Source organism: Harpegnathos saltator, unplaced genomic scaffold (assembly GCF_003227715.2).
Source record: "Harpegnathos saltator strain DR-91 unplaced genomic scaffold, Hsal_v8.6 scaffold10, whole genome shotgun sequence".
In the NCBI taxonomy this organism is placed as follows: domain Eukaryota; kingdom Metazoa; phylum Arthropoda; class Insecta; order Hymenoptera; family Formicidae; genus Harpegnathos; species Harpegnathos saltator.
In genome coordinates this window covers 1-143543 of record NW_020229873.1, presented here as the reverse complement: position 1 = coordinate 143543, position 143543 = coordinate 1, and the positions used below count along the sequence as shown (strand labels likewise).

At 49.0% G+C, this 143543-nt stretch overlaps 4 protein-coding genes across 44 annotated transcripts in view; 2 read left to right on the top strand and 2 right to left on the bottom strand.

Annotated features, from left to right (window-relative positions):
- The window catches only part of LOC105182926 (synaptic vesicle glycoprotein 2B), a 7131-nt gene extending 2679 nt beyond the window's left edge, over window positions 1-4452 (bottom strand). Inside the window, exons 1-7 of one of the 2 annotated variants that reach the window (XM_025308222.1) lie at window positions 4328-4452; window positions 4178-4258; window positions 3440-3664; window positions 3135-3297; window positions 2757-2878; window positions 1507-1751; window positions 1250-1428 (exon numbers count right to left, since the gene is read on the bottom strand). In XM_025308222.1, the coding sequence (XP_025164007.1) occupies window positions 1250-1428; window positions 1507-1751; window positions 2757-2878; window positions 3135-3297; window positions 3440-3664; window positions 4178-4217 (974 nt within the window). In that variant the 5' untranslated portion in view covers window positions 4218-4258; window positions 4328-4452. Of the gene's footprint in view, window positions 1-1249; window positions 1429-1506; window positions 1752-2756; window positions 2879-3134; window positions 3298-3439; window positions 3665-4177 lie in introns of both variants that reach the window. The other variant, XM_025308221.1, reaches the window with a different exon arrangement.
- Window positions 4453-12436: 7984 nt separating this feature from the next.
- On the top strand, window positions 12437-57814 carry PIP5K59B (Phosphatidylinositol 4-phosphate 5-kinase 59B). Of its 17 annotated transcripts, none has more exons than XM_019841318.2 (19): window positions 12437-13089; window positions 19277-19311; window positions 21821-21949; window positions 22128-22376; window positions 22549-22701; window positions 22805-22969; window positions 23070-23285; window positions 23389-23612; window positions 23746-23878; window positions 24093-24180; window positions 28003-28065; window positions 31007-31084; window positions 33956-34009; window positions 34841-35230; window positions 39863-40070; window positions 40494-40505; window positions 40601-40839; window positions 43822-43922; window positions 51859-55502. In XM_019841318.2, the coding sequence occupies exons 1-19, from the start codon at window positions 12981-12983 to the stop codon at window positions 52015-52017; spliced, it is 2805 nt and encodes a 934-aa protein (XP_019696877.2). In that variant the 5' UTR covers window positions 12437-12980; the 3' UTR covers window positions 52018-55502. The 17 variants fall into 17 exon arrangements, with proteins under 17 accessions (XP_019696877.2, XP_025163893.1, XP_025163917.1 ...); XM_025308108.1 differs by lacking the exon at window positions 51859-55502 and adding an exon at window positions 45774-49377; XM_025308128.1 differs by lacking the exon at window positions 51859-55502 and adding an exon at window positions 56293-56333 and having other exon boundaries at window positions 12438-13089.
- A 5861-nt stretch (window positions 57815-63675) lies between these two features.
- Tm1 (tropomyosin 1) lies at window positions 63676-106163 on the top strand. 24 transcript variants are annotated; one of them, XR_003114433.1, is made up of 11 exons: window positions 63677-63877; window positions 68376-68530; window positions 68762-68887; window positions 88160-88293; window positions 90718-90835; window positions 94265-94335; window positions 95959-96034; window positions 96411-96473; window positions 97776-97845; window positions 103147-103616; window positions 103692-104330. XR_003114433.1 is itself a non-coding variant. In XM_011140719.3 (10 exons), the coding sequence occupies exons 2-10, from the start codon at window positions 68417-68419 to the stop codon at window positions 98619-98621; spliced, it is 855 nt and encodes a 284-aa protein (XP_011139021.1). In that variant the 5' UTR covers window positions 63676-63877; window positions 68376-68416; the 3' UTR covers window positions 98622-99131. The 24 variants fall into 24 exon arrangements, 10 of the variants coding, with proteins under 10 accessions (XP_011139021.1, XP_019696876.1, XP_011139022.1 ...); XR_003114435.1 differs by lacking the exons at window positions 90718-90835; window positions 94265-94335 and adding exons at window positions 89902-90019; window positions 95408-95478; XR_003114434.1 differs by lacking the exon at window positions 90718-90835 and adding an exon at window positions 89902-90019.
- Window positions 106164-107326: 1163 nt separating this feature from the next.
- LOC105182922 (LIM and SH3 domain protein Lasp) lies at window positions 107327-142859 on the bottom strand. Its single transcript, XM_025308218.1, has 6 exons — window positions 142841-142859; window positions 132590-132684; window positions 114051-114322; window positions 112293-112496; window positions 110473-110615; window positions 107327-109988 (listed from the first exon to the last, which is right to left on the bottom strand). Exons 2-6 carry the CDS (start codon window positions 132643-132645, stop codon window positions 109809-109811), a joined length of 855 nt encoding a protein of 284 aa, XP_025164003.1. The 5' UTR covers window positions 132646-132684; window positions 142841-142859; the 3' UTR covers window positions 107327-109808.
- Between the last annotated feature and the right edge of the window lie 684 nt (window positions 142860-143543).

The following is a 143543-nucleotide window of genomic DNA, read 5'->3' as shown; positions in this document are numbered from 1 at the left end:
ATATTAATCAACGTCACGGCGCGCGCGTGCGCGCCAGTCAAAGATAAGCCGTATGAAAAGCAGCCGGGCCAGGCGTTGTAAATAAACGCCGGAGTGCATCGTCGAAATGACATGCTCGAACAATAATCGAACGGGCGAGGTATATATGATACATGGTCCCGTTTCCGTCGCGAAGAGAGAGGGAGAGAGAGAGAGAGAGAGAGAGAGAGAGGAGGGGGAGGGAGAGGGAGAGGGAGACGACCGATCCGCGCGAGCCGCAGCGCCGTTAATCCGCGCGATCTCTCTCGCGCCGTCCTCGAATCGCGGCGCTCGCGCGCTTATTTTCGCCGTTATCAAGCCGTCGAAATCCGGCTCCCCGGCCGCGCGCCGGGACAGTGGAAAATTTTCCCGCCTCGACTTCGATAAATGCTTCCGAGAATAAAAGGGGTATTTAATTGTCGCATCGCGCCGCGGGTTAAGCCGACAAACGGCGCCGTTTTATTTTCGCTTTATCGCGTCGCGTGAACCTGACATCCCTTAATTTAGTAGAAGATTTTAGTAGGCGTCTGACGGCGCGCAAGTTCTCTGAGCCGAGGACGAGGATGCGTGTGTGTATTCAGTTTTATTTTTGTTATCGTCTCTCCGCGCGGCTGACATTCCGCGTTAATTTAGTAGAAGAATTTAGTAGAACACGTGATAGCAGATGCCGCGATGCGACATCCGCGCGGCGATGTGTATCCAGATAATGGGAGTATATCTCAAGTTAACAGTCGGAACATCGCGCAGCAGATGTATAGTAGTGGTACGTGCAGCTCTGTCTGTCTCTCTCTCTCTCTCTCTCTCTCTCTCTCTCTCTTTTGCGCGCGCGAGCTGATAAAGTCGTAAATCCTCGGGTCTGTCATTCAAACATGAACGCGGCACTTATACGACCAAACGCGGTCTTAAAATTTTTTACGACGAGTCACTCGTCTTATTGCATCTCGTAAAAAGCTCCAGCGCGATTCCAGCGCGAGTAATCGCGGAGTAACTCACACGTTACCGCTCTACTATCGCGCGCTCTGCTACTCGCCACTCTGATAACTCTGATTTACGACACCTCGACGGCGCGATCATCACCTCGCGGCGATGCGCCGATTATTATTGTGCAACTAATAATAACGGCCGGCTCGATCCCGATTCCCAAGGCGGCGGTACCAATCCGCGCGATACGTTAAGCGGGCCTACATCGCGTTCCTACGTAAATCATTGCCCGATCGAGTGCAGCACTCACCAGAGCATCCCGCCGAATTGCACGGTGACGAGCAGCAAGATACGCGCCGGGTACGGCTTCGACAGGATGGGCGTCATCTGTCGGATGCCATCCTTGAAGGACGACTTGGCATCTCCCTGAGACTCCAGCGATCGCTCCGCAGTCACATTGTTCAAATTCACGTCGCCCAAGGCGCCAATCTACCGATGAAAAACTTATTCCTTTTTACGCACGCGACAATTGGGATCCATATACAGGATCCTTGTACAGGCGCTTACAGGATAGCTGTCCTTGGGCAGGCCGGTGTTTGTGCTGTAGATCCGCTTGAACACCTCGAGCGCCTCCTCGTTGCGATTCTGCGTCATGAGGAACTTGGGGCTCTCCGGGAAGAAGCAGAGGCACAGGACGCCTATCATGGTCGGCACTCCGCAGAGCGAGAGGAAGATCCTCCAGGAGTTGTAGACAAAGGCGCCGTCCCAAAGGACGATCGACCACGGCTGAGGCACCACCAGCCAGGCCATCACTGGTCGCGAGCGCAAGACAAGTTTAACACGAGTCCCTTGGTGTGTCCCTTTCTGGACCCAGTGAGGCCAGAAGATGACATTCTTTGGTTCAAAATTCTCTAGAGATCTGATTTTCCAATCGATCATCGACACTAATGGATGAGGTTGATCTTCAATAAATTCCAAAGAGATCTGTCTAGCCGAAATTTTGAGGAAATTATCGGTTCAGGGTTCATGGCTTTAGGGTTCGTCTTAAAAGTTTATCGTTTAAAGTATAGGGTCTTGGGTTCGACCTCAATGGGTTCGAGCCTATGGATACCGAATGGATACTTGATGAATACTAAATAAGACTCCGGAGCTTATAATGATCTTTTAGAAAACTCAGAATTTCAAAGCTCATCATTTCAGCTCACGTTAAGAAAGCATTAAGTCATATGGAGCCAATAAGTAAACACATGGAGAACATTGAGCAAAACATCCAACCCTAAGCTGACGGTCCATGAGCCCAAAGCCCAAAGGGATATAAACCTCAGCTCACAAGCCATCATACGGAGATAGAAGGTAATCATCGTCGGGACCCAATTAGCATGACCCAATGTGCACCGCTATTAGATAGAAATAAGTGTCGAATAATGAGTATTTCACAAGTTTCTCGCGTTTAACGCGATAATTTTTCCTCCTTTAGGGCTAGTAATTCGAGAAAAAAATCTTTTTTTTTTTTTAATTTTGGCAAGACAGATCTCTTCGGAATTTATTCAGGATCAACCTCTCATCTCCATTGGTGTCGATGATCGGTTGGAAAGTCAGGTCTCTGGAGAATTTTCAACCAAAGAATGTCATCTGTGCGGCGTCGCACTTTGCGAGCGAGCCAAATTTCCAGCGAGCGGATCTTTTTTGCTCTCTCGAAACTCCCGTCGGGGACAATTTTTGCGAGCGAGCAAGCGAGCATTCTCTTAAGCCGGGGCTTCGTCGTAAAGACCGTTCCCGCCTTTTGCTCGAGCTTGATCGCGCGCGATGCGATTTACCTGCGTTGACGACGCATCCGAACTGGACGGAGAAGCCGACGAGGATCGGAATCTTCGCCCTGCCCTTGTCGCCGTAGAATTCCGTGCAGTACGCCATGAGAGTCGCGTGCGGCCCGCTCACGCTGACATGAATTCAAGTTTATTCGCTCGTAAACGTGTAAGCCGATAAACCGGCGGAATGCAAAAAATTACAGATGGAAATGGAGCGTGGAGAACGATAAGAAGCTAGCTAAAATGACGATCTCGCGGGGATCGTTATCTCGCTGTCCGAAGGGGGGGACAAGCCCAGCGAGAGACAAGGATGGACTTGATGGGCTGTTAATCTAGTTGACGCGTCGAAACGCGCGATCGTTTCTTTTGTTTTCTTTCGACTCTTACAGCATGCCGCTGAGGAACTTGAAGAAGACGAGCGTGCCGAAATTCTGCGAGAAACCCGCGAGCACGTTGCAAACGCCGTCCGCCAGGTAGCCGTACAGTATGACCTTCTTCCTCCCCTTCACGTCCGCGAGGTATCCCCATATGAAACCGCTCAGCACCATACCTGACGGCACGTTTCGCACGTTGAATCGATCATGCGCCCATGCACCCTGCGCGCGCGCTCTGATAATCTCTACGTTATTATCGCAGGATGCTCAAGTGGTCGCACTCAACGACACCGGAGACGTCGCGTGCGTCTCACTCACCCATATAGACGATGGCGTTCAGCAGCCCTTTGTTGAACAGAGACAGGCCCAGGTCACCCTCCGCCGACGCGAGTATCATCGACATATTAGCGGTGTCCACGCTGGATGCCCAGGAGGCCGGGATAATCGCGAGAACCAGGAAGTACTGGAACTTGCCGGTCCCGGCGGCGGTGATCGCCGTCTCGAAGTCGGCGATTTTCGCGCTCGGCGCATCCTCGATCACGACTATCGAGTATGTATGACTTAACAGTATTATCGCTCTCCCTCTCTCTCTCTCTCTCCCTCTCTCTCTCTCTCTCTCTCTCTCTCTATCTCTCTCTATTTCTCTTTTTCTCTTTCTCTCTTTCTCTCTATTCTGATTCAACAAGCCGCGTATATCGTGATTTTCAATAAAAAATATACCTCGTCAGAAACCTGATGAGAAGAGCACAAGTGCCGATGTGCCAAGGTAAAAAATATCACTGAGTAATTAAGGGAATCTAATTCCATAATTAAGGGAATATTTAAAGTCCGATTGTCCGATGTCCGACAGAGAGAGAGAGAGAGAGAGAGAGAGAGAGAGAGAGAGAGAGAGAGAGAGAGAGAGAGAGAGAGAAAGGGGGGTGGGAAACACAATATAGAATATACCGGGCAATTCGCGGCTCACGATCCGAGTTTTCGCTTACTAGAAGTGATTCCTCGACTGAAAATCTATAGCGGTAAAAGCTGTTCTGGCAAACATTTAGACGGCGTACTCACTCGAGTTTGTTTGTTCAGGTTTCTTCTTCTCGGCTGTCATATCGGATATATTAGCGTGTTCTGTTTCGCGCACGGCCTCACCTGTAGCAGATCGCGTGTGTAATAAGTCGAATATCAGAATGCGAGTAGCAGATAACAGCACAGCTTTACCCGTCGTTTGCCAGCGGCGATCGATCGAGAAGTGAAGTCTACCGTGATTTTCGACACAGCACGTGGCGTCGACGAAGCCGAGACTTTATAGAGGCAGCTTCCGTCGTGAAGAGGACTGTTCGATATCACAGGTGATTATATGCGCGGCGCGTATAGTTTCTATAGGAGATCCTCTCTCTCTTTCTCTCTCTCTCTCTCTCTCTCTCTGTCTCCGTGACGCGCGCGAGTTGATGAAATCACCCCGCTTTCGGAGACATTTCCTCTCCCTGTCACCTTTCCGCGCTCATCGCACTTGATTTTCAGCAAACAATTTTATCGCTCAAGAGTCAACTTCATACGCTACTCCAATCCGCTCTGATTTACTACACGCGACGATGGTGAAGTCTATATGCTGTGTGTTTGTGTGTATGTGTGTGTTTGATGCATTCGACGACATGAATCGATCGACAACTCGTCCGAAGCACGAGTTCGCCGATATTCGTAAATTGCCGCGAAAGCAAGTTTTCCGTCTTGCCTTTAATCCCGCGGCGTGAAACCGTCAGTTTTGGAATTGTCACGTCGATGTTACTTTTAAATTTGCACGCGTCGATCTGTAAATCACATTATTTCTCTCTATTTTATAAATGTCGCCTTATGTCTCATTTAATCTCCTCCCCTGCCCCGTCGCTTTATCTAAAACTTTAACCGCGGATTATTTCAAACAATTGTATGCGAATTATCGCTCTTGTAAATTATCACAAGATCTTATCACAAAATAGATAATCCGCGGACGTAACATGTAAACATTTCAAACTGACGAAAACACATAAAGTGCCATCTGTTTGCATTTCACGAATTATCGCGACTTTGACGTCTATACCTTAGAATTCGCGAGTTAAGCCCCAGTATACACCGCGAAAGTACCGTTCAAATAATAAAATATCGTTTAAAATTTTCATATCTTTCAGTGTCGGAGTGAATTTTCCGCTACACTCACGCGGACAAAACAACGCCAGCGGACGACGAAACGGACCACGTTTGCAGTGGCGTTTGAGGGACTTCCAAACGTAATATATTTTATTACACTGCGCATTGTTGTATTATATTGTATTATTTTATACATATTTTATTATATCTATTATATCTATTATATTTATTAAATTTTATTATATTTGTTACATCATATTTATATTATTTTATATCGCTTTGTATTATAACGCATTATATTATATTGTATTATATTTTAATATAAGTATTATATTATATTGTAGTATATTATATTGTATTGTATTCTATTGCATTAAACCGTCAATAAAAATTGTTAAATTATAAATCTATCTTTTTTATTTGTATTATGTAAGTCCCCACCACCGTCGAAAACACAAGCTACCTCCTTGTTCATTATATTCTCCTGATACAAAACTCTTGGATTCACAAGTTTCACATTTTTTAACAGGAAAATATAATGATCGAAAAGGTAACACGAAGTTCTGGCGAGAAATTCAAATACCTCCTCATTTATTATATTATCCTGTTATAAAATCGAGAAATTGGAAATTCTGTTTTTCCCATATTCGAGATTTTGTATTAGGATAACATGATGACTGTAGAGGTAACACCAAATTCTGGCGGGGAACTCGAATACCTCCTCGATGATTATATTCTCCTGTTATAAAATCGAGAAATTGGAAAGACTTGAAAATTCTGCTTTTCCCGTATTTGAGATTTTGTATTAGGATAACATGATGACCAAAGAGGTAACGCCAAATTCTGGCGGGGAACTCGAATACCTCCTCGATGATTATATTCTCCTGTTATAAAATCGAGAAATTGGAAAGACTTAAAATTCTGCTTTTCCCGTATTTGAGATTTTGTATTAGGATAACATGATGACCAAAGAGGTAACGCCAAATTCTGACGGGAAACTCGAATACCTCCTCGCTGATTATATTCTCCTGTTACAAAATCGAGAAATTGGAAAGACTTGAAAATTCTGCTTTTCCCGTATTTGAGATTTTGTATTAGGATAACATGATGACCAAAGAGGTAACGCCAAATTCTGGCGGGGAACTCGAATACCTCCTCGATGATTATATTCTCCTGTTACAAAATCGAGAAATTGGAAAGACTTGAAAATTCTGCTTTTCCCGTATTTGAGATTTTGTATTAGGATAACATGATGACCAAAGAGGTAACGCCAAATTCTGGCGGGGAACTCGAATACCTCCTCGATGATTATATTCTCCTGTTATAAAATCGGGGAATTGGAAATTTGCTTTTCTCCGTATTTGAGATTTTATATCAGGGTGATATAATGTGCAAAGAGGTATCACGAATTTCCGGCCGAAATTTTCCAATTTTTTACATTTTGTCAGATGGGATATGAGAGAACACAAAGAAATGAGACTGAGCTTATATTTAATTGTATTTATTTTTGCATTTTAATACAATATGTGATATAAAAAGTACAATATAATATAATACGATACATTAGGTTTCTTACAAAATCTATCCCATTGCGGGATCTTTTTTGTCGGGCAGATGTTAGCTTTGTTCAGATCGATGCATAAGACTTCCGGCTCAGGTTTTCCTTCGCCGCTCGCAATTCGCCCTGAAAACCGTAAATTTATTCTCGCGACGGAGGTCCGGTACCTTCGCACGAATCGGATCGTCGTCTCTTCTCCTCTGTACAAAGCCCCGTGAGAGGAGTCTTACAGCCAAGACTACGAAATTTGATATCTTTATGCGCTAACGTACGCACGCGCTTTACTTTATCAAGTCTAATGTCTCGCACGGTGCGTAATATAGAGTAACAATGTGCTCCTCGATTGAATTACAACAGACACTCGGCGAATTCGTAATTCATTCGATAAGAAACTGTAAAGGAGCTGAAATCCTGCTGGAAATTCCCTCAATCCCTAACCAAGCAGTGTATATTACCCCATTTACGATCTCTAGATCTTCCACGTTCCTTTCGGCTCTTCCGTTTACATTATTCGCGAGCGCGAAAGAACGCAACTGATCCGTAACTATCATCATCAAATACCTCCAGGCCTCGAATCGCAGCAACCACTCGTTCGCAAATATGTGCACACTCTCTTATTCACTATATCCCAGTCCGCACGAAACATGTTTAGCATATATTATAAATTTACTCGAATCAAGACGCGATGGAAGGTACACAGAAAGTCAATATCTACACCGAACTTCGCAAGCGACTTCGCAAGCGGAGTCCACGACAATGGAGCAGCCGGTCAGACTTCGGAAACTTCCCTCGACGATGACGTCTTTGGCCGGCTGTCGTGTCCAGAATCGCCGGCAGCGAAGAGGAACTCCTTGCCGAACAGCTCCGGCTGCACAGCGGCAGACGCGCGACAGGCACACAGTTCGCGTGGTCGCGAATCGCATCGACCGCCGCACGCTGATAAAAACACGCGCGACTGCTCGCGTCAGAGTGCAGAGTGCTGCGCGTTACAGGTGGCGTACAGACAGAGATCGGCCGTACACCGTAGAGGGAAACTGCCGAGCGTGCGGATGGAGATCACCGCCGACGCCGACGCCGACGCCGACGACCCGACGATGAACCCGCCGTTATCAGCGACAGCTCGCTGCGAATCGCATTTCACGCGGCTCAGAATCGAGCCGCGTGTCCGTTTCGGAGCGCGTCCCTCCTCCCAGGTGGCGGAAAGTTGGACGCATCTCGGCGCGACGACGATCAAGCTCTCTCGAGGTGATCGATAATAACGTAAAACTTGCCGCGATCGTCGGCAGTTTCTCCTCTCAACGATCGCGCCGTGTTTCCGCAACTCTCGTTCGCTCGACGTGCGACCACGTGCGTCAATTAGTGCACGCCTACGCATCGCGGATGACGTAATCCGCGCTTCGGGTAGCTCGTTTTTTTTTTTGCGGCCGCACTCGCCTCTCGACGAGGAAACTCTCGTCGTCTCCTCGAGGTCGTGTTCGTCTTCGACGAGCCATTTCGCGCGACGCTCGCCGACGGAAGCAGGTGAGGGGCGCGGAAGCAGACGACGCGCGCGCGGTGTACAATGTAATCATTTAACACTTTGCCGGCCGCTGTCACGTACGCGTGACTTCGGTTCAGCGCGGCAACAATGTTTCCACTATGCTTCTGTTTTAACTATCCCGATTGTCTTTTCTTGACATTCTTTAATATCGCCGTCGGCGAGCGGTAGAATCCGCGCGAAATTCGCCGGCGGCAGCGATAAAGGCGATGCGAGAAGTAAGCGGCCGGCAAAGTGTTAAGCATACGCGCGTGCTCGATCGGGTGTGATAAACACCGCGGGTGTCGGTTGACGCACGCGGTGCGCGTTCGTCGGGATGAGCGCGACGCGTGTTGTGTACGGAGCGAGGCACGCCAGCGTAGCGCCGAAATATCCTGCCTCGCGGACTTTACTTTGACATAATTAACCGGGCCACGCACGACGACGAGGAGATCGCGTAACAAACGCGCCGTTGTTATGCCGAAAATGTCGCAGCGAGAGATACCATTCAACGTACGTAAATTCCATCTCGGCGGCAGCCGTCGCGCAGAGCCCTCGAGGCGCGCGAGGGCTCGAAAGTGCCGATCTGCAAATGTACCTCAACCGCGTCGAGCATAGAAATTTAATCCCGGAAGCGAGAGGCTCCTCCCGTTGCAGGCAGCCCGATGCAACCGACGCGGCGATCTGAAATTTATCTCAATATCGTCAGCTGTAATAAATCGAATCTCGCAGCAGCGCGAGCGTTCCTTCGCGGAACTGTGAAATCCGCACTTTCCTCTCTGTTCTTCGCTCGCTGGTTCTTCGTCTTCTCGCGTCTCTCTCACAGATGACGCACAGCTCCAAGCGGAGCAACGAGCCGCGCGTTACTCCTCTCCGGTGCTCTCGTCGGATTCCCCGGCCCGGCAGTTCGACCGTGTGTGTACTCGAGCACCTTAGAGCGCGCAGAGAAAGAGGGAGAGGGGGAGCGAAGAAGGGGGAGAAAAAGAGACACAAGGTTAGCGTATCGCAAAGTTCGTTTCGCCGGCGGAGTAATTAAAGTTTCCCCGCGCGTCCGAGCCGCGGAATCGACGTTGCGTGGCAAGTGGCCTGCTTACCGAGCGGACGAAACCCGGGCGGGGTCGGGGGTGGGGGGGGGAGGGAGGGGGAAACAAAAGTCTACCGCGTCCTTTTGCCAAATGAATTAAGGTCAGCGCGGAGTAGGTCGCGAATGATCTCCTCCGCGCTCCGAAGGTCGCGCGGCCGATCGGGCGATCGATAACGATCAGCGTTGCAACAATGCTGAGCCGAGCGGCTGAATAAAGCCGCGAGCAATTCAATCAGAGAGCGCCGCTCGCTCGCCGACGACTGCGCTTCGTCCTCGGGATTTTTGCGCGCAAAGATCGAGAGGGCTCGAGAGTGGCCGATAGTTTCGTCATCGTGCCGATCGTGCATTTTCCAGCGGCGCGGCGGTCTCTCGAGTGAGCTTCCACTCTCGAGACCTGCACGGGTCATTTGCGCGGCTCAACCTCCAACCGTGGGCCAGCTTGAAAAATCGCCCGGCACTCCGGACCGGGACGGCCGGTCTCATCGAAAGTGAGCCGCCGCCATCAATTTCGCACGCGGAAGCACGGGAGACAGACGAGGAGCGGCAACAGGCATCGCGCGCGAGTCGCGGAAGTTTTGCCGGGCGGTTTGATAATTAATTACACGTCCCGCGGCATAAATCTCCCGTCTGTCGGGGTGTACATTAAGCGAAACGTTTTATACCGAGCATTTCGCGCGCGATCGATGTGTGCCGTGATGAGCGCGGCCGACATAATGGATTAATGATACACGCGGCGCTCGTGACTGACCTCGCGCGCGCGCGCCCGCGCGCGATTTGTTTCCCGGCCGGACCAAACGAACAATCGATTTAGGGCCGGTTGTTCCAATCTCTTGGTAAGTTAACTGACAGTTAACTCGTATGTCTGTCTTTGTCTAAATTAAAGGAAAAAAAGAACGAAGATAAATATGTGACTCAAGGGGACCGGAGGGTCAGATTACTACTGAAAAAATCGTGCTTGTCTTTTGATAATATTTTGTGACGAACTGAATAAATGTGCGGGGATGAGAATCTTTGATATATTTATATAACATACGAAGAGTGGAAAAATTTTGTTTATTAACAAATATTCATATAAATATACGTCCACTTAAATTTTAAACGCGTTTTATCTCGAAATTTTATTGTTCCACTTTTTGCAGTGCTTCACCGGATAATGATAAGCCTCCTTAAGATTTCTAGCTAAAATTCGCTCTGATCGAACCACCGAGAGCCGAGATATTACTGCAAAATTTGACAATTTGAAAGAAAAAGGAGAGTATATTTCAGCTATATATATATATATCGTATATTTATATGAGTATTTGTTAATAAACAAAATTTTTCTACTCTTCACATGTCGTATAAATATATTTAAAATTTTCATTCTTGCACATTTCATCAGTTCATCGCAAAATATTGTCAAAAACAAGCACGATTTTTCAGCAATCTGATCCTCCAGTTCCCTTAACTATCAGTTAATTTACCGAGAAGTTGGAACAACCGGCCTTTTGTTTCTCCCTCAATTTAAACGAAGACAGACGTATGACTGAACCATCAGTTAATTTACCAAGGAGACAATTAGCCTCGTCGTTATCCCCCGGAATTCGCGGCCATTTCGTCCGGCGCGAAGTCACGTCGCTTCCGCGCGGCGAAGCTTCGAGCGCGTTTCTCCACGCGTTTGTGGCGAGAAATGCGCGCGGTCTTTTCTCAAGAGAGATTACGACGCGCTCGTGCTGTTTCGACGACACTCTTGGTGTCTTTAAGAGCGGACCGCTTTTGAATCAGTCTCGAAGGACTCGGAGATACGAACCTGATTGTTGTAGTCGACGTAGCCGGTCAGGATCTCGTGCGCGATCACACCGCCGATGCTCAGTAGCAAAAGTCTTTGCAACCATATCCTGTCCAGGAGTCGTGTCAATTTCCACGCCATGATGCGGCTGCGGAGTAATTCCGCGATCGCACGATCGCATGCGGAATTGTGTCAGACGGTGTCAGTAAATACTTACCGAGTACGCTGTTGTTGTGCATTCAAAGGACTAGCCCTCGAACAAATGTGTATGAGTAATATTTCCGTCCGTCGAAAGGAGCATTTGAGGAGACGCCGAAATTTTCACATCTTCTTGCCATAAATTTTCACATCTTTCCGCCATAAGCTGTCACATTAGCGGACGGACTTTGTACCGAGCGAAATTTCCTACTTTCCAAACGGTACGACTCCGCTTAATTAATCGCTCGCGCGTGGTTTAGAAAATGTTTTGAAATGATACAGAGAATATTGTCGAGAATATTTGTTCATAAATGTGTTTTTTTTTTCTTTTTTTTTTTTTCTACGGCGATAAGGGAGTGACATCTGTGCCTCTCGCACATCGCAGTATCGCTAATTACGCGAGACGTCGGTAAGAAACTCTCCTCTCTTCAAGCGATGTGAGAAACTCGCCTCGCCCGCCCATCGGCGAAATACTCTTTGCCTTCGAGATTTTAAAATTTGCACTTTCGTCCTAGGGATACAAATAGATCTTTGTGTTTCACGTAACAATATATTTCGGTAAATATGCAGTATAACGCCCTCACCTTAGAACTTTTCAAAATTTTGAAAATTTATGTATTTTAATGCGTAGAATTGACTTCTAAAAACGAAAATTGAAGAAATCTTCAAAATTTCAAAAAGTTCCAAGGTGAGGGCGTTATACTGCATATTTACCTATATCATTCGAACAATTGTATATCCTAGTGCGTCCGCACGCGTCTTCGCACCGCGATCACCGCTGTTTCAAACCAAGCCGCACTCCCGCGTCCGGAGGCGCTCTTCGAGTCAAGCCAGAGACCGACGACTCGCGCGGCCACCGAGCGAGCAATGGCGGCAGGCAACGGCGAAATTCACGAAAGCGATTTCCCAAAATCCCCGAAAAACTCCGCTCGCGACCGCGCGCTTCGACTTCCCCGACTCTTCGACCGTCGCTTGACTTCCGGCGCGCGAAAATTCAAAGCCCGTCAACGCGCGACCCCGAGCGCCGAGCATCAAGCTCGGCGGCCGGCCGTCAGGCGGCGCCAGCGTCGCGGCGAGTCGCCGTCCGGTCGATAAACGACGAACGGAACGCGTGCGGAGGTGCAGGAAGAGCTGCCGCGAGATCCGTCGCAGCCACGGAAGCGGTGCGGTCGTCGTGCACGTAGAGCCGCGTGAAACGCGGTATGCCGCGCGGCCGTGAGTCGCGGCGACGACGACGACGACGACGGCAGCAAGGAGCACGAGAAGGAGGCCGACGGGTCGTGCAATAATCGGCTGAGGATCGCGGACGGCGGGGAGCCGCCCGGGCGCCGCGCGAGGTGCGCGCGCGCGCGCGCGCGCGAGAGCGAGCGAGCGAGCGAGCGAGACACAGCAGGTCAGCGTCGAAACATGCGTCCGCTGCGGGTCGGCGAGAACGCGACAACCGAGGAGTCAGCCAGCACGACCAGCTGTCAGGGAGACGAGCATCAGCGTCATCGTCATCGTCATCGGGGCCACCGCCACCATCGCGACCACCACCACCGTCAGCATCGCCGCCGACGACGCCGCCACCACCGCCGCCGCGCTTGAGTCAGTGCGTGATCGGACGGAGGCGACGCACGCAAAATGGCTTCGGGCGACAATGTGGACGTGATCGAGGTGGTCGAGACGAGTTTTTCCGGCCTGGCGCCGCCCGCGCTGGATCACCGAGCGGACCAGTCCGCCGACGAGGACTGTGAGTAGCCGCGCAGCGGTCGTACTCGTCCGCGAGACGCTCCTCTTCGCTTCGACACTGACCTAACCTATACGCCGTGCGCGTGAGAGAGAGAGAGAGAGAAAGAGAGCGAGCGAGCGTGAGTGTATGCGAGCGAGGAGTGAGAAAGAGAGAGAGAGAGAAAGAAAGAAAGAGGGAGAAAGGAAGAGAGAGCGACTCCGGATACAGCGTCGTCGGGCGTCGTTCCTCGCTCTCGGCGACGAGCCGCGTCAACGAACCGCCGCGTACGGACGAGACGGAACTCTCGCGCGAGCGAGTATTCGTCTTATCGATCGCGCTCGGGCGCGACGGGATCGCTGAGAGACGAGCGCGACCGATCGAAGCCCGCTAATCCGCCGTCTTACGCTTTGACAGCTAATGGGTGTCACCCGACCTACAAAGCGACTCGGACGTGAGAGAACTCGCGTCGTTGGGAAGCGCTCGCGAGCGTCGACGCGACGGCTCGGATTTTCGGAGCGATCGATCGCGATGGACGATGCTACGCACGCACGCATTCTCGGCGTCGCTCCTTCGGAGAATCCCGATACGACGTAACTCGCGCGAGTCGAGCCGCCTTCAGCTGGAGACGCGCGAGACGTTGGCGATTTCATTGATCATCACGGCCTGCGTCGAAGGCCTGCGTGGGTACGCGCGTCGTCGCCTCGGCGATTGATCGCTCGCGATTTGACAGCTGACGGCTGTCGATCGCCGCCCGCCCGCCGCGCACCCGGAGCGGAAACGCGAGCTTTCACCTCGTGGCTTCCTCCCGGCAGCAGACTGGTCTTCTCGGAGAGAGAAGTCTCCGGGCGCTTCCGCTTGTCCTTCGCATCCTTCGCTCGGTCGGGAGACGTGAGAACGTCATCGTTGAGAGAGAGAGAGAGAGCGACTCATCGGAGCGGATGACACAATCGAGAGAGATAAAGTCGCCTAATGATGATTTCTCGTCGAAGTGGTAATTGGTGTTTAAGCGGTTAGACAGACACGAACACGATGTGTGGGATGTGTGCGTGCCGTGTGTATGTGTGATTTTTGTTTTATATTCAAACCGCTTGGAGAGCGTGGTGGTAGATTTACCGCGTCCTCTCTTACGAGACAATGTACTTCCACGCGTGACACACTTTCCTTCCACTCGGTGCGCCGCGCGTTACGTAATTACGAAGGTATTTAAACGTCGGAAATAAAAACGAGCCTCGAAACTTGAGGAACGCTCGACAACGCTCGCGGCGAATCGTTACATCCGTCCGATTGTCTCTCTCACACGTGAGTTTCGCTCACTCGAGCGAGCGAGTTTCCCTCAGCGTGGAAAACGCCAAGTCTGTTTACATCGCGCTGGTGAGTCAGGGACTCAGGCCGTTTTTAAATCTTTAATCTCCTTGCCTTGTTTGTCTCGCGTCTATTTTATTACCTCTCTCAGCTTTTAACCGTGCTCGGGCTTGAGAAGCTGAAATCCTCACGCGGGACTGGCGATGTATTCTACGAGATATCGATCATCTCGGCTCGGCTCGGCTCGGCTCGGAGAGCGCGACTTTAAAATATTCCCTACCTTGAAATCTTGATTGCTCTCAGTCGTCTCGCGTAATTCTCATTTGAGCGAATTCTTTGTCTCGCGAGTTACCTCGAGCCGAGGAGAAAGAGGATCCGCGCTTTTCGAAGACTTTTCCCCGCCTCTAACAATACGCTATTGTTACTGTATAAATTATATATGCGTAAGAATAATTTTTTGTCTCTTTAGTAGTCTTGTATAATTTTTATTTTTTCACCTAATTTCCCGCTCACGGGGATGCTTTGTATTAAAAATTAAAAACCCACGCGCTGCCAATAAAATATTCACGCTCTTGAGTTATCCTTAATAACTTTTAATCTTGCGAGTCACGCGTCTCACGTAACTTTTATCTCGGCGAATTCCTCGTCGACCGCTCATCACAAAATACTCAGTGTTACAAACCTAATCTACTCCACGTTGTCCGACGATCAGCCGAGTGTTTTCCGAGATACCAATCGTCTAGTTGGAAAATAGGCTTTCGAGTTACTTCGCAAGCCCAAACTCTCGTCTCCTCGATCGTGTCTCACGTCAGCTTCCATTCGGACGAATTTTTCATCGAATGCTTGCTGGACCCGATATTGAAGGCTCGAAATTCGTGCATCCCGTATCAGTCGGATATTTCTCAGAGACGTCAGTCATCCCCCGGTCGAAGGGGGGCGCGCCTTTCAAAATTTCTCGCGGCCGTCGTCGTCGGCCGAAGAGCGAGCGAGAGCCTCGAAGTCGTCGACCGCGCGGCGCACGTTTTCCGCGCGTGACTCTTGCGTGCCGCCCCGCCACATAAATTCCGGGGGATGTTGATTTTCAACACGGGCACGGCGGTGCGCGTGACAATCCGATGAGCGTGACGATCGGAGGACGATGAAATCGCGCGCGGTGACTCGACGCGATTCGTTTGCCGCGTCCGAGCCGACAGGCCGCTATTTGACAGTCGATAGGCATCAACCTGCCTGCCTGAAGAGAAAATAACACGTGGTTCCTCTCCCCCCTCCCCCTCCCCCTCTGTCTATCGCGCGCGCGTACGCAGCCCGGGGCAAAAATGCCACCGCCATACTCTTTACCATTCCGATATCGAGATAACGCCGCCCGTTATCGCCCGGCGCGACGATGAATGATTTTTCCTCTCCGACATGGGAAACGGCGGGCGGAAAAGTGGGACGCGTTGGAAAGCCGCTTCTCCGTCTCTTTTGTGCCTGATAACAGGTCGCCTCTCCTTCTCTCTCTCTCTCTCTCTCTCTCTCTCTTCTCTCTCTGATCGTCCGTGGAATTTGCTCCTCGCCAAAATCTCACCGAGTTACGCGTTTCTCGTTGGCGAATCCACGAGTTTTAGCAGTTCCACCGGAGGAGTCTACAGTCTCCCTCCCCGCTCCTTCTGTTTCTTCCGTTTTTCCTGCTTTTTTCGCCACGTGGCCTCGATCCGACTTCGCCGGCGGAACAAACTGCGTCTCGCGCTTTATCCTTGAGCGTGCTTCGTAATTGTAACGTGTGGGAACCGCTCGTACCTCGCGTAAATTCAACGGCTTCAATTCCTCTCCACGTCTTCGGGCGTCTTGATGACCGCAGCCGGACGCGGTGCAAGGTGAAAGTACCGATACCGGAAGAGTACATGCGCGCGCGTAACTCGGCGGGCTTCCCGTCGCGCTTTGGCCTCTGGATTCGAGTATTTCAACCTTCGACCACCACCAGGTATACGCGTACTCGACGCTGCAAACCGAAATACTCACTCACGTTCCAAGGCCAAGGTAACGAGAACGTCCGCGGTTGGGCACGTGCGCCTTGTACCTTTTAGGTCCGAGCGCTCCTTTGTTCCCGCTGCTCCTCAGGACGACGAAAATAGCGCGCGCGGGGCGCACAGTATCGTCCGATTCCGCTCCAGACGCTCTCTAAATCGAGCATCGAGAGCAACGAGAAATTGCGAGGCGCGACTCGCGCGAGGAAGGACGACGCGGCGTATCTCGCTCGTCGCGGTCGAGGCGCGGCCTGACAAATTTCGCTAACGAGCGCGCGCGCGCCGATAATGAGCGCACTTACGCACTTACGCGCGCTCTCTCATTGTTGCAAGAGCGTCTTTCAAGCGGACAAAGATCGCGACGCGTCGCGTTTGAGCCGGAGGCCGGCGGTTAAAAATAGAAGGCTAAGTAAGGACATCTTCGCTCGTTACACCCTTTCGTCGTATTCCGCAGGCTCCTCCGTCCTGCCGGCTATTTTTTTTCTCGCGCGCGACCGTCACATATATCGGCGACCCGACGGTGCATATACACGTGCAAATATATATAAGAGAGAGAGAGGGGGGAGGGGGAGGGAGGGAGGATCCGTCGGTGTCTCTAAATACCGTGCACGTGTCGTTACCTTTACCTGTCCCGTTCGTCGACTGCGCGATGTCGAAATCAATAACTCCGTGCCCCGTAATTCAGAGTCCGCGCTTCGTCGATCGACCGGGTCGCCGTAATTGTTTAGCGGTTCGCAGCGTATAGCTTCCCGCGATCCGAATCCGCGTCCAGCACGCGACAAAAAGAGACCCGATCTCTTCCTCTTTCAAGATTCATCTGAAGCTGCTGTGTCATGCAGTCATCGGCGGAAGGATTGCAACAGTTTCTCTTTTTTTTCCCTTCTCTCTTTGTTTCCGAGAGTTTCGCAACTCTGTGTGTATCCGCTGAACGAAAAAGACTTGACCTGTGCGGAGAGCGACTTGAAGAATACGCGACTTTTCAAGCAACGTCTATATTAATCTGTGTCCAGCAAGGAAGGTAAGGGAGCCGGAAATTCAAAAAATTATGAAACTTTGTGTGGAGGTAAAGCGATTGTTCATTCGTAATGCAAAACTATTTTCTGTTCGTGCGGAATTCCAATCTTGGGGGGTGAAAGCACCCTTCGAAAAAAAAAAACCCCCCTTTTCATTCTCAGCGTATATCTTTTAAAATACGAGGCATATGCAAAAATGGTTTATATGAAAGTTGTAGCGTGTTTCATACCCTTTGCAACCGTGTATCCAGATTTCGCAAAATTGGAGGAGGGCGAAGGGAACATCAAAAATTTTTCAATATTGCCTCCCCGTATTTCAAAAGATATACGCTAAAAATGAAAATGAAAGAATAAAAATTTTCTTTCTCGAAGGATGATTTCACCCCCTCAGACTGCAATTCCGCACGAACAAAAAATAGTTTTGCATCACGGCTGGACACTACTTTACTTTCACACAAAGTTTCATAATTTTTTCAATTTTCGAATTCCCTATATGTTTCCTTGTGAGTAAAATTCTCGGGAGATGAACTCTCTCTTGTCTCGGATACCGAGACTCTCTTGTCTCGCGCCCGGAAATTCGTCGCACACGCAAACGTGCATTTGTCCAATAACACGGAAACACCTGGTGTTTGTCAAGATATCGCAAAATTTTATTTCGCGAATTGTGCGGCCGAACCGTGCGACGACGTACGGACGATCCGCGTACAACATGGCGCGCGCGTAACGCTACTTCCGCTGTTAACAAGTAGGGACGCTGTTGTGACACATGACACGCTCCAAAGGTCAAGTAGCTGCGATTAATAGCGACGCGGAAGCGCGCGGAACATCGTACACACTTCGTCCGCCGACATGTCCCGCCGTCGCCGAATGCGCGGATGCGCGTTCGCAGTCGACGAGGAAGCCGATGAATCGATCGTGCAAAAATTCCGCCGAGTCTTCCTCTCTGTCGCGCGCGCGCGCGCGCGTCTATCTATGTTTCCTAGTACCTGATATTCAGGTTCTCCGGGCACGTTTTCGGAGGGAATTAACCCCGCTACGATCGATCACACGACACGCGACCCGTCGGAACTTTATCTCGCATCCATATATTCCGAGACGTCCTTATACGCGTAATATACAGAGTGTCCCGTAACTCTCTCGCTCACCGCTTGTTGCTTTCTTTCACGTGAATCTGTCCCTCTTTGATTTTTCTCTTGGCGAAAATCTTGGCGAGACCTCGACGGTTCCCGAGTCACACGAGGCCGATCGGGAAAAGCGGCCTCCGGTGTGAGCAACCGCTCGGCGAAATTACTCTTTTCAGTTCGGTCAATTTGCCGCGGACTTTGCTTTAAACTTCACTTATCGCCGAAATATTAAGCGCTCACGACTGGAGACTAATTGCGAAATTAATGATGCCTCCGCCGAGGGAAAATCATCACAAATTTTCACGAGGCGGCGCGGCGCGACGCGGTGCTGCATAAATAATGGACGCGAATTACGGGACACTCGGTATGCATGTTGTGTGTACATGTGGGTGTATATTTATCGCACGCGTATCGCACACGAGCGCTGTATCTCTCTCTCTCTCTCTCTCTCTCTCTCTCTCTCTCTCTCTCTCTCTCTCTCTCTCTCTCTCTCTCTCTCTCTCTCTCTCTCTCTCTGTCCCGCTCTCTCGCTCTCTCGGGGAGCGGTTTCTGTTCCGCGGATAGGAAAATTGCCACGGCGAAAGAGGTGACGAATTTCTCGCTTGTGCGAGCTTGTATTTCGCGCTTCGCGTGCCGTTTCGCATTCATGCACGCCGTACGCACACGTGTTATCTAATACGTATGCCGTTTGTGCACGCGCTATATGCACCTTACGTTGTACACACCGTTCCGTCTAATTAAGCATTTGCTCTCTCTTTTGCAGATAAGTCGAGCGGAGAAAAAACAACGGCATTTGACGTAAGTAGAAAAGAGGATCCTTCGCTGAGCAAATAACATAACTTTCCTTCTCTCTCGCGAAGCGACGCGAGCATTCGCCGAACATTCGCGCCGATTTCTGGAAGAACGAGGCCGTTCCCCTGATATCTTCAACGTGACTCGACTGAATTCAGCTCTAACGCGATTCAATTAATTCTCACTCCGGATAATGCATCTCAATCTTTGAAGTATCCTATATCCTTCTCTCTATTTGCGCGCGTCTCGTGTCCTCGATCCTTAGCGTGACGTCGTAGTGCTCGTCGGGGGCGAAGCAAATCTATCTTTAAAACACTCCATATCTTTCTGCGTATTCTATTTACCCCGTCTTCAGATTAACGAAACTTTCATTCCGCGAACGACAAGTCTATCGTTGGATTATCTCTCTGGACTTTCTACTTGTATCCCATTTTCAGCGTAACGTAACTTTGGCTGCGATCAGTGTGTTCACCTTAAGGGGGGGAATTACATGCGGAAGGCCGTTTTCAAGGCTATTTTTACGAATGTTTTTAACAGAAACGGTAAGATCAATGGAATGGAAATTTTCACAGTGTATTCATTAATATATTCAAAGTATAAAATAAATTTTATTGAATCACAAGAATTCAATAAAATTTATTCAATTCAATTCGATTCAATTTGTAATTATAAATTTGTAACTTGCGAGCTCTATGTTTGCTGTCGACATAATTCCGGGCCTTCCACTACTCCAAAAAATAAAATGTGAACAAAATTTTTCAAATATACAGTTGCCATTATAACCCGTACCAAAATGAAGTCAAGTTTGGAAAATTAATGACTGTACAGAAAAAAGTATCGAAAATGAAATTCTTATCAACTTGTAATCATGTTAAAAAAAAATGAGTAAAATAAACTATAACTGTGTTCGAGGTAGAAGCGCGAAAACTACATGTCTACTGTATATATATTGTGTAAAAATTTCAAGTTATTCGGTTCAGTAGTTTTTGCGTAATCGTGTCGACAGTTTAAGAAAATGCTGTTTCTAGATGAACGCGTTTAAAGTTTTACACGAACTTTCCATGTAGATAGTAACAAATTTCTTTTATACTTTGAACATTAATGAGTGCACTGCGAAAATTTCAAGTCCATTGATCCTACCGTTTCTGTGAAAAAAAAAAAATTCGTACAAATAGCCTTGAAAATGGGAATAATTTATGTAATTTATGTATTTTCCCCTTAAACTACTTAACCCCCTTAAAATACTTAAACGTATCCCAGCTCCGTCCGCGTGTTTGACGTAACGTAACTTTCGTTGCGAATGATGCGCTTTTCGAAAGAAAGTATCGGCGTCGCTCCGATTCGCACGGCGCCGCTGAATCTCTCATGGTCCTTCGATTCCCTCCCATTAGCGCCGGCCCGCTTTCGCGGCGTGTTATTTCACGCGGGCGCCGTGCTATTAATCGCGCGACCGCTGCATCCTTACCTCGCGCGATCGCGCCGACCACGCGGCTCGTTAAATGTGCAGCGCGCGGAACCCGAGAATTAAACGTTAACGCGCGGCCGAGGCTGAATTAGCATTCCCCCCGAATAGGAAAGAGGTCCGCGAACGACGAGCCGGAAATAAGTCGTACTCGCAGGCGGCGGCGTTATTGCCGCGAGCGAGCGAGCGAGTGAACGAGTCAATCAATATGTATTATATATCGACTTCCTCTAATTTTCTATTTGCGGCCGGTCTCGCGCGCGGTGGCTCTCGTGTGCTTACCTCGCGGAATCATCTCTATTTTTGTAGAGCGGGCCGAGTCGAGTCGATTTGCCCGTCATCGGCCGAAGCTGCCGCGCGCGAGATCGGCGAAAACAGGAAGGAAAAAAAAAGAAACGACGAATCGTGCGCGACTCGCTCGGCGAGAAAGGAGCCGAACGGAGGAGCGAAAAGTCATTATGAATCATGAGAACGATTATCGCCAGTATCACGGCTCACGGTTCGTACGACGACGGATGCAGCTGCGCGCGCCCGTTAGCGACTCGCCGGGCCGAGAGAGCAGCAGCTAGTTTCGCGAACGCGAAGCGCCGCTCGCAAATATCTTTATCAGTCGCGCTAATGATTCAGCCGAACGAACGACGGGAATGAGTAACTCTCTCGGAGGAGGAGGAGGGAGAAAGGAAGAATAACAAGTCTTTTCTTTTTAGGCGCTTCTACGTGTCGACGTCGAATCGCTAGCAATGAAGCGTCGTCTACAATGGCAGTAAGCAGTAAGAAGTAAGCGTAAGCGGTAAGAAATCAAGCAGTCACACAGTCGATTGTGACAAAAATAATCAACTGTGGTGGTCGGTCCATTTCTTACTGTTCACGCTCACTTCTTATCGCTTACTGCCATTGTAGACGACGCTTGAGTCGCGAGGAAGGTTGTGTTGGGTCACGACGTAGGATCTTCGGGGATCGGCATTTTCTTGTTTTCTTTTTTCCCAAAAAGCATTTCGAGGTCCGTGCGATTGTCCGTAAATGTATGATATACATCGTCGATTATTTTTGCAGAGCTCAGTAGTGCAACATGGCACAGCAGGTGGCAAGGCCCCCGTGGGGGTGTCGAGAAACAAATCGGAGCGAGAAAGGAAGATCGGCCACCGGAGAGTGGGTGTGGGAGGTGAAATCACGTATAAGAAGGTACGTCAAAGAAGCCGGGCGCGGACGGTTTCGTCCTTTGCGGCTCGAGGATCTGTCGCTCGCTGCGCGAGGATAAAGCTGCGCGCTGTTAGCGGGCTTCATCGTGCGCTACGAGACGAGTTCCTCGCGCGAGTCGAATATGCGCGGTTGTAAATGATGAATTTTGTGTCGCACGCAGATCCAAACCACACAAATCATGGGCTCGATTCAGTTGGGCATACAACACGCGGTCGGCGGCCTCGCGAGCAAGCCTGAGCGCGACTTGCTGATGCAGGACTTCATGACGGTGGAGACAACGAATTTCCCCAGCGAGGGATCGAATCACACTCCGGCCCATCACTTCTCGGAGTTTAAGTTTAAGAACTACGCGCCCATTGCATTTCGTTACTTTAGAGATCTCTTTGGCATTCAACCGGACGACTTTTTGGTGAGAGAGAGAGAGAGAGAGAGAGAACGCGGGCGAGAGAGAGAGAGAGAGAGTGTGTGTGTGTGTGTCTTTCTCTTGCAGTCGTAGATAAATAAGGCATTACCTACTGTAGCCATATGCCCCGAGAACTTTTTGTGCGCTAATATCCGCCATTTTTCCACGCTTGCGACAGATGTCGATGTGCAGCGCGCCACTGCGCGAGTTATCGAATCCTGGCGCTAGTGGGAGTATCTTTTATCTAACGGAAGACGATGAATTCATCATAAAGACTGTACAACACAAAGAAGGCGAGTTTTTACAAACTCTACTTCCAGGATATTACATGGTACGTTCTTCGAGAGTTCTTCGTGTATCACCGGAATGTTCGGTGTCGTTATTTCGCGATATCACTTCAATAACACTGATACGATATTCCTTCTCTCTCGCAGAATCTGAATCAGAATCCAAGAACATTGTTGCCAAAGTTTTTTGGATTGTATTGCTATCGGTGTAATAGTAAGAATGTTAGGTTAGTGGCTATGAATAATCTTTTACCCTCGTCCGTGAAACTGCATCAGAAGTATGATCTGAAAGGATCGACGTACAAGAGAAAGGTTCGTAATGTCAGACGCGTCTCCGAACGTTTCACACCGCCCACGTGTTCCTCCCTGACACGCGCAGCCTCACGACATCGCGTCGCGTTGCAAATTTCAGGCATCGAAAACGGAGCGCTCCAAGTCTTCTCCGACGTACAAGGACCTGGATTTCATTGAGCATCACCCGGAGGGGATCTTTCTGGAAGCCGATACGTACGGCGCGCTCGTGAAAACTATACAGCGCGATTGTCGCGTGTTGGAAAGTTTCAAAATCATGGATTACTCGCTGCTCGTCGGGATTCACAATCTCGACCAGGCCGCGAAGGAAAAAGCTGTAAGTCGCACAATTTGTCGCACCTACCTTCGCGTACCCTACCTTCGCGACACGGATATCGATAATAATACTTATACATGCATCTCTCACGCACTCTGTACAGCAAGAACAAAGATTATCGGCCAGCGCCGATGAGGAAGGGGAAATGGGTGGCGAAAGCGGCGGATTCATTCACGTTGAGAGGGAAAAAGAGCGGGACGACAGAATAGGCGCCGTCGCTTTGAATCGATCACGCAGTATAAACCGTCAAAGGTTGGTTGCTCATAGTACCGCGATGGAGAGTATTCAGGCTGAAAGCGAGCCGATAGACGAAGAGGATGATGTACCGTAAGTATCACATTTATACATCCTGCGTCGACAGATGTGTCGTTTGATTAGAATAAATTCCACATTTGTACGTTTCTCATCCTTTCTCTCTCTCTCTCTCTCTCTCTCTCTCTCTCTCTCTTTGCCCTAACAGTTCAGGCGGCATTCCTGCCAGGAACGCGCGTGGTGAACGTCTCTTATTATTCGTTGGCATTATCGACATTCTGCAGAGCTACAGGTTGAAGAAAAAGCTCGAACATACGTGGAAATCAATGATACATGACGGAGTAAGTGACATTTGCGTATATATCAGATTTCTTCTTCGCGAATTCTGTTCCTCTCTCTTTTGTTCCCTTTATCCATCTGCCTCTCTCTCTCTCTCTCTCTCTCTCTCTCTCTCTCTCTCCCCCCCCCCTCTCCCCCTCCCCCTCTCTTCTTTTCTCCCTCGATGATGGCAACGTAGCGTTAGTGATATAGAAAGAGTGTTTCTTACTTTCTCAGGACACTGTATCGGTTCATCGACCAGGATTTTACGCGCAACGCTTTCAAGACTTTATGGCCAAGACAGTATTCAAGAAAATACCGTCACGTAAGTACCATCCGAATCAACCTGTCCTAGCAGCTTTGACCACAAGGTTAACACTCAGCAAAGCTCACTAATTTGTGGGTGAAATCACGCTCACTCACTTAGCGGTAGCCATTGTCTTCTGGTTGATCACGTCTCTCAGTATTCGTCACATTACATAGAAAACAAACAGAGCAAAAGAACGAAAGAAGAAAATCGACTTCTTTGCAAAAATATAAGGAAGAGAAGAGAGAAATGTATGTTCTAATTAGGTTAGCTAGTCATTAAAAATATTTTAATCGTGGAGTAGTGAAAAAATTACGGATCGTCCCCTGTCTGTTAATGATCGGTATTGTGATTCAACCATACACAATGCTATCGAATATATATATATATATATGTATAAAAGTTATATATATATATATAAATATATGTAACTTTTATTGACGCTTTTGAGACATATTTCAAAGATTCGATGCAAAAGAGAAACGGGAGTAGAATGAAATTAGTTCGTCTTAAGTGAAGAAGCTCAAAAACCGGTACTTAGAATATCTAATTGTCATATTGTTATCATTATTGTGTAACTAGTAAGATACTTATACATTGTTATTTAAGGGTCATATTCCAATCATCATAGAGCAGTAAGCCCGTAAGCTAGAGATATATATTTTTCAGCCTTCTCGTTACAATTCACTACGGAACGTGTAACTCTCGTCCATTCGATTTCACTTGTACATACATTTATATATACATATATATGTTCCTTTGGCTGACAAGTGACGAATTATATTCGTTAACGAATCGGTACCGATAAGAGTCGAACGAGACGAGTTAGAGCTTCCAAAAGCATCTAATATAATAATAGTCGTAGGCATCATCGGGAGATGTGAAAATACCGATGCGATTCCAAATCTCTAAATGAATTCCTCGTCATCTAGTTACACATCACGTCTTGAAAATGTTGAAAGCGTAGACGAGCGACTCGAATTTTGTCCTTTGCAAATTTTATCGCAGACAGATTTTTAGCCGTCCAGAGAGATATTCTAACGACTACGAATAGCGCTTTAAGATACTTGAGTGACTGCAGAGAATGCGACGAGAGAGTATTTCATGCGGATATCCGAAAAACAGAAAAGTATCCAGTCGCGACGTTCGCATCGAGATCTTATGGTTGTACTTGAGGAAAGAAAAGAAACATTGCTCTGTCAGTGCCTTGTGTATAGTTTAACGATATACAGTTTAAAATATCACCGCAAATCAGAACGTGACCGCGCTCTATCGACTTTAGTCAGACAGCCAAAAGGAAAGCAGGAAGAAAGAAAACGCGAAGCTTCCAATCAGCAGAATTCAATTCGACCCGACACAAAATTTTTTGGATATCTGCATTCGTTTTAGGATCAGTGTTGTGAATAAGAGACATCTTGGGTTTATGAGTGTCAGTTGATCATTTTTGGGTTTTGTTTTGGTGTAACTAATTGCTAACACAATATATGTATTTTATTATATGTAATTTCTTCACTACTTTTCGTTTTGTTTTATTTTACTTTTTGTTTTTCTCTCCGTATTACGAGATTTGATTTTGCAAATCCAGCCTCATTGTGCATTTCATACTTTCCTCCGCACAGTTTTAATTTCGATATAATTTCAGTATACGGGAGAAAGATTAGAGAAATGATCGATCACTGGTGTCCACAGGTATAGCTGAGTATTTTTTCTATAATCGATATTATACACCGTCTTTTAACTTTTCATCGACATTTTCGCGGGCTTACATGTTAGTTACTTCATCCGGCAAGCCATATTTCGGGTTTAGACGCGTGTCGCGTCTCGATAGCGATATCTCGGTTGGATATTGCACGAACGATGATACAGTTGAGTAAAGACCCGTTTTGCCACCTGCCACCGACTTGTTTTTTTTTTTTTTCTCTCGATCTAGTTTGTAGCGTAGATTAATGCGTGTGCACTTGTTAGTACACGAAACGTCACGATCTAATTTTTATGGATTGAAATTTTTCACGAATAATATCACGCATAGCAAAGTTCCGTGAGAGTCCCCCGCTTTTCACCGTAGGGAGTAAATGACTTTCGAGGGCAAAAAAAATTTCTCTATTTTACCAATGCGCCAAAGCAATCATTGATCTTTTCGTCCATTAGAGCATACTGGTAGAGAAGGTATAGTAGAACGCACGAAATATTACATATCCTCATACGCGCACGCATACACGCACACAGACACATGTACACAACAAACGGACACACACACACACACACACACACACACACACACACGTACACGTACATCGAGATAGCTCAGTTGATAAGACTGCCTGTAGAATGCAGAACGAGAGTGCCAAAACAGTTCTCTCTATAGAGAGGCTCTCTATAGAGGTGTTAAAATCGATTTCGTGCGAGCTATATACCTGCCTAGAGAGAGGAATCTTTGCGATGTAAATATTGTTGGATATCTACATATATATACACACATATATATATATATATATTTTTGGCAACAGTAGCGAGTAGGACCGCGCGTGGGTGTACGATTAATTTGAGGAGGAGTGCGAGAGTGTGCGAGAGAGCGACAATTTATCGGTAGACAAGTAGACCTTTTTTTATATTGTGAAAATATTCAGCTATCGACTGAACGTGGGCACCATTGTACATATTTATATATTTTGCAATAAACATTTTCGCTGTTTACAACTTCATTTCATTTATAAGCCCACCCGAGAACACTTGTAACCCACTGTTACTATACTACTATTACTATCACCGATATTACTATACTGATACTACTACTGTACTTACGCCAACTAATACCACTACTGTTACCATTGCTATATCACTGCTATCTTGTCTATTACTACTACTACTACTACTACTACTACTACTACTACTAATACTGTTACCACCACCACTACTATATATACCACTACTATTACTACTACAATTATCATCAGTCATCACTACTGCTACCGTCACGTGTACCGTCATACATTATAATCGACATCCTCTAACTCTACAAACTCACATTGCCCCATCTTTATTCATAACGATTGAGTTTCTCGCACCATCTTCGCGTTACACTTTGTATTGTATTGTCTTAACATTGTATCATGCGATGTGTTTGTTGTTTGTGTTATGTACGTTTGCGTTTCGTTGAAATTACCTGTCACCCATACATGGCGATGTAATCTTAATGATTAGATTATGCAGATCGACAGCTGATCGAGAAAGCAGCCGGAGAAAGGTCTCGTGATCGGTGTAGTTACCTTCGGTCTTTTCTTTAGGACGCAACGACGACGCTACGACTCGTACGGCACGAGCCTCGCGAATGTTTGCGTGATAACGAGACTCGAGATTTTTCGAGACGAGGTAGAGAGGTCGAAACTTTCGCGATGGTACAGACACGAACGAATCATGCTCCCCTCCCCCCCCCCGGCCGAACACAGCCTGGGGAATCGAGGTCGCTTTAAAGTCGCTTTGTGTTTTTCACAACTTTGACACGTTTTTTGGAGAAACTAGATGTATCCTTGGCTTTCTCTCTTTAATGTATCTATCTATTCTCGGCAGTCCCTACGATTTGTCGTTCGATATATAAACTTTCGGTATATATAATCATATTATATACGGAGTTGGCTAAATGTTGATGTTTCTGTGTCCCGTGCACTTCTTTCCGTGTCGACCCCCAATGACCTCATCTGACCTGCTACTGCTACTACTACCGCTACTACTACTACTACTACTACTACTACCACTACTACTACTACTACTACTACTACTACTACTACTACTACTACTACTACTACTACCACTGATCGAAACTCGAAAATCGATTACCAAAAGTGGACCTGCCTGAGATTAAGGGGAATCACCGCAAATTCCGTAACCTCGTCACCAGCTACATAGGTAACTCTGTCTATGTGTGCGTCCATCTGTCCATTTTTGTGCGAATGTATGTACTTTGTTCTTTCTCGCTCTCTTTCTTTCCTTCTTCCTTTTTCTTCTTACGATCCTGTTTGCCTGCGCGTATCTTCTTACGATCCGTTTCTCACGCTCTGCTCCTCGCTTCTGTTCAACGCGCGAATCTGCCTCTCTCTCTCTCTTTCTCTCTCTCTCTCTCTCTCTCTCTCTCTCTCTTTTGACCGTCACCATGCAAACTTCGCGCACAACCAGTGAACGAGACGCGCGTACAACTCTCGCTGGAGAGCTTGAGACTCGAGCGATCACGGAAAAATGTCCGCGCAGGCGAATTCATAGATAGATTCCGAGCTTCTTTGCATGTTTCTCCGAATTTGGCACTGCTCGCGAGAACAAGCTCTGTCGAACGCGCGATGCCTTCATTTTTACGAAGAAATTACGCTCGTTCGATACTCGTCGCTGTCCCACTTGAAAGAAAAAAAGTCGAGCTTTCGAGGGTCGAACCTCTCGCGCTTGCTCGCCGACGCATTTGGGTATGCGCGGTGTGTAAATTTTTGGGACATTCGTCGAGTGCCAAGAAGATCCCTCGAATCGCACTTGTGGCTCCAATGGTGGACGCGAATTCGAATATTCGACGGAATCGCGCAAACGAGAATCTCTTGGTGAATGCGCTTCGCTTCTTCCTCCTCCTCTCTCTCTCTCTCTCTCTCTCTGTCTCTTTTTCTCTTTCTATTTTATGTCGCTTCTGCAACCATCGCCTGTGAGTGTTGTGACCTAATATGCATGTAGTATCCTCTTTCTTTCTTTTGTTCTTCATCACTCTACACACTTGTCCGTTTCTCGCCACACACGTTCTCGCTCACAAATCTCGCAACGAGCCAGAGAATCTCTCTCTCTCTCTCTCTCTTTCTCTTTATTTCACGAGAATTTTTCAACTTCACCCCCTCGCCTCCTCCGATATTCAAGAACGTGACGATCGAACCTCTTCACTCTTACTCTACACACACACACACACACACATATACATGCTTGTTATCTTCTCACGACACGTCTCGCCGATCGAACCGACGAGAGGAACCTCGCTGTCAAGAAACACGCGTTGCTCCCCCCGTTGCTCCGTCCGTCCCTTTGGAAAACATTCGTCCCACCGACATGATATGTTCACCGGACCTCTCTCTGTACGAACTCACGTCCTCGAAAATCCCCTCCCCCTTCTCACTTCCTCGTCACATCCGATATATCGTGCAGCAATTAGTTTAGCCTAGACATACCCTGCAATCACATGGCACGGACCGATAGATTGATCGATCACAGACCGAATGTTTGTACGACTTCAACGAGAGATGTTTACTTTCTTATCACACACTCTACACACAACACACGCATACGCGCGCGCACACACACACACATACACACACACACACACACACACACACATATACATAAACAGAAAAAAATATATATATTTCTATGGAAGCCAGCACACACATTTCTCATGTACGTATGTACTTCTTTATGTGATACTAATTACTTAGGCATGGGCTATATAAGGCAGTAGTAGACGAGTGAGACGATATCGTTGATCGTGCAAGAGAAAGGCGAAGAGAGTAGAAAAAGCAGACACGGATAAAGCTTCCGCTGGATAGGCGAGCGAGAGCCGTAAATGTCGTCGGCTTTGACCATGTCTGTACTTATTTATACGTGTAATGTGCGTGTAATTAGACACTCTACGCATCTGCGAATACTATCCGACCAAACGGCGCGCGCGATAGTGTTTAGCGTGCCTGCAACGCACAGGCTAGACTAGAGGCCCGTTGCGCAATTGCCTTTCGCAAACTTTGCTTTTACTTGCAAGATCGGCAGGCTTTAAACTAACATGAATTCCGTAATCGATCAGCGCTGATCGATCAGCGAGATAAGTAGTAAAAAATCTATCCATTTCTTTATCGCTACAAAATTTCTATAACGCTACAATCAATAACGCTAAAATCAACAGCTAAAACCAAGTTCGTAAGCAGGAATAGTACATGAAGCGTCGTCCAAGCGTCATCAGCTGATCGATTACGGAATTACGTATCAAAGTCTAAGGTTTAAGACCTACCAACCTTGTAGCTAAAACCAAGGCGATTCCGAAAGCGATTTCGCGGCGGACCTTAGACTAGTGTTGTAGAACCGAGAGAAGAAGACGGCGTTTTTAGACGTACTTTAGAGTCATGGCAGACAGTGCTGTAGCGAGACTCGCATTGCTCGGGGGAAGTCCCTGGGGAATCGTGCGTGTGCTTGAGAGACGCGTGAAATTCTAATCAAAAGTGCCCCCGTCTAGATCGAAGAGAAGACTGCCCGAATTATCACGCGAACGACAAGCAAACGCGTTTCGGCCGAAGGAGAGAGAGAGAGAATCTCCGGTTCTCTCATGAACGTTAAGAAGCAGGAATGCCGATTCCTTCGGTCGGAACGCGCTCGGTTCGCTCAGCGTCGATTCGAAACGATCTTTTTTTCTTTCTTCGTGTATCGTGATATTTACTTGGCTTTTACGGCGGTGATTATTTCCCGACCGCGGGGGAGGGAGATGCGATTCCCACGGATGAAATGAAACGATCACCGATAGAGCGGCTCGCGTGGATTCTTGACTAACAATCAGGCTCGCCCCGGTGATTTATGTTTCGTTTGATGTGGAAAATAACCACTTGTCCTGCCGATCCTTGCTACGGTACTGATGTCAGCTTCTGTAGCGTAACATGTTTGAATTCCCCCCCCTCTCTCTCTCTCTCTCTCTCTCTCTCTCTCTCTCTTTCTCTCTCTCTCTCTTTTGTACTTGGCATAATTAATTTGCACCGATTGGTCCTTGAGATTATAACTCGGTGTTCTTTCTTCCTGTCGTGCACGACTGCGCGCGAGGTATTGTAGCGCCGTACGTTTTGTGTTGCAGCCTTGAAACATTCCCCGTCGAAGAGGAAAAGCATCACCAGACCGCTAAGGCCGTTGGACGGTGACTTCGACTCGACCGGTGAGTGCGTTCAGTTTCAACTCGAATGTCGCGGCATCCGATTGTCGGTTCTCTTTCTCACCGTTTTACCCGACAGTTGTTCACGCTTGTTTCACACGACGCCACGAATGACGAGTTGCGACGACGATCGGTTTTCGGAACGTCGTCGACGATGAACCGCGTGGACACTCGTTGTCTTCTCGATTCTCAAGCAATCGCAGAAGCGGCGCAACGAGCGGGTTTTTTTTTTTCTTTCTTTGCCAATGAGCAGCCTTAGCGTTCGTTCAAAGTCACACACACCAGCCGGGGTGCAGCAGTGCAATTGACTGCCTTCGGGAATTCACGTGCGTGCAATGTCGCACATTTCGAGACTCTCGAGACACGTTCTCGCGGGAAACGCGCGAAACTCCGCTTCCGAAAATCGCGCCGAGGATTCCGAAGGAAACGCTCTTTCGCGGTTCTATCATTGGCTTTGCGCTGGATTTCACGTACGCAGCCGGGCACAGCGATCAGTGCAGTAAATTTAGTTGCGGCATACCCATGTTACCCGCTTCCAAAGCATTCACGACGGTACCGCCGATGCGCGAAGACGCGAACGACTCCAGGTGAAGTCCGCTCCCGCTCCCCGTCCCACCCGACTGTGAATACTCCGCTGTGCGTGTAGGAAACGTATGTACGTCCACTGTGTGATCCCTAACTATCCCTCAAACTTCAACACGCGGCACCTTGTAAAAGGTGCACCTTTACGATCGAGACGATGTCCGACTTGGAGCGATAGCCGAAGTCCTTTCTTTCCCCCTCGAAGCTCGAATGGAAATTTCCACTCGCAGCTTCGACTCGTAATTTTGCATCTGTATTCAAATTTTAGATTAAAAGAACTTTTAAATTGAAGCTTACAATTCAAAGCGGAGAATTTAGTTTCAGTGAAAAGTTTAAGGGGGAAATTTCATGCGGAAGGCCGTTTTCAAGGCTATTTTTACGAGTTTTTTTTAACAGAAACGCTAAGATCAATGAACGTGAAATTTTCACAGTGTATTCATTAATGTTCAAAGTTCAAAAAAATAAATTTTATTCACAGAGAGAACGATTTAGTTGAATCTAACAAATGCTTATTTGGAATAGTCGAAATAAATTTTTTGATTGATCGAACAAAATTTTGTTTGACGCAACAAAAACATTTCGTTGGAACTAAGCTGCAACAAAATATTTTTGTTGCGTCAAACAAAACTTCGTTCGATCAATAAAAAAATTTATTTGGACTATTCCAAATAAGCATTTGTTAAATTCAAGTAAATCGTTCTCTCTGCGTTGAGTCACAAGAACCGATCCGACTTGTAATTATAGATAAAAGCGCAGTCATCCGTTTGCGAGCTCTATGTTTACCGCCGACATAATTCTGGGCCTCTCACTACTCTGAAACGAAAAAGTGAGAAAAATTTCCGAAATATACCATTGCCATTGTAGCTCGTACCAAGATAAAGACAGTGAAGCCAAGTTTGGAAAAATAATGACTGCACGAAAGAAAATATCGAAAATGAAATTTTTTTCAACTTGTCAATCATGTTTAAAAAAGAATGAATAAAATAAAATATAACTGTGTTCGAGGTAGGGGCGCGAAAACTACATGTCTACTGTATATTTTGTAAAAATTTCAACTTATCATGCGGTTTAATAGTTTTTGCGTAATCGTGTCGACAGTTTAAGAAAACGCTGTTTCCAGATAAACGCTCAGATTAAAGTTTGATGTGTACTTTCCACACAGATAGTAACAAATTTATTGTATGCTTCGAACGAATTAACGAATACATTGCGAAAATTTCAAGTCCATTGCTCCTACCGTTTCTGTTAAAAGAATTCGTCAAAACAGTCTTGAAAATGGCCTGTAATCCGCATTCGTAATTCCCGCCTGAAATGAAATCAAACTTCGGATCCTTTGCTCTCAAAGCCTCCAGTGTCAAACTTTCACGCACGTGGAAAGGAAATTTTTCTCACACTCAACTCTCAACTCTCAGCCTCGAATTTAAGTTCAATTTCCCTCGTCAGATAGACTTGTACATATACCGTATAAATGCACCCGTTAGACCGTATTGGAATCGTAAGCGTTCGGTGTAAATACTACGCGATCGATAAATCTTTTTGCGGTGTATATAATAATTGGGAGCAATTTGTGCACCTCGTTAAAGCGCTACATCTCTCACCGTCACCTGGCGAAATATGATTGCCCGTTAGTTCACGAGTCCTATGCACCTCGAGAGTCCTTCGATTCTCTCCCACTCGTGTCCCTGTAATTAATCCGTTGACCGATCAGAGCGCGATCGCGTCCCCCACAGCGTAATACAGCTTCGTGAATATCGTGAATGTCGAGTATATCAAATGTTCCTCCACCGTCCGTCATTTTCACACGAACGAGTCCCCTCTGCTCGAATCCCCCGGTTCTGCCTCTCGCGGTTCCGCTGAGACTCTGACTCGGCCGACGACGCGACAGAGAAACTCGAGCTGCGCGATTCCCGGCAAGGGCTCGCTTTCATCGTGCTTCGCCCACGCTGCAAATTGAGAACGCTTAGAGGAACGTAGCGAACGCCGCGAGCTTCGAAGCGTAAAAAGCAGGGCTCGAATTGCGATCACGACGTAGGTCGTGGCGGAGCTTCGGGATCGAATACGCTCGGCGTCTTCGCGCGCCCGTTGCCCGCTCGAAGGGATCTCGCGACGACGACGATGATGATGATGACACACGGGCGAGATCTCACGCTTGGTTACGCGCTTCTGGCACTGAATGGCTTTCGCGTACGAGAACACCCAGGAGAAGGTCCGCGGACGAGTTTCTCTGTCCGATCGAGAGCTGGACGCGCGTGGCAATACGGTAATGGTACATGGTGTTGTATGGTGGTTTAGCGGTGGCGGCAACTGGAGGTTCGACAATGCATGCTACATCACCCACGAAAGCCGGTGAGTCTCTCATACGATCACTTTCTATGTCTCTCTCTCTGTCTCTCTCTCCCTCTCTCTCTCTCTCTCTTTCTCGTTACGTTATACAACTCTTTCCCCGTGGCCGTGTGTGGAAGACCGCGACGCGACATCCCGCGTCATGAAAAAAAGAAGGAAAGAGAATAAACGACGAACGGTCTGTCGGGAAATTTGTTAAATTACGCTATCCTTTGTCGAGTTTGCCCAGGATTGACGAGGAACGAACAAATCGAGAGGAGAACCGTCTCCGCAAATCACGACGATAAATTACGAGTCATCATGTGTCATTGTTTGCTTAACCAAAAGCGCAGATTGATAATTCGTCGGGCGGGCTGTGCAACGTAAATTCGATACGTTTCCGAGTCGAGAAAATTGCGAGAAACAAGGGATCGCATCAGGCTCGAGAGTCATCTTCGGGATCATTCTCCGTCTCTTTCTCTCTCTCTCTCTCTCTCTCTCTCTCTCTCTCTCTCTCTCTCCCCCCTATCTGAATCATATAGCCCGGTGAGTCGCGATGTTTACAAAATTGCACCGTGTCCGATCGCTCGAGTCGCGCGGGAAAGCCGAGAAGAGGCCGAGCGAAGAATCAACGTTGCACGGTTCGGCCCATTCGGAAATCATTCGCGACTTCTTCTTCTCATCCAGCTTCTCTGTTTCTCTCTTTGCCTGCCCGTATATCTCTGTCTCCCCCTACCACCCCGCCATCATCGCGACGCTGCACGCGCGACTGCTCACCCCCGTGACCGAAATCTCCGTGACGACCTCGAAACCACCACCATCGACCTACGAGCACGACACCTCGACGTCCGCCAGCAGTTAGCCCACCCGATCCTGCGATCAGCGCGACCACGAACACGGCGATCTCGAGCGGCTCGGTGCCGATCGCCACCTCGACACCGGTTAACCTTGCCGCCGGCCCGCTGAGCCCACCCCCGTTGACCTTGGCCGCCGGTCAGGCTTCGCATCGCGACGAGCATCCACTGGGGGTCGCCGCCGCCCCCACGGTCAAGGTCACGAGTTATCCGGCCGTGCTGAAGGGCAGGAGCGCGGCCAGTCCGCCGAATCCGAACCTGGTGCCGTCTGGCAAGGTGCCACCGCCGGTGCCGCCGCGCGGCACCGGCTCCTCGAGGACCGCGAGGTCCTCCGAGGAGCACCGCGCGGCCGGCGCCGCCTCGACCACGTCGTCGGTGACTTCCAGCCGAGGTGATGAAGCAGCCATTATCACGAGATACCGCTTGCATGAGTGCAGTTCGAGCAACAACCCGCACCACCACTACCACCAACACCAACACCAACACCTGCTCCCACTCACTTCTGACCGTTCCACCCGCGTCACTACAAATACCACCGCTAACGATGTGACCTTCTCTACTGTCACTGCCGCTACTTCTAACAAAGCTACTACTACTACTACTACTACTACTACTACTACCATCACCACTACTACCTCCGACGCGTTGCATGCCCTCCGACACCACCGTGCGCCAACATTCGACACATACCGCGTCACCACGTCACACCGCGACGTTTTCCACCGAGACGTCGGGAGCGATCGACCGGTGGAGCCTGCTCGAGACTGGCGCGATAGCCAACAACAAGTCTACGAGGATGACGAGTTTGTCAGCGTGGAGAAGATCGAGGACGTTTACTTCATCAAGACCAGCCCACATCCCTTCAGACCGGATCGTGGGGTTTATCGGTCTAATCGCTTCAAGGGACGAGCCGAAGAAGCTGAAGAAGCCGAGGATCGCGATGCCCGGGGGAAAGATAGAAGAGGAAGAATGGATCATCTGGAAAAGTTCACGTACTTTTTGAATCCAGGCTCCCGAGCTGACCTAATGAATTACACGATGTCCCGGAAAGACAAAAAGCACTCTGAGACTTATTACGAGAGGATGAAGAGGAAACAAAAAGAGCTGGAGGCGTCCATCACGACCATCACGACAACGTCGTACCGCGACGGAAGGTCGACGGAAGACGCGAAGGTTACAGGCGCGAAGAACGAGTCTGTTGAAGAACATGCGAAACGCAGGAGATTCACGACGAAGAAGGATAGTGTGCTGCTGCGAAAAATCCGGGAAAGATCCAGAAGGAAGAAGCGACTCGCGCCGAAGCCATCGGCGAAGAGACGAAGCTCCGGAATTTTCGGCCTGAGAAGCCCGGACGAAGAAACGAAGACGAAGGTCGAGAGTAAAAAGTTTCCCCTGAAAATAGCTCCTCAGAAAGACAAAAGTCCTCACGGCGGCAGACAGTCGACGATGAAGCGCGAGCAAGCTTCTTCGAGACAAGATCGTCCCAGTACGAGTAATAATAACAACAACAACAACAACAACTATACCGACGAGAAGAAGAATGTGTTGAAGAGCACGAGTGGCGAGCAAGGAGATAACAAGAGAGGCGGCTTCAAGGGGATCTTCTCGAAGAGTCATCGTGTTGAAAGTAAGAACGTGAGGGACAAAATAGTTCGCGAGCGGATCAGCAAATTTAACCGACGGGCCGATGAGAAACCGGAGATACGAAGCGAAGGCGACTTCAAGCCAGCCAACAAAGCAAGCTCCAAAGCAAAAATCCAGGCGAATCCAAGCCAACTGCCGGGCGCAGTCGGCAGAGAAGCGACCGTCTCCGCCAATCTCGACAACATCAGGAGCGGGAAGAGCGACGTGAGATCCTTCGTTTGCGAGAAGGTCAAGAGCTTCGAGACTTTCCGGACGAGCGTGAGAAGCGGAGCGAAGGAGTCACGGCGAGGAGACGCGCGTCCGTACAATTCGGACTACGTGGCCGCCGCGAGACGAGCATGGCCGGTCGACGAGGCCGGGTCGATTCAGGAAGGAGCCGACGTCGGGTCGGAAACGAAGACGCTGAAGATCAGTCCCAGTCGCGAGAAGCGAGCCTTCAAGTCGCTCCCGGACGGCCACTGCGACGACCTGTCGCTCGGCCCTCGAGAATTCGGATCGCTCGTGCCGAACGTCTCGTTTCTGCACACTTATCGGGAGACACAGTTGCAGTCGCGTAGAGATAACCGCCGGTTATCAGCACGTCGCGTCCCGAGTGTGCACGCGTATTTCGGGTAATCGCGGCTGGAGCGAGGTGGAAAGAGGAGAAAACCTACGCGATATCGGGCCGATAATTGATTTTTGCCCGCATCTCATCTGTCGGGAGAACGAACGCATGTGCGATAGCGACTCGTGGACTTTGTGACGGAGAACCACACGGCTTCCACGTGGGGAAAAAGAATTTCCGTTTGCGTGACTGGATGACCGAATGCACCGGACAAAAGGTCGTTTACGAGAAACGACCGTGAGCGGGAAGATGCTCGTCTCAATATTCGGCTGTCTTCACGCTGGAACTACCGACGACAAAAGCGACCGAGACGGTCGCTTTTTGAAAAAGATACGTTACACGCACAAATTAGGCGAGAACGTTCATCTAGTTCTCTTAATCCCCGATCCTGGCTTTAATCTTAGACTGAAAGATCTCAGCGATTCTTCTAAGAAATTGAGGAAACCTAACCTAAGAATTCCTCTGATTTAGAGAACCTAACCTAAGAATTCTTCTGATTTAGAGAACCTAACCTAAGAATTCGTCTGATTTAGAGAACCTAATCTAAGAAATCTTCTGATTTAGAAAATGTAACCTAAGAAATTGCAAGCCGGTCGTGTTTCACCGCTTGGTGGTTCTAGCGTGAAGCAGTGAGACTCTCTTTGAGATTAGAACCAAGGCCGATTGACCCGTTAAAATAAATTTCTACAGCCGAGTGTTCGTCCCGGTCGCCAGGCAACGGGCGATTCAGTTGCACCGACGGATTCGCTTCCTCCGTGCACCCGCAATCAGAGCTTGTCGCATAAAATGTCTATTTCCTTATCTTGATTTTTCGCTCTTTCCATCACCGCCGCATGATAACGCGCGAGCACGAGAACAATTTCCCGCGTGCCATCAATACGATCTCATACGTTCGATCACGAGAAGATGACACTTCCGACGATGCTGATCAAGCGCCTTTATTGTCGAATGCATTATCGCGATATCGTCGATGAACACCGAGGAGGATCAGCCGCTCGTCGACGATTTTCCAACATCGTTTGCGTACGCGACGCAAATCACTCTCGAAATACGCCTACCGCGTCGAACGATCATTGTTCCGTAGAAACTCGTTAGCGGACTCTCTTAGAGAGCCAGTTTCCTTGGGAATTGCATGCGTAGAGAATTGCATTCTGCCGACAAGGGCAAGCGCGCAGTGAGTAAACGTCAACGTGTTGCGTATCGCGAGACCAAGTCCTGGAACCGAGTCGTTCCCGAACCCATGATCCCCCCTCCCCCTCCCTTTTCTTCCCAGCCGATTCGACTCGTGTTAATTAGTGTTAATTAGTTTTTGTCCGTCTAGCCAACCTCACTGTCTTTTCTCTTTCTTGCTACTAATCGTACACTGTACATACGTTACATAGGTTACCCTGAAGAGTTCCTACTTGTTCCTACTAAACCGCCTGTTCATCTTTTTTGTCTCGGTGTTGGTGTCACGTACGTCCATCTACGTCGATGTGCAACGTAGAGATACGTTCGTCGTGTGTGCGCACGTGTCGTGATAACGTGTTAGTGTGTGTGTGTGTACGATATGTGTGAGGCTATGTTTGTCGTCGTTTGAGAAACTCGACGAATCCTCTCCTACATGCCCCAGCTGAATAGTTCGATTGCTGTCGCGCTTGCGTAGATAGACGGTGTCATTGAGTTTACGGTTGGAGATTGTCGTTCTGGCTCGAGTATGGATGTACGTTATCTTAGCCGCTACAGAGAAAGATCCGGGGTCTCCAGCGCTCTTGAAGAGGAGCCGCATGCGATGCAAAGTCCGTATTTACGGGGGGCGTTATCGCATAGCAATTGCCGATTGCGCACTGTGCTTTGCTTTGCCTGCTGCTTGACGAATGTTAGAAACGTCATTTTGCCCGGGCTGTTCCTTTTCTGTGCGTGTACAGTCGCGCTTGGAACCTCTCTATAGCAGTCTACTCTTGTAAATACTAATGGCTGCTTATATCTCAAGCTTTGTCGAGCTTGTGCACACTTGTGCGCAGGCTGGAGGGTTCATCACTTAAGGGTAATTTACACGGTGCTGCTTTCATTCGCTCTGAGCGAGTTTCTTAATCAAGAAGCTCAATCGAACTTCCAGACGAGTGAGAATCGAGCGTCTAGAAATTTTCACCAGCGGATTCTAAATCTTAGACGCTGGCGGAAAAATCTACCGTCTACAGAAGGTGTTTTTACCAACGAACTCGCTGGCGAATCAAGAGCCTTGCTCAAAGCGAGTGAAAGCAAAACTGTGTGTGTGTGTGTGTGTAAGTTACCCTTTACTGAAACGGATTTCTCGGGGGAGGAAAGAGAGCCCGCAACGATTGGGAAACGATCGAGCCCATAGGCAAGGTGCTCTTCGAAGTCGCCGTGGGTCCACAACCTTCGGGTCGGCACGAACAACGTAGAGATCACGGGACTCTTGCAGGCTCCTGCAGCGCCTTGCGTATCGGCAAGATCCTGTGCGTATTCTCAGTCGCGCGCCTGACGATGATAATTCAATGACAGTCCAAAGACCAACTCGACGCGTTCGGATTTGCCAATTGTCCTCGCAGGCGCGCGTTAGAAAGTTCAAGTGACAAAGCTGAAGAAGAGACTACCGAGAAGCGAGCCGTGTGATTCCGCGCCAAAACCGAGCCCCTAAAAAACCGCCGCCTCCGTCCGCCTACCTCCGTTCCCTCCCCCCCCTCCCTCCCCCGCATATGACCACGTCTTAGCGTTCGATTACCTTGCGCCCTTGTACGTTAATTAGGGCTAATTGTAGCGCGCTTTTTGTAGGTGGCACCCTTCCCTCCACCTGCTCCACCCCGCCCCCGCCCTTTGACGATGCAGTCCGCTCGAATGACCAAACCCTGGCTTCCGGTGGTCACCTTCAGCAGAGCGGTGCGGCCAACGTCCTCGCCAGCAGCCTGGCCTCTGCTCATTCCAAGCAGAATAAGGTCGTTCATCACGTTACAGTCACCAAGATGTATCACGACACTGTCAGGTGAGTGTGTCGTCCACTTGACGATGATTCTCGTTGACGGTTCAATTAAATTAGCACGACCCTCGAACGGTAACGCACGAGCAGGCGACGCGGCTGCTAATTATCGCCGCAATCGGTCAGCCATCGCGACGCTAATCCGATCGCGATCTTTCTCGCTCTCGATCTTGCTGGCGCTGGAAAAAAGTCGCTGGAAACGTGCGTTTACCGTTTGACGGGTAGGGAGGCGGGGGGAGGGGCGGGGGAGGAAGGAGGCACATGATGGATAGATAAGCTAGCTTAAGTGACTGTACACCCGCGCGAATCTTTCGTTGACGTTACTTAATCTGAACCTGACATATCTTATGTTTCTTACGCTTACCCTCACGCACACTTTTGCACGCATACGAAAACGAAAACGTGTTCGCTTTATCACGGCAACTTCAGGAAAAGGAAAATGTTAGTATTTAACCGCACACATCGTGTCTGTTATATAATCCACGTCGTGGCGACCCCGGGCCAGCCCGTGCTAAGTCCTCTCTTTTCCCACCCAGCATATCGGACGTGCACCTGGAGAGCAGCGGCAGCGGCAGCGGCAGCGGCGGCAGGGAAACCAAGTCGTCGTTGAGCGTCGAGAGCGGCGGCAGCAGCCGCGGCGGCGGCAGCGGCAGCGGCGGCGGCGGCGGCGGCGGTCTCACGTGGACCCCGCCGGCCGGAAGCGCCGAAGGCTCTACGCCCACGTGGACCGAGGGCACGCCGTCCTTCACCGAGAGCTCGAGCAGCGGCGACATCGGTAAGTTGCTGTACGCGCTCAACATCTACTACGGCGCGTGAGAGGACCTAGCGCCGCGCCGCCGACGGAGACGGCCGATGCCGCGATGCGGGCGACGAGTCGACGTCCGCAGAGCGATCCCTCCTCCAGGGTAAACTCGCGAGGGCGAAACGTCAACGTCCCCAAGTGCTCTTGGGGACGGGGGGAGGGGCAAGTTCTCCCAGCCTTCGCGAGTTCACCCTGGAGGAGACGATTCGTCTGGTCGGTTCTCTCTCATTTGCTCTTCTTTTTCTACCCTTCTTTGACGGTCGGCCGGTTTTTTCTCTCCTCGGTGTGTGCGTTCAGATTCGATTGACTCTCTCGCTCTTTGTTTAACGCGTGTGTTACCCGTCGACGTTTACAGGTACGGAAGTTGTCAACTTACTACACAGCACACAAAGTTGGAAAAACGTTGCTGCAAGCAACAATGTTGCGATGTTGCAGCAACGTTGCGGCAATATTGCTGCAACTTCTGTGCCGTATGGGTTTTCTCTCTCTTTTCTCTTGGACGTCGATTCTTCCTCTCGAATATCGCCCGAGAACTTCCGTCTTTTTCTGCCCCTCTAACTCGCTCCTTATTCCGCCTGCTCGAGCGTTGTACGTAACGAGGAGATGCGCGCGAACGCACACGTGGACGTCAAAAAGGTTGGCAGTCGCGGTCCGCGGTGTTTATCATTCGACAAGACATAAATCTCGGACGAACGGCGACTGTTGACCGAGACAGTCTCGCGATTCCGCAAGAAACCCCGATTGGCCTGTTCGAGACGCTGATTTCGAAAAGGCGCGGCGCCGGTTGTTTGCTTTCCGTATTTCGCGATATCAGTCTGGACGATCGCGATAACGACAACGCCGACGACCACGATGGTGACGGGCGTCTCTCGTTAACACGGTGATGAGACGCCGCTTTCAGCGTTTCGCGAGTCGAACATCTTGAACGTCAGATATACGCATTCGCCTCGGAAAGAGATTCATAACATCATCGGCTCTACCAACACATGTGTATCACAGAGTGCAAACAAACATCACATTCCAGTGGCAAAAGCGGTGCGTGACCTCCCGTTGCGCCGCGACCGAAGCTTTCGATCGAGTCAGTCCTTATTAACCCTTTCACTGCTGAATTAACTTCCCTTGAGAAAATTATTAAAATATTTGGTAGTCCTACGTTTTTTGAGTCGCTGATTACGAATCTAAAGTCAGATTTGCAAAATTCAAAACGGCGCGCTCAATATGGCGATCATGATGTACAAAATTAATGAAAATTCCAATTATTATTGATGGTGTATGGGGTTTCTCGGGTCGCTGATTACGAGAATCTGAAGTCAGATTTACCGAATTCAAAGTGGCGGGATTTATGTGGGAAAATGTTCAACACTGCATATTTATGCTTACTAGAGATTAAACATTCATTTTTGAGTAAAATAATATTGATAGTATGGATAAGATGGAGATACAGAATGAAAAAAACTAGGAAAATGGAGCTAAAAAGTGCAAAAAAATCAAACTTCAGCCGTTTTTGTAGAAATATTTGTTTATAAAAAATCTAACCTGCAAAAAAATATATGTTTTTGCACAACATCAGAAGAATATTTGGTGAAAATTTCAGACCTCTCTACATTCAATACTCTCCGAGGAATCGATTTTTCCCTAAGAAAAGCATTTTTTTAACTTTGATTTGTTACAAATAATCACAAATGAACAATTGGGTATAAAAACCTATCGGAATATGTTGAACAACTATTCAGTTATCTGGAAAACTCAAATCCCCGATTAGTTCTTCAAAATTATGTGATTCTACAACGCAAAATTGAATCAAGAAAAGGTGGGGAGTATACTTCCCACTAACAGTGAAAGGGTTAACAGCGATACAGAGTTTGTAATTAATTATCGAGCCTACACAAGTAGCTGAAGACGGTGGAACGACGGACGTAGGAGACACTCTTAGTGTCTGCAGCCGCAAATGTCACCGTCTACGTGCGACGGTCAGTGTCGATGAAACTCTTGGGCGAATCTCACACGAGTGCGGAAGGGCATTCTCAGTTCGTAAAATTAGCCAATCGACATGTCTGCGGCGCGAAAGTGACTGCCGTCGGAAATGACGGGACTCTCGCGCGCAATCAGACCTTCACTTCGCGAATTCGTTCAACGGAGTTTTCCGGCAGTCGCTTCGCGCGCGAGCAATAAGTAAGCTTCGCGAGAAGAGCGGCCGGGTGAAAATCGAGCTGTAATCGATCGACGCTACTTCACTTTTAGTCCTGTCTAGCTCGAACGAAGCCTTGTTGTACAAGACAAACCTGATAAGCCTTGGCGTCACTGAACAACAGTAAATTAAGCGACGATAAAAGAGACAACGAAAGGAAGATTACGAAAACATGAAATCTCTCTCTCTCTCTCTCTCTCTCTCTCTCTCTCTCATCACTCCTCTTCCGTACTCTCGGCATTTCTCATCCACAACGGGATTGGAGCAACGGGACGGCCAGACTCTTATGGGCCGCGAGATAAGTTCCGAAATCTGTTTGCAAATATCTGTCTCCGTTCACTTCGGAGCGCACTCACACGCTTGTCTCATGCATAATCACGACACGACACATTGCCATGCGGAACAAGCGCGCACCATGTTTTCACGTTCCGACGTCAGTCTGCGAGGATTTGCGAAATCTCGGGAGAAGGACACCGGCGGTACTGACAAAAATCAGCCGATTTGCGCAACGAGCGCGCGCGACTTTGGATTTCGGGTCGGGTCGCGTCGCGTCGCGTCGCGGACAGCCGCCCGGGGATTTCTCAATCTCGCGGAATTCCTCGAGCTCAGGCCCGGCAACAGCGATCGCGAGAGCTCATTCGGAGACCGCACTGTCGCTCTCGGGCTGGACCTCTTCTCTCGCCTCGCTCGCCTTCCGCCAGCCGGTCTCTCTCCACGAGGTCGAACGGCGTCTCCTTTCGCACCATGACGATTAACGGTAATTCTAGGTTGCCCGACCACGCCGATCAAGGGTAATCAGCGGCAGGACGACGGCGGGAGGATCGCGGCCACTGTGGAGGAGGCGTTAGCCAGTCTCACCACCGAGATGGTAAGTCCTCACTTGCTTCACTGACCGATCGGGCACTCGAGGGAGAAGGCGGTGGTGTACGGCCGAGGCGAACGGACGGTCGTTCTGATATCCTTTCCTTCGCCGCGGATCTCGTCCTTGAATCTCGACTCCGAGATATTCGCGATGTTCGCGGTCACTCCCGCGCGCATTCGCGCACGCTTGCTTCCGCAATCGAAAATCGCAGCCGAGTTGACGATCGCGCACAATCACCGAACTATTGCAAAAGCTCATCATCATCGCGGATATCATCACGACGATCGCTCGCCGGGGCTGTACGTCTCCGTGAACAGACGATTTACACGAGATGGTAAGTTCGTCGTCGTCGTCGTCGTCAGTGGCCGATTGATCGGACTGTTTCAAAGCGTGTGTCCCGTCCGCCTCCCCCCCCCCCTCGTGATTGTGAATTAACGTTGCCGAAGACGGCGAAGCCGGCTGCTTTGCGAAGAGTCTCGCGGCGTCTGCCATATCCTGCCCTTCTTCCTCCGCGAGTACCTCTGGACTTTCGGGAGGTCCGCTGAGGAAATCGTCGATGAGTGCTCGCGATCCGCATGGAGCGTCCCAAGTCGAGGTACGAGAGAAAAAATGATTCGCGTTGCGAAGTCGAATGGCGGTCGCGCGGAAACGACGCTTGAAAACTGTCGATACGTTCCTGAGATGTTTTCGCGCTCGCGCGGAAAGCTCGGCCGGGCTTTTTTTTACGGCAAGGTAAACACAGACGGTCTCTTGTCGTAAGGCCGACGAGACTGACGAAACGCGAAAATATGCGCGCGCGTCAGCGCGATTCACGCCGCCTCGCGAGCGGTCTTCCGTCTCAGGCATCGCGGCGCGCGATATATCGGAGCGGTCGACGGGCGCTCGAGGAAGTCGCGAATTCTGACCTGTCGTGATATTCTGCCAACGGGGGGAAAGGTCGACGTCTCATCGCGGAGGTCGAGTGGTCGGGGAAGCAACACGTGTTGCTTCGAACCCGCGTGATCGTCTACGATATGTCAGATCAGCGTTTGCAAAGCCTCTTATTGATTCCGAGAAAAGGTGGCAAATTACGAAGGAGAGAGAGAAAGAGAGAGAGAGAGAGAGAGAGAGAGAGAGAGAGAGAGAGAGAGAGAGAGAGAGAGAGGCAGGAAGGGAGGGATGGAGGGAGGGAGAGCAAGAGCTTGCGAGCGAAATCGCTCGCTCCGTGCTGCTGACAAGTAAACCTCGGGGAACGTCAGACGCCGATTTGTTTCCAATTTTTTATAGTTATTTTTAAAGAAAAATATCAAATTAAAGAAAACATTCAAAATATAGAGAAATCTGTTATCACTTTTAGGTTAAATTAATCTTTTCGAAGTTTCTGAAATTTTTTGTTCATTCTTTTTTTTTTTGTTCATTTCTTATTCATTTTTCACCGGAGTTTGACGTTAAAATGAGCTTGTTTGCTGGATGTGAGCGAGCCGAAAGATTACCCAACGAATGTAGCGTAAAACTGAACACTTTCAACGACGTTCAATGACGTAAGCCATATTAGATCCGCCATTTTGAATTTTACAAAATGCTTCTGATTCATAATTGGCGACATGTGTGTGCAAGTTTCAACAAATCAGATATATATATATATTTTTAAGAAGTATTGTTTTAAATATGTATAAAATAGTGTACTTGTGCAAAACTCGAAAAATTTCGAGAAAATTGAGAAAATTATATTTAAGCTAAAACATGACAACAGATTCCTTCATATTTTGATATAAAAGATAACTATAAAAGATTGGAAACAAATCGGCGCCTGACGTTCCCCGAGGTTTACTCGTGAGAGTGCGGACTTGTCTTAGCTGATGCAATTCATTCTGACAGAAACGAACGGCCGCTTTGGAACGCTCCATGCGAGAGAGTCAGACTGTCTGAACGCTTTGTCTATTTCCCCTGAATCAGGAGATACTGCAGCGCGAGTGAGAAATTGCACGACTCTCAGTCCTTCCGCACACTAATCTCCGTCACCTCGTGCGCAACGTGCAACGTGGGTGATGATCTGCTGCACCGTCGTAGCCGAGTCTCCGAGAGCACGCGTGCGAGAGAGAGAGAGAGAGAGAGAGAGAGAGAATGGGAGAGAATGAGAACGTACGAGCGAGTGAATGTAAATGAGTGCGATAGAGAAGTAGAATGTGATTACAGATGTTACTCAAATGCGCGTATGCGTGTGTTTGTGTGTGTGGATTAACCCTTAATTGGTCGCGGGTCGTACGCTTCTAACAGACGCTTCACAGAACGCTGGTTTTGCTTTGCGTGTCTTTGTCACCAATAGTGGTGTGGGTGCAGAAAACGCTGCGAATTGCTAAAGCCCGCGCGCGGGCGACGCTTCGATTCTCGTCGGATGCGAATTCGCGTTGTTCTTCGCCGTCATTGTAATCTCCGAAATCTCTCATCTCGTCTCTTGAGACACTTCCCGCTTTTCGTTTATACTCTATAATTACGCGATTATTTAGCCGATCGCCACGCGGCAGCTCAGTTTCTATCGTCGAATGTTTGCTTGTTTACTCCGCTCTGCTCTTCTTTTGCGAGCTATTCTCCGTTGTAAGATACTGCGGTCCGCCATCGCGGTCGCGATCGCGCACACATTCGGTTCTCCGGCCACTTGATCGCATGACTACTTAAGGGTTAACGGGCGGAGGGTGGTGAGCGACGAACAGCTTTATCGAGGATCAAGACGAATACGCGCGTGTGTTATTCGCCTTGGATCGAGATCGCAATAACAATGTCGATCGCTGCGCGCTGACGACGCGCGCGTTTCATTCGCGGTGAAACGTTTGTACTTAACGCGATTTTCCGCGATTGCCGGCAATTTACCGAGAGAGAGAGAGAGAGAGAGACGTTCGTCTCGATCCGCGACTCCGCGTGTTAATTCATTATCGAACGTGTACACACATAAACACAAACACATACACACACGTGGGAGCATGGGTCGATTATCTCACTCGAGCGTGTTGTCCGCAACGTCGCGGCAACACCTTCGACATATGGGCATCTTTAAATCTTCCTGGCTGCACAGGAGAGTCAATATCATTATATAGTTACATATTTAACAAGAACGTGATAATCGTCGGCCTACAGTACTCGATAACGCTTTCGACATTGCTCGGGAAGTGTGTGAGGTGCCATTTTTCTAACGTAAAAGTGTTCAGTGCGAGAAGAAAAGTCGCTTTCTCTCTTAGCTTCGAAGAAGACTGATAACAGCGCGATTGTAATTCTTTCCCCTCCCGATCGATACGAGAGAAATCTGCGGTCGCGAGGAGAAGTGTGTTTTACTTCCGACTAACTTCGCCGAGGAATTTCGCCGTGCATTTAACGCGGCATCGGGAGTTTGGGGTCGAAAAAGTAACTTTACCTGATGCTCCTCCCTCAGCTGTATTTCAATGTTTTCGCGGCGTCTCTTTCATTACCTTGAAACTACCGGCAAATTAAATTTCGCACAAATGCTCAAGCTTGCAAGAAATGGATCTTCATGAATTAAGCGATGTCATTGATATCTTGTATCTAGGAATTTTTAAATGCCTCCGTTTACGAATAAAATTGGACTTGGATTTGTTATGAAAGAAATTAAACAATACAATTTTTGTATAAAATCTACAAGTATAATGGAATACTGAAATAAATATAATTTATAATGATGAGAATTTTATATAATATATGGATAACTTCATTTTGGTCATCTGTCTCGGTTTGGGAATTCGCCATTGATCAGGGCGACCCCAAAAACTCTCAATTACCCAATTTTAAAGATCTTAAACTACCAAAACACTACAGAACCGCGGTATTGCATTTTCACCGATCAAAGAACGAATTCTTCGTCGAATGCTTCGTAACCACGCAAAGACGGAAGCATATCCCGAAAAAAGGAATATTTTTAATACCCAACACTGAGTCGAAGCGAAAAAAGAATGTTAAATTTATGAAAAAAATCGACAATCGCGAGACCGAAGGGAAATCAGCGATGAGCATTCACTTGTCAGGGGGTTGCGAGCGAGAAATGGCATTTTCTGTCCACTTCGCGAGCGTTTTCGCGCGTATCTACCGCTCGCACATAATTCATGCGTCTTTTCCTAATCGAGTCATCGCCGTCGATAAACCGATTTCGCTCGTAAGTTTCACACGCACGCGTGAACGAGCGAACGGCGTAATGAGAGCCGTGCAAAGTACGGGACATGTGTCGCCGTATTCGCGACCTGATTACACGGCGACGCCGCAGGTAAAAAGGCGGCTGTAAATAAAGTATATATTGCTTGCGCATAGTTCGGCTAGGAGAGGGCCCGCGATTTCTTTTCAATTGCGATATATACATATATACATAGTTAGTGTGTCATATGTACTTGTACATCTATATGTGTCTCACGTTCTGTCTGTCTCTGTATGTATGTACCTATATACATACGCAATTATGTACACACACGCGCGCGACGCGCGTGTGTACCGTGTATACATATTATAAATACGACGTGCGTGTTCCCGCAATGGTCGAACGTCTCGAACCGTTCCTCGCAAATTCCGATGAACTTCGGATCGTTCCTGAGCTGTTTGAATAACAGAAGAAAAAATGGAGAGAGAGAAAGAGAGAGAGAGAGAGAGAGAGATAGATAGAGAGAGAGAAGCGCGTACTTTTCCCACACTTTGCCACTGTTCAGACCTCAGCTGGACAGTTCACAGCTTTTATCGTCAATACCCAGCTGTCCGGCCAGTATCAAAAATATCTAAATTGAGACTATTCTTTACTCACTAATATTAAAAACAACTAATATTAAAATTAAAAACAAATTTTTTTCTCCATACAACTACATTTGCAGTGCTTTTTCTTTTCGAGATCTGTCTGGATGTTTTAATTTTCAAATCTGGAAACTCAATTTTCAGCGGACGATTAACTTTTCACGGCGCGACTTCACTTTGACACGCGGAAGGAGATAATGTCCACAGGTCGACGAATTATGCAAAGCAAGGGGAACGCGAGATTATGCTAAAATATGACGAAAGTATAGAAAGATTCGCTGGGCAAGCGATGATGACGGGCGTTTCGCCGAAACGGGGCGCGGTTAAAAACCGAGGATACTCGACAGATTTGCCGTCGCGGACGGCAAATCTGCTCGCTTTGGGACGCGTTCGCGCGACCGGACATCCGAGGCTTCATCGGAGGATCGCGGGACGATGTTCGAAGAAAAAATGTCGCCTTGCCAGTGCTGTATTATACATGGTACGACGCGACGAGGCAAGGTGGACACTCACAGTGCCGTACAATACTCCGTAATGGCAGAGCATCCAGATGTGTAATCGCGTTGCTATAAATTAGTACGTGAGAGAGAGTTATTATCGCGAACGTTCTGAAGAAGGCCAAAATGTTGTTCAACCATACCATATGATTATTATTATATCATGACGAAAAAAAAAAAAACGCTTCTGACAGTCGGTGTGTGATGTCTAGAAATTGGCGGTAAAATCTCGCCGCATCTCGGTAACGGTCTGCTCGCGAACGACTCGGCCGTCTCGATGCTTTTTTGGTATCGGATGCTTTACGTTTCCCTCGTTTCAGAGAGCGTCGAGCGATGTCTCGCGTCTTCACGCGGGACGTTATCGCGTTGTTAAGAATAAACCGAAGACGCGTCCGGGCGGATCGTGTTCATTTTTCTCTCGACGCATCGCGGACGCGAGAGAGAGAGAGAGAGAGAGAGAGAGACTTTGCTTCGTAGCTTTGACGGTGATAATGCCGCAGATGATATTTTTACGGACTAGATCGAGAGAGAGAGAGAGAGAGAGAGAGAGAGAGAGAGAAAAGAAAAAGGATAGAGAGAAAAAAAGTCCACGATCGGCTATCAAAGTTTTTACCGTGGATGCAGATTTTACTGCCGAGAGAGAATAGCTTCGTAACACAAGTAGCTTTGTTAAAACCTCGGTGCCCCCCTTCGCGCGGGTGTACCGCTCTACTATTATCACTACTATTACTACTACTACTACTACTACCACCACTACTATTACTATTACTATTATTAATCGTAATCGTTAGGATTCCGATCCCGCGAGAATGTACTCCACAGCGTTAGCGACTTCGAAAGTGTGATATTTTTTTAACATATCCCCGGGGCATCTCGCGTAATAATGATCTGTAATGTCTCGGAGTCGAGCAGTTGTGTTGAGCGCATTGTATTGAACAAGCTCGATCGATTCGCGCGACAAAAAATTCAGGGAGGGTTAAAGTCGTCTTGAGGGTGAACGAGATGGGGAGAGAGAAAGTTAGAGTGCGCTCGAGACGAGACGAAAGATATGCTGCGGTGTGTTGCTTAAATAAAATAAAATAACGAGATTGTCCTAACACAATGTGTGTCCATCTCTCCGCAGGAGCAGAAGAAGAAAAGGAACGGTAGGAGTCGCTTGTGTAACTCTGCAGTTCCCTCGTTTCTTTTCTTTCTGATCTTTTCATGTGATTTCTAGCGGTTATAGTGTGTTGTTTATAAGTTTTGTCTGCACGTCTCCCCTCTCGATGAACATCGAACTTTTTCCCTCTCCCCGCTTCCAAAGCACCGTGTGACGACGAGTGTCACGACGGCTAATTGTTACCCTGTGTGTGTCGTGTGTGCTTGCGCAAAAGATCAGCGCAACGTTGGTTGCCACTGGTGAAAATAATATCTGTCTTTTCTATGTTTTTAATATATTTTCCGTCGAGACACATCGCGTCTCACATCGAGCGCGGTTAATGTGCTTCGCCGGGGTTACGATTTTTCGACTGTTTTTTACCCTACTTCGCCGTTGCATAATTTTCATCGATGAAATTCATCGAACGCGTGTGTGTCGCTAGTTGGTATTTTACGCGTGCAATATTTTACGTTCTCGTTGCATTCGCTCTTCCTCGCTACATTCGCGCGTTATCGACTCGGTGTAATTTATGAAGGTTACAAAGGTGCACCCTCTGCGGGTAAACGCTTCGCTTTCATCGTTGTAATATATGTTTGATATTTTTACCTGTCATTAGCAATGACAGGTAAAAAATCGTAAAGTATAAATCTTGTCTGCCGGTTTACTTGATGTAAATTCCGCCGTTATTATTTTGCGATCGTAAAAGTGTCCAAGCTCGCAGAAAATCGATTGTCAAAATTTAAGCAATGTCGATAAAAGTTTGTGTCTAAGAAGTTACCGAGGTCACTGTTTACGGATGTAAAGATACAATTTTTCAAATTTAAAATAATGGATCTAATATTATGACAAAAAACAATTTCATTTCATCGAAATAAAATTGGACATGTGTTATGAAAAAATCAAGTAGCGAAAATGTATAAAATTTTTATATAAAATCTATAAAGTAACAAAATACTGAAATAAATATAATTTATAATGATAAGTTATATAATATATGGATAACGTTTCATTTTGGTCGTCTATAATAGTTTGAAGACTTGCCATTTCAAATATTCATTTTTAAAATTTTAAAGAGAGCAACCTCAAAAACTCCAAAATAGAACATTTCAAAGTTCTTGTAAAGCTTTTATATTTCTTAATTTTCAGTCGGCTGTATTGCATTCTCTATCATAAATTTTAAATGTTGAAGTTCATCGGATTGAGCGAAAATCCAATTTCGAGTATGCAATTTTTAGAAATGGTGAACTGCCAGAAATATCAAGACACAGTATTGTGTTTTCGCCAGTCAAGGAGTTGAGATTCATTCGTACATCTAGTCGGGGTCTACAGGTCGTAGTCCTCGAACCGACAGAAAAATGATTCTCAGAGTGAGAAAATTCTTGAATGCTTAAATTTCTAAATTTCATAGATTCTTTTAAATCGGAAAGATATTCACACGCGATGCTTGACTTCAAACGAGAATTCGCGACAACGCGACGTAAAGACGGATGTAAAAATATGAATGACAAGTGGTCTCTACAACGTGTCTTTCTGTGTCCGAATGATTCAGAAACGAAGCAGCCAAGACGGGCAGCACGAATTGGAGCAAAGCACGTCGTTTTCGTTTTACCGTCAGATCAGGACGAGCCTGAAGCGCGGTGGCACGAATCACGTCGCGATCATGAGGAGCATGCAAAGGGCATTAAACGTTCGACGCCGAGCACCATGACGCACGCAGGGTCCCGTCAGTCAGGACCGACGTAGATACTATTAGGATCATTGTTTATACACGTATAATTTTTTACTCGTCCGAAAGGTGTCCCGAGATTGCCTGCGCGGCGGCGAATCGAGCGAGTCGAGAACTTTAGAGATCTGAGATGTGGTCGAGTTACGTCGAAATTGCGTATGTCGCGGAAAATCACGATGTATGTTGCAATTGATAATCTTGTCGCGAGGTGGTGCCTTCGCGAAAATTTTTTTCAGCGCGGAATGCGATCGACAAAGTATGTCGATCGATATATGTGTATTGTTTAATATACCCGAGTCGAAATTCTGTTTCCCCATCGCTCCTGCAAGTTGCGTCGAACTTGAAGAATCTCGAGATATAACGTTATGTATTATCTCCCCTGGATATTGAAAATGTTCGTTCGCTGCTGTTTTCCTCGCGTGCAACGAAGATTGATGTAGGAATTACTTAATATTCGGTTATCTCGATTTTCTACCTGCATGTTTAATCGTTTCTTACATTCGACGAGCAATATATTAATAATGTAACACACTCGACTGCGGATAGAATATGTGCGATAAACAAATATTAAATAACCTAATCATTCAAAGATTAATAGTTGGAAGGTAAAATAAACAAACAACAACTTTTATTTTCTTATAATTCTTTTCTTTCTTATGGGCGTTGGATGTTTTGGGATTTGGGGATTCCAGGTGATGAAAAGGAAGGAATCCTCTTCTTCTTTCGAGGATAGTAGTATGCCCGACAATGATACATGTCAATGGGAACTTTTCATTTGGGTTCAGTGACAAGGATAAACAGAAGTGAAAAAAAATGGTGATGGAGGACAGGGTACACAACATATTATCAAAGACGTAAATCAACAATCGCGAGTCTTACGCTCTAACGTTCGGAGAGGCCGGTATTCATAATTTGTCATATTCCCAAATATTTATAAATATATATTATAAATTATGTCATAAATATAATATTATAAATTATGATTTTATGAATTACGGCTTTACGAATCCTCCTTCTTAATTATCAATCACGTCAAATTGTCATTATTTTATTTAGAAAAATGTCAACTCAAACGCCTGAATAATAAACCATAAATATAAATTTACAATCAATAGCCGCTCTGCCAATTAAACGCTCTGAATTTGCGTTGACCCGATCGCAATTATGAATATCGGCCTGCATTTCGACTCGGGTGTCTCGTTATTCTCGACGGGAAGTTCGTCAAAACCGGGAACATTCCGTATAACAAAGGCGGATTTGGCATACCTGGGGATACACGTGATGCGCCGTTGTGCACGTCTAGGTGTCCGCATCGTCCTCGGTTCTGATTTCTCGATCCCTCATCCTGGCCCTTGGTTGCTCCAGACACTTCCTCGTGGCACTGACACTCGCGACGGATACGGCGATTCGGTCGGAGTAGCGCGTGTTAATTAAGGCGATGCCGACGAGCGAGCCCGATGGGACTGTCCACGAGTCGTAGCCGAGAAGCACACACGTCGCGATATGTCCTTCTCACCGGTCGGCTCGAGACGTAATAAGTGCCACGCGAGAGTACACGGCGCCCGACAGTACCAAAACAATCAGGCAGGAAGGGCAAAACGTCCCCCCACCATCGTCGTCGATCGTCGCCGCTCGCCGGCTCGGGTCACAATGACCCGACCGCGAAAAGGTACACACAACACCATCGAGGCGCCATAAAAAGTTAAATAATGCCGGGAAAGCACAACACAATCGCAACACTTTTTCAATTCGCTGCGACGCCTTAATTTTGCTTCTAGAAGATGAAAAAAGATTATTATACCGAATGTCCGAGTTGAACCGAATTGAAAGCTCCCACGGGTATTTTCAAGCGTCTCGCACGAGGAAAACAGCAGTAAATGAGCCGCGTTTTTTTACAGCACGCCGAACAATGCCTGTGCAATGTCACAGCTCGAGACTGTCCGTTGGTCCCTCGAGTTAGAGACGACACTTCACGGGATTAATGCAGAATATGCGAAATTTCGACTTGGGTAATGACGCGATAATGTAGTACGAAGGTACGCGATGGTCCTTCGAGTAACGTACGTATGACCGATGAGTTTACGATGATTCCTTATTTATCGTCCATTTAGCTGCGAGGATGACAGTGAGATTAAGACGCATTTGTAATCTCGGCCAAGTAGGATTCAGAATCGCGAGGATCAAACCGGGAAGAGATCGGTGTACTTAAGAGATTCTCACGATTCTCCCGTTCAGTGTCGACATGTTTCGTATAAATGTGATCCTGAAGAAATATAAAAACAAGAGAAACACACGAAATAAACGAGATAGTCAGTATTACGAACGAATCGACGTCGCGTTCGACGTTATTTCCATCCCCCGTGCTCTTTTCCGTCGGAAATGAAGGAACGATAATTGCTGAGAGTCTCAGCGTGTTCCGGCATACTTTTCTCCTCTCTTTTACATCGATCGTGCGAATGTGCCAAGAGTCCGGCAAGGTAAACAATTCTACGTGAGCGCGTGTGCCTGTGACGATCCGCGGATCTCTTCCAGCTTCCTCATTTCGTTTCTCGTTCGGTAGTCGAGTCACCTCGATGAGAGAATCTTTTTCTTTTTTATTCCGTACCCGAATCTGGCCCGCCAATCGGTGATCGGTAATCCGTGCAAATGATCGTTCGTTCCCGCCCGAATTGAATTGTACATACGAGAGAGCTTTCCGTCAATCGCGCCAAATCAGTTGATTAATCGGCAAGTGCCATCAGTCTCTTCTTTCCAATCACTAATATCGAGGTAGGTCTGTGGGTGTGCTTGGATCTCTAATTCATACGATGGTACTTAACGATTAATCATAACGCGGCGATAGGTGATATTCTCGTAGCGATTTTCAGTGGCTTTCGTTGATCGCTCGCGATCGAAATCGAATCGTTTACGGAGCAGCCGGTGAATGTGCGCGTTATCGCATCGCGAGGGGAAGCGGCGCACTGTGTGATATACAGGGTGTTTCAAAAAGGGCGGGCTGCCTATACGTAGTTACATTCTGCTTATGCAAGACTGGCAAAAAGGTTCCTACAAACGCTCAGTTCTTCAATTATTTATCTCGATTCTTTTAGTCTCGACTCGACATCAGCTTTTCGACCAAATTTTAGGCGCTGTGTTTACTTCCTGTGTGTCTCGATGAGAAGAATATAGTCAGCCCACCCTTTTTGAAACACCCCTGTATAGAACGATTTGTATACCTGAGTTTCTTCTCGCGGTCTGTAAGGTATCGCGCAGAGGTTGCGTTTCCTTAAAATTTTCGCATATTTGCTATTTCTTCCCTCCTTTCTTATTACTCCTCCTTCCTTATTACTCGCCTTCCCTCCCGGATTTATCGGTCCATTGGCAACCGAATCACGATTCTTGAATATCCCGAAGAAATTATACATATATGTAGTATGTGTTATATATATGTGGAAAATTGGGGATGGAAGTTGTGTTGGGAAATCACACGCAACACACACATGTACACACACACACACACACACACACACATGTACACACGCGTATGGCAATCGATAGTGGTGGACTAGCTGCGCCGACATTTAAAAAGCTTAACTCTGCGCGTTTAGACTTAATAAGCGAGATATTCAGAAAGCTGTCTTCCCTCTCTTCATTGTTAAACTACAACCCTCGATTCGTCGATGTTTGTTAGGAGGAACGTTATCGTCGACCGGCTCTATTATGCCTAGTCCATCTCTATCTGCCCTCCCCCCAACCTGCCGTGAACTACCACATAATAATGTTAATTGATTTCGGTAACGGAGCGATCGTTCAATTATGTTGTCACGAATGAATTGTCATTTAACCAAGATGTTCGGCAATATACATATATATATACATATATATACACATATATATATATATATATATATATTATTACTGATATTATTTAAATAAAGCAATTATTATTATTCTTACGATTATTATGCTGTTATCGTCGCCGACTGATCTGTGTAATGTGCCTGGCCGTATTACGCGTTGTATACGGTATCGTCGCAACCTTTCACCGTAATCGCGTGCTTCCTGACGTTAGATCGTCGTCATGGGGAGGGAGGCACGATATTTTATGCGGAAGAAAGCCCTCCCTTTTGCGCTGAAGTCTCGTCGAAGCTCGCTACGTCGACGCACCTCGTGCTCATTACGTTCTCATTAAACTCGCGATGCATCACGACGCACTTTTTTTTTGCTTTGCTTTTTACCGAGTTTCTTATCCTGCTCTTTTTATTTGCTCCCTTTCAGACCCACCTGTAGAGACAAGCGAACACACACGGGGATAATTGTAAAAAAAAAGCAAAGAGAAAAAAGAACGAAAAGAGAGAGGGAGAGGGAGAGAAAGAGGGAGATCGCGACACAGAAACGACCTGACGGGCGGTTGGTGCATTTAGAAATCTCTGGAGTTAGTGCGAAAAAGGCATTAGGATTGCGAAAGTAAGTCCAAAACGTAGGAATAAGCGCGAGCGTGCGCCCGAAAATGTTCCTTCGCAAGTTACCGCTGCAAGTCACGCCGAGAGAAAAATCGTAGTTTCTTCACTTGGAAATCGATCATTGTCATGATTATCAATCGCTCGAGAAGAAGCATTTTCCTCCCAATCGCCGTTATCCCTGCCGTGAGATTTTCTCTCCCGGAAAATGGTCGTTTCTTCGAGGCTCGACTCTGCGTCGTAAATTACGAGTACTCGATCTAGGACGAATTGCAGCATCTCACACGATTTCGACGATCGAAGTGACTCTGAGGATGTCTTCGGAAAGTACGTCGCGCCTAATCCCCCGCCACGACGCAGACACGAGGATCGACGCGATCACGAGCTCTCGAGAGCCCGACGAGGATCCTCGTTCTCTCGGCTGAGAGGAAGAACCAAAAGAGGACGTTCCTCGAGTCGATCGCCTCGATCTGCTCCCTCGGTGGCGACCACGGCGACCGTCAGGTTATTTATTACTTTTAAGTTATTTATTTCGCCCGCTACCGCATACTGCCATACACGTACACACGTAACATAACCGCGATATTCCTTCGCGGCGGCCGAGGAACACGCAACGAGCATCACCTCCGGAGGTCCACTCGCGCAGATTGCGTGCTCTCGACGCTGCCGTCTGTCTCTCTCAGCAGATCCCGACGATACCACGTCCAAATCTATCCCTCCCTCCCCCCCTCCCCATTCCCTCTCTTATCTTCCCCCTTTTTTAGCCTACCGTAATTATTTGTGCGAGCAGCGGTGTTTTACTTACGCGGATCGTTTCACCGAGCGCAGCACGTCTCGATCGCGGGCCAGGTAAGCCGCCCGATGGATGCATTTTCCGCGAGGACACGCGCGCGGAGATTGCGAGCGAAGGTCCCGGAGGTGCGACCGTGGAACGCGAAACTTGCCGCAATTGCCGGGTGCTAATTGTCGCGACAGGCACAAGTTTCCGCCGCCGTCGAGGCTCCATTTCGCCGCGACGACCGCGTCATCCTCGTTAGAGGTAAGAACAACCAAAGGACACGCGTCGTCATCGGGGGAAGAAATATGTGTATCGGAATTTAGTAAGTGAGGCAATTTTCTCGGGAGCAAGCGGAATGGTTTCGGCAGATGATCGCGGTTTCCGAATCTCGATATTTGGCTTGTTCAAGGCGGAAATCCGTCAAACTTCCGATGTCGTCTTGCGATTCGGTCAAACAACGTAGCGCGCGATAGCGAAATATTAAGGAGGATCAGATTGCTGAAAAATCGTGCTTGTTTTTGATAATATCCTATGACGAACTGAATAAATATGCAAGAATGAAAATTTTAGGTATATTTATACAACATGTGAAGAGTAGAAAAATTTTGTTTATTAACAAATACTCATATAAATATACGATATATATAGCTATACGATAAATATACTCTCCTTTTTTGTTTCAAGTTGTTTTTGTAGTAATATCTCGGCTCTCGGTGGTCCGATCAGAGTGAATTTTAGCTAGAAATCTTAAGGAGGCTTATCATTATCCGGTGAAGCACTAGAAAAAAAAACCGAACAAAATTAACAAAATGGCAGCTATTATTAAAAAAAAAGTTCAAATTTTTCAGTTCTTTTACAATAAAAAAATTAATATAAATTAATAATATATATATATATATATATATATTAATAATAATATATATATATAATAATAATAAATATAAAATAAAAAATTAATAATAAAATAAGAAATGAAATATTTTAACGGAGTTGTCCATGGTTTACCTGAGAGCCAGATGAACAAATATTATTGCTTTAAAATTTCAAATCGAAGCTCAGTTTTGGAGAAATCACTGCAAAAAGTTGAACAATAAAATTTCGAGAGGAACGCATTTAATATTTAAGTGGACGTATATTTATATGAATATTCGTTAATAAACAAAATTTTTCTACTCTTCATATGTTATATAAATATATCAAAAATTTTCATTCTTGCACATTTATTCAGTTCGTCACAAAATATTATCAAAAAACAAGTACAATTTTTCAGTGATCTGACCCTGCAGTCCCCTTAAGCAATCTGCATTTTGTATATTTGTGCGACCGTCGCGAGAACACTCGCTTTGAAAACATTCCTCCTCGCACTCGCGCTTCGATCTCTGTTTTCCGTTCCTCGTCAGCTGTCGGCATTGTAATCGAATACCGTGCTAGATTTATTTGCTCGTTCCCTCACGTAGCGTTAAGCAGTCGAATCGCGTGTGTCTCTTTCCTCCTCCGAGGAACGTAAAGCTCGTGTCACACTACGGATTGAAAATCAAGGATTGCGGATTGAAGATTGAAATTTGACCAATCGGAACAAAGCGAATGAAAACCGAAGTTCGTTGATTTGTCGAAATCTAATCTTCAATCCGCAATCCTTGATCTTCAATCCGTAGCGTGACACGGGCTTAAGTCACGGGCAACGTAAAACTTGTGAGTCACGTTAGCGGCGGATTATCGACGACACGACTCGTAGTGCGGAAGTAGCTCGGGGACAGTCCCGAGTTATTGAACGATAACAAATTGCAGGCGAAGACGAATGTTTGAATATAATACGAGCATAATGATGCGGTTGTCAAGGAGAGCAAGCAGAAATACGGTTATTGGCCTCTCGACCACGTCACACTCTGTTCACTTTTTCTTGTGATTGAATTATGTTAAGCATGATATTTATATATGCGTAGCGGCGGAATTTAATTTGTGCACGAGTCGTCCCCTCGGAGAAAGAAGCGAGCAGTTGCGTTTTGTAATTTATATTTTTCTCTCTGGTAGATCGATTTAATTCACCTTACTATGACGATCATTCGACACGAGATGCTGAGTATTGTAAAGTGTGGAACATTCGAACGAACAAGGGAGTATTATTGAATTTAATTTGTAATCCGCTGCTTGTTTCTTCTGCGCGAGCCCGAGAGAGAAACTCCGGACAACTCTGTCCCAAAGAATTAACATGACTAGTATATAGTATTCTTCCTCGCGGCTTTAATTTATTATAATTCGATTAGGGCAAGTATGCGGTTAGAAGTATCCCACGGGAGGCCAATAACGGTACGTTCCGGCGAATCTAATCTAATCGTACGTGCATAGAGAATATCGAGGAATCTCATCGCGCGATCTCGTGTGCCGCGCCCAATATATGGATAATAGTTGAAATGTAATCTGCGATATGGATGATATTTATGCGAGAGGACTCGCCGCGCTTGAAAGTGCAATCAAGCGTCGCGCCCGACGTTCGTCCTGTATATATATATACATTTGCGGAAGGATATTATTTGTGCATGTATAAAAATATATATTTATATATATATGTATCTATATATGCATACGTAAATAAATTACACACACATACACAGACAAACACACATCCATTCAGACAGGGATACGTCGCGGCAACGCACACACACGCACACACACACACACACACATACACGAGCGTATTTCCCGAACAGACCGATGTCCCTCGCAAAAAAGAAACTTGATTTTTCTGCGATGCAAAAAATGTCGTCGTGTTGATATCTCATCGATGAAACATTGTTCTGTTCATCAAGTGCGCTCATGATCGAACACACACTCGCGCGGCGCTGCGCGCATTTTCTTCTTTTCTTCTCCATTCTTTTGCGACACATCACGATACCTCATTTTAGGCGGATGTATTAGTCCAGCCCATACTGATGTACGATAACGGGGAATAAATTATTGTTGCGTCCTATTTATTTATAACGACGAAAGTGACTTGGTCTTACACACACACACACACACACTCTCTCTGTCTCTCTCTCTCTCTCTCGCTAAAAAGCGAATAAATCCCATCCTATAATAAAGCACCTACGAACGTACGAAGATACGTACAAACGCCGTGCGACTTTCCCCGTGTCGTCCAACCGGCGGAGTCCACAGCACGCGCGGCCAGACGGGCTATTCTCGAATCGAACCGGATCGCAAGATTACCGCCGCGGAAAGGAAAAGGTGAGTACACGCAGCGACACGTGGTGCCGCCGAGAGCTTTAGTGCTTGCGCGAAATTTCCTTGGCGTGCGACTCGCGCGCCGAACACGCGACCTGATTTTCACGATACGAATGCGAGCGAGTAAATAATTCAAACTCGCGTCATTGCAAAACGTCTCGCGCGGGCCACGTGTCGTCGCGAACGCGCGATATCGTTATCGCTTCGATCCCGCGATCGAAGGAGAAGAGGAGGAAGAAGAAGAAGAAGAAGAAGAAGAAGAAGAAGAAGAAGAAGAAGAAGAAGGAAAAGGAGAAAAAAAGACGAAGAAGCTGTAGCAAGCGATATTAACAAAGTATGACAAAGCGGGGGCTAACGAGGAGGAGGTGACTCAATCTACCTATAAAGGCCGTCGCGTCTCGGCCAGGTGGAATTAGGACGGAGCTTCAACCTCGCGGCTGCAATATATTCCGCGTAAGGTAAGTATTATTTCGCAACGTGCGTGTGTACCGCGCACACGCGCACGCGCGTCAATCGATAAATAAGAGCCCGATGAAGCTGTCGCTGATTTACAAGGCGAAATTCGTCGGTCCCTCCGGGGACCGGCGCCAGCGGTCGCGGTAATTTACTTTCACCGCGCGATATTTCGGAATGTTACACGCTCGATAGAGTGGTGCAATCGCGCGGAATAACGTCGGGTGCCGTTGAAATGTGTATTTTCGCGATTTGTCGGCAGACCCACTTCTCTCTCTCTCTCCCTCTCTCTCTCTCTCTCTCTCTCCCTCTCTCTCTCTCTCTCCTTGCGCGATCAGTTAGACGAGGCGCGTGCATCCGGGAAATTTATCCGGACGAAATTTCAACGGACAGAGCCGGTCGCGAATAATTCAGCCATTAGGATCGCAATCACCGGATTTATCGGGATAAGGGGGCGATTTCTCTTTCTCTCCCTGTCCCTCTGTCTCGCCGGCAAGTGCGAGACCCACGATCGCGTTTTTTCCAATTTGTAACGGACCGTAATCGCGCACTTTCTCGGAGAGCCGCTCGCGCTAGTTTCGCCTCGCCTCGCGTCTCGCGGCGATGCATAATGAGCCAAGCTCCAGAAACGTTCTCGAACCTACAAATCCGCTGGATACGAAAAGACAGATGGATCTATCTTTCATGAGGAAGGAGCGCGCCGTGAAAATGACCGGTGTGTACATCCGCTGTGTGTCGACCGCGCGGAGATCCTCCGGAGTCGGTTTCGTCCTCTCCTCGGGACGCGGCCGATTCGTCCCGCGCGAATTGCATCACTCGCACGCGCCTTCTGCACGGCGCTACTCATTATGTCTTTGCGTTTGGAGAGCGCCGAGCGGCGCCACAGCTCGGGTGTGCAATTAACGCCTTGAGCAGAGCAAAGAGAAAAAAAAAAAAACAGAAGAATGCTCCAGCGCGCCGTTTAGGTCGCTCTACGGGCGACGAGCGGACGCGTCATATTAATCGACCTCTTCGGCCGATCGGAGCGTTTAAGAAGCGCACTCGCACGAGCACACTCGAGCAAGTGCTCCGACAGAAGAGACCCGGCCCGTATATGAGTCAAGGCTGTTGAAGGACCCTTACCTACTTTTTCCTTATATGGTATCGAACCAGCCCGATGACTGTAACCGATGAGATGTAACGGCCGATCTTGCGCAAAGCGCGTCGCGCGATCGCTCGCGGAAATTCGTGCGCTAATTAGACGACGACGACGACGACTCGATTTATCGCGAGCCTCTCGCGTCGTGCGTTGCTGCTGACGCGTCGTCGCGAAATGTCGCCGTCATCAGTTAATCGCACTGCGCGAGTCCGACTTAAATCGCCGCGGAAGCGCTGCTTTTTCGTCGGAGAATCAAAATTCCTCGTTGGGCGATCGCGATGAAGAAGAGAGGAGACAGGCGTCTCATTCGATAGATGCAGAGAGAGAGAGAGAGAGAGAGAGAGAGAGAGAAAGGGAGAAAAACATATCCGAGTCATCGCGGGATTGACCGTGACACGAGTGGACTCAAGGAGATCGGCTGAGGAGGAGCTGTATGTTGACCCCGATGCCAAAATTACCGGCCACCGATCGCCTCGGTAGCGCTTTCTTATCGAAAATCGAAAGGTGCGAATTTCCTTTTTTCGGCGGCTCCTCGCCCACCGATCGACCGCGCGCGCGCGCGCCTCTCTCGCTCCGTTTATAGACAAAAGCGGAGTTAAATGTCATCGAGCGTCATTATCGCGATCGCGATTATCTCCGTCGGCCGAGCGATACGCGAGATTGCGGATTATTATGCGTTTTATCGCGCCAAGATGCGGTTTCTTCGCCATATAAGGTGTACGAGAGTTAAATAAAGCACTCGTGTGATGAATAATGCGAAGAAGTCTGTTTGTTTACTCTGTCACCCTGCCTGTATCCCTGCCTACGTCCTGCTTCATGTCAGTCGATGAAACACATGATGCATCGAGTCGTGTGCAAATAAACGTAAGAGAAAGAATGCTCGCGCTTCCTGTCCGACTCCAGAATTCCAGATCTCGATCATCAGAGAGCTAATTTAAGGCGCCATCAAATCCTTACGATAACCGAATATCATTATATCAGTTCGCATGACGATTTAACGATAAACGCGACGGCGTATCTTGAAGCTACCGAGCCCGAGGTCGTGCCGATTCCAAATTCGTCATGGAATATATATAGCTGGAAGGACACTCTCGGCGGCGACTGCGGGACATCTCTCGCGCGCCGCAAAATACGAAAAGAGGAGAGGAGAAAAGAAGAGAACACGCGACTGCGATCGCGGACTACTTTCCAACGCATCGCCGGGCTCATCGGGACCGCTACGAGGAGCGGTCTTCGCGCGCGAGCGCTTCCTTGTAAGTAGCCAGCGTCGCTTCGCGGTTTCCTCGACTTGACTTTGACTTTGCTCGAGGTTCGCCGCAACGACCGCCCAAGTGGACCACTCGAAGCTCGGCTTCGAGAGAGAGAGAGAGAGAGCTTTCCTCCGCCGTTCTCCTCCGCGACGGCGGGAATCAACAATCTTCTCCCCTCTTTCTCTCTGCCCCCCTCCTCTCTCTCTCTCTGTATCTTTCCTTCTCTCCTTCTCTCTTGACCGTCGCAAAATCGTCGAAACGGCTCGAGAACTCGCAGGCGCGTACGTACGCACGACGAGTTCGCGAGCCCGCGATCTAAAGATAATCCACACGGGTGGCGGCCGGTATACGTTTTCACAGATCCGGACGGGAGGGATATACGCGTGAAACGGAGGAGGAACGGTGGTAGGGATTGCGGGCGGCTTACGTCGTCCTCGACGATCTCGAGGAACACGCTCGAGAAGGTGGGAGCCGCAGCGCGAAGCGAAGCCCGAGCGCCTCTCCGTCGCCCAGTCGTGACTTGGCCCGCAGGTCGGACGCATCCCGGACGACGATTACGAACGTGAGTACTTGCGCCTGAGTACTTACCCATGCGGCGTCCTGACTGAGAGAGAGAGAGAGAGAGAGAGAGAGAGTGAGAGAGAGAGAGAGAGAGAGAGAGAGAGAGAGAGAGAGAGAGAGAGAGAGATTCGAGCCCTCGAGGGCACGTCCACACCGCCGCTGCCGCGAAAGCCATCCCGTCGCCGTCGTTGTGGAGAAACCGCCGTGTCTCTCTCGTTCCGCGCTCGTTCCCGCGAGTTTCAAAGAGAAAGAGAGAGAGAGAGAGAGAGAACACGAAGAGAAGAGGCAAGCGTCGTGGGGAAACGAGTGCGGCAGTCGCGTGTAAATAATGCGATAAGTGATATTATTCTCGTACAAGGATCCGCTCTCGGGACGCGGTTGATTGGGTCCTTTTGCGAATATCGCCGCTCTCTGCCGTCTTCATACGCGCGCGAGTCAGAATTCGCCTAATAAACAGAAAACGCTGCTGCTACTGCTCCCGTGAAGGACGGACCAGCCAGGAAAATCTTCTCACGAGGAAGTATCGTTAATACTTGACAACGTACGTGGATGCGCCCGCGCGCTTAAAAAGGTCCCGTGGGAAGAATTTCCACGGGACGACGAGAGATCGTGCGTGTGCGCGGTCGCTTACCCGTGGAGAGAACGGACGCGAGGCGATTCCCTCCTCCGGCGAGGGGGAATTTGATTTTAGCGCACGTAGGCTGGAGAGCGACTTCGATTCCGTTGTGGAATGCGCGACTGTTGCTCGAATCATCTCTCTCTCTCTCTCTCTCTCTCTCTCTCTCTCTCTCTCTCTCTCTCTCTCTCTCTCTCTCTCTCTCTCTCTCTCTAGGATTAGGACCGGTATCTGTGCGTTCGTATTTCAAAGAGAGAAAGAGAAAGTGTGCGCGTGCATGTCGTCTCTGTAGCAGTCGCTTCGATAAATCGTACAATTAGACGTTAAATTGACGACACGGCATCGGAGATCGACCTCGAGCCGGTCGCGACCGATCGGAGTTTCTAAAACTGTTTTCACGTAAAAATAGTCGCGCACCAGGCGAACCAACCGGTGTAACCAACGGTATCTGGAGCAGCAGCTCCAAGCTCGAGAGCGCCTGAGACTGATTCTAAAATAGATCGAAAATTGCCAGCTTGATGTCGAGACGGTAACGTGTCAGAAGGAGTAAGAAACAAATAGACAAGAAAGTTCGAAAGTCGCGGAAATATTCCTTCGTGGAGGAATAATTTTTCTTCCAACGGTACGTCGCCCACAACGACGTATACCTCGTTAAGATGGATCGCGCGATGGACAGATGATCGCCGTCATCTGGTAGGACGACTTAATCATCAAGGAGCAATCAGTGACGTGTGTCTATGGACAAAAAGTGAAGTAACTCAATTGTCGCTCGGACGCTCGCGCGTAGGATTACCTTCGTTCTTATTTTAGACTCGCCGCGTAACGAGATCGCCGGCGTGCGATTATCGAATATAGGCGAGCGATATGGAGTGCAAAAAAACGCGATAAAAGGAGGCCGCTCGTTTGGCGGAGAAATTGTTGTCGCAACCGCGGCATTTTAATATGTATTTTATCGCGCTCTGCTGGAGCGAGGGAGAAAAGTATCGAGAATGGAGATTGCCAAAGTGCCGCGATCTATTACGACTCGCGCTTGTCATTCTCCGAACGACGACGGAGATAATTGCTAAAAACGGACGAAAAAATTTCGCAGAAGCAATCGCGCGCGCGCGCGCACACACACGATGACGATGACGAGCCGGCGGCGGCGGCGGCGGCGGCGGCGGCGGCGGCGTGAAGCGAGCGCCGATACCTTCCGGAATGCAGTGACTCATAAGGATCTTTTTTCGCGTCCGCGCGTAACCACCGCGACAACATTGTTCGAGCCTGCTATCTCGCGTCTTTATGGCACAGGGAGGCGAATTTCTTCCGCGCATTCTCTCGCAAGTCGCCGAGCCGAGCACGTTTCGTCCGCTCGAGAACGGGCGCCGACGTTCACCGACGACTCAAAGCGCAGAGCGCGGTGTTTCGCGAAAAGAAAAAGAAGAAAAGAACGCGTATTGTGGGATCACTGGGAATGAAGCGCCGAGGGAGAGGGGTAATTGTTCTCTATAGAAATATCGCCGCGACAGAGCGAGAAGAGAGAAGACGACGCGAGATAATCCCATCTTGGTCTTCTTCCTCCGCTCGCCTGTGGCCGTTTCGCGGAGCGCGAAAGTAAACACTGTCGATGGCAGTTTGAAAAAAAATAACGAACGCGGCGCGACACACGCGCGATCACTTCTTCCTCCAGGCGTAACAAGATACCCGCCGAGTTAAGTCACTCGGCTGGTGCGTTTAGGAATCAGCGATGCCCGCTATGCGTAACCCGAAATGGCTCGGCCAGGCAGCAGGCGGCCACGAATCTTGCCGCCCTCTCTCCAACTCTCTGAACGTGTAAAAATAACCGTCGGTCGCGATACACGCGTTTTTGGTCGCGGGAAACAGCCGTGTCGACAAATCAAATTTCACCGAGCTCCCCGCCCCCTCCCCCCCCCCCCGCCTCCTCCGGATTTCGTTTCCGACTTACACGCGAGCACTTTTCTTCGTGTTCTCATTAATCATTATTAATCGCGGCCATCGCGCAACTTTCATTCGCGGAATGTCCTGTCGGCGATGAGGAGGCCCCGGAGAGGAATCTCTCTCTCTCTCTCTCTCTCTCTCTCTCTCTCTCTCTCTCTCCCCCTCCCTCTCTCTCTCTCTTGCTCGTTCAACTCGTCGAGACGACGAGCATCATCTCGTCGAATTTCTTCCTCTCGGCAGCTCCACGTCGGAAAATATTTGCGAAACCTATAATCCCGCCGCATACCTCATTCGTCTTCGCAGAATCTTGCAGCTCCAGCTCCTACGTCGCTGCTCCTCCGAGCATCGCCGCGAGCTCCATTTCGCTTTCGTTCCCTGCTTACCCGGCATCTCTGATTACCAGCCAGCGAGCTGGCATCGGAATCGCGCGCGCATATTCGCTCAGGTAGAGGCTAGGCGGCGATGCAGCTTCCCCGTGCAGTCGCAGTCGCAGTGGCGCAGGCACGAGACTTCCGCGAGAGACCTGCGACAGAAACGTTCGCGGTTCCTTCGTCAGGAATTTCACTCGCACCGTTTGCGCTCGCACATGTGCGTCAACAATGCTCCCTGGCCGCTTCGCGCCAGTTTCTCACGCAGGAATTCCTCGACTCGCGACGATTCTCCGCGCGAGAGAATTCGCAGTCCAAAGTTGTAGTCGCGGCTGCTCGCGAAACGACCTCGTCGCGAGGAGCGCGCGCGCGTCCCTGGCGCGTCTTCGTCCTTTCGATCGTAGGAACGCCGTTTCTCAGCCGGTCGGCCGAGAACGGCCGTATCAACCGCGGATGCAGTCTCGCGGGGGATTTTTGCTCCCCGTGCACGAACGTCGCATACCTGCGCGCCGTGACGTCACGAGACCGGCGGAGAGCAAACGTTTGTGATATCGCGCGTTCATGGCCCGGGCCTTCCTCAGCGAGAAGCCCGGCTCTATAAATAGGATATCCGGCCGCACGCTAATTATACACCTGTGCACCGCCCGAGTGGCGAATTCGACGGACGGGCTAGAATCGAGAGAGAGAAAGAGAGAGAGAGAGAGAGAGAGAGAGAGAGAGAGAGAGAGAGAGAGAGAGAGAGAGAGAGAGAGAGAGCAACCTGAAAATTTTCTCCATTTTCGAGAACACCGGCCGTCTTACTTCCGCGGATACGTGCGTGCGCTTCTTCCCTCGCTCCTTTGCTCCTCGTCCTTGAAGCGACGTCGTATAATGAGTAAGGATAACGCAACGAACCGGCGCGATCGCGCGAACGATCGCGACGCATCCGCAGGTAGGTCGATATTGTTGCGAGCAGAAGAAGGCGCGGAGGAGGAGGTTGTTGCCGCATGTTCCAGCGTGGAAAATCGTCGGCTACGGAAGAAAAGAACGGAGCATGATTAATTGCTGATCGCGTCGGGATTCGGTTGGGAGCATGAAGGAGCGATGAAAGACGAACGGGGAGGAAGAAATCTGTGACGTTAATTGTACGAACGGCTTCGCACCATTCGGTGAACTTGATCCCGACGCGTGAGCTCTGCTTTTCTCGGCGATGAATCATCATCCGTGATCGTCGCCGGATTGTAGTTTGTTATCACTCAATAACAAAATATCATATTGTTTCTCTCGCGTTACCGTGCGTAGCGTGACGCAACTGACGGCCGCCTTATCGCCAGGAAGTACCACGCGTTATCGATTCTCGCGTCTCACTCGCGATCGATGGGCATACTCGCGTCGTTGAGAAACGCCGCAGCATTCTATTGCGTTTCCAACGCTGGATTCTATCTGGCATTCTATTCTATTCTATTCTATTCTATTCTATTCTATTCTATTTCGTTAACCCTATTAGCGAAAAGTCGCGCGATTCTCGCGACAGCCGCGTCGACGACTTTCCGAAGCTCAGCGTGGTTAATCGTGTGCTCTCTCGTTTGCTGCCGTAGATTTCCTTCTAGTGGACGAGTGAGGAGATACAAACGCCACCATGGACGCGATCAAGAAGAAGATGCAGGGAATGAAGCTGGAGAAGGACAACGCGATGGATCGCGCGTTGCTCTGCGAACAGCAAGCTCGCGACGCGAACGCGCGAGCTGAAAAGGCGAGTAGTACCATATAAGAAAAGATTCGCGAAAGGAGTCGTATGTTTTATCGAGTTTCGCTGTGAGATTCGGATTCGTGACTCGTGAGAAACGCGATGCGAAAAGATGCACAAATATTCGATGATAACGCGATAATGTAAAAACAATTGATGCAATGTGTTGTTGGTAATTACCTTCTAAGTATACGAGTATTTGGAAATGTGATGAAATATATACTGTGACTTACGCAGGCTGAGGAAGAGGCTCGCGCCCTGCAGAAGAAGATCCAGACCATCGAGAACGAGCTTGACCAAACTCAGGAAGCCCTCATGCAGGTCAACGCGAAACTGGAGGAGAAGGACAAGGCTCTGCAGAATGTAAGTGAAACGTGCATTACTTTTAGCAGATAGCGATAGAGAGGTATCGCTGCTTACAACGCGGTCAAGTGGCAAACGAATTTTATTCGCCGAGTGTTCGAAACTGCCGATCTCGACGTCGAGGCGCAAATATTTGCATTCCAACGTTCCCACTTGCCGAAGTAGACCTTTCGCAAGCAAGACTTTAGCCGCCTTCGTCGGACTATTGATTCAATGAGCACGTTAAAAATCGAGAAACGAAACGCCTTCGGCGAAGCCGACGCCATTAAAACCGCCAATTTCTCGTCGCCTAACCTTCTCGCGTTCGAGCGTTCTTACCTCGCGAAATAGACTATCCACGATCAGGAATTGGTCGCTCGCTTTCGCAGGACCAAAGATACAACGAGTACCCCCCGATAAATCGATCAAGTTCGGCAGATCCGTTCAAACCGCCGACAGACGCGTTCTCGTCTTCCATGTTCGTTCGTGTAACGGAAACGCACGAAGAAACACGACATGACCGGTAACGCGCGGCTCGAAGCTCTGTCTTTCTTCCAAAGTACTTTGCAAACTTTGTCGCGATATACTTACCGCCCGGCGAATCTGATCTGCACGTCGGCAAGCATCTCGGACAGCCGAAACAGCCGCATACCAAACGCAAACGAGCGTTACACCGGGGACCTCTTGATCTTCTGGGCGCGAGAACGCCGCCTCAATGGCGGCTCAGATTACCGACAGCGCGCGTCGCGACGACGTGCCGGCCGACAGATGGCGCCACTCGCTCGCGCAAGCGCGACCTTCGCGACTCAAGCGCGCGCGCGCCTCCACTTCACCTCCGCGCGAGCAGTTCGTCGGCGGTGCTCGTCGCTTCCGCGTCGTCGTTCGGGAATCTTCGGCTTTTTCCCCCTCTCCGCTCGCGTTGGCTAACCGTGCGCCGCGTGGAGGGGGACGATGCTCCAGCGCGGCGTCCGCTCGAGCGAGCGAGCGAGCGAGCGAGCGAGACAGACGAACGGACAGGCAGCCGCAGTGCACGCAGGCAGTATCTCGCTACACCAACACACAGGCGCACAGCGCGCATCGTGTGCGTGACGGTACCAGAGAGAGAACCGGTACACTGTGTACGACATTCGCGTGCGACGCGCGGGGAGAGAGAGAGAGAGAGAAACGTGCTCTATGATCGGTGACAGACAAGATGGCGGAGTACCTGGTGCAGTGATAGTAGTAGAGCGGTGCGTATCGCACGGGCTGCATCGGACGACGTGCGTCGGAGGTTAGGTCGACGACGAGCGAGCGAGCGAGCGGGCGGGAGAGAGAGAGAGAGAGAGAGAGAGAGAGAGAGAGATAGACACAGTGACAACAGCTGGGGACACAACATGGACCGGCCGCTCGCGGTCACGACGAAACGTCGCGGGCACCAGCATCACCCGCGACACACCACGCGCCGACGTCTCGACGCCTCCAGCAGAGGACCCGCGCAGTGTGGCCCTGCTGGTTGCACCGACAAGGACAGCAGCAGCGTTGCCGGGGTCACCGGCGACGCTGCCGCTGAGAAGACGTCTTCCCTCGCCAGGGTGACCGAAGCTCCCTGCACGGTTATTACCGGCACCTACCTCACGGCGGTCACCCGCGCGCCCTTACCGCGGCCCGTCCTCGGCGCTGTCCGGGGTATCGTGAGGCCATGTGCCGCCGAGGTAACGAGGAGCATCGACGACGCCGTCGTCGAGACCAAAGACTCGAGAGTCCACGTCGTCGGGCGAGACGACGACGGTGAGAAAGAGAACAAGAAGAACGTCCAGCAGAGGCTCGCGCAGTGTAGCCCGGACGTGCTTCCTGCGGCCGGCGAGGGTAAAGACGTCGAGCGCGTCGAGACGAAGACGAAGAGTCCGAGCGAGAGGAGTCCCCAGAGACAGAGAGACGCTCCCGATAGCCCGTCGAGGAAGGACACCTCGCCCGAGCCTGAGCACGCGGTCGCGAGGGCTCGCGGCGACGGGAACTCCGACGACGAGTCCGCCAACGTCGAGGAGGACCCCGAACTAGAAGAGTTGGCCAAGTTACGGTGTCCCAGCGAGCGTGCCGAGGTCCAGGCAGAGCGAGAAGCTCGCAGACGGAAGAGATGCGCCGATTACCCCGGGCTCGCCTTCGGCTGCTCCATCTTCTCCAGCGACACCATGATGAAGTTCAGTCTGATAAAGAACGAACTGCAGAATATCACGAACAATCAACTGAAGCGGGTCAGTATAACGCGCGCGCGCGCGCGCGCGCATGATCCGATGACGATATCGCGATTGCATGGTCCGTGGGGACGAGGGGGTAGGTAGGTAGGTAAACACGGCCAGTTTCAGGGTCGTCGGGCGACCTTGAAGCGGCCGCCGGCCGCGGTCAAGAGGTCCACGGGGTTCCCGATAGCGGCTTCGCGCCGCGGAGATAACAATTTCGGCTGAGAGCAGCCGCGTTCTTTGCCCTGCCGCGGAAACTTTCCCGTCGACTTGCGATATTAGACTCGCGGAGCGACTCGGAATAAACGAACGGACTTCGCACTGCAGTCGTATCACGCCTCGACGTGGTGCCTCGTCCGAGTGGTGGGCGTTATTTGCAATTCAATTCGCGCGAGCTTGACTTTTCGTGACTCGCGGGAGATACGACGACGTTCGCGAGGACTGCTTTGCGGTAGCCGGGAATCGCCGCGCGTGGAACGCGCGGTCTCGGCTATCTCCGAGACCTCATTAGGATCGATTATCCGCGCATCACCGCGCGGATCGTTGTCGTTAATTTCCTCCTTCACCGTCGGCGATCGGCCGACTCGCCGCGTGCGCGATCGAGAGCGCTGGAAAAACGAAAGTCCCGAGCGACGTCGTATCGTCTCGCGGATCTCGCTCTTTCTTCCTATCCGTCGGTCTCTTCTCTCTCTCTCTCCCCCTCGCTACGTCTGTTAATGCAGAACGTTAACGAGCGAAAGGCGAGAGAAGGCGAATGCTAATTCCCCCGCGATGAACGATCTGGAATTCAATCGACCGCGCTTTACCGCGCGTTGTCGCGGCCGTGATCGGCACGGTAATTAGCGTCTCGCCGGCGCGGATAACAGAGCGAGCGATCTGTCGCACCTGGTGGTGGGCTATCTCAGTCGTAAGCTGGCTTGACAACGACTAATCGGGGTTACTCGGCTAGGGATTACTCGGTCCGTCACACATCCCGATTCATTCACATCACCGCCTGCGATCTGAATCTGTGTCGAAAGTACTCGGATATTCTCGAGCGAGTACTCTTCCAATCAGCAGGATATATCGCGCGAGAAGGACTCCGACGAAACTTCGGTAACGTGAAATATCTCCGAATGTTACCGTCTGCACATTTCTCTTCGAGGAAATTCCGTTGCGATAATTCATCTCCGGTCAGCTCGAGAAATTCAGTTAATACTAATATGGAGTTCTTTCTCTTTTTCCATCCGGGAAAATGAGCGAAAATGTTAAGAATAAAAAAAGGTTAAGAGTAAAAAAATCTTTTTCCAGAGTGCGAGAAACCCTACGGGTGAAAGTCCAAAGAGATATATCCCCTGCGAAGGTCAACTTTTTTACAAGCCTCCCGCTCTTTACAAGCTGCATTTATTATCGGGGTTACTGAACTGGGACAATGGGTTACGCACGGAAGGTGCACTATTGTGTCGGCGCGCAGCGAGTGAGCCACGTCGCCTACGGCGGCTGCCGACTCGGAAACAATACCGATGCTTTTCGAGATTTTGTAGAATTTCCCGTTCGGAGCGTGAACGCCAAACGAACGTCGTGCTGTGTGAATAATGATATAGGAAGGGTTACACACATGTGTCGGTTCCCAAAAAGATTAGCAACATCCCTACGCAAGGCTCTCTCTCTCTCTCTCTCTCTCTCTCTCTCTCTCTCTCTCTCTCTCTCTCTCTCTCTCTCTCTCTCTCTCTCTCTCTCTCTGGAGCTTGAATGACTTGTTCAAATAGCCGCTTGCAAGTTTCACTACACGACCCATCAATCTCTAGTAAGGTGAAAGCTTCGAGGAATATTCTCAGGAAGAAACTAACCTTTCGTACAGACAAAGAAGAACAACACGAACGGTATGTTTGGAACGGTGACAACTCGCGGCATAATGACGGGTAAAACGCTGCAACGCTTTAAAGGGATGTATCTTGGTAGCTACTCACACACACAGTGAAAAGAACGAGTGACTCGGAGGATTCGGGCCTTCCGGTAACGTTTCTTAAGTTGGAAAAAGTCTGGCAGAAACTCTTCCTACGCGATCAAAACGTGTACACGCTTCTTTTGTGTCCAACGAGCTCTACGAGTCCATTCACCGAGTCTTGTTCAGCCTCGGAGACGAAAGTTCAAGAGACGTCGTTGCGCGTTCGCATTGGATACCATCGCGCAGTCATCGGCTTCCCAAATTTGGCTCGTCACAGTCCGCAAATTTATCGGCCGTTTCTCCGGATTCTTTTCCGCCGCAGTGAAAGTCGACAGCCGCGTCATTCAGCGCGGCGCGCTTCGTCGATTGTTACTCCTTGGAGCACATGACGTTAATTGATTCCCCTCAGTCGTCGGCCGATACATCACGCGCGATGAATTTCAAATCGAACAGGACATCGCTCGTTCCTCCGCGTCGCCGTGCCGTGCCGTGCCGTGCCGTACTTTCTTTTCCCCCGAGCGAGCGAACGTCATGTCGCGATCCGCGCCTCATTAATCATCGTTCGCGAAAGATTCGGCGGGAGGGGGTGGGGGGAGGGAAGAGGGAATACGCCGCGCGCCGCGAATAATAATGAATCGCGCGCGACGTCGGCCGTCGTGAATCCCGTTCCTCTTCCCCCCCCCCGCCCTCGCGGATTTTCGTCTTCCTCTTCAGGGCACGCGTCGCGCTCGCGTTCGTCAACCGATCGTCGCCGAAGTTTTCGAACGACGATCCGATCTCGTCTATTCCCAACTCCGCGGGAGGCGCGGCATAAAGTGCCTAATAATAGCCGCAATTGAAAATAAACCCGCGCCAAAATATCTCTCACGCTTGCGTCAACGTCTGCTGCACGTTGGAGCTTGTTAACCGCTCGTTAATGACGGAATATATCGCGCGGCGGTGTATTAAATCGCAAGACGCCGCCCGGCGTGAATGCATTAAAGACCAGTTTCGCGCGGAGAAAGGAGGTGATAACAGAGCGGGAGCAAATAAAAATATCTGCCTCCGTTTACTCCGCGTAACGATGTTTGCGCAATTCCACCGCGTCGAGTTTCGTCTGCCGAATTGCGTCGGGATGTTCCTCGCGACATTTCGCTTTCTCTCTCTCTCTCTCTCTCTCTCTCTCTCTCGTTCTCAACGAAGCGCCACGCACCACTGCAAAATCCTGCGAGTACTCGTCCTGCGACCGCAACGTCAACAGTTCAAGGAACCGTACAGGAGAAACGCATCTCCCTCGCTTGCGGCGAATTCCGCGAGGAATTCCAAATCCCGCAGATGCGGACTCGCCGTCTTTCTCGCGCTCGATCGCCGTCCTACCTCGGCCAGCCGTCGTGAACGGACAATGGAATTTCGCCCGCGATGGGCCGTTCCTTTTTCGGGGCCTCATCCCTTCGCAGCAACAGCCGGCGTCTCTCGCCGAGAACGCTCGGCGCAGGCGGCGCGCGCGCGCGCGCGCGGATCCGGCTCGTCAACGTTCTAAAAATACACGACGGCCGTGATCCAGCGAGAGCCTTTTATTCGGTCTATTCGGGAATACGCGGGAGCGCGGGAGTTGCGTAAGCGCTGCTCCCTGCGACGCGCGTTTATGCGCGATGCAAACCGCCCACGCGCCGACGAATTCGGAGTATCGGCGGCGCGAGAATTCGCGCGCGCGCGCGCGGGGAGCTTTCTTCCATCTCTCGATCGCCTGCGTTATGTCAGCTGTCGCGAGTCTGCTTTCGGCGAGACCGACGCGAAGGCTGACGTCGAACAATGCGCGAAGGGATCCCTCGAGAACGACCACGAGATCGAGCCGCGTCTCCGCGGAGTGGCTTCCTTACGAAACGCCCACGTCTGCCGCGGGAATTCGGAGCGCGTGCTAATTTCGCTCAACTCGGCCTCTCTCGGCAGCCACGTCTCGTCGTTGTTCTCGCCGTCGTCTTATCGGTCGATACGCGCGCGATCGATCGGCGATCGCGGCTGCGGACGATGTTCCCCCGCCGAGACGCGACGGCCGAGCGTCCCTCGCGAGGTGTCTGTCGGCCGCGTCTTCACGCGGCTCTTTTTATGCGCTCGGAGCAGCGGAAAGGAGGGAAAAATGCAGCCGCGGGCATGTAGCGGAGAATATCCGCGAGAAAGAGAACGGCCGCGGGCGGTTTCCCAACGGAGTTGGACCGCCGCCAAGCGGAATACCGCCCGATGGAGCAGACCTCGCTCTCGAGGACGCTCGTGTCGGCTTCGATTCGAGAAGCTCGCAGCTGTTGCTTGTTACTTTCCGCGACAACGACTTGTTCGCGAGCGTCTTCGGGGAGATCAATGTGCGCGAGTCGCTGAGTTACCTCGCGTGCTTCCGTTGAACTTTGCTGAAAAAATTGCTCCCCTATGTGACGACGACGATGATGATCGTGACACTCGTTCGCTGATGAGAGAAAACGCTGAGGGAAGCCGAAGGAGGGATTCTCGTTATCGAATATATTTGCGCGCTCCATTCCGGTGGCTCCATTTTTTTTTCCGTGCGAGTCCGAGTATGTAACTCTCTCGATACATGCGAACATGCATTATCTCTCATCTAGTCATCGTTGCGTTTCGCAAGATCGTAACACGCGACTCGAGGCTGACCTTGGGAATTATCTAGCTAGCTGCCAGTCAGTAGCCGTTCCGTCGGTGCTCTCGCTCTGTCCATCATTTGTGCCCCCGATGGGATGAGAGAACGATAGCACGCGAGTATTGTGCACACGACATTCGACTGATCGGATGCACATTGGCCGCGTTTGTGCATCGAGCATCCCGCGAAAACGAATATGTTAATGTCGCTTTCCAACGATTGACACGAAAGCGAACCGTCGCGCTCATTGAAAATGTCAAACGCGAGGTCGCGACGCAACCTATAAACCGCGATTGTGCGTCGCTCGACGGACGGCATTGCTAAAGTGCCGTCATTTCTAAAGACCCATATATAACCCATAAATAGCTCCGCGAAAGAGAGAGAGAGAGAGAGAGAGAGAGAGAGAGCCGCTTTATAAGAGACATCGCAATGCTGCACGTGTCAATATCTCGTGCGAGCGACGACGTGACAACCTCCTTCTCGGACGTTTAAATTTCCCGCTTCCAAGGCCGCGCGACGTGCGAGATGCGCGTGCTTGCCGAGTCCGCCGCGAGGGGCGCTGAGATCGGATCTCTTAGGCGGACACAATGCGAGTCCACCTCGGGACGGAATTGTTGCCAATTTTCGAGTTTTGCAACAGAGCGGAGTCGCCTTCCTCCTCGAATTGAAAGCTTCTTCTCTAATTCGAGAATCACCAAGTTCACACGATCACCAAGACACGATGACTAAAAATACACGGTGACAAGTAGTAAGCGATAACTCACGATATATACCAAAGCAAAGTTCGATTACACAAAGAGAGCCAAAGGTGAGGTGACGATTTCATCATCGCGCGGACGAAAGCGCCGTGATTTATTAAAATCAAGCTCCCTCGAGGACAATGACCACGGGAGGACGTCGGGAGGATTCCAGCGGAGAAAAAAAAACCGACCGGACCGGTCAACAATTACTTGCCGCCAATTATCGATCCCACGCGCAACGCGTTTCGTCGTCCCGTTGCAAAAGAAGCGCCGCTCGCAGGACGAGGAGTCCGCTTCCGAGGGAAGCGCGCACACAGAAGAGAGAAATAACGAAGGGGGCGGACGCGGGGAGAACGCCTGGAAACAACGTACGAATTGTAGTCGGCTTGCCCGGCGATTCGAACGGTTGGGCGCGCTCGTGACGGGCGCGGTATTTCCGGGGCTTTGCGCGCGGCGACACGTCGATCGGCGTAGCGATACTCGGGCGCGCGTGTGCGCGCGCCTCGCGATTCGTGCCGCGGTCGGCCGGTCGGTCGGTCGATTGGTGGTCGTTCGCTTGGGTTGGTTTGTCGATTCGTTCGTCGACGACGACGGCGACGACGACGACGACAACGACGACGATAATGATGATGACTACGACGGCAGCGACGGCAAACGTGCGCGCTCACAGCGCTTGCGAACGCGAGCATGCTCTCTCTTTCTCGTTTACGTGGCCCAGGCGTGGCTCTCGCTCTCTGTCTCTCCAATGTCCGATCGCCGTAGCCGCCGTACGCGCGGAACGCTCGTGGTCGCGCGTTTCCTCTCGAGTCTGGGCCGCCGTGGCGTCGGCGGGCAACGTCTGGGAAAAAAAACGTCGACCGGTCGGCTCGGCCGACCTCGCGGAAGGGCCGCCGCGCCGGAGGGACTACTTGACGCGACAGAAGGACGCGGCGCGCACGCGCGCCGCCGCCGGTGGCGGCCATCTTGCGCTTCGGTCAACAGCGGCGGCAGGAGTAGCAGCAGCAGCAGCAGCAGCCAGTGGTCGTCAGTGCACGACAGCTTCGGTGTCTCAGCGAATCCCTCTCTTTCCGTCTCTCGCACGCGCACACCCGGTCTCTCGCAGCACATCGCACCGATATCGCATCTTCGTGTCCGCACCGGCCATCGCCGCGAGTATCACACGTCCGTCGACTGGCGTGCATCCGCGTGGGAACTCCACTGTGTGAAATTCCGCTAGCCGGCTCACCTCGCCGTCGCCGTGCTTGTGCTCGTGCTCGTTCTCGTTCTCGTTGCCGTCGTCGTCGTCCGTGCTTGGAGCGAGTGAGTGCGCGCGCGCGCATACGTCGGTGTTCTCTCTCTCTCGGGCAGTCTCGCCGTCGCGGAATAGCCGGATTCGCGGCACGTTTTAACGTGATACGCGCGGGGTCCTCTACTGGCCAGCATGTCGGCGCAAGTGCAGGGCACCCTCCTCGACGTCCTCAAGAAGAAGATGAGGCAGACGAAGGAGGAGATGGAGAAGTACAAGGACGAGTGCGAAGAGTATCAGAGGCGGCTGCAGGTGGAAGTGATGCGTCGCGAGGAAGTGAGTGAACCGACAGAACGAAAGACAGGGAGGAGAGAGAGAGAGAGAGAATGAGGGAGGGAGGGAGAAGGAGAGATTCCACGTTCTCCTTTTCTCTTCCTCTTTCTTCCGCCGCGGTGTCGTCTTCCCGTCGCGAGCGAGATTCGCTCGTCGGGAGCGCTTCCACAGCGCTCCCTCGTTCTCTCCAGCGCGATCTTCCTCCGTCGTCCTCTCCTTCCCTCCCGTCGGCCCGCTCTCTTTCTCCCTCGATGGCCAAGTGCCTCGCGATAATATCACGTAATTCGACCTAGCGATGATCGACGCCCGATACGCCCCGGCGATACGATCGCTCGCTCGCTCGCTCGCTCGCCGATGATAACAGAGGAAGATCGCAGAAGGAGGAGAATTGTCTCGCGAAATCTCACGAGTGTGAGTTACGAGCTGCCGAACGCTGGCGGAAAGAGAGAAAGAGAAGAGAGCGAGCCTCCCATCGATCCGAGCGCGCTCGTTAATACGAGTTTCCCACAGACAGCTTAAGGTTTCCCCGTTTCGACTTTTGCGCACGGCCTCTCCACAGCGAGTCGCCAGAGTGCTCTCGCCCCGTTCTCGTCCTCGAGAGCACTCGTTTCCGCGAGGAATGCGAGTGAAGTGTGAAACGCCGGCGACTCGGCGGCGGCTCGGCGGCGGCGGCGTCGTCGTCTATAGGGAATCGATCGCGCGAGTGTCAGGTACGTCGTCGTCAGGCTGGGTCGTACGATGGCCGAGCGCGGGCGGGAAAGGAAGGCCGCCGGGAAGGGCACTGGCCAGGGACGGGGGAGGGGGGTCGAGAGCGCACGCCGCTCGAGTCCTGCTCGGAGCATTCTTCTCGGCGTACCCAGGACCGGCTTTCGTTGGCGGCGACCGCGCGCCGCTGGTATCCTTCGTTTCGGATCCTGCCGGTCCGAATGTAACGCGCGCCGAGCGACGCTCGACGCGGCGCGGCGCAGCGCGGCGCGGCCTGGCGCGACGAGATCGATCACCGCGTCGTCGCCGCGGTGCTCGTTCGCTGCCTACCTCGACCTGCAATCTGTCGTGTGACTTTTCACGACAGCGTCGTTGTGTCGCTGCGCGCGGATGTGATGCACAGGAAATGCGTGCAACGACGAGACACCGTCGTGGAAAAAAAAAAAAGCGCTGCTCCGTCCTGCTGGACGCGCGGCGCGGCGCGGCGAACGTGAAGTATTATGTCTCCTTTCGATTCCAAGTTTCGTTTTCGTCGGTGAACACGTCGCGTGAATAACGTTGTTTCAACGTTGCGACAATCGGGGGCACCGGGCAGTTTTTGCAATACCGATCTCTCAGATCACGCTAAACGTTGATCGTGAACGTTATTGCTCGCGTACATGGCGACGTTATTTCTCAGCGAATAACGTTCACGATTTCCGTCTACCGTATTTGAGGGACGGTATTGCAAGAACTCGTTATTGCGAGAGAGAGAGAGAGAGGTGAAGAGTAGCGTGCTTAGGCTTAGTTCGATAGGCGGCCGGAATAGACTACCCAACTCGCGTGAATCGCCTATGATAATGTTTGTCGGCGATCGCTCCAATAATGCACGTTTTTTCCGAGGAATACTTTATTCTCTCGTGGGATTACGGTGTCAACTGATATGTCGCAGCGGAGCGAGAATACGGTGCGATAACGTGGCCGTGAAGATTACGCGATGTCGCCCGACAAAGTTGACGACGGAGAGAGAGAGAGAGAGAGAGAAGGAGAGATCAGGAGAGAGCCGCCACTGGGTCCCCGACTAATCTCGCTCGCGTTATAATCCGCTAGTTTGTTCCCCAAATGGATCATCCGCTTCCATTTTTACGTCGCGTGCTCGACCGGCGCTTTTGAATGGACGACACGCGAGAGGTGAACGTACGACTGCGCGCGGTTGCATGAAGCTACCGCACGTGCGGCGTGTCGTAATTTAATAATCACCGAGTCACCGCCGTAAAAAGCGCGTCTCTCTCTTTTTCTCGAGAAAAAAGAGAGAGAGAGAGAGAGAGAGAGAGAGAGAGAGAGAGAACTCGTGTAATTATATATTAGTTTTTCCTCGGGAACACGCTCTCCGCCTGTCGGCATCCGCGGCTCGCGCGCGAACGATAGATCAAGCTCGACGAGGTGCGCGTGTACGCACGTCGTAACTATAAAACTGACTATGCGGTGTAAAGCTTGCATTAAGCCTCGAGCAATGGCGCTTTAGGATTCCTCGACGACACAACAGCCTCCGTTACCTCGTGCCGATCCGTTAGGCTCGGAGTCTCAGAGGCGTGAGACTACCATATTTGAGCAATTACCCGCTCACAGTCCGTTTCAGGAAGCTTCTTGCGCATATTTTTCATGGTATCCCGTTGGCGTGCAAACGCGAAAGTCGTGCGCGCGAAAGGTTTCTTTCTGTTCCCATTTTTTTTTTTTTTCACGCTTTGTCTCGGCCTGGCTCTCCAGATTTATTCGCAAAGACTGCACGGTTTAACGCACGCCGTCGCGGCACGATATCGGTGGAAAGAATTGCGCTGCGTTACGTTGTCGCGTTACCTGACCCTTTAAATCCTGAATTAATTTAAAACTAACTTATGGTCTAAGATTATACTAAATTTTTGCGTAATTAAATACGCCTCTGGCGTATTATTATGAGCGTAACATAACAAATAGAAAGATAAATTTTGTGATTACGATTTAATTCAATAATTAAGTTTTAAGCTGCTACTTAGAAGCATAAGACAGAGGAAGAAAAACATATGAGCGATACTTTCAAGTGTCGTCAGGATATAAAGGGTCAAAAAGAAAGCATGATGAGATTTGCCGTCCGTTTGGAGTTTCTAGCTTTAAGGGGACTGGAGGAGGATCAGATTACTGAAAAATCGTGCTTTTTTTTTGACAATATTTTGTAACGAACTGAATAAGTGTGGAAGAATGAACATTTTTGATATATTTATATAACATGTGAAGAGTAGAACAATTTTGTTTATTAGCAAATGTTCATATAAATATACGTCCACTTAAATTTTAAGCGCGTTTCTCTCGAAATTTTATTGTTCAACTTTTTGCGGTGATTTCTCCGAAACTGAGCTTCGTATCGATTTGAAATTTTAAAGCAATAATATTTGTTCGTGTGACTCTCAGATGAACTATGGACAACTCCGTCAAAATATTTCATTTCGAGATATTAATTTTTTTATTGCAAAAGAACTGAAAAATTTGAATTTTTTCCTGATAATAGCTGCCATTTTGTTAATTTTGTTCGATTTTTCTTTATAGTGCTTCTACCGGATAATGATAAGCTTCCTTAAGATTTCTAGCTAAAATTCGCTCTGATCGGACCACACCGACAGCCAAGATATTATTACAAAAACGACAACTTGAAAAAAAAAAAGGAGAGTATATTTCAGCTGTCGTATATTTATATCATATATTTATATGAGTATTTGTTAATTTAACAAAATTAACAAAATTGTTCTACTCTTCACATGTTGTATAAATATACCTAAAATTTTCATTCTCGCACATTTATTCAGTTCATCGCAAAATATTGTCAAAAACAAGCACGATTTTTCAGCAATCTAACCCTCCAATCCCCTTAAATCCGAAATATTCGGAGATTCTGAGACTGGACCTAAATTCAGCGAGACCGCGGGTCTCCGGATATTGTTATTTGATTTCCCAGACGTTGGGATTTGCGCGAAAGACCGCTGCTCGTCGTTCTTCGGCGGACGTAGTCCTTTCTGTGCGCGCGGAGAATTTCGCGCGACGTACGGAGAGAGCTGAGATCATGATGGCTCGCGTAGAAGGGCTTGGAAAGTTAGAGCATATTAAGTCGCTTTGCCCGTTTACGGGCACGCCGGCATGCGTAAAGCACACACAGGCTACGTGGCCAAGTGTGCACAAGTGAGGAGAGCGGGGGGAGAGCCTCCCGGTGAGCGTTCATCAGCCTCGATTTAACGGATTTACACCACAATCTTGGCCGTTTCGCGCTCCTTTTTCGCTCGCTCGCTCGCAGAGCAGAGCAGAGCAGCGCGTGCCTCGTCGAGGTGCGCGAACACGGCCATCGTGTGTCAAAGTCACGACCGGCTGATCCGCGAAATTGCCCTTAACGACAAGCACGCCGCGCCGTGTTGAGGCAAACTTGCGAAATGTAAAAACGCGCTTGATCGAAGCGCGCCTGCGGGCCGCTCTGCCCCGACTCTGCCGTTCTCCCGGCATTCTCTCCTTCGCTCTCTTTCGCGATTTCTTCTGCAATTACGGCGAATGCATGCGAAGAGAGATTTCGGTCCTCCGGACGAGAAGTTCCGGATATGTTTCGGACGACGTGAAGACTCGTCCAGACTCGGATCCAAATCTAGAGATTCGATGAAGCAAGTTCTTTCGATCTTGCAGAGATATTTCCGCGATAAAGCTTCACGCAACCGAGAGAACGTTATCTCCCGCGTGGTATCGCTCGCGTTCGCTGCGATTCTTCGGAACTTTAATGGAACGAAACGCACGGCCGGCTGAGCGACTCGGTGCGAGTGCAGTGACGCACAGTTATATGTAAATTCAGCGTTCTAGCGTGAAACGCAGTGAGTCATGAAGCTACTTGCTGGTTGGTGGCTCGTACCGGTCGATCTAAAATCAACGCGTCGTCTTCGCCTCGAATTGATAATTCACGCACGGCACTCCACGCTAGGTGCTTGGAGGATCTCCCTCGAGGATGCGTCGTCCCGATGAACGTCGAGGGGCTGAAACGTACTTCTCTCTCTCTCTCTCTCCCTCTCTCTCTCTCACTCACTCTCCCCCTCTCTCGCTCTCGTCGCCCACTTAATATAATAATGCTCATCGATCGCGTACCGCGCTCGGGCGAACGAGCTCACCGTCGGTTGAAAAATCCGCTGGCGACGGCCTTCCATCCCCGAGCGTCAAGTGCACCCTTTGTCTTCCATTAGGACGCTTGTCACTCACGCGAGAGCAAATGCACGTGCATTTTCCGCCGTCGGACCGTATCGGAGAAGCCCATCGATCGTTTCAATATCCTGTCGTGCAAAATGACAGGCCGCCGCGGCGCGCGCGTGTCCTAATTGAAAACCCGAGCCCCGCGCTCGGGGAAAGCACGGCCGCCTCGTTATGTCGTTCATCTAGAGAGATTACAGGTCGCTTGTTAGACATGATTCTGCATTCTGCGCCCCGGCATCGGCATCGGCATCGACAAGCGGTAATAAGTCAACGATATCATTCTTTGTGCGGCTCTCCCCTGACCCTTCATCCCCTCGGCTCGCCGTTGTGATATTGAAATCGAGTCCACACCCGGGCTCGCGTTTGACGCAAATTGAGTACAAAAGGCCTGCAGCGCGCGCGTGATAAGGAGTTCTGTGCATCTCTTTTCTCGCATCACGCATCGAAAGCCACGTCCCTGCACTAGGAAAAAAGAACTTAGTATCTCTAACAAAACTGTTTAGTTGAGGCATTTTTCAATAGCAATCAAATATCTCGTTTCATATAACAAAATATTTAGTTGTCTCAGCTAAGTATATTTTTCTGCTTTGTTCTCTGGACCAAATGATTTTGTTCTTAGACTTCGCATGTAAAAATTAAGCGTTTTAGTTATTTTATCGCGTGTGTGAAGTTGGCATCTCATTTGGCGGTGGAAACTCACAATCTGTTGAGAGTTCTGGCTTCTTTTTTAATAGTTCTGTAGTTCCTGATAGGTTAAACAAATAGTTACGCTAATTAAAGCGAAAAAACCGCTTCGGACAAACTGAGACGCCAACTTCACGCTGCGTCTCACTTTGGCCTACATGATTTCCGCGCCCATACATTGTGAGATTTTGTTAAATTCACAGTTTTACAAGAGTCTTATAAAGAGTTCTGCTCCATAAAAGCAAAAAGGAGTGATTATAATTAAGAAAGATTAGCGTAACTATTTGTTTAACCCATCAGGAACTGTAGAACTATTAAAAAAGAAGCCAGAACTCTCAATAGATTGTGAATTTCCACCAAATGAGATGCCAACTTCACACACTACGCTATTTTATCCATAAAAATTACATAATAACGAAATATTATTTTACATAAACTAAAATAATGCCCAGTGGATACTATTTTGTCTTTCTGTGCACTAAAAATTAGATTTTATATATTAAGAAAACATTACAGTATTTTTACACAAAATTCATATAGTTGAAGCTTTTTGGTTGCTGTAACAAAAGTATTACGTCATACGAACAAACCGTAACCAAACGAGATATTTGTTTACAGGAGCTAAACAGTTTTACCGGGCATATTTTAACCAAATTATTTTGTTGTTGCAACAAAATTTCAGTTCACGCAATAATACCTTTTTCCTAGTGTGCGGCGTTATTATTACGCTCAACGCTTCAACCCTCCGTCGTCGACGAAATCAAAGGAGGGGATTGATGCATTCTACTCAAAGAGGAAAATAAGCAAGCAGGAGCGACGAGATATCGATCGACCGCTCGGCGGAGAATCTCGGAAAGTTGGGCCCAATTCGGGGGCCTCTCGAAGAGCAAACGCCTTTCCGACGAAAGTCAGGGCGAAGAAGTCCCTTCTCGCGATTTTCGCGAGAGAGAGAGAGAGTCATTTTCCGCTCGACCCAACGCGCATGCTCCCCTTCGTTTTTCCGGCGCACTGGCGAAAAGCCGCATCGCGCGAAATTGCGCTCACGGCTGCGGAGTAACTCGCACTCGCCGCTAATTCGCGCAATGCGTTTTAAAGGCCAGCGGATAGAGCCGCTGAAGCCGCGCTAATGAGCTTTCGTCATCACCGAGCGATGAAGTGCACCGGCTGACGGTGGTGTATCGCGGCGTATCGCAATTCTTCCCTGCTCTCCGTGTCGTCGTCGGTTCGTTCGATTACGGAGTTATCGTCGAACTGAAGCCGGATCTCGCGTGATAAGACGAGAGAGACTTTATCGATTCGCTCGCTCTCCCTCGCGCGAGCGGCCTCAAGTATCTCGGGGCCTCCTGTTGTCTCGGCAGAAGTTTACACAACAGAACACCGCGATCGCGACTCTTCGAGTGAATTTATTTACAGCGCGCAGCAACACACACACACACACACACACACACACACACACACTCGACTCGGCTGTCGGCGATGCGAAATGTATCGCGCTTCTTCTACGGCCGGCAGAGATCGCGCTTCGGTGTTGGACGACGCGAGAAAATGAACGAGAGAGAATCCTCTGGGACTCGGAAATGTCGGTCGGATTAAGGCCGATTCTCACATGCATTCTTCAACACTCTCGTACTTCGGAATATTCGCATCTCCGGCGGAAAAATCTGTCGACGGCCCAGAAGACGCGCAGTGAGTAAATCGGCCTTAATCCGCGATCGCGCTCGAATTAAATGGATTGTAATGAAAGGGGCTGTAATCAAAGGGGCAAAGGGGGGGGACGAGAGAGGCGGAAGTTCGGCATACTTAGGCCCGGCGTAACCGCGGATATCACCGATACGACGGCGACCTGTTCGCTCGCACAAGTGCGAGTGGGCGTGCCGGTTTCCCTCCGAATACAAAGTTCGCTCGGTCCTTCTCGTCGCCGTCGTTGGTAAGGTAACTATTGTACTACGGAAAGCGTAACGCGCGTAACGTTGCGTGGCACGCGCGATCGAGCGCGGCTCCGACAACGAAGCGGAGCGAAACGCGCGCAACGGTGTCTCGCTGAGCGGCTCGCCGGGCTTTCGCGGCTGTTTGTAAATTCGCGTCGGTTCGTCCCGGAACTTTGGCCATTTGCGGCCGCAGCGCTCGCCGCCGAGTCCTCGGGAATCTCGCTAGATATTTCATTTTTCACACTTTTATATTTTGTTATTATATATTTTTTTATATATATATATATATTTTTTTTTTACACGAAATTATTCGAGAGATGGAAGAGAACGGCGAGAGACGACGACGAAGAAGGGGTCGCGAGATCTCTCTTGCTGGCAGGAGGCGCCTGGCAACTTTGTTTCCTCGAGCGGGCAGGGCCCGCCATTATTCGTGTAGCTCAATGTAAAAATGAGGCGATGTAAAAATGAGCGACGAGCTGGGTACTGGCACCGTTCTCGCGTCACCGTCACCGACGACGGTTACGTTTTAAGTGGTTACGCAATCGTGTTGTCAATCCGCGTTGACATCAGCTCCGCGCGGCGAGCGTAGGTGTGCCGAATCCGTGAATACGCGCGGGGTTCACGCACCGTTAATAAAATAGCGCGTGAAAGGACGCGCGCGTTCCCTGCGCGGCGAATGGGAATTAGGGCCGTTTTGCCGGGCGCACAATCGGCCGACAGGTGCAGCTAACGGGGACAAGGGCCCCGGAGAGAATTGTGTGATTACGCGGATACACGCGTAATCGACCGTTAAGTAATTCACATCCGCGAAAATCGCACGCTTCGTTTCATCTAATACAATCCCGGCGAGGGGGTCGTGTTCCTTTCGGAAGTGACCACACGGCCTGCTTTGGCCGCGCTCGTCTGCGATCTGAGATTTATTCTTCCGTCCGCAACGGGGATGCGATTGAAAATGCGCAGCCCGCCCGACAATTGACGACCAGCCACGCAGATTCTGCTAGCTTGCAGATCGCATCCTCGGGAGGTGTTATAATTTTATTCAGTTGAAAGTTGAAAGGACTCCTCCTAAATAACGCGATTTTCTGACTGTCGAGTTGGAAGGACGTCGAAGCTCGGCGGGCGTAGAAGTTTTCCCAGATTTCGATGCCTCGCGAAGATGTAGTTTCATTCATCTGAAAAAGATACAATTGCGTCAGTTTTCGCAAGGATTATAATTTCACGAAACGACACGCTCAGAGAGAAAGAGAGAGAGAGAGGAGCCTCATTTATTGAGCGCTCTGAGACTGAGTCCCCTCAAGCGCGAAGGCAGAAATTACAAAATAAAAGAACATTAAAAATATAGTTTACGAGAAGAGTAGATAATTAACACTGATATACAAAATGACGAAATTAATATAAAAAAATATATACAACAAAAGTATACAAAACCAGAAAGGAAAGTGTATATGCGTATTACGCATACACGTGTACTCGCATGTTCAAATATACACAAAATTTGTAAGGCGGTCGGGAAAGAAGTCGGCAGCATCGGTTGAGGTTCGAATGTGTGAGGCAAGCTCACGTTTGGTTCCCAGAGAGGAACTCTTATAGGACAGTTTTAAGTAATTGGGCAGAATTCGTGTTTCCGACTGCAACAGGTATTCCAGAGTGATGCAGCAGTGGCTCTGAAGGAGCGCTTAAATAATTCAGTTCTGTACTGGGGAATTTACAACAGGCCAAGAGAAAGAGAGAGAGAGAGGGAGAGGGGGGGGGGAAGTACCTTCTGAAGTCCCGAGACCCAATTACCGACTCGGCCGCTCGAGCTCTCGCCACTCCCTCGCGACTGAGGAATTCGATCGCACGGAGGAAATCAATCCGTACTTCGCTAATCGAATAATCAAAGATCCGACTTGTTCGCCGAGTCCGATATACAGATATATACAGAGAAGCCAGTATCTCGCTGCTTGACGCGCGCCGTATTTGCGGGCCGCGCAAGTTTCGTCGGAATCGATGACGCGCACAATGATCCGTTTGATCGGCTCCGTAATGCGGCACGCGAGGCGGACTTCAGGTCATTGATATGCGCGCGTGTGTCGCCGGCGTTGTCGTCGTCTCTCGCGATCTCCAGCCGGAGCGCATTGTGTCGCGACAAGCTTCGACCGCGCGCGGCATTAGATCGGATTCGGATCGTGCCTTAAGCCCGTGTCACACTACGGATTGAAGATTGAAATTTGACCGATCGGAATCAAGCAAATCAAACACCGAAGTTGGTTGATTTGTCGAAATCTAATCTTCAGTCCGCAATCCTTGATCATCAATCCGTAGTGTGACACGGGCTTTATCCCGACGTCGACACGCGTCTAATTCGAAAGCCGTCATCATATCGCTCCGTTTAGCTGGGCCGAGAGAGCCGTCTCTCCCTTCAGCCGCGCGCGGCTTTAATTACCGCGACGTCCGATCGTCGATGTTTATTAAGTTACGTAAAGGCGCCATTGTGCGATATCAATGTGCGCAAGCAGCGGAGAGAGAGAGAGAGAGAGAGAGAGAGAGAGAGAGAAAGAGAGAGAGAGAGAGAGAGAGAGAGAGAGAGAGAGAGAGAGAGAGAGAGAGAGAGACGATCGAGCAGCGGCACTGCTCGCGCTCGCGCGACGCGATTGCATTTTTAACCGTTATTTCATGCGCGACGGCTTCTCTGGTGTGTTGCAGGCGGAGTCCGAGGTCGCCGCCTTGAATCGCCGCATCCAGCTGTTGGAGGAGGACCTCGAGAGATCGGAGGAGCGTCTCGCCACTGCCACTGCCAAACTGGCGGAGGCCTCGCAGGCTGCCGATGAGAGCGAACGGTAAGTGGGTCGGGTTGACAATAATTGCGCGAGCGAGGATCCAACGATCTCGCCTCGCGCATCATCACCCACACGCACAATGAGCAATTATCCATCAAGAATCAAGACAGATAAACGTGTATAAATGAAGCAACGAATGATCGAGTGCCCCATTGCGCGAGTATCCGATGAATCGGTAACGTCGATATGAGACGACGCGAGTACACGAGAATGTCTGACGTCGCCAGAGCAGATCATTGCTCATTGTTTCGTATACGTACAATTTTTCTTTCATTCCGAGAACGACCGAGAGCGTGGAACACAGACAGTTGCAAATCGCGTCTATTGGATTAGGCGCTATTATAATTAGTGGATTTTTTTCTTTTTTCTTTTTTTTTTCTTTTTCTTATAATATTCCGTCTGCATAGCGATTCACAACGCCTTGCTCTCGATCGTTCCGTCGCTCAGTATCCCGTCGTAGTCGCCGTCGATGGAAGAGGAGCAATCCGACGGAACAATCATCTCCTCGGCTATTCTCCCGCGGCGTAATAACGCATCGATCTCGACGCAACGCGCGCCGGCAATTTTGCGCGAGACTAATGTCGCGAGAGAGCCGAATATAGACAGCCGAACGCGGCGGATATCCCCGCCGCGCGTGCGCGCGCGTGTAATTATGATAAACGCGAAATTACGATAATACAGCGCGGGAATTCGCGAGCACTACAATCGCGCGACGCGCGCCGATTTCGTCCCGCGGCCTTCGGCTCGACTGTGCACGCGCGTGTATTAAAGAAGTGGGCGTTTGATCGTCGCGAAAATGAGAGTAGACGTTGTTCGTCGGCGGATCGCGGCGTAATTTAACGAGACGTGGCTCGCGATACCCTCTGGCTCCCCTCTGGCAGACATGAGGATCCGCAGGAGGTCGAGCAGCACACCACATCCTGGCGTGCATTTTGCGGCGGTGCGCGGTGTCACATCCGCGGCGATAAGTCATTTCTCTCATGCTGCACGCGAGACGGGGATTTATTTCCCCGCCGTAGAATCGCGCCGGTATTGCTCGTTTTCCGATCCGTTGTCGAAGAGAGAAGGATTAGATATAAGAGTCTTATCTGCGGCAGATTCGAAGCGTGGTATCTTTTCTAGGAATTGCAGATTCCTGCGATCGATCCACTTGATTTTCGTAACGTGCACGGTCGCAAACGTCCGTACGCGAAAGAATCGGCGGGTGTGTCCCGGGCGGTCGGTTCCGTCATTTTGCCGGAATTATCGTGAAGATCGCGATTATCTCGTCGTGAGCAAACGCTCGAAACAACGCTTAAACTCGCTTATCGACAAAGGATGACGCGTATGCGCGCGTCTCGCGCTTCGCGCCGGTTGTACCTTTTGATGTTTTTATTTTCACGACGAGCCGTCGTCGGAGGTGTGTTTCGTCACCGATATCACCTGCATTTTCCCGCGAGTTTCCGACGAGTTGCGCGACGACGCGTCACAACTATCGTGGGAAAGGGGAGGGGGGGCGACCGAGAATCCGCATTCGCGTTTCCTTCCGAATCACGCTCTCGCGGAAAAGGAGTGTGATAAGAGCGACTCGACCGGCGATTAACCTGTGTTTCTAAAAATCAACGCTAGGATACGCAAGGCCCTTGAAAACCGCACCAATATGGAGGACGACCGGGTGTCCCTGCTGGAGCAGCAGCTAGCGCAGGCTAAACTGATCGCAGAGGAGGCGGATAAGAAATACGAGGAGGTGGGTCAACTACTGCGGCTCACAGAAGGGCAATGGTTTGCCCTTGGTTCCCCTTTGTCGGAGACAAGCCACTGATCGTCGGGACGTGCGGTTTAGTCGCTCGCAAGCGATTTGTCAGCGCGAGTCAACTTCTGCCGTCGTTCCTCCACTCACAATTGTTGAACAGAAAACAAGAGGATGGGAAAGATCTATTTTCGCAGAGACAAAATTTCGATTTCGATTTCATGGAAAAGTGAGGTGAAATTGGTTAAAACAAGGCGCGCATTTCAGCTGATTATTCGCGTGTTAAGTAATACCTTGAGTGTAGCGCTTGTTTGAAAACCTTCACGGCAAGTGGCTCAAGCAGAGATAAAATCTGGCTCTCAACGCGTACCAAGATGGCCGGCCTCGGCTATTCGATAAGAACGGCACGTGGGGCCTCCTCACGAGTACCAAGAATCGCGTCCGGCTCGGTCGGTGGTTCTCTCCCGAATCTCTCTCCTTTCAGGTGCAGTTTCACAGGTAGACGCGCGCGCAGGTGTGCGTGCACGCCGCCGTAGCTGAGCAGGGCGAAGCAGAGCGGAGCGCGGGGGTCGCCTCGGCGGCCCCGTCGATATCCCCCGATATCTCTGTAACTGTTAGAAACCTCCTCGAGCCCCGAGCTTTCGACTGATTTTTAATCGTGTACTCTTTCGTTCGACATGTGTCCCACCGTAAAGCGCCCGCAAGATTCTCGAGAATCGCAGCTTGGCGGACGAAGAGCGCATGGACGCCCTCGAGAATCAGCTGAAGGAGGCCAGGTTCCTCGCCGAAGAAGCCGACAAGAAATACGATGAGGTTCGCGTGCCCGCGACTGCTACTGTCAAGCGTGTTGGCTGCAGTGACGATGATAATCATGACGATAACGGTTCCTAGTCGATAGTCAAAATAGTGCCTAACCCCGTAACTCTCTGTCTTCTACTCTGTTGTTGTGTGCTCGCCAGAAGAAAACGACGTACCGCGTCGTCGTGCTTCGCGACACGCGACACAAGACGCGCGTCCTTATCCGCGTGAGAGAAGCGTCCGCGGGTTTTCGTCCAGGGGAGTTTTCATCCGGTTCGCGCCGCAACATCCGCTTGTGTTCGCTCGTTCAAATCCTCGACTCGCTCGCGGATCGATTGCGCGATAAGGCTTCCGCCGATCGTAAAAGGAAGCCGACGAGAGAAGCGAGAGGATCATCGTCGCGTCTCGCCGGCCGGCGCAGTGAAGTCTCGAAGGAGTCTACAAAGGGTAAACGAGTACCGTCGTGAATACCGATCTGTGATCATCGCGTCTACCTGCTCTACGAATGAGAGAGAGTGGTGGGGGGTGGCGGAGGGGGGGAAGAGTTGTCAGAAGAGAGTTTCTTCACGTGTATTCGCGACAGTGCAGTGTTTTTCACAAAGATCCTTCTCTCCGGCTTTTTTTTTTCTTTTTTTTTCTTGTCACTCGAGCGTAGAGAGAGGAGGTCTCGCGAGAGAATCGCGCGAGCAGAGGAGAAGAATACAAGAAAATGAAAGGAAAAATTGAGGGAGAGAGAGAGAGAGAGAGAGAGAGAGAGTGATGGGTGTCAAAAACGCGCACGACGATGCAGTGTCATGTGGCTTGGCGCGCGACTCTAACTCGTAATCTCGAATCAGATATCTGTGATTTCCGAGTGTTTTTCTTCTCGTTATCGGGCAGCCAAAAGACGTAGCGCGTTCTGAAAAAAAGAAAAGTGCCAGTTTCTTAAGATAGATTTCTAATGCCGTTGCTATTGCTCCTGTTGTTAGATATACATATATATATATATATATTTATACTGTTAGATGAGGTCCCGAGGTTGTGCGCGACCGAGTTCGGGGCTGGTTCGCAAAGAGAAAAAGCGCACGTGTCTAGTTGACACATAAAGTGCATCCTTCCGGTGGATGTGAAATAACGAGACAAAGACGGTCGGTCGGACAGAGAAAGAGAGAGAGAGAGAGAGAGAGAGAGCCGCGGCAGGCTCTCCGATTCTGACGTTGTCGAGAGATCGTCACTTGTGTTTGTGATAAAGCGACGCGAAAAGTCGCGTCAACGACAACAACAACGACGACGACGACGGTGGTGGTGGTGCTGCTTTTCTAGTGTGTCTGTCCGAGGACGTTCGTCTCGCTTCGCTGCGAGATTCGGAACGTGCCTCGAAAAATTAACGAGAGTCGTGACGTGGGAAGATGGTAGGTGCGGTCGCCGCGGCGACGTTGAAATTACGGTGATATGCGATTTTATTTCCTCCCGGGCGCTCGCGCGATACCGCCGGATAAGATATCGTCAGATTATTTAGACTCCGTGATTCTTTTCCGAACGTGATCGCGCGTGATCTACGGTGAATTGTTCGATCGCGGCAGCGTGTGTGACTCGTCGATCGAAATTACGGCCCATCAGTAATTGTACGAGACGAATTTTACGCAGCGAATAAATTCGCGGCAGCAACACGCGTCCTCCGTGTCCTTCGCATCTTTCTGTTTCATTTTTTTTTTCCCAGCTCTTTTTTCGCTCTGCGTTACTCCTGGACGGTTTTTATCGCGAGTTCGCGGGAATCGGCTTGATTTTGTGTTGAACGAACCGCTCGGAGAAGTATTTTCGTTATTATGCGGCGCTCACAACTGCGCGCGATACTCCGACTGAATTGGAATTCCTTCGTTCACCGTAACTTCAACTGATTTTATCTTCCTCGCCCGATGACGATCCGCTGAATCGTCTTTAATTAACAGCATACGCAAAACTAACCGAGCGCTCTGTATGTGTGTGTGTGTGTGTGTGCGCGCGCGCTATGCGAGTACATATGAAGCGATCACATCGCGATATCGCTCGAATCTCCCAGTTTACTTCGGTAGATTGCTCCCCTCCCCCGATCGACCGTTTTAACACCTCAATTAACGATCTGTCTAACTGTCCGCACATTATTGCAGAGATTTACCGAGACGACAGCAAGCTCTAACAGCGACAGCGAGTGTGTGCCGATGTGCCTTCGTTAATCTTTCGTGCATTTCTCTTGTTTCTTTCTTATTTTTTGCTCCCTTCACGCATGCACACGAGTGCGTGATGTCTTCGCGAAAGCGTGTCGCAGCTCTGTGTCGTGGCAAGCGATATCGGGACTCCACGAGTATCTTGAAGTAGTTGCCGCGCAATATTTCGCGATTTGCGATGCTAAATGCTCGCCGAGCGAGATTACAGAGTCGGAGCGGCGCGATGAATCAACATTCGCTCGGCGACGACTCGCATGGAAAATTCTCTCCCGGTCGTCGGGCGAAAAACTCTCGCGGAAAATTTCGTCTTTCCGCGGATGACAAGAACACTTCCTAGAAACCGAGAGAGAAAAACCGACCGTGGATCTTCCGGTCGGACTGCACTGTTTCACGTGCAAACAGTTTCGCTGAGCGCCGAACGAAGAAATTTATCGCACGGGACGGGCTGGTCGAACTAGGCGCACGAATCTCATGATTAATAAAATAAATAACAAAGAGTCCGGCGGCTTGCTACGACATGCTTGCGTCACGATTACGCGACAGCTTCGCCGCGTGAGTGAAAGATCGCGGTGGGACGGCGGGGACAAGTCGGGGAGAGCTGATGGGATACACGACGATAGGCAACATTTGGAATTTACGGCCGAAGGGAAGTCCTTCCGCCGTTCCGCCGCGATCTCTTCCTGAGCGATCGCGCGTCGCACGTTCGACCGATCGTTCAGTCGACTTCTCGACAGCGTGCCCGACTGGAAGAAGTTACACACCGCCGCCTCCGCGGAATCTCACAAGGACGCAAGGAGCAGCGAGGACACCTCGCTCCGTTTGAACGGACGAAAATTCGGAAATCATCAGCGCGCGGACGGATGACGGCTGTCGTCATATCGGGTTGCTCGCCGAAAAAGCCAACCCTCGATCTCGCGTCCTCCTCGTGCGGGCGACTTGATTAATAAATTGGTCGTCGTGCAATCGCGCGGGGCAAATTGCACATCGCGAAGGCGGCAAGAGAACATCGTTTGGTGGTCGTGGCTTTCCGAGGAAAGCAAGGGTGACCTCGTGCCGCGACCGTAACTCTTCCAATCGCGGTTACGACGATGACGTTGACGATGACGATAACGACGACGACGACGACGACGACGGTGGCGGCGGCGAGTCGCGCCTCCTCTCGCGTCGTCCGCTCCGCCTCGCGCTTTCGGAGGCGCTGCGAGGTCGTCGCGCGGGGAGGCCCCACAGTTAGAAACCGTGTATGTATGTGTCGTTTATACAGGTCGCCCGTAAATTGGCCATGGTTGAGGCCGATCTCGAACGCGCCGAGGAGCGTGCGGAGGCCGGAGAGTCGTAAGCATCGTTTTTATTAGCGGCGCTTTTCGCCCGCAGCGCGCGATCGAGACCCTCCCGTGTCCTCCCCCTCCTTCGTCTTCCGCCTTCCCCTCCCCCGCTCGGACCCTTTTTCCCCCCGGGCTCTGCGCTCCGTGGACTGCGAGTTTCGTCGCTCGCTCCCGTTTCGTCGAGCCCGCTCGTGAGACTTTTGACAGCACCGTTAGCCGGCGGAAGTACCCCTCCCCCTGCCCCCTCAATCACCACCCGTGCCCGTTAACTGCACGTTAACGATTTTTCGTGATTGTGTCGTTGAGACTGTTGTGCGTGCGTATGTGTGGACTGTGCGAATTAATATCCATCTCGCGCGCGCGCGCTCGTGGACGGCCAAGGTCGCGCGGAGAGACGTCGATGGCGCCTTGTCGTGGAAAAATAGTCACGTCGAGAGGCAGCGACGTCTCCGATCGTGGCTCTTCCACGACATATCTCCTGCGTCCGGGAGGAGCAAGGTGAAATTGCACCGCGTCGAGCTTTATTCGATCTGTTGCGCCATCGAGTGGAGCGGAAAGTTCGGCTTCGGATTTCGGAAGCGGAGTCGTCTCCGACGGCGCTGAATTTGATTATTGATGAGATCCTGTTATTATTTGAAATCAATGCGCATTATTAAGTTACTCGACGACTCAACGTTCCGGCAGCGGTCGGACGTCTTCATCGTCGTCGAAGAAAGCCTCGGACCGAACTTTCTGATTGGCACCGTCAAGGGTGCAGCTGAAGGACTCCAGGATCTCTCACTCGATTATCCGCACGAGTAATTAGAAGGGAACAATCGAGCTTGCCGATTATACTCCTGGACGCAGGTGTATGGTCTGATGCGTCGACGTTGTGCCGTACACAACGTACTAATTTTTTGACAGCCGAGGGGAGAAGCAGGAGAAGGAGCAGCGGACACGCTGGGGGGAACACCGTCGTCTCCCATGATGCGTTTGCATGCTAACAATTAATTTCTTTGTCTTACACCTTTTTTTTATCTCACACCTCCCCCGCGTCTCTCACCTTTGCTTTCGCGCATGACACGTGTGGCTGTTGATCACAGGTCGCCAGGAAACTAGTCATGATGGAGCAGGATCTCGAGCGTGCCGAAGAGAAGGCCGAGCTTTCCGAATCGTAAGTGCGACCACACGCATGTGTTCCTCACGTTTGCCGTCTCCTCTTTGTGCAATCACGACAAGTGCAAGTCGCTCGTTTCATCGCCCCGCTTCTTGCGTGTCGATCGAATTGTCGACGAACGTTTCGCTGCCGGCGGCTCTTGCTTCGCGGATCAACCAAGTTCGCCATTAGTGCACTTATCTAGTGTCGCGGCAACGTTTCGGTTACTCTTCATCTTCGTCGTGGTTGAAGATGGTCATGGTCATCTTCGAGCGGTCTGGAAAAGTCGATAAAATGTAAACTGTCGTTATCGGTTTATTCTTTATTTACATCGTCGCGGTCGTCATCTTCTCCCAAAGGAGAACTTTGAAGAAACCAAAGAAACTGTAGAATATCGGAAACGTTCGTCCATAAGTTTGACGCTTTCTCACGCGCGATCATCGGCGACTCCCCGAGTCGCGTCCGCCGCATTACTAAACGGTCGATTAACTTTTGCAGCAAGATCGTCGAACTTGAGGAGGAGTTGCGTGTCGTCGGCAATAACTTGAAGTCCCTCGAGGTCTCCGAGGAGAAGGTAAAAAGAAATGACTTATTTTACGCGCGACGAACAACACCACAATCGGAACGGAACGTACAATTCTTGACGGGACTTTACATTATACCTCCCCCCCACCTCTCTCTCCCGCCCTTCGATTGTATCTTACTTTGTATATCGCAATCCTCTCAAACTGCCGATTAGTGCCGCGCGTTTAACGCTGGAAAATTCTGCCGGGGAAAAAGTCACGTAGCTCTCGCGCGCTATCCGTGAGTTTGATTGATGAAACGCGCGCCGACAATCGCCGAGATTAATTTCAAGCCGAATCAATGAGCCGCGGAGAAACGAACAAACGTCACTCGCGCGTGCGAGAGAGAGAGAGAGAAAAGCGATATTAATCAGCGATTGTGCGTAGGCCAACCAACGCGAGGAGGAATACAAGAACCAAATTAAGACTCTCACTACCCGTCTAAAGGAGGTACACACATCCCCGTCATTAGGGAGTGTCTCGCTTTGCATTTCTTTCTAAATGCGTGAACCATCCCCCCGCCGAGCGCGTCTTGCCACTAAAAAGTATTAACTCGCGCGTCCTCCTTGTATGTTGTTTCTTTTTTTTTTTTTTTTTTTTTTTACGACTAAGCGTGTTCTTACGTGTCGCCGTGGGCTAACTAACGAGAGCTCGTTTTGTCTTTTTGTTGTGCTTGACTAAAAACAGGCGACGCAGAGGGAGGAGACGTTCGAGGGTCAAGTGAAGATTCTGGATAGCCAGTTGAAAGAGGTAAGCGGAGGAGCGCAGACGCGCGGGATTTACGATATCCTGGGGGGGGGAAAGGAGAGCAGGAATGTAAATTCGGGATAGAGATGAAGGGAATTCCGGTTGCTGCCGGAGAGAAAGAGAGGAAAAGATGTTGACCGTTGGGATGCATCGGGAATATTTATATAGTGCAAAAGCGATAATTTCAGATTGCGCGATAATATTCGTATGAGACAATAGATAACCGCGCGGAGAAGAGAGTAAACTGATCGCTCGCTCTCGCTGCGAGGCAAGCGTAAAAACGTAAGAAAAACAAAGTCATTCACGCAGAAAATAGCCGGGAGCGTCCTCGTGAGAATGTCCGACTCTGTCTCTAGCTGAGATCCAACTTGGTGAATCGCATCACGAGGTATGACGAATCGCGCACGGTATTAACATTGTCGTGAGTTTCCTCTCAGTGACTGCATTGGTTCGAAATAATAAAGCGCGCTGTTCCGCTAATGATACCGTATTAATAATAATCGTGCTGCAGCGTACACGGTGTGTCGCAACTTAACCTTCTGCAGTCTCGACTTGGATGGATTCTCCTAACGCGACTGCGCGATCGTGTGTGTGTGTGTGTGTGTGTGTGCGTGTGACGTGGAATTTTTCTGTCTCACTTGCATGGAGCTTTGATGATATATACCGAGAGACAAGATGTCTGAGAGATGAAAATATTTATTCGATGAGCGCATATTTGTATGCTTCAGAGTCCAAATACCTTCCTCAAAATAATTCCTTTTTCAGTGTAAAAATGTGTCTGTTATTAATGCGAATAAATATTTTTGTTATTTCTCAGTTATCTTCTCTCACAATCGAGTCGATCGACGAGATTTCAAAATGAAGAAAAGAGTGTGAGAGTCAAAGTGAGTCATGAGACTCGCGGCGGCGCAGCACTTTTCTCTTTTCTTCCTGCTGAAATCCACGAGCGATCGCACGTGGAAGTCATGCAATTCCACCGTCTAACGAACCGTTGCGTTTGCGCAGGCTGAGGCGCGTGCTGAGTTCGCGGAGAGATCCGTGCAGAAGCTCCAGAAGGAGGTTGACAGGCTCGAAGGTGCGTATACATGACACGTGCGCGGCAACGTTGTCACTCGAAATACCGATTCCACTCGGTTCTCGTCCCTCGTCGACGATCACGATTCCTTTTTATCGAACTCGATTAAACACCTTGCGTATAAATCCGTCGACCGGTGCGCGCAGACTTCCCGACAACGATGATTTTATTTTCACCGGATGGAAAGAGAAAGAGAAACACGAGCACATCCGGAAGCATTAGAGCAAAAATAGAGAAAAATCTCCGGAGAGAGGGAAGGAAGGGAGCGAGCTTCGAGTATAATACCCTCGGGAGCGATTGCCTCCAAGTAACTAGGGTTTCTTTTAGCCGAAACGATCGATAACGTGCGCACTCGAAAAGGTTTGCAGCTTGACGACTCCTTCGTCGTCAAGTCATGTTGCGTCGAGCCAGACTTTCTCCAGAGACTGCTCGATCATTCTCGCCCGAGATCGCTAGAGTTACGTGGTGGAGAAAGAATCTCCTTCTTCTCACCCGACTTATCTTCGACAATCGTAAAGCAGAGCGCCCCCACACCCTCGCTGTGCGTGTGAGTGTGTCTGCTGCCGTGTTTCTTTGCGCATTTGATGACCCACCAACTCTAACCAGCCCTGCCGAAACGCAGCGTGTGCCTTGCCCGGTGTGCCCTGTGTGTGCGTGTGTGTTACTGTGCCCTTTAACCAGTGATCTTTGCAGACGACCTCGCGGCCGAGAGAGAGAAAAACAAATTGCTGCAGGAGGAGATGGAGGCCACCCTGCATGACATCCAGAACATGTAGATCATATTTTTCGCGCTGGACAAAAACGCGTGTAACCGCGTCAGAGAGAGAATGTGTTTTAGAGCGAACATCCGGCGAAGTATAAGCAGATAGGTAGAGGAGCGGCAGAGAGAAAGAAAGAGAGAGAGAGAGAGAGAGAGAGGGGAGGGGAAAGAGAGAGACGGAAAATGAAGGAAAAGCGCGAACGTAGAAGATAGATAGAGAAAGAGAGAGAAAAATGTACGGACAGAGGAGAATGAATGAGAAATAAACACGCTGCACGGCAGCGGCGGCGTGAGCGCTTCGTGCGCGGTGCACACCTTAACATTAACGGAGAAAAATGTAGTCTTTAGGCTAGCCTTATACTCTCCATTACGTCCATCCGCGGTGTATGTGCGAATGCGTGTGTGCGTGTGCGCGTCACGTGCCTGTTTGTACGTACGCGATGCGGGTTAGAGACTGACATAGGACGCGAGAGAGAGAGAGAGAGAGAGAGAGAGAGAGAGAGAAAGGGAGAGAATGAGCTAGTAGAGAGAGAGAGAGAGAGAGAGAGAGAGAGAGAGAGAGAGAGAGAGAATGCGTGTGTGTATGCGCATGTGTGCGAGAAAGAGCGAAGAAAATGCAATACGAGAGAATGATAGTGTACGACAGAGGAAGAGAGAACGAACGCGTGAAATAGAGGGAGAGAATGAGGAAGAGCGGATCGTACGCGCGAGACAAGGACAGACGGCAGGATGGTCCCCGTACGAAGTAATATGAGTTATTTGTAATCTAAAAATCTTGACCTTAGCTCTAGATTTTAGCTTAGTCCGCCCGTAAATTTTAATTCGAGGAGAATAAGGAGACAAGAGAGAAAGAAAACAAGAAAGATCGCGAGGCACGCGAGGCGTTATTTCGGGCTCGCCGTGATTTAGATTCTTCGTTTACGAAACATTACTTGGCCGTGGGAGGAGTACGCGAGTAAAGGATAAACTTTAGTGATAGAGAAGGAGACAAAACGGACAACGGATTGTTCTTGCGTTCGGAGAGGAGAAGGAGCAGGCAGAGAGAGAGAGAGAGAGAGAGAATGAAAGAGCGAGTGGATGAAAGAACGAATTTCCTCGAGCGCGCCTTTTTGTCTTACGTGTCTAAGAAGTTGTGTAAGAATACCAGAGAGACAATGCATTATGCATTATCGTGTCCCGCACGATGTATAATTATAACGAACTTTTAGAAGTGACTTTTACGCCGATGCGAAACGCGAGCTTCGTTTTTCTTCTTTTTATCCTTCAGTTGATTTTTTTCATCCAGTTTCTCTCTCTCTCTCTCTCTCTCTCTCTCTCTCGGCGCAAGAGTGCGATGACACGTAGAGCGCGTTGTCGCGTTGCCGCTCCTCAATTCGATTCCTCGAAGGTGGGTGACAGAGTGCTCATTACTTTTCGTCGCTTTACATTCCGCATCCATGCAAGCTCAGCTCGCACGAGAAGATGAGATCCGCCGGCTCGCCTCGCTCTCGTCCGGGTCTCCACAGGTACACCCGGAGGTAGGAAAGAACGCGTTACATCGATACTTCTCATCGATGAAGGCGAAGACGACAAGTTTTTAATAACCGTGCATTTAAGACTAATCTCACTGCCAGCGACTTTTATTTTTCAAAGCGTGCTCCCATCCTCTCGTCTTTGCCTTCGTCGTTTGCGCGCGCGTTTTTTAATTGACGAACGAAATCGAATGCACTCCGACACATACAGACACCATAATCCGGACCTTTGAACTCGTACAACCGACAAGGAGAGAGAGAGAGAGAGAGAGAGAGAGAGAGAGAGAGAGAGAGAGAGAGAGAGAGAGAGAGAGAGAGAGAGAGAGAGAGAGAGAGAGAGAGAGAGAGTCAGTCATATCGGCCTACATATGTAAAATGACTCAATACACACAGACGCGTTGACACAATGGACACGCACTAATAGAAAGCCTAGCAAAGGAGTCGATCGAAAAACACGAGCGGAGAAGCGAGTTTGTCTTTTTTTTTTTTGTTCCTACACACGTCAGGCTGCAGCGCAGCTTCCCGTGCCAGCTGAGCCATTCGATATTATAATTACCGATCGTGCCTGTATATATTTACTATATATAAAATACTAACCACGGCCAAAATACACTATACGAACCTCGACGCAGAGAACGTGCTTCTCGTTTTGCGAATGTGCGCGCGACGGTAAACAAAAAAAAAGAAAAGATAAAGAGAAAACGAGATCGAGAATGAACAGAGAGAGAGAGAGAGAGAGAGAGAGAGAGAGAGAGAGAGAGGAATCAGTTTCGTCGAAACGGAAATATACGTCCGATCTCTTCCACTTTGCGGCGCATAATAGCAGTACGCCTCTAATTACTATTACTATTAATTAACGGTTATTGTTAATATTTACCGCTACCCCACACGCTCGCCATCGAACGAACATTCCGCCACGATTATCCGCGCCAAGGAATTCTCTCTTCCGGGTTTCTTATTTAACTCCTTTTCTTTTTCCTTCGTTTTATTTCGTCTTGCCTTCTAACATTTTTTTTTTCCATTCCTTTTTCGATAAAGCGTCGCGCACGTATACTGCCCATGCTTTCCCTTCCCCCCCCCGCCCCCGCCCCAGAATGACTCTCCGCGATGTCATGACCCTTCATGGTTATTCTTGTATAACATTTTTTCCGCGACGTATTCTTGGATGGCCTTTCGATGTAGCAGCAGCGATGGCATTGCGCATCGTTCTCTTCCCCCGTCTGTTTGCCGATCAGAGAAGAACGCGCGTAAACGATCGGTGCCGCGTGTGACGATCGAGCGGTCATAATGATACGAAAAAGCATCCCGCCTTTTTGCGAGAAGGAACCGCGCGCTTCGATTTGGAACGGCTGATCTTTCGCCCAAATTTTTCTCTTGTAACGCGAATCGATATACGTGTACAATATACCTCGCCGATACAATTGTGTAGTACTGATGATAAAAGTATTAATTGTTGTGACTTAAAAAATATTTTTTTTAGTTTCCTTTTTTTTCCACGCGATCGAGTGACTTTTTGTCATCGTGTCGATCGTGTCGAATCGATCAACGCACGGCCGATCGGACCGTCTCGAGTCCTTCTTCTCGTAAGATCAATGTTCGTATAACTGTTTACACACAATCTCACGAAGAAATATATCGAGAAGAAGTAGAAGACGACGATGAACAGTGTAACGTGTACGCGCGATCGTCGAAAGGCCAGCCGAAGAGAGACAGAGCGCGACCGTTTGTTCTCCGATCGTTGAAAACTATCCGACGCGAGAGTGAGCGTTAATTGTTGAGAATGAAGAAGAACCGAGTGATAGAGAGAGAGAAAGAGAGAGAGAGAGAGAAAGAGTGAGGTTCACAAAAAGCACAATTACGAGACTACACATGTCCCATCCCCCCCTCCCCCCGTATCGTTGATTTTTGTTACGTCCCGTTTTCCTTTTCTTCCTTGCGAACGATACTAAAAAAAGAAAGAAAAAAGGCAATTGCACTCAAATACTTGAATTTACGAGAGTTTTAGTTTATTAATTTACTTAATATTAATGAAATGAAAATGGAATAAGTATGAACTAATATCATTATGTAATAATATAATGATTATTATTATTATTATATATATATATATATATTACTATTATAAAACTGTTTATAATATATATTTTAATTTTGAAAAAAGAGTGTGTGTTGTGTTTTCTGTTGTTTGTTCTAATTTCTCGTCGTTCTGTGCTGTTCTCTCACCCACGCTAATCGATCGATTAATCCGAGCCGAGTCCCGTTAAAACGTAACGAAGATGTAATCACCCCCTTCCGCGCGATAACGCATTGTTGGTGGCCGCCCCGCTGTTGTTACACGTAGCGCAGTATATACCGATGATAACAGTTGCATGACGAAGACAAAACAGCAAAGTGTGTGTGTGTGTGTATGGTACGTATATCTCAAGTTTACGGTGAGTAAATCCGCTTACGTTATATCCGATTTTCGCTAATCTCGATAATCTCGCCCGATGCATGAATCCTCGCAGACTTCACGATTGTCTACGATCATCCGCCACTCTCTCGCGATCGCACGTTACCTCTTCGGACAATTGCTCATTATTTCGAACTGTTATCGAGAAAGTAGACGCAGTTTCCGTATCGGTATCGGCCAGCCGCGTTATCTGCGTCCGCTATCGTCGCTCTCTATCGATATCACATCGTAAGAAAAAAAAAAAGCCAAAAAGCATTTCAGTACTTTTTACGCGACCGATGACGATAGTTTATCCGAGCTCGACTATCGCTTTGATTAGTTTGACTATATTTTCTTTCCTTCTCTCACCTAACGACTTTTGCTCGCTGCTGTCCCGCTTGATCGATCCGCCAACCATGCGGCTGCTTCTTCACACTCGCACGACCTTGACGACAACGACAACAACCCGAGGAAATTCTCACGTCTCTCTTCGACGCTTCTTTTGCACTTCGAGCACTTGTTCGCACTCTTCCACACACTAGTAGACAAAGTAATGAAACGAATGGCCATCGCCTATAACGTATTGCGAATACTTGCAGATGAGATGGTGATCGAGAAGGAGAAGTTCAAGGAGGTCGGGGACGGCCTGGATTTGGCATTCTTCGAGCTCTACGGCGTCTAACCTAAAGCGGCTGCTGCTACTAACCGTCCTCCTACGCCTCTAACGCTTCGACGAACCGAAAACATGCGAAAAGCAAAAAAAAAAAAAAGAGAAAAAAAGACAAAAGAACGGAATCGAACACACCTATCTCTCTCATACAAATCTAGCTTGCACTCCTAACACATACGCCGTAAGTTGCCCATTTATGCTTCTTTCAAAAGCCCGCTCGCTGCTAATAATAAATAACAACCACTTTGCTTTTCCTCACGTCCGCCGCGGGAGGAATTTCTCGTCTCGTCGCGTTCCGAGCGAGCCCGCGAAATTCCACTCTCGCGCGTCGCTCGGAACCTCCGCGAGGCTGCGTCTTGATAATCGATTCAGGTGCTAAATTCGTAGAGACGCGTCGAGGTATATAACCGCTAAGAGAGAAAACGAAGGATTTATGATTCGTGCTTGTGCTAACGACGTGACGTTTTCTTGCAGACGAGCTCGTCCACGAGAAGGAGAAGTACAAATACATCTGCGACGACCTGGACCTCACCTTCACCGAGTTGGTTGGTTAAATCGGCTGTCAGATCGGCCGTCGAGGCGCCGTCCGTCCGCTGTCGAATCACTTGGCGGTACATCGCATCGTGATTTCGCGCGATTCGATCGCGGCCGCAGCCGCGACAACGGCCCGCCGATAATACATCGCCGATCGAACATTTTTGTTAACGTAACTAAAGTCTGCGTACGCACATTGATATTATTATTATTATTATTATTATTAGCATCATCATCAAAATACGTTCCGCGTTCAGAGGCTCTTTCTTTCCTTTTTTATTTCAACCGACGATTCCGCGACGCACCTCTTCGGCTTGCTTCAACGTTCGTTCGTTCGTCCGTCTCGAGAACATCGCGCTTCTCTCACGCAAAAGTAAAACTCTCCAAATTACCAGCGACAATTTCTAGTCATAGCCAGCAAGTGTCGCGTTGTCGCGTCGATCGGCACGGCATCGGGCGAAGCCACGAGAGGCGGGGGGAGACCCTCGCGCCGCCTGAAAATCGTCGACACTGCGACTCTTGTTTTCGAATATTCCACAGAGGAGAACAAATAAAAAACATGAACATAGAATCTTGAAAGATGCGTTGCTGCTTTTCATTTCATACACACTTGACGCCGCTCTCCCTTTGCTCCCCTCACGAAAAATCTCTCACTCGCGTGAGACGCGCGTTTCGGTGGAGGGAAGTTCACCTCAGCACCTCACCGTCCGCTTTCCTCCCCAAAGTCGACGTCGAATTTTCCCCCTTTCCGAATCAACGCGATCCTCGAGCTTCCACGTGAGAAATCCTACTTGTCTCTCTCTCTCTCTCTCTCTCTCTCTTTCTCTGTACTCCAAGCGTGCTCTGTTTCTACTTTCTGCTTGGAAGCCACCCGCTATGGCCGTAACGCTCGTCCCAAAGTCGAGGAAATAATACGCCCTCCCGCTATCGAGCATAATGTGTCAACTGTTGAGAATGTGCGCTTCCTGTATAATACATGAATGTGTGCGTGTCTCTGGCTCTCTTTCTCTTTCCAATCGTAAACGACCACGTTAAAATGTACCGCCGACTAACCGTACCACCGTGTGTCCACTAATACCGCGTTTCCCGTCCTTCTCATTGCAGACGTGCTGGTAAACGAGCGCTGTAAGTACAAAGCGATCGCCGACGAGATGGATCAGACGTTCGCCGACCTCGCCGGATATTAGCAGACCGGCTAAATGCGTCATACGCGGCCGGAGGGCGGGAGGGAGGGAAGGGTGTGTGAGTGTGGTGCGTATACGTGTGTGTTCCACGCAACACATACACACACACACAGCAGAGGCGGAAAAGCAACCGAAAAGATGAAAAGACACACACACACACACACACACACACATACATACAAAGGAGAAGAGGGAGAGAAACACCGAGAAAACAGAGATTGTTTCACGCTACAATAAGGTGACACTGCCAGCACGCGGACCCTTCGCCACAACAATATGTCGTCCGATATATTTAGCATTCCACATGTTACGCGGTTAAAAAAGAGAGAGAGAGAGAGAGAGAGGAAGATAGAAAGAGAGTCGTCGACGTCGAGGATGGGGAGCACGAGAAGAGGAGCAGGAGGACGAGGACGGACGACCGCCGACGTTTCCGTTAGCCGCGTGACGCGAACTCTTCGGACGGGCCTGGACTCGACGAGAAGAGGGTCCATCTGGCCGGGAAGAGGAGCTCGTTATGCGCGCGTTCAAGTCTCCGGAGTTCGCGTCACCGAACCGCCGCTTGCGTTTGTAACGGTACCGATTAAGCTTCGATTCGCATTCACAGCTGGTCCCGTCTTCACCGCCGCATCATTAGGACGTGATAAGTTTCCTTTTTCATCCCTCCACTTCATTTCGCACTGACCGCACATTCCCCCCCCCCTGTCCCGCTGATGATACATATATACAGTTACCGTATCGAAGGTCGCGCGAGACGCCGTTTCGCTCAAGAGAGACGCGCAACGTGGGCGACGTTCACGTCGTTCGTGAAAGTCGCCTCCTCTCGCCCGCCGCGCTCGTTTTCACGATCCGATCTTCCGCGTCGACAAGTCCGAATGGCCTTAAACGCGACATTCCAGTTCGTCGTCGTCGTCGTCGTCGCGACGGCAAGTTGTGTTCAGAGTTCAGCAGTTTATAAGCAGGAAGGTACGCGACGGGCTCTCCGTGTGTCCTCTTTTTGATAATTCTATCCATTTGTACCTATCGTGTAAAAAGTATGAACTTGAAGAAACGGCAAGAACGTTATCGCTATCATGGGCACCATTGGACGATCAGTCTAACGCGCGTAGTAATAGCGATTTAGGTTTCCGGTTTGTAAGATCTCCACTATAAAGGCGGCGTAAACCGACGTTCTGTCGGCTGAACTGAGCGAACACACACGATTCGACTCGGCGGAGACTGTTTTTTTTTTCTTTTTTTCTTTTGCCTTTTTTCGTTCGTCTTCTTCTTTCACTCACTCGCACATTTCACCGATACGTACGATTAGGCAGTGCGGTCTAATTAATCGATATTAAGACCTGAGTCTCTCTTCGATTCGCATCAACCGATTGTATCATTCATTCCTTCGTGCTTGTCTATGTTGTCTATCGTGCAATACTGTGTCAAAGTACCGATCAATCGGCCGGTCGCTCTCCCGCGGCAGGAGGCGCCTCGCGAGACGAGAGTCGAGCGAGACATCGGTGTTGCATCGTTGTGCCGCATCAAGTTGCTTCTACGATGCGGACGAAAGTTTGCAAAGCGATCTGGGCTGGATAACCACGACGCGAGGCGGAGCTCGAAAACGTATCGGATCGGGAAGTCGATCAAGTTCGATATACGTATACACACACATATACACACACATATATATATATATATATATATATATATATATATATATTACGGCTCTCTGCGTACGCTTGAACGTTGAAAATTTTCTGTATCTCATTAGTCTTTGATCCTCGCGCGAGAAGAGAATCGCGAGAGACGGCCAAAAATAACGCACGCATACGCGCATAGTAACGGTGACGGTGGATGATTGACGATGATAAAGACGAGGTAACTCAATCACGAGATGGACCAAGCTCAGAGACTTTCAAACACGCACTCGATGCAGCGATCTTGACTATCTTATGTGATAATTATTATTTTACTGTATTTATATTACTTTCTCAATAAATATTGCATATTTTATATCTCTGCATACACCGGATGTCTTATTCCCGAGTCGCCAGCCGATATTAATTCGTCGTAATGAAAACCGATCGAGCGGCGGATTGTTCATTGCTTTGCGATAACACGCCGAATAGCGACCGACGTCGGCGTCGGAATTTCAGCGCGGCGCAAACATTCCAGCGACTTCGACGAATACCGTCCGACGCGTGATCGCGTCATCGCCGCGATGTCTCGCATATTTCACGCGCATGAAACGTGCGTCCTTGCGAACACTCGCGTTCCTGAGATAACAAGGTGAGATGTGTGAAAAGGGAACGAGACCGCTCTAGTTTTGTTCGCACTGATAGACTTCCTCGAGCGAGGAGGTCTCGTCGACGGAGGGGATTGCGTTCGGCGATAAATAAATAACGAGGCACAGACTCAAGGTTTACATAACATACACATGTTTCATTATTTACGATTCGATATTATAATAGAATATTATCTGTCTAAACACAACGCTAACATATACTTCTGTATGTTCGCAGTGAAAAGTCTGCCGTATAAATCCTTTCTCGTCAGCGATCTAATAATTACAGGAGTGCTGAGTTGTAACGTGTTTCCAAAAAAATATCGATTCTCTCTCTCTCTCTCTCTCTCTTCGCTCGTACATATATATATATATATATATATATATATATATATATAAACGAGAGCCAACGGAGACGACGCGCGCGTGCGACGGACGTGAGTTCTACTTACTACACGACAGCTTTACACACACGTCTCGCCGTCCTGTGCATCGCGCGACGCGCTTCGTCCACGACGGCGCGCATATAATGACATCCGTGTCTCTGTTCAGGTAAATACGATGTTTCGTCTCTGAGGAACCACTTCGATATCAAGCGTGAACGATTACCGATTTGGAGACACAATAATGTTCGTTGAAAGATAAAAGATGTAGAGGAAAGACACTGCCAGGAAGCATCTCGTGACGGCGACGCGACACGTCTCCACGGTGTTCCACACCGCGTCAATTTAAAATCGACTATCACACCCTCGGGAGTTTAATTATTAATGTAAAAGGGAAAGAAAAGATTAAAAGAGCGACGAGCCGTGCAGTCGGCGTCGTCGCGCGTGCTCGCGCGCGCGTTGAACGACGCGACGCGGCGCTGGCATAAAACAGTTCAATCTTCACTTCGGCGCAGCGATTTTAAAAAAGATCCTCGAGTCGCTCGGTAACCTCAGATACGCCGGAACTTAGACTTAATAAATATTACGTAAATGCAATTTCAGAGAACAAGTTGCGAAGCTTACAAGGTGGACCGTACGAGATACAAGAGGAAAACAAGGAAACTTAAAAGCTATGCGATAAATGTCGGTTAATTGTCGTTTAAGCGGACACGGACGACGACTGGTTGAATTTACGAATACTTAACGATCACTTTCGCGCTCCGTAGTTAAAGGAAGAAGAGGAGAAGGCAAGGCACTTGCGTGGTCCCTGTGTTATCCCGATCGATTTCGTCTTCAAGATTATTCGTGTAAAGGGCGAGTAAAAATGCGCTTCTGAACGTATTCTCCGTACGATAAATATTTGCTCTTGCTCCCTCGGTTACGCTTATCCCGACGCGGTGCGGTCTCATGCATTTATCTTTATGTTATAGTTAAGAAGATGAAAAAAGACTTTATATATCGCTATTAAAATCAACAGCCTGTATACGTAAGGCACACTTTTTACGCCGTTTCCTTTCGTTTCGGTTGGGAAATGCCAAAAGGAAAATTTGTTCCTACGTTTCGTTAGATATAGACATAGATCGGATATTATCACGGCTAAGGTAGCTACTCTGTGAACATCCTCGAAGAAAGGAAGGAAGGCTGGAGGAAGATAAACACGAGAAGAAACGGAACAGACAACGAAGAACGCAGCGGCTACAAATGCAAAACGATCAGGAATATACTGAAAATCTGACTGACGCGTTAGAGTTTTGCAATCGGACAACAGGTAACGTAAAATTCTCACACACCAGTAAAGAGAATAAATGATTAACAAATACGAGCGTGACGAAACGGTGGTTCCAATCATTCGAGCGACTTGACGCCTTCCGTCAAGTGACTCTTCTAACTCGCATCTCACGTAAACTCACGATTGTAAGCTTCGAGGAGGAAAACATCGAGACGAAGGAATGACGATCGCGCGATTTCCGATAACGTCGAATAATAACGAAGAAGAGAAAACAAGTGATACTCTTTGTACAACAAGTGTGCGTCGCGAGAGAACGACGCGTGCTTTCTCTCCAGCCGATTCTCCCTGATCGTTGCACGTTTCTCGGCACTCGTGAACTCACTCCACAAGCCGTCAGCCAGTTTGTTTTCTTTTTTGCTCTATACTCGGCACAATTTATCGCAGTTGTATGGAGTTTGGTCCCACCATGGAATTCTAATGTATAAGTGTTTGTATGATGTGTGTGTGTATGTGTGTGTGTGTGTTTGTTTGTTTGTATATAAAACTATACGTATATTGTCATTTTGGAAATCAATTGCGAGAGTACTCGCGCGCGCGTGAAATCCCCCTTCTCGAGAGGTTCGTTCGTAAGAAAAACGGCAACTCTGGCGTTTTTCTTCATTCCACTCATCGTACTTCGAAAGCTCAAGTTTGTCCAAACAAACTTCACGGTCGAATTTGGGTGAAAGTGCCGAATGTCATTCTACCGATTTTTGGGAAGGATCAATTGCACAGACGACGACACAACTCGTCGTTTCGATCGCACGAGTAACCTCGCAAGTAACAAGAGTCAAGTATTAGAAGCCCTATCTCGAGTATTGTATCGCGCATCTCGTTTAACGCCGGCTCTCCCTTCGGCGAGAGCGCCCCGAGCCAAGTGGTGGCGGCGACGATTTAGCGGAAGCTCGACGTGGAAGATGTTCAAATCTGCGCCGGCTCGACGTAATTAGCGGGTAGCATGCCCTGCCGTCCCGTGCGCTGCACCAACCCGGTCATCCAGCCCTCGTCGATGGCTGTGCAGTTGACGATCAGGTCGCCGTCGTAGAAGCTCACCTCGTCCAGGTCTTGCGCCTCGTAATCGTATATCGCTCTGTATACCCGCTGCGAGAAATGCAAAATTATACAATTAAAATACGCCTCGAACTTTGCCATATTTTTATTTATTTACTTACTTATCTAATCGAAAATGAATCGCGATCCTTTCGACAGAGAAGAAAAGAGAGAAGCGAAATTTTATCGAATAAAGAAATGAAGATAAAATAAGAGGAAAAGCTACAAAAAAAAAAAAAAAGAAGAAGAAGAAGAAGAGTCTCATACACGACACGACGGAAGCTTTTGCGAGCAGAAGAAATATGAAGAAAGAGGAAAAAGCGTTTTCGTGCAGAAAAATCTCGCAACTCGGATTATCCTCTTCTTTTAGTCGTGCGTGAAATATTCAAATTTATTCTTGTCCTTTATTTATAATCGCGCCATTATCCTTTGTCGTCTCTAGATGGGTCATAAAAAATGATTCTTGCAAGTCCCCGACTGCCCTGTGAATCGTAACAAGTCACAATGAGCGACACATAATGTGACAGATAATTACCCCAACGTTGGAAGGCGGTGGCGGCGGCGGTTGATGCTGAGAGACGTGATTATTGTTCGTAGCTGGCGTCAGCGATCCGTAGTACTCGTTCACCGGGTCGATGTCGGCGACCGAGCCGATTTTCCGTGTCGGTGGATTCGTCACTGCAACGTGCACTCAAGTTAATACGCAACGTAGTACGCAGGATTGCGCAAGAATCGTCGTCCTCTGCAACGCGAACGGAACGGGCTTGTTGTTCGGAAGCTTCGGCGATCAGGCGATCAGGTTAAGGCAGAGAAACACGCAAAGCGGCGCGCAGGGTACGCTAGACGAAGACGATCGCGGCGCTTTCTATTCTATTCAGCTTCAAGGCGAGCGAATGATTCCGTCCGCGTTGATGAATCGCGCGCGGCTAGATGACGACGGCGCCGACAATGGGATCGCGTGCGCGATCCTGAGACAAAAGGAGAGACCACGAGGAGAAGGACAGCGATAGATAGAGCGCGCAGCCCGGCCGCGCGACTTAAAGGTGCTGATGAAGCGGCATCGGCAGGCGACATCGCGATCCGAGAGCGTAATAACCCCGGCGTCACAATAGCGACGGCCCAGGCGTAGTCTACCATAAGCAGTAATCCAATTACTATCTCGGTATCTGCCGATCTAAGTGCGCGCATAGAACGGCCATCCCACACGCGCGACCATCCCTCTATAAATCGTAGAATGCGGCCGGTAGAAGGAGGGAGAGAGGATAGGGGGAGAAAGCGTCACAATGGGAAATCATCGTGATCCTGCATCCTCCTCCTCCTCCTCCTCCTCCTCCTCCTCCTCCTCCTCCTCCTCCTCCTCCTCCTCCTCCTCCTCCTCCTCCTCCTCCCGTTCCGGCCCTCCGTGTTCGGATCTTTCACGAATCTCAATTGCTAATCTAACGCAACCGGATACATTATTACCGGCGCGCGCACGAGCGCGGAGATATATCCGAGATTAACTTCGACTACCAATTACGTCGTCGATCACGTTAAAATTGAATTACAGCGCGCGCGCAGCAAGGGAACAATGTTGCGTGTCCCGTATGCGTAACTGAATCACGCAAGTCGCCCGAATACGTCTTAATTAACACGACGGGCTGCTGAACTGTGGCCGCCGATTCCGGACACTTTTGACGCGACTGCACGATCAAAATGAACTTAGGCTACGTTAAAAAGTGAAAATTAAATTAATTTATCAAAGTAAAAATCTGCGGATGTTAAATTCATGCGAGATAATTTGGAAGTCTTTTATAAGAAAATACCGGCTGTTTTGTACTCAGAAGTTTACACAAGACGAGAATTTGCAACCTGGTATTCAGAGAGAGAAAAAGAAAATTGTTTACTTGCGATTTGTCACGTACTCTACATTTTTATACCTAACTCTGATTATTATTAAACTTATAATCCCTTTCTTGCGTCGTCCTAAAGATTAATGTTAGAAGAAAAAGAAAAAACCCGATAACAATTTGACATTATCCTGAAGAAATTGTTAGAAAAGACCGCTAGAGATCGGCAAAGAGCCGTTATATCATCGCACCGCAAAGAAGCGTCATCTCCATGCAATTATTATGAAAAGAAAAAAAAAATTATTTTTTTCGCGAGAAGGAGAGAAAATACTGTTAGAAGATACTGAGGAGAGTGGTTGTGTTAGTTGTGTTGTGTTGCGCCCCCAAAGAATAACAGAATTATTATGCTTGTTACGACGAGAGAGACACGGCGATATATACACACAATGTGCGGCGTCGGAATCATGCGGTGAAAAAGAAGCGAGGGCGCGAGAGCGGCGATTGCACGCTCGCGCGAAGGTAAACACACCTGGTCCCTTGTCGCTCGTATAAATGACAGTGGTGGCGGCTTGCCTTGCGGAATACGGGCTCGGCCTCGCCTCGCTAAGCGGATCGTAATCGGCGATCCTACCTGGTGTCCTCTGTACCGGCGAATTCGCCGTCCTTGCAGGCGGCGGATTGGCGTTTATACTCGACGCAGGGGCGATAGTGCCGTCTGTGTACTCTACGTACTCTATATCAACAATGCACAAGAAGCTAGCGATATGGTTCAACGAGACAAGCGACCCCGCCGCTCATCGGCCCGTCACAAGTAAATCACGGCACGCGGGGCTGAGGAATGTGCGATGATGAAGAATCGAAACGCATCGATCCTTCGTTCCGGCTTTGCGCTTTCGGCCTTTGGAAGCGAACCGATTGAGTAGCGACACGAGGCTTTAATCCTTTGCACTCGGATGTCCCCTTTCAAGACTCCCCTTAAAGACTTCATCAGTGATTATACAGGGTAGACTTATGCGAGCGTAAATTTGTCAAAAATACATGTTTTCTTGGTGATATGCCACATGATATGGCGCCATTTGGGAAAATAAACAAGCAAGCCTTAGACTGTAGTTTAAGAGAAAGAGACTTTCGAAGCTGAAAGCAGATCGTATTGAAGTATCGAGCGGCACAGATCGTATGCCTGCACTAGTCAGTCAGAAAAGTGAAATTGGAAAAGTATATATTCTTTTAATAAATTTCATTTTGTGCGATTTCGTAATTTACAGTTAGAAATTTCTGACCCATTTATTTGGTTTACAGAGCAACGGCAAAGCGAAGCTGCAATGCATATCAGTGACTGTTTATGACGTTTCCGCACACGTTAGACACAAATGTAAGACATGAAATTTCGATTTTTTGTCATAAATATCTTCCTCAGTGTCTAAAGATTCATGTAAAAAAACCAAATATCATTGCAGTAAATTATTTGGTTTCAAAATTACAACTATTTAATATGACGCGATTCCTGTTTGCACATTTTCCTAAAAAGGTGCCGCCGAGTTATCGGCAAGTAAGCCGCGAGATGGCTCCGAGTGCAAAGGGTTAATATTCTCCTGATTTTAGATAAAACTCGATGTGCGACTCATAGATATTAGAGTGTCAATTAGTAATCGTTACTGTACGAGTGCATATGTACGTAAAAAATGTATGATTCATAGTTGAATGTGATTAGATCACGATGTGTGACGCGAATTGTCGGGTGTGACCACATCAGTATGTGACTCGATACCGGAACGGTTGATTAGTGACTGAATGAGAAAAGCACATCAAGGAAATACGCTGCATTTTGGGGAAAGCAAATTCCTCTTCTGACGGACGAAGGTGTCGTGTGTGCTTCCGACTTGGAAAGCGCCAATTGAAAGGAAATATAGCATTTTCTGTGACTCGATCAAACTCTCGTTAAGTATCACCGTCCGTTTTTCCTCTTAATTAACTTATTAGCGGCTGCTGATACCCAACGAGACGTTTCTTTCTCACTGAACAAAATCACTCAATATGTATAATTTTTATGTCCTTCGTTGCAAATAATTTTAATACTTATCTGAGATCTCTGTGGTAATTAAACCATTCTTTAATTAAAAATATAAATTAAAACTGTTGGCGAGATCGTCACACATCTCTCACGCGTTTGAGAGTTCTCGAAAAAATTAATTCGTTTTGCTTCACAAATCGCAAATCCATCCATCGCGTCAAGAACGAAAGGGACATTGGACGGACATTAGAAACGAGTGGAAAATGCATCGCTCACCTATCTGCTCGCCATTTTCCCCGGTCATCGTCCTCTTCTGCTCCATGATCGCCTTCTTCTGGAGCTCGCCGTGATAAGCGACGTTCGAGATGATCTTGCTATTCTGCTTGATTCTGAGGGTCTCCGGATCGTCCGCGACCTGCGTAAACTTCCCCTTCGCCTTCTCGAACTCGGCGTGGTACTTCACGTTACTCTGGATCTTCGTGTTCTCAGCGATGCGCTTCAGCTCCGGTGTCTCCGCCATCGTGGTGGCTTTGGCTTTTGGTATGTGTCTGTAATCAGAGGAAACCAATTATTCGCGTACAGAGAGCATACGCAAGAGACGCGCCGTTCGCGTCGCGACCAAGAGCGCACGGTTGAGACTTCAACGTCGCGTTTCCCGTTTCCAAGCGACACCCGGTATCCCAGGTGAGTCTCAATTTCGCGTTGGTTTCTCCGTCGCGAAAATATCCCGCCCGTCGCTCCTGTTATTTTACGACGGATTTCCCTCGCGGGCGACCTTCTCTCTCTTTCTCTCTCTCTCTCTCTCTCTCCTCTCTCTCCTCTCTCTCTCTCTCTTCGCGGCATGAAAGTTCGCTGAATGACGCGAGAGCGAACGACAAGCGGTCAACGACGTCGCTCGTTATCGTGAACATCCTTTGTACGTCGATTGCAACGCTCGCGGAACAGCGGTGAGGGCAGAGGAGGGACTCGTGCTCTCCGCGAGGATGCGGAGAAGACCGCGACTTGGAAGTTCCAGAAAGATCGGGTTTCCAGCGCCGTCGTGTACGCACAGTGTCACACACACACACACACACCTGCATGCGCACGAACGAGGAGAATCGAGCGATGCGCCTCATACGCGTCTGATAACGATATTTGCATTCTTCCTGTCATCGTCACTTTGCCTACAGCGGCGTTATCTATTGCGCGGTAGGAATTATCGTCTTACCGCGAATTCGATTATACTCGATTCGCAATATATGCGCGCGCGAATAATGATCCGCGGATGGACTCGCTGGAAATCATCGAGAGTTTCTCTCTCTCTCCCTCTCTCTCTCTCCCCCCTCTCTCTCTCCCCCTGTCTCTCCCCGTCTCCTCCGCTTCTTTCTCTCTCTTCCTGAGGATTAGTCCCGGCAGGAGCTACGTCTTTCCTTCGATTCATCTACCGACCATCAGGGTCGTCTCGTCGTTTCATCGAATAAGGTCTCTCGATTAGCGATAATTCGCAATTTGATTGATTATTATGCGATAATTAATTATGACAAATATATCGACTGACACTTCTCATTTCCGTCTTCAGCAGCTAATTTACATACGCAGCCAAGCCCCGCGACGAAAGCGATTCTGATGCTAATGTCAGACCTCTAGGAAATCTGCAAACTAATTTCTTAATTAGAAATGTTCGAGAAACCATCGTGGCTCTTGAGAGAAGAAGAGATCCTGAAAGACCGGCTGCGCGCGCAGAGAAGCAATTCCATTCATGTAACTGAATTTGAATGCATTGCCTGGGAAGAATAAGGAGCCAAGGAATCTCGGTTCGGGGCCGTAAAGAGGCATGCGTCACTCTCTGTTGCTCGGTCAATATTGTTCTAGTTATCTCGACGGAATTTTAAAGCAGCCGAATGTTGAAGACGAGCGTTTTCGGTCACGATGACAGAAATAATCCTATCGAGGACATCGTCACCACGGATTGTCGTCCGCGACTCGCTCGGTTGCACAAAAGAATATTTTCTTCCGTGCGCAGAGGTCAATTCTCGCTCGGCATGCGCGCACAATTCTGAATGCGCTGAAAACAATGTTTCGCTGGTCCAGCTAGAATTCGAAACGTTACGGCCAAGATTTTTCGCTGATTTTTGTATCTGCTAGAAAATTGTCTGCGGTAAGAACAGAATTTACAACATTCTAGCGATATCTGCAGGAAAATTTAGGCCTCGTTAGCTAAATATGAATCACTGGATTAAATGAAAATAATAATAATAAGTAAGAAAAATAATAATAAATAAAAATAATAATAATAATAATTTGACTGGACAAAGAGGTATTCTTGCTAAATTCGACAAACAATCAGTCATAAATTCTATCTCTGTCATTTATATACAAAAGATATGCAATATCGTAGTGCTTGCTAGCCATTTTAGCTATTCCAGCTAATTTCTTGCACCCAGATAATTTGCGCTACGACTACAAGATCATTTCTCTCAGCGTATCACTCGCGAATATCACAGCAGCGTTCCCTGCCTCTGCGGTCGCCGAAATTTCGCCGCCGGATGCGTGCGGTAATCGCGAATTGATACAATGATGTGACATGCTGATAATCGCGATAACGCGTCGCGTGCGTTCGCGACGCGGCAGAAACGCTGGACGCGACGTTTCCAACGTTATGCGTTTACTTGCTCCGTGAAACACGCAAACGTGCTCACTCATTTGTAAAACGCGATCCAGCGCGAACGGAAATATGTCTCTTTAGAAGCGTCTCCGACTCGGCGCGAGTTCCCGCCGTCGTTTGCTAACCGCGTGATTTCTTACGCGCGGAGCGTCCGAGACGCGCGATCAATTAGGCGAACTTGTTAATTAGCGGCTGCGAGGTGCGCGACTCACGCGTTCAGGCCGCCTCGGCCTGCGAGTTAAGCGCTCTTAAACGAGCTCTTTTAAGCGGCGATAATTCGCCCGGCGAGCGAGCGGCGCCTTCTGGCGTCGCGCGCGATATTGTGCCGGGAGAAAGAGCGACGGGGGGGGCGGGAAATTAGAATAGGGAAATTATTAATCGACCGGGCGAGTGAAATTCGATAGAAACCTTCCGGCCGGCGAGAGAGGCTGCCTCGGCGGGGCTTAATCGCGCGGCCTGCAACACGCCGCTTCGAGTCCGGTACCTACTTATCGAGAAGTAGAAATCGCCGCGCGAGCGCATATAATTACACGCACCGAGCACTGCATGCACCGTATGCACCGCGAGAGTGACACGCGGCGAGAATGCGCAGTTTCGCCGGTAAAAGTAAACCGTACGACAAATCCCGGCTCGAGCGGGCGCTCGACGGGGCGAGTGGGCGGCGGGGAAGGGGTGGTGACGGTCTGTTTAAACTTTGTATCTCTGGGGTAGGAAAGAACAGAACCCTCCCCGCGCTTGTTGTCGTGATCCAAGAGCGAGTCCTGTCGGACCTAGGGATGCAACGATAAATCGATAATATCGAAATGTCGATATATCGAGAGACAAATATCCAATATTTATCGATATCTTTTTGTCTCCGATAAAACCGACATATCGATATGAATTTTACTGATTTTCGTATTTTTCAGTTACAGCTCTGCGGGCCTATCACGGTTCTACGACCGACATGAAAATTACAAAAATGAATGAATTCACTAGAATATAATATTATGCAATTGTCCGATATCTAGTTGATTAAAATTTAATAGATCTCCTGCTCCGTGTATGTGGTGATCTCCGGCAAATGACTGCGGTTCATTGTATATTTTCTAACAAGAATACGACAATAAATTATATGAAGATAAAAATTTTGAAAAGATCTTTTCAAATTTTTCGTGCATACCCTTTACATGCGTACCCCTGTGATGTATATACATCTTTTTATATAAATATCGAGATTTTTCAAAATTATCGATATTGTCGTCATCGATATTGTCCTGAATGACGATAATATCGTTACCGGTATTTCGAGAAATCGTTGCATCCCTAGTCGGAGCGCGAGGCTGCAAAGGCGAGAGGTGCGCGCGTCGGTCGTTTTCAATGCCGCGAAAGCGTCGCGCGCGCGCACCTGCTAACGGTCGTGTGACTTTTTCCTGCGGAGGCGGAAAAGTGAGCAGTCCCGTGCGAATTGCACGACCGCAGTGCGCAGATAACTCGGCGAATAACGCTGGAAACGCGCGGCTTTTCATACGAAATTGTTTACTCGCTGCGAAAAAGTCGCATGAACGTCGGTGCGATTCTTTCGCGTGGGCGCGGCGGCCGGCATAATAGCCTTCGCATTCGGTACGAGCTCACTGCCGTACTGCCGTTTTCTAATTACACAAATTCTTGTCGGGAGACGCTAAGCTGCCGCTGCGGCAGTTTTCGCGAGCTCGTCGCTTGCGCTTCGAAAAATCAACGAGTAATGAATCAGCGGCGCGGCGTGCAACTAAAAAAAAAAAAAGGAAAGAAAAGAAAAAGAAAAGAGAGAAAGACAAAATGGAAGGAAAATAAATTAATATCCCGTAAAACAAGAGAAAAATAAAAGAAGAAAGGAGAAAAAAAACAGAGAAGAGAGAGAGAGAGAGAGAGAAGGAAGAAAAGACGCGCAGAACTTTTCACGTGGAACCGTTGACTCTCTTCGCGTTCCCGCTCCCAGAAAAACAGAACTTACACGATCGCCTTGACGATACGAAGATGACGGGGAGCAAAAGCGGGGAGTGTTGCCGGGCCTTCCGAAGCAAAGTGGCATTTAAATACACGGGCGTACACGGTCGTAATCGAGATTTGTGTCACGACTTCGTTTCCCATATACGGTGTCGGGCGCGCGCGTGCACACGCGTGTCTTCTCGCCCGGTAATTGTGCGGCGCGCGGTTATTACGTAATGTTACGCCGTGTGCGCGTAGCCATGTGTACGAATAATAGAGTCGGGCGCGCGCGCGCGGCTGCGTGAGCCTTTTTGTCCGGACGAAACGAGGGATCACGCGATAGTCATTGTTGCAAGCCCGACGGCAGAGGAAAAATTACCTCGCCGACCGGCCGCGCTCTGTCGTGCGCGTGCACCTTACCTCGAGTCCCTCGAATTCAACGAAGAAAATACGCGGACGTGGATGAGGGAGGAGGAGGAGGAGGAGGTGGCGAGGGGGAAAATCGCCGGCGGACAAAGAAAATCGGGAGACAATGCGCGCTCTTCCTCACCGCTGGCGCTCGGGGACTTGCGCGCACTTGCGCGCTCGTTGCAACAAGGGAGCGCGGCCGAGAATGCACAATGGTGGATTGATAAGGCGCGATAAGGGACAAGAAGTCTGTCGCTTCCTGAGAAGTGCCTGCCCGCCGCGGGGTAACACCGCCTGGCGAGGGAGAATCCGAAGAAACCAGCGCGGAACGCCACCTTCTGAACACCTGACAAGTAAACCTCGGGGAACGTCAGACGCCGATTTGTTTCCAATTTTTTATAGTTAATTTTTATGCCAAAGTATGAAGAAATCTGTGGTCAATTTTAGCTTAAATTAATTTTTCCAATTTTTTCGAAATTTTTCAAATTTTGCACAAGTACACTATTTTATATATATATATATATATATATATTTAAAACAATATTTCTTAAAAATATATATATCTAATTTGTTGAAACTTGCACACACACGTCGCCGATTATGAATCAGAACCATTTTGTAAAATTCACAATGACGGATCTAATATGGCTGACGTCATTGTCGACAAAGTCTTCACAGTTTTACGCTACATTCGACGTTGGATAATCTTTCGGTTCACTATCCAGCAAACAAGCTCATTTTAACGTCAAAATCTGATAAAAAACGAACAAGAAATGAACAAAAAAGAATGAACAATAAACTTCAGAAATATCGAAAAAATTGAAAAAATTAATTTCAGCTAAAAATGATGAACAGATTTCTTTATATTTTTACATTAAAAATAACTATAAGAAATTGGAAACAAATCGACATCTGACGTTCCCCGAGGTTTACTTGTGAGCAACCGGCTGTCGCGGCTGCGATATCGTCCGTGCAAGAAAGAACGAGATCCTGCTTAAGGAATACGACGGATAAATGAGGAAATATCAAGGCGCATAACGAGCTTGGAAAATATCGATAACATAGAGGCGACCATGAAAAAGCGTGTCGTTTCAGATGAGTACTGACCTGACGATTACGCCAACTTTTTTGTACACACATACATTGTTGATCGCACATAACAGTGCGCTGCTTTATTTCGCCGCATAGGAAAACATAAGCACGCGATGAATATCGAGCAGCGTTCCAATTTATGTTCACATTTCACGCTCTTTTGATCGTTTCATAAAAGCGCTCGCGAATCTCGCGAAAAAATCAGCATTTCGTCGGTGAAATGTTCAAATATAGGGAGCGCCCTCTTGAATGCGTAATAAATGAAAGGAATTGACAAACTATCGAGCGTTGCTCGATAATCGGCATTCGACGAGTAAAATGGCTCTCAGCTAGAAGAATTGCACGGTGACGAGTAAGTATGACGTAAAAAATCGAATTACACGCATTTTGTCTTCCTTTCCCGGAAAGTCGACTTTTGTGGGTTACACGCGACATACGCGCAAAGTCGCGTGCGTAGTTGAGAATGATTCACCGAATCATTTAACTGCGCAGACACGCGCGCTCGCAGTCGCGCGCGCGCGCGTGTATCGCGATGACTAATCTCTTAATAAACGCTCTCGGTTTACCTCCACCGCGGCGGCCGTAACGATATTTCTCATGGCTGAATTTTATTTCACGTGTTCGATGTGTATCTCGGGCGGAAAACGTGGGTGTTTCATACGCAACGGATAAACGAGAGAAGTACAAAATGAAACGTCTCGTCCCGAGAATATGGGAATTCCCGAGCGCCCAGCGCGCGATGAATATTAATAAAACAACAAAGCAACGCAAGGATAATAGTAAGAAAAAAAATAAATGAAAATAAAACAGCAGCGAGCTGCTATCACAGGCAATGTTGATTCCGCGCGTTCTTCCTGGACCCATAAGAATGCTCTTCACTCGCACACATCACGATGATAGCGACGATAAATCTTCATTCAGTCATTTCACCGTGCCACTAATTGCTATCGCCGTCGCGCGCGCGCATTAGCTACTTCGCAGACGCGCGAATGGTTCGCAATCGGCCAATTAGCGAGACAATGTAACACGCTCGTCTCGCTCGTATACGCGCGATAAGCGGCGCTCAGTCGCTCCCTCGGGATTGCAATACTCATTTCGTAACGACACACGTCTCTGATTATTCATCGGACAGCACGGCTACGTGGGTGCGAGAGATGCACCGGAGCGGATAACATCTGTTGCACCTGGAGTAGCGGCGGCCAGACGACGAGAGCGTGGCGATAGATTACGATTAGTGAGGATCGCTACATCGTGCTCGTGATAGCGCGATTGAACGTTAAACAGTTTACGACACCCTTCGGCCGCGATAAGATAAACGCGCGCTCTATGAACGAACGCGGAATGGAGGCAGTGAACGTCCCCCAACGGAGAATGTGCCAGTGTTGGCCAATTCGCGTCCACGGATCTCTTCTTCGCGAATCCTCCTTGTCTTGTAAGGTAAACGTTCCAGTATAACTTTGACGACCCACTTTGAAAAAGAAAAATAAAAAGTAGTTCCAGACGACTACTTTGAAAAAAAAAAAAAAAAAAAAAATATTTACCATTTATTTTAACAATAATGAATGAAAGTAATAATTATTGTAAAAAAAAGAAGAAAAACTCCAATATCTGACGATTAGTTGGGAAGAAATATACCCAATTTGATACTTTTGTGTTAAAATCAAAATTAATCAAGTACACATCTATGGTCTGACAAAATAATGGTCAATCGTTAATCAATTCAATAAGAGATAGCATCTATGTTTATATTATTTCCCGTTAGCACATGCTCATTTTCTAATTGCGGTTGGATATACATTGGTTTAAATTACCTTTTTCTATTTAACGGAATCTTAAGTTTTCGAATAAATGCAAATATTTATATCAAAACTAATCTTAATATATATTGTATTTTTTTACGACCTATGGTTAAACATCCGGTTACTCGTACTTTACGGATTTTTGTGTCGGCCAATTTCCAACGAAATTTGTCGCGATCGGCGGCCGACTCGAACGTCTCCTGCGACTCGCGAAAGAGAGAAAGAGAGAAAGAGAGAGAGAGGCTCTTTTAGTAGAAAAATTTATATTACTTGACTTTCTTAACTTCTTAATTTTTTCACACGGAGTACAGATCGGGGTTTAGCTCGGACTTTGGCTGTTAATTTCGAGTGACTCTTCGGCTTTGGAAATCCATTCCGACCGGTCGAAAGCTGAGTCGGCGTCGGGCGGCAGAGTGCAAAACGAGCGAGTCGAGCCGCATGCTTCAGCGATTCGCACTTGCCTTTGAATCCTTACACTTTGTCAGCAACGTTCCTCGCGGCCAACGAGAGCGAGAGAAATGACGACATAACGCCAAGGGGAAAAATCACGCCCGGAGAACCGCAGCGCGTTTTTCCTCGCGGCCGCGATTGCGCGCGCGATGTTACGCTCGCCGGGTGAGAGGTTTCTCAGGGCGGGTCTCTGATTGAATTCCGTTACTGCGCTGGAGTCTCCAATGGCTTCGAGAGTTTGCCTGTTCCCCGCGGCCGTCGCACGACCGCGGAGAGGCGCGAAGCCGTACTCCCATCCGCATTCTGGAAATTCTCGCGAAGACCGGCGAAAAAAAAAGAAACGAAAAACAAACGCGCCTCGCGCATGTTCGCAAAGAACAGAACGTCAAAGTTCGTTCCTTCCGTAAGCCGACCGCGACACGTTATTACCGCGCGATCTGATTTTCGCGCGGTCAGAGAACATCGCGCCTCTCGCGCTTAATAAACGAGCGGTACGCGACACTTTGGGAAGAATGACTCTCCCTCCCTTTATCGCTTTATCTCCGTGTGTCTCTCTCCGTCTCCTCTCGTTCCCATGCAATAATGCGAGCCTCGTAAAAATAATTTATGCGCACTCGCTTTCGATATCGCGCGCTGGGAACTCGGCATGCATACTTCGCTCATGCCGACTCACCTCGATGGCAATTCGCATAATTCGCGCGGCGTTACGCGACACGGAGGTGATAATCGGACACCCCCAGCCCCGATGACGATTCGCCTTCGATCGTGGATCCGTCGGCTCGACGTCCGCGAGCGAGCGTCCGTCTTCTCCACAGATACGTCGTTTTCGAGCGCTAAATATGCGCGGCTGAGAAATCTCCCGGCGCGCGTAACGGGATCAGCGGCTGGACGAAAGCTCGGCGACGAGAAACGGTATCTCCCCGCCTTAGCGCGATAAAGAAAAAAAAAAAAAAAAAAAAAAAAAGAAAGAAAAGACGTCTCGATAGAAAAATATTTGTCTCTTTTACCTGCGTCGAAAAGCTACTCGGGACGAGCGGAGGGATAGCTGACCGAACGGAAACTTCCAGTCGAGAAATGTTTTGCTCTCCCGAGCGAGTTTTTGTCCGGCCCTCGGGACGAGGGAAGTTTAGTTACCGCGAGCTGAATGTTCTCTTTATCGTCTTCTTGTTGAATGCGCGAGAAGAATGTCCCAGTTCGTGCGATCGAAGAGGAGCCGGAAACGAAACGAGCTCGGTAAGTGAAAAGTGTCTCTCGTAATCGTTATCGTAAACTTGTTATCGTCCGTATCCTTGTTATCGCGATCGTCCGTTATCGACAATTCAGAAGCTCGCTTCTCGGCACACCTGAGGACGGCCGGAGGGACTTGTAGGAATGTCCCGCGGGAAGTCCCCGTCCTAACGACCGCGTCTTCCCCTCCGCGGTGTCCGTCCGATTCCCAAGCCGGCGCGGCGTGACGCTGCACGCTGCCGCGAGGAAAACGGAACTTGAAATTAAAACGGCACACTTAACGCTCAACCGCGCGCGCCCAGGACGGGGCTTCAGCGTCGCCTGCGTCGATTCTGCGTTGCACCCATCGAGAGAGAGAGAGAGGGAGAGAGAGAGAGAGCGCGCGCGCGCGCGCGGGGACGGACTCATAAAACTCTACACGCCCGCAGCCGGGGCCGGCGATGGGGTTCAGAGGTGGGTGCATTGTGGGACAAGGTCGGTTCGCCGTAGCCGTGCAGACAGGCCACGCTAGGCTGCGCACCCCTGTACGACTAGCTGTTAAATCGTTCGAAGCTAAAAGCGCGACGTGACAGGCGGCGGCGGCGGCGGCGGCGGCGGCATTTCCTGTTCCATCCGCGCGCGTCGTCGGGGCGAACGACTCCCGAACGCGTCCGCTCGTTATTCCCTCTTTTTTCTCTTTCACATTGTTCCATCCTTACGCGTTGCTCCGCTCGTCGCCGGCTGATCCGTCGGGCGTGTTTCTCTTTTTCATCGGCGCCCGCCGCGCCGCGCCGCGCGGAGATGCGATACCTCGCGGAGTGCGAAGTGACGGAACGCGCTCGTGACAGAGAAAAGATGGTATTTGGTCTTCTGATGCTTGAGACTGATAAGAATATTATATTCGCAGATATTGCGAAATTTGTAGAAAAAAATATTTTGGAAAAAGTCGGCGAGGTGTCACCACTCATGTATATTCATCGCGAACGCGTAGTAAAAATGTAGTAAAAATTCCAACGACGGACATACACACACACACACACACACACACACAGGCTCGCGTCTTCTTTCCGCGGGCCGAAAAAGACATCAGGTCTCGAGACGCGCACGCGGATCATCTCGCCGTGGAAGACGCGGATGAGCGAGCGACGTCCTCTAATAGAAAAGATCGCCGTCGCCGTCGAGAAGTGAGTCACTCTCGCGGGTGACATCAGCCTCGCGGGATTTTATGAAAATTTAGAAGAAAGGCGTATCCCGTCGCGGTCTCGTCACGCCACCGTTATTTGGCGTATAAATATAGCGCGCGACTAAACGAGGCAAGTTCGAAAGCACTCGGCGATAAGACGGCGGCTCGAGGAGCCGCCTTCGGCGAGCTCGGGAATATCAAATTAAATTTAAAAAGATGAGGCATGCGGGGCTGCTGGGACTGCGATTGATCAAGCGACAAAGATCGGCCTGGTGAGCGAATTTGATCGGCGAGCTCTTCGTCTCTCGTTAATTTCCTTAAATTCAAACACGCCGTCATTTAAATGGATTAAATTTTAGCCAAATGAGATTTCATTAAGTCGGATCTAATTGAAGCGCGGTGAGTTCAAACGTGCGAAGCGATGCGACTGGAAGATTCCAGCCGAGATAACACGTTCAGACTTCAACGTCGCGGTCGAACGATTTCTCTTGCAACTGTTGTGAATCTATCTAACGAGTCACGTTGCGACGAGAATTTTACAGAAGCAGCTCGATATTTGAGCAGCTCGCGAATAGCGCGAAACGCAAGAGTCCGTGACGCAAGTGAGTTAAAACCTGATTTAGTACATCAGGTGCGAAATTTGACGGAAAAAGAAAAAAAAAAAAAGTACAACTTGATTCGTCGTTTTCTCGGCGAATGTGGCGACGTCGCGCGATTTGTCGCGCGAGCAGCAAAACGCCGAATACTGAAGTGGTAAGCAGAGACGCAGCGGAAAAAAGACGAGTAAGCGGAACTCACACGTGTTCTCTTTCGCTATCCGGTAGAGCGCTTAATTCGCGACGTGCATACGCGAGGGTACATATGCCCGTGCGTGCGTGCGTGCGTGCGTGTGTGTGTGTCTGTGTGTGTGTGTGTACGGGAGCGGAGGACCCGGTGCGGGAACACATGTACGCTTTAATCGTAACGTTATATCCGTAAAGAGCCGCTTTTACTTGATACTCGACGATACTCGCCCTCTCGTCGGGGTCGGTAATCCCGGGGAACGGCGCGGAGTCTCCCTCGGCTTGATTTTCCAGACGATGCAGGCGCGCGACGTGACGGAGAAATTGCAGACGCTTAAGGAAACGTACGAGATATCGAAGAGCTCGCTGGTACTCATCAGGCCGATGTGTCTTCGTCGCTCAATCAATCGCGGTCTCTCGGCACAGCCCCGTGTGTTTTTAACCCCTCGAGAGGCGACTCTCTCAGCCGCCAGTGGGTTTTACGTGAGAAGTTCGTCAAATATTCGCAAAATCGTCGAGAGTTGCTAGTCCGCTCCAGCGAAAAGTCGTCGAGCGCAAAGGGCCAGAATTTGCAACCTTCGCACTCTCGAGAGGCGACTCTCGACGAGAGTTTGCCAATATTTGACGAACTTCTTACAGCTAACATAAAAACTGAGAGAGTCGCCTCTCGAGGGCAAAGGGGGAAATATTCATTCAAACGAGTGTATAACCGCGACGACTTGCGAAACATCAATCGATCATATTAGAGCGCATAAAATATATCCGCGAAATATCGAGAATGGCCGGTTGCCGGAGAAGAGAAGATAACGAACAAGAGAGATAAAGTCTCAGCGTATGAAGATGGCCCGAGGGTAGTGTGCTAGGAGAGAGGAAGACACACCCAGAGACGAATGAATGAATCTCACGCGGCTCCCTCATACGCACGCACGCACGCACACACACACACACGTACACGCGTGCTCCGCTTTGCTTATTCAGTGCATCGTCTGATTCGACACGCATTGCTGACACACACAGCCGGTTACTGTCGCGGAATACGAAACTGCCGATGACATTACCCGCGTTGATCGCGTCCCGACGACCCCCCCCCCGCTCTCCTCGCGTGTGCCCGTTTCCCCCTGATTGATTTCGAGAGAACCGGCGAATAGGTCGGGGGGTGGCGGGGGGTCGGACGAATAATAAATGCGTGCTCTGCGCGTCGAGCACACAGCCGACTTTCTAAGCGATAAAATACAAAAGGCCGGGCTCGCGCGCGGGGGGTTAGTCCGGAAAAAAGGACAACGCGCGAGAGGAGAGGCGAGCTGCAAGCCGGACGATTTCTCGTCCGACGACTCGCCTTGCAACTTCGTATACTTGGTGCGTTGATGAAGTGTGATCGATAATCGGCGCGTGATACTCGTGATAAACACACCGGGAAACGAGCGAGCTGCGCGAGATTACGCGCGTAGATCTCCGCGAAGAGTAAAAAGTCTCACGCGCGTTTCTCAGAATTCCAAGTTGCGGCCAGCGATACTCTCGTTTTCCGCGATAGGCCCTCCCCTCGGGTACGTTTGCGCGCGCGTGCGTGACAATTATCGCATCGATCGGACCGATCTTTCCGCGATCTTTCCTCTCTGCGCGTATCGCATGACGCTTTCTCTTGGCGGCGCAGCAAAAAGGAGGAAAAAAGGGAAAGAGACAGGAGGAGATCGAAGAATGTCGAAGAGAGCGAATTATTTGTCATTACGCAGCATGTTACGTGCCACGTAGGGAGAAACGGGAGAAGAGATAGGGAGAGACGGGGAGAGACGAGGAGAGACGGAGCAGACGGGGAGAGACAGGGAGGCAAGGAGAGAGAGAGAGAGAGAGAGAGAGAGAGAGAGAGAGAGAGAGAGAGAGAGAGAGAGAGAGAGAGAGAGAGAGAGAGAGAGAGAGAGAAATGCGCAGATTCAAATCGCAGCTCTCGAGGATTTCGTCATCGCGATGCACAACGGAATACTATACGAGTCACGGACGCATCTCCCTTCCCCTGCCGCCCTCTCGTTCTTTCTGTCGGCGCAACGTTGCATACCGACACGAGAAGACGACGAAGGCACGCGGCGGAGAGAAGCCGCGTGGTATTAGACCAGCACGTCCGATCGTCCTCAACGGCAAATCGAATTACGTAGGATTCGCGAGCGGAGGGAAGGAAGCAATCGCGGATTTCCCGCCAGTGCGTCATGTTGTCTAATCTGATTTGCCCGTGAAGATCACAACAAGGTCGCGAAACGTTCTCCCGTTTCTTCGAATTTCCATTTAAATTGATCATCTTCTCAACAGACAAGTAAGGTAAACGTCCCAATGGCCAGACACGTCCCGTATCCGACCACTTTGAAAAAAAATATTTACTATTTATTTTAACAATAATGAATGAAAATATTATTGTAAAGAACAAAAAAAAATTCCGATATTTGACGATTAGTTGGAAAAAAACATACCCAATTTGATACTTTTGTATTAAAATAAAAATTAATTAAATAAGTATGCACCTACTTGTTTGGCAAAATAATGGTCAACCGTTAATAAATTCAACAAGAGATAGCATCTATATTTATATTATTTCCCGTTTAGCACATACTAATTTTCTCCGAACAAATTATATCCGAACATTGGACCATAAGCTATTTCGACTGTCCGGTCACTGGTATATTAATGCGTTTCATTACTTGTATAAATATTTCATTAATAATATATACATTCGATTAAATCATTTATATCGATAATAATCAATAATAGATATAGACATTAATAAAGATATATAAATCAATAATAGATATATACATTGGTTTAAATCATTTTTCTCTACTTAAGGGAATCTTAAGTTTTCGAATAAATGCAAATATTTATATCAAAACTATTCTTAATATTATATTATATATTGTACTTTCTGTGACGACCTATGCTTAAACGTCCCAGTTAGTGGGACATTTATCTTAGGGGCGATGAAGAATCGTGCATCCGTCGACGCGACAATTCGCTCGACGGAGAAAAAGTTGTCAGGAGATCATCACAGGAAAGCGTTAGAAAACTTCGTCACGCTTCCCCCTCGGCTCTCCCGTTGCGCCAAGTATAAAGAACGAGGTCAATTGATGTTCGTCCGGATCACGAAAATTAACCACAGCTTCGAGTTAATTTCGTCGTGTCGCCTGACGAGCCTAATTACCGTCGAATTGCGCGGGCCAACGTTCGACGCAATGCGACGCGAGTTTGTCGTCCTGAGTAAAACAACGCTCTCCCCGTGCTATTCAAATATTCTCATCTCATGTTCGACGAAAGAACCTCGCTTATTTCCACGCCAGTCTTAAAACGTTGGGAAAAATGTCTGCACGAAATGGCAAATGACATCCTCGCGTCGCGATTTTCCGACGATTTCGCGTCGCCGCCTGTGACGAGACGGAATGACCGAGTTGTGTGTAATCATCGTCGGTTTGAGCTCAAAGGCAGACAAAGAGAGAGAGAGAGAGAGAGAGAGAGAGAGAGGGAGGAGAGAGAAGAAGAACAGGGGAGGGCAATAACAAATGGAAGCGCGGCTGTCAGCGAGACGAGAAATTTCCCAGTCACTCTTGTTAATGTTCGCGACGATGATCGGCCGATGATCGGCGTCCGTGAGCGCGAAATCAACGGCGGCCAGCGCGCTACTCGTTACGGTCGGAGTTAATTACGTTGGAGCATGAATTACGCGCCTCGCGCGGTGCAACGCTAATTGGAATCGAAATTGCAGCCCTTCCGGATCGCGCGAGCGCGGCGCGTCGTTTACGTCAGGTTATGTGAAACCGACGCGTTATGCGAGAAGCCCGGGGGAGTATCCCGACGACGACGGCGACGAAACTGGTTCTACCGATGGCGATCAGTCACTCGGCCGATTCTAACGCACGATCCCGTCCGATTATTCACGGCAACCGCGATTTCCTCCGGCCGAAAGTTGCGGATCGAGCGAGGGCGAGCGGTGTTTATCGCTTGCCGATTGACCCGCCGATCTCGCGAGAGGACAACTGACGATTAGCAAGGTAAGTTTAACGCGACCGCGACGCGATCTCGTTTCATTGGCTCTCCGTGGAACAAATAGCGACGATTTTCCGAAGCTCGGATATCAATCGTTGATATCCCGATCCTTCGGCTGCGATCAAGGGGGGGAGTTACATGCGGAGCAAGCCGTTTTCAAGACTATTTTTATACATTTTTTTTTAACAGAAACGCTAGGATCAACGGACTTGACATCTTCACAGTGTGTTCATTAATGTTCAAAGTATAAAATAAATTTGTTACTATCTATATGGTAATGGTACACATAAAACGTTTAAATGCGTTTACCTGGAAATAGTATTTTCTTAAACTGTCGACACGATTAACGCAAAAACTACCGAATAACTTGAAATTTTTACACAATATATAGTAGACATGTAGTTTTCGCTCCTACTTCGAACACACAGTTATATTTTACTTTATTCATTTTTTTAAACATGATTACAAGTTGAGAAAAAGTTTCATTTTCAATACTTTTTTTTTTATACAGTCATTATATCTCCAAATTTGGCTTCACTGCCTTCATTTTGGCACGAGCTACAATGGCAACCGTATATTTGAAAAATCTTTCTCATTTTATGATTTCAGAATAATGAGAGGCTCGGAATCATGTCGACAGCGAACATAAAGTTCGCGCAAACGGATGACTGCATTTTTATCTATAATTACAAATTGGATCGGTTCTTGTGATTCGACAAAATTTCATACTCTGAACATTAATAAATACACTGTGAAAATTTCAAATCCATTGATCTTATCGTTTCTGTTAAAAATATTCGTAAAAATAGCCTTGAAAACGGCGTTCCGCATTCTTTCCTTAATTTAAAACATTTCACCCATTTTATTAGATTATCTTACTCGCTTTATTGCATTATTTCACGAGGCACGCAGATTCGGGGGGAGGAACGGCGAGGCGGCGAGGAATGAGCAAAGGAACAAGGAACCTGGCAACTCGAGCGCACGTGACGACGACACGTGCGCGCCGCTCATACGCCGACACACGCTTTGCCGTGCTTCGCTTTGATCGTTCAAACGCACAAACGCACGCGCGCGCTATTCTCTCTCGGGGGGGGGGGGAGAAGCTCTTGGAAAATAATATTTATTCTGGCCGGGAAGAATCGCGGGGACGGCTTCTCTTTTGCCGTCCCTCCGGCTCGCTCGCGAGAACAGGGCCGCGCGTGAACGTCAGCTTTTACGCGCGGAGTGTTGCGCTACCGGCGACGTGGAAAGGACGCGCCGAGCGTTTAGAAGTCCTCCCCCGAGGAGGACTCCTCCGCTCGATTATCCCGCGCATTATCCCGGCCGCTCGCTTTCGCCGCCTCGACACGCCCGGCGTGCGTTTTAACCGTCCGAGATTCGCAATTTCGCGAGCTACGTAGCAAGCGACGCTGTTCCCGCTTTCACGCTTCTCTCGCGGCCGCTCCGTCGTTTGCCGGATATGAAACGTCGCGTTATTATTGTACGCGCACGCACAAATTCCGTCGCTACGGAATTCGAGCGTGCAACGGCGGGAGAGAGAGGGGAAAGAAGAGAGAGGAGGCGCGTGCGTGCCGTGCGTTTAATGTCACCGCTATCGACGCTCTCCTCGCTGCTCTCTCTCTCTCTCTCTCTCTCTCTCTCTCTCTCTCATGAGCGTCGTCGCGAATCGCGCGTCTGATGAACCCTGAGCAAACACTCGGTGCGCTTAACTCCGCTGAGCAAGGCGTTTATGAGCCTCCGGCGCGGTCGCGGCAGACCCGGAGCGCGCGATCAGCTGAGGCAACATCGCGAAAATTAACTTCGCCGAGGCGAAGAAGCCAGAAGTTGCGGCACGCATCGGGGAAGATCGAAGATTACTCTCTCGGGGCTGTCTGAGCTGATACATCATTAGGCTGCGATTACGTTATCCTTCTTTACACATTGTTGCGAAAATCTTCTGGAATCCCGCTCTCGGTTCTCGGTCTTTCTTCTCAAAACGCAGGTATCTGCGTGATTTCGTCATTCATTGAAACCGAGTTGTGCGCAAGTAATTCTGAATATCCTCATATTTTTCTGCGAATTTATGGAAATTATCGAAGTGACTTAATGTCACTTAAGGCAAATGTTCCAGTAAGGCCGTCGTAAGCATAGTAAACAAATATCTTGTTTGATTACGGTTTGTTCGTAATAACGTAATACTTTTGTTGTAGCAACCAAAAAACTTTAACTATATGAATTTTGTTAAAAATACTATGATTTTTTCTTAATATATAAAATCTAAATTTTAGTGCACAGAGAGACAAAATAGTATCCATTGGGCATTATTTTAGTTTATGTGAAATAATATTTCATTATTATGTAATGTTTATGGATAAAATAACTGAAATTCTTAATTTTATATATGAAGTCTAAGAACAAAATCATTTGGTCCAGAGAACAAAGCAGAAAAATATATTTCGTTGAGACAACTAAATATTTTGTTATATAAAGCAAGATATTTGGTTGCTATTAAAAAATGCCTCAACTAAACAGTTTTGTTAGAGATACTAAATTTTTTTCCTAGTGTAGGTGCATACTTGTTTAATCAATTTTTATTTTAATACAAAAGTAAATTAAATTCGGCAATTTTTTTCCAACGAATTGTCAAATATTGGCGTTATTTTACAATAATTATTACTTTCATTCATTATTGTTAAAATAAATAGTAAATATTCTTTTTCGAAGTGGTCGGATGTGTCCGGCCATTGGGACGTTTACCTTGTACTTGATTTATTAAGATCGTTTTCCGCAAGTTTTCCTGGAATATTCTAATATCTGTCCGAAAGTGCGACACGCCGCCAACAATGTTCGGCTAGCGAAGCGCTCGTGACCGGTCAACAACGTGTCGGGACAGATACCTGCGGTATCGTGAAAATACCTGTGAACAGTACGAGCACTTGTCTACGCGCACAAAGAGCACGGCGTGAGAGAAGGTGAATTTTCCCAGCAGTCCAACTCGAATTCTGGCTCGTATTTTCTTCTTTCTTCGTCTGCTCCACCGCGCTTTTTCACATAATTGTATCCTCACGAGAGAGTGTTAAGTTGCCGCGGTTAACTCGGTTGCGCAAGAGGAAATTTGTCGCGCGCGCACGCGGTGGAGAATGCGGTAAACAATTTGGTGATTACAACCGTCGACGGCGACTTTCTTTCTACGACAAAGTGGGACGCGTGTTTCGTCATAGAGAAAGAGAGAGAGAGAGAGAGAGAGAGAGATGCACGATCATGTGGGAGGGGAATCAAACCGAGAGAATTTATGTTTCACTTACGCCTCGCAGTACGGCTGTTTGTTGAAACCCTTGTACGTCCGCATGTTCAGGGTCATTCCGCAGCCCTGACACTTGAAACACTGCTTGTGCCATATCTGTAACAAGGAAACATTATCATTGGCATTCCGCGTCGATCTGTGTCGGTTTCTCGTTCGCGATCAGTTCGCTCGGCCGCGCGAAACGCGAAAAAAGCGGCACGATTGCGGAAAATGTCAAAGGCGAGAGCGCGCGATTCGCTCGTGGCCGCGAATCGCCGTACTAACGAGCCGGCTCTTCGGCGGTCCATCGTCAGGATTAATTATAACCTTCGCGCTCTACTAACGAGTGAAGAGACCACGACGAAAACGAAGGCGTCGAGCAGGACGAAAACGAAGGAGACGACGGTAAGGCGCGAGAAGAAGCTCAGCTTATGCCCGTTTCTGCCAACGTCGATTAAACTTGTCTTAATCCGAGTTGACGTTCTCCTCAAGGATTTAAAGCTGGGTCAAGACTTCGTCGACGTTGGTAGAGCCGGGGGAATTAGTCGCGGAAAATCAATCTCTCCCTCGAGAGCGTGTTGCCGCAGCGAGGAGAGACGTTCTCGCCCCGCCACGCCGCCGGCGCGTTTATCGATGCGCCTCGAGAGGAACGTCTGACCAGATTATTCACGAAGCGTGGTGAGATTCAGCAAAGCTGAGATTGATGACGACGGTGTGCTAAACGGTGCGTTCAGCACGAGACGCGAAAGATCGCACGGCGTGAGATCGAGCGGCGCAGTCGAAGCTGCGCGAAATCAACGGCTTCGAACGTGCTAAGCTAATCAAGAACTGTTTACAAACTAAAGAGGGGTGTAGAACCCCTCTTTAAAGGGGCAATTACATGCGAAAGGCCGTTTTCAAGGCTATTTTTACGATTTCTTTTTTTAACAGGAACGCTGAGATCAATAGACTTAATAGAAATTTTCACAATGTATTCATTAACGTTCAAAGTATAACATTTTGTCGAATCACAAGAACCGATACAATTTGTAATTATAGATAAAAATGCAGTCATCCGTTTGCGCGAACTCTATGTTTGCTGTCGACATGATTCCGAGCCTCTCATTATTCTGAAACCATAAAATGAGAAAGATTTTTCAAATATACGGTTGCCACTGTAGCTCGTGCCAAAATGAAGGCAGTGAAACCAAATTTGGAGAAATAATGACTGTATAAAAAAAAAAAGTATTGAAAATGAAACTTTTTCTCAACTTGCAATCATGTTTAAAAAAATGAATAAAGCAAAATATAACTGTGTGTTCGAAGTAGGAGCGAAAACTACATGTCTACTATATATTGTGTAAAAATTTCAAGTTATTCGGTAGTTTTTGCGTTAATCGTGTCGACAGTTTAAGAAAATGCTGTTTCCAGGTAGACGCATTTAAACGTTTTATGTGTACCATTACCATATAGATAGCAACAAATTTATTTTATACTTTGAATACACAGGGAAAATTTCAAGTCCGTTGACCCTACCGTTTCTGTTAAAAAAAATTCGTAAAAATAGCCTTGAAAACAGCCTGCTCCGCGTGTAATTCCCGCTTTAACCCGGCCATTTTCTCGTCTCTATCGTAAAATTAAAACGCACGCACTCAAACGCAAGTTAACGATCCGAGAGTGCATTTCGTGGGCGATCGTGCAGCCTCCCCGACGATTTTGTCTCCAGGGAAACATTTCTCCCTAGAAATGCGTCTCTGGAGGGAAAACGTAACCCTCGTTCTATTATTGGTCGCCGGTGGCCTCGTAGAACGCCCTACAAATCGCTATTAGCTGATTCGCGTTCTTCCCTCGAGAATTTATCAACGTTCTGATAAGAACCGACCAAAGGCACGACCGCTCATCCTCCTTCATCCATCGCGATGAGATCCTGCGGGCGTCCGAATGAGATAAAAGCGCAATTATTGCAATCATCTTTCTCTCTTCTCTTCCCCCCTCCCCAGCCCTGCTCAAGGACGCGGAGGAGGCCGAGCGGCGTTTGGTATAGTTCTCTTGAAACGGTTCTCTCCTTTTTCTTTCTCCTTCTCTTTCCTTCTCTCCTCGGCCTTGTCGAGCGTTAACGCACGATCCGCCTTTAATAAATACGGTATGCGGCATTCGCGGTGTAGCCGGCGTCGACCAAATACGTCCGCTGTAATCCTAGCGGCCGTGCGCAATCTTCGTCCTTCCTTCGATCTTTCTCACGTGCGCCGTGAGCCGCTTTAAAGGACATTTCGAACGAGGAGAATAGCGGCGAGAAGAAGCGGGGAAGGGGGAGGGAAGGAGACTCAGCAGCCTTCGAAATGCGAGGTGTTCAGATTATTATCCTATCGCGTAAGACCGGCGATGTGAGGTCCTGCGTTCGACAGGACGCGGATGCGTAAGTTGCGTTGCGCAAGTCCCCCGAGAGCGATTTCGGCGAAGCCGCGCGGTTTCGACACGCGCTCGTTAACAGTTCGCTCCTCCGCGAACTTCGCAATCGTCGTCAGCCGCGGGCGATTTTCCCACAGGACTTCCGTCCTTGCAAAACCGCGCGATGCGGCCAGCAAGCCGAGGAGGCGGCGAGCGCGGGCAAGCCGCTCCAACGACCCTTTCGAAAGCGGCTCACGTCGGAAAGCGATCGCCGGGGACAAAACTATGCCACCGGATCCATAAAACGGTCTTGTAATAAAGATAACAACAATATTACAGAGTCGATCGTCTCTGAAGTCCGATCGCACGGGAGGAAGTTGTTTATCATTCGCTTCGAGGAAATGGCAGAAAAAGAGGATCTGCTCCAGTTCGGTGCAAAAAATGCTGAAATAATTTTTGCCGCTCGAATAACCTCCACCGGTTGCAAAATGAGATATTTGACAGTCTATGATTGCATGATGACATGCGTTGAAATCTAATTGTAAAATTAGATATATCGATAATAATTTTACGGGGGAACCAAAACTACGGCCGGTGATTCGAGAACGCCTGTAAGTTGTATTGACAGTTTCTACTACGTACGCTTCTCGATGTAGCAATTAGCGCTGTATACAACATGTGTGTGTTGTGTACAGCGTTTATCTGCCGGCGTTTATCTTATCTGGGCAGAACAGAAGGCAAATCGAGACGGCGGACATGACTTGGAGTCGTGTCGGCGGCGGCGGCTCGCGAGATCGAGACGTTGTTTTCGCGCGCGAAGAAAGAAGTTTCGCTCCGCACGGCGGAATCGACTCCGCGAAGTGTGCCGCCGCCGACGAGCGACTTCGGAGCTCGCGGCGAATAAAATCACGCCTTCACGTTCCTTCCGCCCTGCTCTCTGCGCTGGAAAATCAGGGGACCAAAACGCGACACGACGGACACGAGAGCGAGTTCGTTCCTTTTAATTGGTCCCTCTATTTTACGACCGATCGATCCGTGGCGCACTGTAATTAGCGCGGATTCGCTTTCTGCGGACATGCGCGTGGACTCGCTCGTTTGTGAAATTATAATGCACGCGGCCTGCTGTCAAACCGCGCGCGCGCGCTCGCGCAGGGGGGAGGGAGGGGTTCAGGTGAAGAAATCCGCGTAGGGAAAATAACAGCGTAGAGCGGCGGCGGCGGCGGCGGCTCGCTTGACCGAGGCGCTTTCACCCGATTTCGGAATGTTTTTCGCCCGTACAAGGCTCTTGTTTCGCAAGTTATCTTATTTATAGTTGCCGTATACGGTATCGCGCGGATTAAGAGGAGAGCGGCGACGGCGGCGGCGTACAGCAAGTTGTCCGCGAGTTTCGGGTACGCACGCCCGTCGAGGATATCGTTCGAGATACGTCGGTGCTTAATTACACGTTCTTACGCGGCTCACGATTTGATACGTTGCGCGTGAAATCCGCGCGAAAGATATTTGCTCCAAAATACGCGCGTCTGCACAATTCTGCTGAGTGTTATTTTAATTATGTGAAGTTGAGCTCTCTCTCTCTCTTTGTACGTAATTTTGGTACGTATTAATTATAATTGCAAGTATATATATTTTTATGTAATTTATATGTATTTTATGTGTATAATTTATATATTTATGTTTGAACGATTATATATTTGGTGCAATTTATATATATATATATATGTGTGTGTGTGTGTGTGTTAGTTGAAATTATTACACCAGTCATCTCAAGAGTATTTCTGTAAAATATCTTTCGGATTTATCTCGCGACAACTCGCCAAACAAAAAGATCGTCACGAAGACCTCGTAACTTGTCGAGATGAAGAAGAAGGAGAAGAAGAGGGGTCGCCGTCGGCGGAACGAAGACACGTCTCCCGTCCGAAAGCCAAGGAAGAGTGGCGTTCGAATCGAAACGCTGTCGCCGAAAGTGAAAGTTTGGCCGTGTGGCGAATTGTCGGTTGAAGTGGCAGTCGATGAGACAATGACAACCCGGTGATCCTGGCTAACCTTTTTAACGAACTGAATATCAACACTGCGCATGGCAGACGCACAAACGCGAATTATGCGCTTGATTCGGTAATCGGCGCCGATTATGAGAGCATCGAATTAACCGCAACGGGCTCGCCTTTAATTCGATGTCTACCTTTGAGGAATAATCCAATGAAAATCGTAAGAAATGAATCGTCGAGTAAAAAATTGGCCAAAAGAATCGAAAAACAGATTACAATTCAAAAATAATGCCAATGCCGAAGACACATCTAGATCAATCCCAAGGAAAAAATATTTTGAAAAAGGAATAGAGAATTTATATTTCCCAGATATCAAGGTAAACGTCCCAGGATCCGACCAATTTGAAAAAAAAATATTTACTATTTATTTTAACAATAATGAATGAAGGTAATAATTATTGTATAAAAAAAACTCCAATATTTGATGAGTAGTTGAAAAAAAATATACCCAATTTGATGCTTTTTAATTAAAATAAAAATTAATTAAACATATTACTTCCTTTTCTAATTGCGGTCAGACGCTGGGACCAATTGTATTCCGAACAGTGGACCATAATCTATAATTTCAACTGTTCGATCACTGGTAACATTAATGCGCTTCATTATTTGTGTAAATATTCCATTAATAATATATACATTGTTTAGATCATTTTTCTCTACTTAAGGGAATCTTCTACTTAAGGGAGTTTTCGAATAAATGCAAATATTTATATCATAACTATTCTTAATATTATATATTGTATTTTTCGTGACGATCTACGCTTAAAAACGTCCGGTTACTGAGACATTTACCTCATATATTATCGCATCGTGCAATATGTTATTGTCAGTCGTATTACCTAATCCGCAATGAAGAGATACCGCACGAAATATCAAATCACGACCTCGCGTAGTCGCGTCTTATCTGTTTGTCCGATTCAGATAGAGATATCAGCGCCGACGGAGCCTTTGCTGAATCGTTCCACGTTCCTCGCTAATATTAGCGTGGCGGTTGCGCCGCGAACTTTTGACAGAACACGTATCGCAACGCGTTCGCGATAAATTAGGGTCGATTTACGCGTTTCTGATTCGCGTCGGTCGCGGAGAGAAAAGCCGTCGTGGGGAACGATGTCGTTCGCCCTTGCCGTCGTCGGCGTTTAATGAGTGAGGAATCACGCGTGACGTGCGTTAGCTCGCGCGCGTAATCATTGCGTTCGCGCCTTCGCAATCGGAACGGTGGGAAACGACCGGATAGCGCGCGCCGCATCGTTGGCATAGCTGGAATATTTCGCGAATGAAAAGTAACGGATACGCGAGGAAAAGCGAGAGGGAGAGCAAGAGAGAGCAAGAGAAAAAGATCCGGTTGCTCAATCGAGACGATTAATTGAACGCGCTCGCAACGAACACACACACACACACACACACACACACACACACAATACATGCGCGTAAAAAACGCTATGAATAAATACAGGAAGCTGGAGAAACCATTTGCTGCTGCAATCACCTCGCGTTCGGGATTAAAGTTCGTTAATGTTGCACTGCTGCTGCGTTCAGTCAAACGAAAGGTACAAAGGATTTCTTTCAAGAGCCCAAACAAAAATTAATTCGGCTCGAAATTAACGCCATTACGGAATCCGTGCATTAGCTCTCAAAGAACCTTTCATACCTCACATCAATATTAAATTGTAAACTTTTAATTATTCGTCGGATCAAGCGATACTCGATCGTCGGGAATAGCTAATCCCGACGATCCCGTCGGCGCATGAGAGGAAAAGAGCGCGAGGAGCAGGACGAGTGAAAAGAATTTCGAGCCGCGTCGACGCAGAGACACGCAAAAATCAACGAGCACCGGCGTCGAGACGACATTCCGACGCGAGTCCTCCTCGAATCGGCGAATCTCTCGATTGACGAGCGAGCAACAGGTTGAGATCGACTCCCACCTGTTTGTGCGCACGCACGCACGCACAAAGCCCACGCAACGAGTAGTCTCGGATCGGAATTCGTTCGCAGTTTCGCTACAGCTCGGCCGTTACACACACATGCGTGTGTATGTGTGTTTGTGTGTATGCGTGTACTCGCGTAGGTTCCAAGTGGATATATTATCGTGTCCACCGGCCGATGAAATTTATTCCGCACTCCCGGCGAATAGTCAATCGAGCCGTCGATCGATCGAACGAGATCGAGCGGAGATCGGGATCGGTAAGGAACAAATCAGACGCGGCGCGGACACGCCAAAAGCGGCACCACGCCCAAAATGATAACGGTTGTTCACGATCGAGCAACGTGACCCCTGCACGACGAGGCACTGCAAGGCGAAGACGGGGGGGGAGCGCGGCAGTAGTGGGTGCTCTTCGCTAATGGAGCGTGGATTAATCACCGCTGCAATCAACCCGCCGGGAACTACGCGCGTGCTCGCGCAGAATGCGGGTCGCGCGTGCACGCGAGCGCAGGATGAAGCGAGAGCGCGAGTAAAAATAATGCCGCCTGCCCCCCACCCCGTCGAGATATTTTTCTTCATAATATTATTGCTCCATTTTGTTGTTCCGCTATTTTTTCGTTTTTTTTTTCCCCCTTTCAAATTCGTTGTCGCCGCTCCCCCTCAACATCCGCGGCGGCCTGGTCGTCGCTTGCGCGCGTGCTTTCCGCGAAAATTACAAACAAATACGAGGCGATCGGCAGGGCATTAGCTCGTTGTAAAAATACCCACTTGCGCGGGATCCACTCGCGAGAATGGCAGCATTGGAAGGAATGCGCGAGGAGCGCATCCTCGAGTGTGGCGGTAATTATTTATACGAATGCCGGAGGCGCGGCGCGCGTTCTGAAACCACGCGGACTTTTCGTCCGGGAATAAAAAAAGACCGCTCGGTCGAAAAGGTCATTCCGAGGCCCGACGAGCTCGGACGGGCGTTAGAGACCATTAGAAAGTAACGCACGCGAAGGGAGAGAAATAAATAAACCGGGGAGCACCGCAGGCGCCGTGGGCTCTTTTTTCTTCACGAGACCACGAGAGGCCGACATGACACGCCGCTCACGACATGAGCACGAAGAGGAGAAAGAGAAAGAGATGAGGGGGTAGGGGAGGAAGGCGGCTAATTACAAGCATTTTCCTTTATTAAACCTGAATTCGCCTTAATTATCCCTCGTGCGCTTTAATTCGTCTTCGGCCTGTTGACCGCGTAACGTTACGCGTCTCGTCTCGATTCCTCGCGCGCTTCCATTTCTTTTCTCTCCTTCCTCTCCGTCTCCTACTCGTTTCGTGGAGGAGAGACGGGAGAAAGAGAAAGAAAGAAAGAAAGAGAGAGAGAGAGAGAGAGAGAGAGAGCTCGCAACCGCAATTTCACGAGGCATCGACAGCGCACAGATGGGAACAAGCGTAAACTTGGGCGTAAACAACAATCTACACGCGAAGCGCACAGATCACTTTACAAGTAATCTAAGATGTGTGTGCGGCAAACGCGAAACACAGCCGCTATTTTCTGCTGCGGCGTTATCGGACTTTAGGTGATCCGTATATGGCGCGAGAAAAGATATTACCGGCGTCATCCGCCGGTCGAGAGACCGGCCTGCTCCGAGTTGTTCTATTAAAAATAAAGGGGGCCAAAGAGAGAAGTATCCAGGAAATTCGTTCCAGGAGAAATTGTATGGTGCAAAATCTGACGCTAAGTCGCCAAATGGCGTCGGTTCAGATCCATCAAAGTTCTTTCCTCTTCCTTTTCGATAGGCTTCACGTGGCGACGTGAAACTTCCTCGAACACTCCACGTGGGAGACGCCACGACGTGATGGAGGATTTAGAAAACACCAACGTGGCCGATCGTACAGCCCGATATATATCCAAATTTAGGACCTCGACTTCTTCTATCTTTCCTCTCGAACGAACGAACGAACGAACGAACGAACGAACGAACAACCGACCGAAGTTCGTTTTCCGACGCGGAACGCCGCGCGTGCCGCCCACGTGATTTAAACCCCGTTAACTCGCCCGGCGAGTTTTATTAACCCTCCACCGCCGAACTGTACAAGTGAGATATGTTTCAAACATCGCCTACGCGTTTACTTCTCCGCTCCCCTTCCCCCCTGCTGCTCCACTCACGAGCTCTCACGAGCATCTCCTCATCGAGCGTTAGAAGGATTCATTAAGCGAGATCAAACGAACGTCAACGATAAAAACGACAGCAAAGAGAGATCGTGAAGAAGAAAGATCATGAAAAATCCGTCCGAAAAATTCGTGCAACTCTGACCCCCCGATTTATTTCTGGCGAGACGAGATAAAGACGCGTCCGACGCGAAGTTGCAGTCTGCATTGACGAGAGAAGCGACAATTCGGTGTAAAGCGAACGCAGAACGAGGAGAGTCTCTCTCGCTGCCCCTGCGGCCAGAAGACCGCGCGATATCGGTCATTCAACGTAAGGATAAACGAGACGGAATATCACGAACGGGGAGGGGGGGGAGGAGGCGAGTGCAGCCGAGGACGACTCGACGAGCGGAACTAAACGAGAACGGTACATCCTGTAATCTATCGCGGAAAAAATTTTCGTCCGCTACGATGCGCCAACTGTCTTTCTTTATCCCTTCCCCTCCCCTCTCCCTCTTTCCGACACCTCGGTGGGAAATAACCGCAAGAAACCGAGTATCGGGCCGAGAACGATCTGTGATTCCCGGTAAACCGGCTAATAATTTTTCCCCCCGTCGTTTCTTCCCCGCGATTTTTCAATCCTCAGCGGGAGATCAATCAATGGAGGATCACATTGAAATGAGATCCTTCGAGACAAGCACATCCCCTCGAGACAGCACATCAAAGCGGCGCGACAGTAGATCTCTCGACACACTCACTAATGGCCGATCATCCCGCGGATTCCTCGACGAAGCTTGATACAAATTCTCGCAAACGAGCGTAAAGTCCCAAAGCGGTTTTTCGCGTAACGAACACGAGGAAAGAGAGAGAGGGACGAAAGAAGGAAAAAATCTGCAATGACTCGCCGGAGATCCGCGAGCGGAACTCGCGCTGCGAGTCGCGTTTCAAGTCGCAAGGCGAGTCGCAAGAAGTCCGGCGAGCCTCAAGGTCTTCCTCCGGCAGAAGCGGAAGTTGGAATGAGGTAAGACGCGCGAGAGAAGTTTGCCCCCCTCTCCGCCCCTTTTGCCACGTTGTGTCTCCGAGAACGACATTCTCTCTCTCTCTCTCTCTCTCTCTCTCTCTCTCTCTCTCTCTCTCTTCGTTGTACGCGTTACAATTTATTTTCTCGTTAACCGATGCTGTGCGGCGCGAAGAACGCGAGATCGTCGACCGGGAGAACGCCGCGACGATCACGTATCTCCCGGTATCCCTCCCCCTCCCCCCCGCCCCCGAAGCCTCCAAATCGTCGGTTATAACGTCGACGTTAAAGGCCGGTCCGCTCTATGCGCAGCGACTCGCGGCAGGCCGATTGCGATCGAACGCGAACGGTACATCCTGCCGCGCTCTCTCTCTCTCTCTCTCTCTTTTTCTCTCCTCTCACCCTGCCCCTTCCTCGCGCGTTTCGTCGACTCTCGAAAAAAAGCTCGTTCTGTATATACCACGAGGCGGATAATATCCGACTACAATGGCCGACCTCGGGAGAAAGAGAGAGAGAGAGAGAGAGAGAGAGAGAAGAGAGAGAGAGAGAGAGAGAGAGAGAGAGAGAGAAAGAGAGAGAATCCCCGCGAGCGGATACGGTAATAATTGGATGATGATAATACGATAATACGACGTAGAATAATACGACGATGATGCGAAACGGCATGTGACAGTACGTCGATAAGACGAGAATATGACGACGATAATGACGTGAACGCGAACATAGCGATAACGGGACGGCGCGGTGGAGCAGCGACACGATAATAATTCGACGATATTGCGACGTACTTTAATCCCTAATCTCGCACTCGCCGTGCGCGCTCAACAATTCGGCACTCGTGCGCGTCGAGTTTGGACTTTTCCCCGCGCGGAAATGCGCGACTCGTTCACCGAGGAGTGCAAAAAGGCCGCGACCTCGAGTCCAAGGATCATCGAGTGTGTGCGGTGTGAGCTTTTCGTCGAGGCAAAGCCGATAATTCCATTGTCGACGCGTGCTTCTTAAACACCTTATATGTAGAAGAAGACAGATCCCGAGTCATTCTCTCTCTCTCTCTCTCTCTCTCTCTCTCTCTCTCTCTCTCTCTCTCTCTCTCTCTCTCTCTCTCTCTCTCTCTCCTCTCTCTCATCCTCATCTCTTCTCTCTCTCTCTCTCTCTCTCTCTCTCTCTCTCTCTCTCTCTCTCTCTCTCTCTCTCTCTCCTCTCTCCTCCTCTCCTTCTCTCTCCTCTTCCTCTCTCTCTTCTCTCTCTTCTCCTCTCTCTCCTCTCTCTCTCTCTCCTCCTCCCCTCCTCTCTCTCCTCTCTCTCTCTCTCTCTCTCTCCTCTCTGCCTCCTCTGCTCTCCTCGTCGTCTCTCTCTCTCTCTCTCTCTCTCTCCTCTTCGTCTCTCTCTCTCTCTCTCTCTCTCTCTCTCGCTTTCTCTCTCTCTCATCTCATCTCTCTCTCTCTCTCTCTCGTCTCTCCTCTCTCTCATTTCCGTCACTTCGTCCTGCGC

What these genes read in the sequence shown, in the direction of transcription:
- PIP5K59B (XM_019841318.2), top strand. Translation starts at nt 12,981, where the DNA reads ATGGCTTCGGGCGACAATGTGGACGTGATCGAGGTGGTCGAGACGAGT. An exon ending in AAAAAACAACGGCATTTGAC is followed by an intron (nt 19,312 to 21,820) that starts GTAAGTAGAAAA and finishes TTATTTTTGCAG; the next exon opens with AGCTCAGTAGTGCAACATGG. An exon ending in CGGTGACTTCGACTCGACCG is followed by an intron (nt 31,085 to 33,955) that starts GTGAGTGCGTTC and finishes ATGGTGGTTTAG; the next exon opens with CGGTGGCGGCAACTGGAGGT.
- LOC105182922 (XM_025308218.1), bottom strand. Translation starts at nt 132,645, where the DNA reads ATGACCCTGAACATGCGGACGTACAAGGGTTTCAACAAACAGCCGTAC. An exon ending in AAACAGCCGTACTGCGAGGC is followed by an intron (nt 114,323 to 132,589) that starts GTAAGTGAAACA and finishes CTCTGATTACAG; the next exon opens with ACACATACCAAAAGCCAAAG. An exon ending in CACCGCCTTCCAACGTTGGG is followed by an intron (nt 109,989 to 110,472) that starts GTAATTATCTGT and finishes CATTTCTCGCAG; the next exon opens with CGGGTATACAGAGCGATATA.
- Tm1 (XM_025308182.1), top strand. Translation starts at nt 70,240, where the DNA reads ATGGACCGGCCGCTCGCGGTCACGACGAAACGTCGCGGGCACCAGCAT. An exon ending in CGAACAATCAACTGAAGCGG is followed by an intron (nt 71,098 to 88,159) that starts GTCAGTATAACG and finishes GGTGTGTTGCAG; the next exon opens with GCGGAGTCCGAGGTCGCCGC. An exon ending in CCGACAAGAAATACGATGAG is followed by an intron (nt 90,836 to 94,264) that starts GTTCGCGTGCCC and finishes TCGTTTATACAG; the next exon opens with GTCGCCCGTAAATTGGCCAT.